This window comes from Alosa pseudoharengus, unplaced genomic scaffold, assembly GCF_046254945.1.
Source record: "Alosa pseudoharengus isolate Yale_2024_CS ecotype anadromous, Long Island Sound unplaced genomic scaffold, YU_APseudo_1.1 YU_APseudo_1.1_scf_18, whole genome shotgun sequence".
NCBI classification, from domain to species: Eukaryota; Metazoa; Chordata; class Actinopteri; order Clupeiformes; family Clupeidae; genus Alosa; species Alosa pseudoharengus.
Window position 1 is genome coordinate 21,932,818 of NW_027468650.1, and position 137,842 is coordinate 22,070,659.

A 137,842-nucleotide genomic window follows, 5' to 3' on the forward strand; every position below is an offset into this window, starting at 1 on the left:
CATGGCAGACAGCCAATGACTTTACTAAGAGCACCCTCTACTGGTCGCTCAAACACAGCCACGAAACAGTGCAATGGCTGCTATATGCAAGGGCAAGTGCTATCACATGTCTACAAAGAAATGACGGTTAAACTATCAATTATACAGTTCCAAACTATACAATATATCACTACAATTTCGACTTGCATCAGCTGGGATGGGTTGAGCTGGGAACGCTGTCATTGTCTCCCGATGGAAGGGCAGGTAGGATCACTAATCGAGAAACTGGTCGAGTGTAGACTTGACCCTTAATGTCCACGTCTGCAGATCTGACACGACCATCGTCACTGTGATGAATTGCCTTGACATGTCCAATAGGCCACAGGGCCCGCGGTAGATGAGGGTCCATTATCATCACAACAGCCTGGTCTTTTAGGTTTGGTGGGGATAGAGTCCACTTCTGCCTTGTCTGCAAACTCGGGAGGTAGTTTCAGATATAACGTGCTCAAAACTGGTCAGCTAGCACTTGGGCATGTCTCCATCGCCTCCGACTCAGTAGTTCAGTCTCAGGATAAACTACCTGTGGTAGAGATCCGTCTGGCCGCCCCATGAGTAGGCTGTTGGGTGTTACAGGGTCGGCATCAGCAACGTCAGCGGAGACATACCCTAATGGTTTTGAATTGAGAATAAGCTCTACTTCCAGCAGGACCGTTAGTAGGACTTCTTCTGGTACCGATTGATTCCCCAAAATGGCGTGAAGTGCAGACTTGACGGAGCGAACCTCCCTTTCCCACACACCACCAAAATGTGGGGCAGCTGGGGGATTGAACCTGAAAGCTATTTTCTGACGGGCAAGCTGTTTCTGTAACTCAGGGGCCATTCCTTCAAAGGTCTCTCGCAGCTCCCGTTACCCACCTTTGAAATTGGTGCCTTGGTCAGACCACAATTCAGCTGGCGTGCCACGGCGAGCTATGAAACGTCTCAGAGCCATGAGAAAGGAATCGGCATCTATGTGACTAAGTAGATCCAGGTGAACAGCTCGCATAGTCATACACTTAAAGATGATGCCCCAGCGTTTCTCAGTGCGTCTACCTATCTTAATTAAGAATGGGCCAAAACAATCTACTCCTGTTGAATAGAATGCTGGCTTATAGAGACGAAGGCGAGCAGATGGCAGGTCAGCCATTTTGGGATTAGTGGGCTTTGCTCTCCAACGCTGACACTCGGGGCAGTTGTACTGATGCTTGCGTATAGCTCCCCGTCCACGGAGAATCCAAAATGATCGGCGCATCTCAGCAAAGACGCGTTCTGGTCCTGGGTGGTGCAACCGACTGTCATAGTCACTAATGAGCAGTCGTGTGGTGGGGTGTAAGGCATCCAAGACCACAGGATGTACCGTTGCGTTGTCCAGGACTTCAGCTTGTCTCAGCCTATCACTCAGCAGTTTTATCCATCTCAGGAGACATTGTGAGCAGGCGACTCTTAGAGGACACTGGTTTTCCAGCCATCAGGTTCTGATAGTCCTCTGGAAATGAATCCTGCTGCGCAAGCTTTAGTATAAGGGTCTCTGCTTGGCTGTAGCTCTCGGCACTTGGTGGAATGCTAGAGTCTATGAGTGCCTGTATCTCCTGTGCCTTGGTATCAAGGAGATCTTGCCAGGTGTTATAGGTCTGACTATCCAGATTGGGAACTACTGAAGAAGTTGTGGCAGATCCACAAAAGACTGATTTACGCAGCTCTGTGGTGTATGAGGGGGGTTCCAGAAAGGGACTCACAGGCCAAGTGTCTGAATCTTGGAGAAGGAAAGAGGGACCCTGTGACCATCTACTTGGTTCAGTGAGGGATTTCAGAGTCCTGCCGCGTGTGAGGTCATCAGCAGGATTGTTGTCTGAATCCACAAAGCGCCATGAACAGTGCTCTGTTAGTTCCTGGATTTCGGACACTCTTGTCCCCACGAAAACCTTGTACCGACAGGACTCAGATCTCAACCATGTAAGGACTGTGGTTGAATCTGTCCATAGGATGGTTTGGCTGATGGTCACAGTTCAACATCTTGGAAAGCTGAGCAGCAACTAAAGCACCACACAGTTCCAATCGGGGGATGGAATGGAGCTGTTTAGGGGACACCCGAGACCGCGCTACTATGAAGGACAGGTAAGCTTGACTATGAGGATCAACGCACCGTAGGTAAGCCACTGCTTCATATGCTTGTTCAGACGCATCAGAGAATATGTGGATCTCCCGGCTGATCTCACTCTTGTCTGCAGTGGCTGGGACATAAGCTCTGGGGAAGTTGACACAAGATAGAAGCTGTAGCTCTTCCTCCCATGTGCGCCATGCCTGCAGAAGATCCTGAGGCAAATTTGAGTCATCCCAGCCTCGCTGACGGTCCCACAGGTGTTTGATAATGATCTTTGCTCGGGTGGTGTAAGGTAACAGGAAGCCCAACGGGTCATACTGGGTTGCCACAACCTTATAGATGTTTCTCAAGGTAGGTACCTCATAGATCACGGGTCGATGCTTATAACCCAGGGTGTCAGCTCGCCAGTCCCAACTGAGTCCTAGGGTGGATTCGAGAGGATCTGTTTTATCTTGTGCTAGCCAAAGCTCTAGACTGTCAGATCGAGCCTCCTGAGGTAGGTGATTTACGACAGCAGGGATGTTACAGGCCAGAAGCTTCCGCAGGTCATCCACAAGAGCTTTGGCTTCTTCTGGTGTTCGCACACTCTGCAGGCAGTTGTCGACATAGAAACACTGCTCAACTGAGAATCTCACCCGATCACCTTCTTGGGTATGGTCGACAACATGGCGCTGCAGAGCATAAGTCGCGCAACACGGACTACAGGTAGTCCCAAACGGTAACACCAGCCATTCATACACTCTGGGGAATTGATCCACCTTCAGGTCCCGCCACACGAAACGCAATAGGGGACGATCACTTGGCAGCAGGCGCACCTGGTGAAACATCCCTTTGATGTCTCCACTCACCGCTACTGGATGTTCCCAAAATCTTAACAGTACTCCTAGGAGTGAGGCTCCCAGTGTAGGACCTGGCAGGAGGTACTGGTTTAAACTCTGGCCTTGGGTCTGGTGGGAACAATTAAAGACGATGCGGTACTTGTTGTTATGGCTGACCAGATGATGGGGAATATACCAGCATTCACCATCTGGGTTTATCTCCCCTTGAACTTCTTGCACAACTCCTGCCTTTATTAGCTTCTCCATCTCCATCTTATAGGCTTCAGCTCGCAGGGGATCCTTCATTAGACGCCTCTCCGTACTGCGCAGGTTAGGCATTACTGATTCCTTAGAGACATTCAGATGCGGCATGTTGCTGTGACGCAGTAAAGGCATGGCATATCGAAGGACACCTTCAATCTCAGTTCGAACAGTCTGTGCGGCCAGCAGTTTAAGCGCCTCTTGATCTTGTTTGGACCTGGTCACCTCTTTCTCCTTTCTATGTGGCACAATGGTCTAACTGCCAAAGTCTCTGAACATGTTTGAACAACTCATCAGCTTGTTGGGTCATGGCTGAAGTGAACAGACATTGCTGTGCAGGAACTGGCCGCCCCATGAACTTGACAGGCCCCTGGAGAGCCCATCCCAGTCTGGTGTGAATGGCGGCAGGCCCACCTGGTGGACCAAGTCTGACTGGCTCAACAGGGGTGATCAGATGAGGCTGGTCAGATCTGATAAGGAGTAGTGGCTGAGCATCGTTCAGAGGTTGGATAGGGAGTCCAGTTAAATGCCTATATTTCTTCCATAGATGCTCTAAAGGGTAAGAATGTTGCGCTAAACTGAGGCGCTCAGCTGTGAAGGCATTAGCTATTGAATAGCTCAGCTGAGGTTTGGCTGGTGGAAAAACTCTGAAAGACACTGAGAAACCATGCAGTAATTGAATGTCCTGCCGGACTGTGCGCAGGGGGAGGGTTTCTGGGGTCCCTTGGATACCCAGTGACTTTGCTGCAGCTGGTAGAAGCATGGTCCTTTCTGACCCATCATCAAGTACTGCATAAGTATCCAAAGTCTGGCTTCCATAATGCACCAGAACAGGCACCACTTTCAACATGACTCGACTCCCAGTGGCCGGTCTGTCCAGGTAAAGCGTGCTGGAAGCAGGGCTAGTAGTGCAATGCTCTTCTTTACTTGTGGGGTTTGCGGCTGCTTTTACAGGTCTGGCATTTACCTCATGGAGGGCCTGAAGATGCCTTCCCTGACAGAGACCGCATGGTTTCTTAAGATTGCACTGAGCAGCTTGATGGGATCTGGCGCAACGCCAGCAGCGCTTGTTGTCTTGAATCCACTTCTTCAACTGGTCTGTGGATAGCTTTGCTATGGCGTTGCACTGGCTAAGGAAATGTTCAGAATTATTACAGTAGGGACAGTAGGCCTTTGCTTTGATTTTCCCAGTTCCTTGCTTCACAGACTGCTGTTCATCATGTGAGTCTTCTGCAGAGGCACCAGCTCCGAGCAGTATATTAGTAGCTTGCTTACTCGGTTTATCTTTCGTGCCCTTGATGGAGACATGGTGGTCAAAACTCTGGCACCATGATTCATAGCGCAGCCAATCTGATAACTCGTGCAAGGATGGTGTGGCTCCAGAATGTTGCAGTGTATAGCGGCAAAAGTCTGCCCGGTGTTCTGATGGGAGTTTGGTCAACAACCGTGCGACATGTGATCCGCACTGCAACTCGACATCTCCTTCTGGCCCCAAGGTCTTTAACAGGCCCACCAGTGACTGAACCTGCAGGGCATACCTCTGAAATGCAGCAGTGTCCCCACGTCTCACATCGGGTGTATCCAGGACACTTGCTATTTTCCTCAAGGCCAGCTGGTGGGGCTGACCATATTTCTCATGAAGAGCAGCCATAGTGTCTGTGTATGGCGTTGGGGAATTCAGGTAAGCATCCGCTATTAGCCGGGCCTCATCCAACTTCAAATGGTCCACTAATATTTGATATTTGAACAGTTCAGTCGCATCCGGTGGTAGCAGGTTTTCCAAGGCTATCTGGAGCCGGGCGAACTCACTGGGGTCTGGTCGTATGAATTTCGGGATAGTAGGTTTAGGACCTCTATAGGTGACTTCAGTAGCTGGTGTATGATTAGGATAAGGTGAGGGTAATGGCGGAGCATGCCTATCTGGTCTCACAGATGCTGGTTGAGGAACACAATATGGTAATTGCTGCCTGACACTGCTTGGAGATGAAAACTGGGGAGCAGCTGGAAGCTGGAACTGTGGTGCAGCAGCTCGTTAGGCCGGCTTTGGCCACACAGGTTGTGGTGCAGCATATCCTTGGGCTGGGGTAATGGAGGAATAAGGGGGAATATTGTTCCCTGACTGAGGCCCATAATGATGAGGAAAAGGTCTTAATGGAGGGTGGTCCCTTGCGGCAGCTCCGTGGTCCTCTAACTCCAAACTATGACAGTATACATGAAAGCCCCCATCGGGCTTTGGATAACGTGGAGTATCAGGTACATACTCTCTCTCATTTGTTGCTATTCTTGATTGCGTATAGCCCTGAGGGGAAAGGTGGAGGTACTCTGGATGCTTGTTGTGGCACATAGGGGCTATGACTCATTTCTGGGTAATAGCCGGTACTGATATCAACCTTCAATGCACGGGCCACGTCAATAATTTCTCTTATCTCTGTACGAACTTCTCTAAGTGCCATCAGGTCAGCCTGTAGAGCATGCTGGGCTTGTAGCAGTCTAGCATTCTCTTGTTGAACAGCCCTGATCCTGTCTTGTGTGTGATACTCTGGATACATCCCCAGTTGGGGTGATGAAGCATTCTCAGTGGCAGACTCACCAGGATCTCTCCCAACTCGTGGTGGGGCTAGCTGTGGTACCTCATGCTGAGCAGCATCCCCATGGGTCTTTCTTGGGTCAATCTGTTGTAAGTCAGGAGGGAAATACTGGGTATCACCCTCTTGTGAGAGTGGACAGTCACTCTCCGGTGATGCTGGCCTCCTAGACTGGTCCCTCACTCCATGACCGACATAGGCGACGTGGAAGTCTTGAAATCTGGGAGGTGGGTGTGTCTGACGCTTGGACCGGGCACCCGTCTCCATGTGCTGTTCCATCTTTTCAGGAATCAATACAACCACTCCGGCTCGATGGACCAATGTTTGGAAGGATTAGGACTGTATCTCTGATTAGTCCAAGGAGCCTTTTCTACAATCAATGAACAGAAAACCGACCGTGTTGGCTACCAATTTATTAAATACTCCTGTTATTGTCGTCAACGACGTCGCTGTAGGCTACTGCCTATTCAGCGCCTTCTGCTTATGATTCAGTCTTTTGAATTTGTTTGGCCTTGACATGTCTCTTGTCATTCCCTTCATGTGTTCTATCAAAATGTTGTATGCCCTCATGGACAGTAGCTCTGTGATGTCTGCATCTTTCCAGGTCAGAGATGATGCCACTTCATCATAACACTGGCATTTAAGTCAGATCTAACCACATGACGCACTGACGTCACCGACACGCCCTCTCACTAGGTGTGAATTTTAACCGCATGTTCTACGCTTCGTTCAGACAGCACATTTACATAATGTCCGGAGGAAATACTAGGGGAGGAGTAGAAGAACAACCGGCTAAATTCGGACTTCCATATGACCGGTTATGTCGTTTAGATATACGGCCACACCGTTTAACATCCGCAGAACCTCCGGTCTTACACATATGTCTGAAAGCGCTCTCCAGCTCAAAATGACTCTCAGTCTCCGAGTAGGGGCTGATCATTTCAAGAGTGAGTTTCTCCTCTGATAACCTCACTATTAATTCACATTGATTAATAAACTAAAGCCCTCTGTAATTATATGTAATCTTTTGTATACCAGTCTGTTTGATTTCAGTTAAAAGAAGTGATACAGCACGTCCCATTTCACCTTTTATGACAAAGGTATAATAATAAGAGGCAGTCTTTAATAAGTGCCCAGGAGAGTCAGTTGGTATTTACTGCTGATTCTTAACTTTGCTGTGCTCTGAGTACCTCCAATAGATAAGATCCAAAGTGTAATGAGCTTGGTGTGCAACAGACAACTTTTGTTGATCACATCAGTACATGTACTTACCAAATGGTAGGCATACAAATGACTGAATTGTTTCACCTGGTTGAACATTAAAATGTTTTCAACATTTGCCCAATATGGACCATACAGAAGTGTAGTCTATCTCGTCATTTCTTTCAGCAAGGACAAAATGTTCCTTGCTGAAGTTCCAGTTCCAGTTTTCTGTGAAGATTCAGTGCCTGAGTTCAGAGTTAGTTCTCTCTTTTAAGCACTGTCTAAAGTAAATGTGTTGCTGTGTGCACATTGAACACTTGTAGAGGGAGAGCAGAGAGGAGCAATGCCATATATAATGTCTTCGGATTGTACAAGATCCGTCATTGTAACTGCTTCTGTAGACTACTGTCTGCCGTCAGTGGACACGAAAAATCTTACCAGAAACATTTCCAGGTCACGTCTTTTCTCCACAGTGAAAAAGGACAAAAGGTCTCCAAGTGTCCATAAATACCTGTTATCTCCACAGCCCAGGCGAGTATCAGTCATTATATTTCACATTATAAATGATTCATTATACCAAATCACTGGTTGATGTTATCTAACAAGTGTATTTTTAACCACCTTGGAAGCTAATTACAAATTAATAGTTAATTAAATGATACATGTGGGGAAAATCTCCCGCCCCTCGAATGTACAAGATAAATGATTGTGCATGAAGAAGACTAACAAGATAAACACCAAAATAGTTCAAGGCTGACAGGGAAATAAGAGCCATCCATCAAGCCAAGGCTGCCTGAACGACCTGTTGCCATGCCGTCAGAGGACTGTTCGGTTCGGGGCTGTCCGCAGTTGAGTACCAGACTGCAGGACTGTCAAATGCTAATTCGCCACTGTGTTATCAATAAGTCCGTCAGCGCAAGCGCCCCACACGGCAAGGCATACTAAGGCATACAGGAGCATTAAGCGCCACATCTGTCATGGATGCCCTTGTCTTTTCTTTTTTTTAAAACTAGTGATAAAATTCCACAGTGGCGATGCATAAATAGCAATTGCATTTGCACTACTTATTGTAGCTGAGGGATGGAGTGGATCATAATGTGTAACAGTCAATGGCTCTCCGTTTTTATCCATCCCAAGGTGAGGTGTTGGATTCTTACAATGCTCATCTGTGTACTTAAGTAACTGTAAGCATGTGATATGTGACATGGTCTCAATGAATCTACACCTGCCCAGACTTTAAAAGATCATCTGGTGTAAAATGGTTGACTGTACCCTGCCTGCCTTTGGCATCGCTGCAGAGGATTACTGGGCTCAGGTGGATGGTGTTTTGGCTCAGGGCCACAATGTGCCCTTGGGGGTGATGGCTGGGTCACTGTTGTGTCACTGTTGACATTACACACAGAGCATTTACTCTCAGCCCCTGATAAAAGCACAAAAAGAGCGATCCGATAAATCTCACACACACACACACACACACACACACACACACACACACACACACACCCCACCCCACCCCCAAGCTTCAGCCTGAAAAATTCATTGGAAAAAAATAAACTGTAGGGAAAATAAAGGGTTTTTCTTTCGCTATAAAGGATATGGCAAAGAGAGAGAGGATAAAGAAAGAGCGAGAGAGGGAAGCAGATAAAATATGTTCTCTGCACTATTAATCATCTGGAAATACTTGCTTTTAGCAAAGCTATGAAAACAGATTACCTTCAGGCACACACACACACACACACAGAGAGAGAGAGAGAGAGAGAGAGAGAGAGAGAGAGAAAGATGCACTGACCTATACATCATATTTACACACAAACTTATCTGCCCGCCGATGTGTACCTATTGTCTCCAGGGATTCATGTGAGGGGACTGGGGTGGTGAGGGATGCCATCTCACTGCCCCCCACCCCCCACCCCCCACCCCCAATCTGAGGAGCCTTGCATGGCCTGCCCCTGTCGCCTGCATGTAATTTAAAAGCCCATGGTCAAGAATTCATCAATGCCACCTTAGAACACTCACCAATTCTTATGAGCAATGGCTCACTCTATTCACACAACTCAAAAACATACCGTAAGCAGAAGATTGTGTCTGAGGACAGACTGTATGACGGCTGTTCCTCTGTCTGATAACGGCTGTGTGTGGCATGAGAAAAAGGCAATGACCAAATGGAGCTGAAAGCATTTGAAGGGCTGAAAGGGAGCTGAAAGCATTTGAAGGGCTCAAACTCAAAGAGAGGCAGAAAATGCCACGGAGCTGTCGGTCTTGCACACCTTTTCAGCATCTCCCAGGAGACGGATCGAATTAAACGTTTCACTCTTACCTGCACTTTATAGAAAAAGTTCACTTCACCCCCCCCCTTGCGTTCAACGGAAGTTGTTCTACACTGCTGCAGGAGGACTCGGCTGTGACTGCATGGGTAGTGATGGCTCATCATAAAAATGTACTCTCCGACCCTTTTCCCCACATTCCCATATGCTAAGCCTTTCAAATGAGAAGGGGCCACTGGTGAATATTTACAAAGACTTTCATTAAGCCAATTATTAGAGGGTGAGAACTGCCCCATGACAGATATTGACTGTGCCTGATCAAACCATCTTTTTATAGGCACACACTGAAACTTCTGTAATCCTCTCTCTCCTGCCTCGCCCGCTCTAATTATCTGCGCAGAGCGAGGACAGTAGGGTATCTGTCGGTGTTTACTTAAGGAGCCTGCGTCTCCAGTCTCACTTTCAGCTCGTAGCATTGCCCTTAGAGTAAGGAGAACTGCAGAGGAGTTTGGCAGCTCGGCGCAAAACTTTTTCCGAGGTGCATGAGATTTGTATTTTTTTCTCAGCTCTTGCATGTCAGTCGCTTCTCAGCTAAACGATGCCGCTCTCAGCTAAACGATGCCGCTGTGCATTTCAAGGTGCAACCGACAAACAAGCAAGCAAAACCGACAACAACAACCAACCCCTGAAAACAGGGTTAAGCGCCTTGTTCGTGTTGGGGGAGGATTCTCTAAATCGGCCCATTTACGATGGCATTAAAAACCTGGCTCATGTTTTAGGAGGAAATTATTGATATTTCTGAAATCCCATTATTAACTGCATATGTAATGGAGTTTATGTTTCTTCCTTTAGCCCGGGTAATCCCAGACCAGAGGCAGAGCCCTGCCCCGCACTCAGCTGTGGGAGGAAGGAGAGGAAGGATCCGACTTCAACTGGGGCTGATTAGGAGACTGTGTGGGGAGAAGATAAGGCCAAATTGCTCCTCAGTTAGCACCTGAACTCAGTGAATCGCCTGTGGAGCTGCGGCTTTTAGCCCTTTCATTTGTTTTATCACACTCTCTTCACTCAGGGGAAAGGATAATTTTGAACTATTAATAGGCCTTCATTTTTCATGTAAATGCCTTTCTAATTCATAAAAAAAAAAAAATCAGTGACACCCGCAGACCCGTGGAAATGTATTAGCGTCAGCCTATTTCCCATTTGAAAGGATAATTTAAGCATTTCACTGTGTGTTTAAGTAAGCCAAATATTATAATGTTACTTGAGCAATTATTATACTCTCTCTCTCTTTCTCTCTCTCTCTCTCCTTTGCTCTCTTCCTCTGTTTCTCTCTCTGTTTCTCTCTTTCTCCTTTGCTCTCATCATTTTGAATGGCCCTTTTGATGTATGTTTGGGACATTTACATTGCTCAGTAGTTCAAAATGCTTATTCTTAGCTGATTTAGCGCATTCATTTCTCTGTGCATTACTTCTGAAAATCCATCTGAGCTTCCATCTATTGTTCAGAATCCTGACACAGCACTTTGCTGAACTTCACACCAGCAAGGATTCACCTTTTAAATGAAGTCATCAGCTGTCAGTGGCCTGAGCAAATTGAATCTATTGAGTCTCTGTATCTCAACACACAATTTTAAAATTGCATTATACAAGAAAGTAATATCACCACTCCTATAAAGTGACTGATAATGTGTTTTTAGCCCAACTCAAAATTACTTCTCTGCAGAAAAGCCCAGAGTAAAAAATGGAAATATTGAATTGAAATGAAAAAACAATATTGACCACCACTTGAGTATGCAGTGTTTTGCGCAGGCTGCCAGACCCACATAAACACAAATGAAAAGTCGATTTGCAAACCTCACCTCATTACCAAAGGCTAAAAGACCCGCTCTTTAATGTCTGTAACACAGCATGTTTACATTAAAGATTACACGGGGAATGCATATTCATACATGAATGCAGCACAAACCGTCCATTGCAGATTTTCTCAAAGAAATTATTAAAACTGATGTATCTATCAGAATACTGTAACATTTCTGTCCTGTGATAAGTGTTTATTTTCAATAGGATGTAATTAAAATTACATTGCCCATTGTAGGTGCCAGATTTTTTTTTCATCAAAGCTAAAATGTCCACAGGATGGTGCTATTGCATTACAATTTTGATGCATTATTGCATAGTCTGTTTCAAGTAATAAATTAACTTTCCAAAGTTACACACAGAGCACTCCACAATATCACAATGACGAAAGTCTTCTGCTTTCACACTGGTATGGCCATAACCTGCTGCCTAGACTGCATCCCATATCATGTTGGCTCTAGCTCTGCAAGTCTATTTCGACAATTAAGATGCCCTCATTCTTGCCCTGTGTAAGATGTCAAATGAGGATTGATGTGATGTCAATAGGGACACAGGTCACACATGTGACATGATCATGGTGATTTAGTACAACTTTAGTTTATGTTATATGTTATACAAACAGTCTCTAGTGTGTTTTGAACAGATTGATTTCAAGATAAAGAAAAAAACTTAAATAGCACAAGTTTAGATAAAAGGTTTTATTAGCATTAATGTGTTTTTTAGATAAATATGCTCATTTTCTCTTTTTCTCATTTTCTGTAGCAAAACCACAACCTATCAGCTGCAATCAATCAGATATAACAGAAGAGTTAACCAGAGCAGCAATGTGAAAGCAATGCATGGGACAATCTATCATCTCATATTTAGCCGCAATTGTCTGTAAGAAAACAACATCATTTCCACAAGATATAAGTGGTGTGTGTAGTGGCCTGTAGTGGCGTACAGAGCCAGGCTGGTGACGTAGGGCCGTTGGCTGAGGGCTGGTGGTGGTAATTACCCAGACTGCCAGAGGAGGGAGGTTGGACTGGGAGGCCATCGGGGAGTTTTTCTGCCGCACATCTCAGACACCCAGAATGAAGAAGGGCTGGTGCGGTCTTCACAGTGTGTCTGGGAACAGTACTGTGTACTGTATCTGGGAACAGTACTGTGTAAAGACAGAGAGAGGGAGGGAGAGAAAGAGAGATGGATAATAAAATGATAACAACCTTTTGTTTTATTGATTGCTTTGTTTTAATTTGCTCTGTTTTCCATAAATGTAATTGATCTCTTTCTTGTGTTTTTGTTTGTGTTTTTTATATTTATGTTTTTAATCTGAGGTAAACTGGGTAAACTGACTCTAACTCACATGTTCCATATAAATTACACCTTTTTGTTTCAGTTCCTGTGTTTGGGAAAGGTCTACAACAAATAATCGTGAGGAAAAATGTTCCTGTAACACACAGATGGGTGGTGTGGTTTGAAGAGAACTAATGGCCCAAGGGACTGCAGTGAAAAGGCAGTTCTATTGAAAAGTAAAGTTGAATAACCTGATGAGCAGCAGAGGCAGTCTTGTTATAGAAAGTAACACCTCATTCACACCAGGTGCATAGTGTATGATATTCAGTTACCTGTCCAGTGTCCGCTGCCTTCATTAAACTTTGTGGTGCCTGCCTGGACCTGCTGACCACATCAATGCTGTTCTTCTGACCCCTGACATTCAGTGAGTTGTTGTTACGTACAGTTTGTCTGACCCCAGAGACATCAGCAAGACTGGCACCCTATGATTCATATGAGATTAGGGATAGCATAATTCTAATTGTACAAAGTGGCATGGTATACATGTCACAATATAATATAATAAGAAATAATATGATTACTCACATAGGTTTTGCTCTTCCTATGCATATGTATAAATGGGGTATATATGCATTGAATAGTCATTGATATTTTAGCCCAGTGGAGTTGTTCTTTCAGCCCAGTCTGTCTAATGTGATTTGGGTGCACATTCTAGTTCTGAGCACCAGAGAAGTTTTCCGTTATTTTCCCTCTGTGGCTGTTGTTCGCATGGGGCTCATCTAATTTGTAAAGATCAAAGGCACACAAGGCCGATGCGTATCCTAATTAAATGTTGGTGCCCAGCGATGTTGCTGGACAAGAGCCTCTCCCTCCCTCAGCACCAGCTGGCTTGTGCCAGTGATATATTTAGGAGTGACAATCTGTTATGGCAGCTATTGACAAGCTTTCACAAGGGTAAAAGGACACAGCTCACCCTGAATCAAGGTCTGTGTCACAGATCTCATCCCCAGGAGTGGAGAGAGAGAGAGACTGAAGGTAAGAATTCTGCTTTTCTTTTTAGGTCTCAAATAATCATTTCGTTCAAAAATCACAGCAGGGTGTGTTTGCAGTGTCTGAGGACATGAGCCACCTGCGCCATCAAAGTAGTTAGTGAAGTGCTCTGAGTTGTTGGGGTATGGCTGGAGGATAAGGCAGTCTGCATCCAACCATAACACACTCATGTGGAGAACAAATGCAAAACGATGCAGAAGAGAGCTGTCCAGGCAGGAGTGTCCACATAACATTAACTGGGTTTGAGGAGAGGAAGGAAAAGCAAACTGCTTCTACACATCAGACAGAAAAAACACCAACACATAAATGAATACCATACCATACCATACCAACATTTCATGAACTTTTCATGACTGGAAAACACACTTATTTCATCTCTATTTCATTGCATGTTAAAACTGTAAATCAATTGTAAAATAAAATAAAAATCCATGGTCATTAAGGTGGCATAGTTCATCTTTCTTTTGACAAACAAATGAAAAATAATGACTGTAAGCTGATCTAAACTGAGAAAAACCTATAGAGAGCTCAAATGTGTCTCTGTCAAATATTTGGCGCTTGATCAAGAGTCAACACAAACATACCTCCTAGGGGCATACATTAAACCACTATATACAGTACCTCTAATGCAGCAATGAAACATTAATCAGCAGCTAAGATATTGCTTTCATCTCATTTTGAGACCTCATAAAGAACTGAACATTTGCAATAGTTTGACTTTTTTTAGATTATATAAGAGCTCCTCATTCTTTTGACAACAGTGGGAAGCAACTTGAGCGAGGTGGTAAACACACAGGAATACCCACAGAGGTACCTTGAGCTCAGAGGCAACTTCCACAACATTGTCAACAGGTAAATTAGTGATTATAATATAAAACAGAATAAATAAGATAAATAATAATAATGAGAATATGATATCACTGTACTGTTTTCACATTTCCACTAAATCTTCAGTGCCTCCACTTCTTCATAACCAGTGGATGCATATGTCATGATAAGCAAATACATGGTAATTTTCCAGATATGCCTCTGCTGCCTCTAGCATGTAAAACCATGAATATCTGAACAGCTCTAACCACTCAAAACCATGTTCCATAGATTTTCAGTGTTGGAACATCCAACATACTGTATGTTGCATCATCTCACCTTTACCAATTTTATCTTTAACTTCCTCTGTGAGTTGGAGCAATTCCTTCTACAAGTATATTGTTTTACTGGGTGAGTACTTTGCTCCTTGGTTGGTCTCGCTCATGTCCCATCCCTCTCTGTTTCTAGTGAATGGTTTGTGTCTTGAGGATGAAGTTAGCCCCTGGAATGCCACAGTGCCTCTCCGTGCTTTGTCTGTGGGTGGCAGCTCATCTATCCATCTCCCAGGAGGAGGATGGGACTGAGGTCGCTGTGCCTGATGCCAGGGATGCCTGTGCCAGGTGGATGGCAGGTGTGCCAGGCTTCCCTGGTCCAGATGGAGTTGCTGGCAGAGATGGCAAAGACGGGCAGCAGGGAGAGAAAGGGGACGCAGGAGATCCAGGTGTGAAAAGTTACAGTAGCTTGTGCGTCCCATTGGAGGGTATTCAGTCAGGATAGCTGTGTGTTTGTTGTATTTGTTTTAAAAGACCAGACAGAGAACTCTAACTGATCTGATTTTGGAAAGTTCACAGAGCTCTGGTCTGTTGTGCAGGTGTGCCAGGTGCGAGCGGAGAGCCAGGTGAGTCGGGGGCACAGGGGCCGGCAGGCCTCCGGGGTTTCCCGGGTCTACCTGGGCTGCCGGGTGACACCGGGGAGAGCTCTTTTGCCTACCGCTCAGCCTTCAGCGTGGCTCTGACGGAGCCGACCACCTCCACCAACACCCCGCTCCACTTTGACAAGACATTCTACAATGAGCAACGTCATTACGACGACCTCTCCGGAAAGTTCCGCTGCCGGATCCCAGGCATCTACTACTTCACTTACCACCTGACCGTCCAGGGCAGCGAGGCTCGCATAGCGCTCTATCGTAACAGCCGGCCACTGAGCCTCACGAAGGACCAGTTCCAGGGCGGTGACCTTGACCAGGCTTCTGGCACGACTGTCTTGAGCCTTCGGTCTGGAGACGAGGTCTGGTTGGAGCTGTACGGTTATGGGGAGGCCAAGAGGGATGCAGGGGTGTACAGTGACATCTACACGGACTCCACATTCTCCGGTTTCCTTCTGCACCCAGCAATCGACACCAACCTGCCCCTTAACTCAATGTAGGGCCCGAGAGCCAGCTGTTTGGGTAATAAGTTGGCTCGGCCTCTAGTGGCAAGCACGTTTTCAAAGCCCCGCTTGTTCAAACTGTTGCATTATTAATTGTTGGTTCAAGCAGCAGTGTTTGTTGGCTTGAGGATGTGGCTCTCTGTTCACTTCCTCCTCCCCAACTGAGATCTGTGGGGACCTACTGGAGCCAACTGGCCTTCTCTCTTCTGACTGCTGGGGGAGGCTTAGTATAGCTGAGTCTGTATAGTCTGTATCTGCATAGTGACATTGACATCTATATAGTTAATCAATGGTTATATTGTCCATGATTACCTTTATGTGTTGGTTACGGTTGCTATTAATTTATATCCATCCTTTGTTTATAATCAGTCAAACTTTATTCCGTTCCTGTTTATGTTCTGCTCACATAATTTATGATCATATTATTCATCTTTAGTAATACCATAATGCTTATGTAAATTGTATTTTTGATGTGGCAATGTACCATTGTAAGCTGTCTGATAATAAAAAAAGAATCTGAGTATTATTTGTTGATGGAGCATGAGAACATTATTGATTTATTTTTTTGTTTTCATTTGGTGCACAAGAAACTCACTGAAACAAGTGATGAAAAAGTTTCCCAAAGCTTTTTTATTTATTATAAAAAAGTCACACTGTAAAACAAACAAGCATTTCAGATCTAAATGGTTAAATTTAGGCAAAGCGGTGACAATTATTTCAATAATTGTCATTAAATACAAAAAAATGGACAAAAGCAAATGATTTACTGCTGAGGTCAAAGATGCACCATCTATCTTCACGTTCACTATCCGTACTCTAAAACGCCTATAGAGACCATATGTGAGTTCACTTAACTGAATGGATGAAGCCCTGGCTACATGATCTCCATCAGGAGGGCTCAACCACCAACTTCCCTTACACACCATAAGAGCACACATTCATGAACATAAACCAAATACACATTACATCATATCCCATACAAGTGCTGTGAAGACTCCTTTGGCCTGTTGTGGCTATGGACCACATTATTACTGACTATACCCTCATTTGGTATGTGATTGAATTAGTTTAATGTGTGCATTTCATACATTAATCTACAGTCCACATAATTGTTTTCAATAATAATCTTTATTTTCTAACTGCTCTTCCCTGTTGTTCACTTCTTGTAGTCTCCTGTGTAGGCACGGTGGTCATCCTGGCCGTAGTGGTCTCCGTAGCCTCGGAGCATGTCCTGGAAGTTGGGGGATCCGTGGTCCTGGGGTCCGTATCCGGCGTAGGGGTCCTCCTGGCCGCTGGGGTAGGGGTCGTAAGGGTCCTGGCCAGGGCCCTCGGGCTGCTGCTGCTCGGGGTAGGGCTCCTCCTGATGCTGGGAGGGCTCCTCCTGGTGGTGGCTGGCCTGCTCTGGGTGCTCCTCAGCTGGGTAGGCATGGTGGGCCTCCTCCTGGGCTGTACCATCCTCGCCGGCCTCTGGCTCGTAGCGGCGCAGCTTGCAGTTGGGGTCGAACTCAGGGTCGCAGTTGGGGTCGGGCTCGATGACACCGTTGCGCGTGCCGTCGGCGCGGACATGCGGCTCGTAGGCCTCAGCCGGGTACGGCATCTGGCGGTGGGGGCCGGAGCGTGGCGGTGCTGCAGGCTCGTTCTGGGTGGCTCTCAGTGGGTAGCACTCCTCGTCGTAGCCGATGAAGCAGTCGTAGCCCTCCTTGGTCTTGCCACGGGGGCCCAGGGGGTGGCGCTCCTCCTGGGGTTCGGGCTCGGGCTCGTGGTGGGTGGGTGGCTGGTAGGGGTGGGTGGGCATTTGGTATTGGCGGGTGGGTGGCTGGAATTGACGGGTGGGCATCTGGAAGCGCGGTGCCGCCGGGAGCCTGTAGGGGTGCTGGGGGGCCGGGCGCCTCTGCATGTCGGCAGCCGCGTCCCGGAACATGGCGTAGGGGTCGTGGCGCGGTGCTGAGGGGGCAGCTTGTGGGGCGGCGCGCATGGCGGCCGAGGCGGGCTCGTCCTTGGCGTCCTCTGACCCGGAGGCCAGCTTGTAGGCGGTCAGCGGGTTGCACTTTTCGTCAAACAGCGGGTTGCAGGGCATCTTCAGTGGGGAGGCCTGGGCTGCTGGGGCGTCACCACCCTGGGCTGATTGGAGGGCAGCGGCATAGGCACAGTAGGGGTCAGTGTGGGGGTTGCAGTAGGGGTAGGATGCGTACAAGCCGGGTGGGGCCTTCTGCGTGAGGCGCGCCAGGCAGGCGGGGTCACTCTTGGGGTCGCAGCCCAGGTGAGCGTAGGAGGGCAGAGGTCCTGCCGCTGGCCGGTAGCCATAGGCAGCGCGCAGGTGGTACTGCAGGCACTCCACATCCTTGGCGTCGCAGATGCGCAGCAGCTCGGTCCTCTGCTCAGGTGACAGGAAGGACTCCAGCACCGGTGTGTAGTAGTAGTAGCCAGTCCGTGGGTCCTGCACGGGGGCCGAGCGCATGTAGGCCGGGCCCTTGACCGGAGCCGGTGCCTTGACCGGAGCTGGAGCGGGGGCCGGGCCCTTTGCACCGAGGGGGGCCAGGTAGGGCGAGTAGAGACCATACAGGCAGTAAGGGTCGCGGTAGGGGTCACAGGCCTTCACCGGGGCAGGCTTGGGCGGCTCAGGCTTGGGCCTGCTGGTGTAAGACGCCACGCACTTGCCAGGGTCCTCCGAATCAGCACAAGACTTGTAGATCTCTCCCAGGTGCCCCAGGTAGGCCTTGTAGGAGCGGTGGCCCTCAGCACGGTTCTTATTCTGCAGGTAGGTCAGGTAGATACGGTCGAGTTCCTGAACCTATAATCCAGAAACAGATGAGAACAGAGAGTCATGAACCATCATCGTGTAATACCTGATACGGTCAGGTAACTTAAACAAAGTTTTTTATCAAATAAATACAGTCTTACAGCGTCCTGGTTGCCATTGTCAGTGTGGTACTTGTACCAGTTCCAGAAGTCCGAGTTCTGTTTGTACCAGCTGATGTTCCTCCTGTTGCGGACCAGTCTCCTGGCTGAGGCTGCAGCCTCTGCCTTCTCCTTCATAGACTCTGAAGCACACAAGCAACTGGCTGTTCAGTAATGGCCATGAGAGAGGTTGTCAAGTCCTCATCACTTGTGCTGGGTCAGTAAAATACAGTGCTGTGGGTTTGCTGCTGTTGTTTTGTTTTTTTGTCATGACTAATGTGGAGAGTGAGAGCCCCCGGGCCAGAGGATGATAATTTGAAGTGGTGTGAAAAGAGGGCGTCAGCATACTGTACTTACCATCTGCTTTCGACCGCTTCGCCACTGGGCCAGCCACCAAAAACTCTGAAACACAGATAGGGGGAAAGAGTGAGAAAGAGAGAATGATAGAGAGGGGGGGGGGGGGTAAAGTGAAGGGGGCTGTGTGAACCAGATGTTACATGTCAAAGGCAAGGCCAAAAATGCTTACCTTTGCTAATAGCCCCATGAGGGCTCAGAGAGTGGTTGGCTGTGTTTTATGTGTTCTGGCAGTGGATGGAGCTGTGTTTGCGTATGTCTGTTTGTGTGTATGTGGGGGTGTTTGTGTGTGTGGGTGTGTGTGTGTGTGTGTGTGTGTGTGTGTGTGTGTGTGTGTGTTTTGCAGGGGGGAAAGGAGGGGCCGCCTGTATGCAGGTAGCATTGTGTGAGATTAATCTTCAAACGCTGCAAATCAGCGCTTTGAAGCTGGCCAGTGGGGGGTCACTCGTGCTGGGGCCCGACTGGAGCAGAAAAAAGCTATAAAATGTACAAAGGCCAGGATCCACCGGGCCCACAGGCACATCCAATTACCAGAGCACTGTAAAGGAGCGAGAGGGGCCAGGCGGCTCCGCGTGTCGCCACGTCTCTCCACACTGAGGAATCTCACGAGAGTTTACACCACGTCCAAGGCACTGTAGTGTCGTGCTTCGGGCTGGGATTGTGTTTAAAATAATCGCTGGCAGTTGCAACTAAGCACTTTTTGGATTGACTCTGCCAGTGTGGAGAGGTGAGGGGCTGCGTTTGAGAAACGTTGCTGCCTGAGTGTATCTACAGCATTATGTTTTACAGGCCTGTAAAAGCGGCCCTGGCACATCTGGAAACGGTGGCGCTAAGGAAACAAGCACCGCTGCTGACACCAGTAACGTTTTACGGGCGGCAGAGCTTCTGCTCAAAGCAGGGCATGGGCCAAAGCACCTCTTCTTCATCTATGTGCACTACTGACAGGACTGACTGGACTATCAATAAACATTTTCAGTCTTCTACCTCATGCCCAAAATTATTCAACCAGAAACAGGGGTACTGAGGGAAATGGTTTGAGCCTCAGTTCAATCACTTAAACAATAATTAGAAGGTAACAGGTTGTTCGATTAGTGCAGTTCAGTGCCTATAGGGGATTTTACAATTGATTGAATTTCAGGGGGAATAACTTTTAGCTGTGAGTTTTAATTTATTATTTAGACACTGTTTTACTGATGTAAAAACAAAAATCTCTAACCAGAACCAAAATTATGTTTAAGGCATTGGCTAACTCTTTGTGGCAAGTATGAACAGGACAACTTTGTGATGCAGGTCATTACTCTTACCTGGAAGCAACACTGTTGCTAGCAGTGCTCCCACAAAAACCAAGCAGAACGATGATTGTGATTTACAAGCCATTCTCAGTCTTCTTGAGTCCTGCACATAGAACGAGAGGCATCCTTGAAATCCTTGTCGTGTAAGTGTTACCTTCAGTTCCATCTGATTCTGCTTTATAGTCAGAAACCACTCAAAGGGATTAAAGTAGAATAAAGACTTTCATTATTTTGTCCTCTGGATTTGATTCAGGCGTGGCCAACTGTTTGCACAAATACTAGACAAAACGAGAAAGACACTGAAAAACTGAACAATTTTGAGTGGTGGAATGTAGACTGTAAGACCTCTCTAAGTAACCCCTCTGTGATTCGATTAAGTAAGAACTCACTCAACTCCATCAACTCTGAATTCAAGAGTAACCTAAATTAATCTCAACACTGCCATTAAAATCACAAAAAGAGCACACAGTGGTAAGGCCTCTAAATGCAGGATGTGATTGGGCCCTTACCTGGCTGAGGAGGCAGCAGTTGGGGCCTCTGCGTGGAGGCAGGTCCTGAGGAGAGGTGAGAGGGGATCTGGTGCTTCAGCCCAGAGGACGGCTGGATGGGTATATGTGTGGGGGGATCTCCAAGCTCCTGGTCGCACTTCTCTGTCACTACTCGCCCCTCTGAACAAGACTGTGGCACAGCTGAGGTGCTGGGCTCGTTTTAAACGGCACCTTGATAATTAAGAACAAAAACGGTGCGTCCCATCGGGCCGCGGGCATGCTGCTGAAAGCCCTGTGATTGGCTTCCACAAACCTGGTCAGCTGACCAATAGGATTGTGTAATTACAGAGAGCAGGGATGAGAGTGGGAGGCAGAGAGAGAAGAGCAGAGCATCTGGGAACTCCCTCTTTTTTAGGGGGGGGGGGACTCTGGAAAAAGTTGGGGAAACTTTTGGGGGAATAATGTGCTGGTCTGCATCATTGTTCTGCTAGCTTGAGTGTGTGGTGTGGAAATGTGCTTCCATAGCATTTCTCATCAACAGGCTCATTAAGAGAGGCTGTTTACAGCACTCCATCTGCAAAATCTCTCATTTCACACAAGAGTAAAAATAGAACACTGCTCATCAAACACATATAATCTGCCATGAAGCCACCAAGATACAATAATGATAAATTATTCATTTCAGCATCTGTGTAATTGTTACAGTCAACAAGTATTTTATTTTTCAATGTGCCCCATTATAAATATAAAATCCTATCTGCTTAATTTGCTATATTTTAATTTCCTCTGAAGGCAGCATGTAACCGATCAAGCACTCAACAAAGCACTCTATTTCTATTAATCTGATTTACTAGGTGCAGTTTTTTTCTGGTGACAAGAATTTGTAAAGAGATATTTCCCATAGGAATTTCATAATCTATAGTTTTCTCACCTTCTGTTGCCCAGACATGTTCACACTAACAATGGGTTTGGTACGGCTGCATGCTTACCTTGACCATTGTTAGCATTTCCCAAGTGTCAGACACAAACACAAATGGAGAATATATAATAACTTTTGCCACAGGTGGAAAAGCAAAGTCCTGCCTCAACTGGATGTCAAGAGCACACAACTCTCAGTTCAACAGCAGTCCAAAATGTTTTTTGTTTGCCATTTGTTATGAATGTGGAGGCTTGTTCCTTTGGTGACCCAAAATACATATCAAAAGTGTATCATGGGGATTTTGAGGTGATCTATAAAGCATTATGATGTATTGTTTGTCATTCCTACTGCTATTTGGAAAGTAGGTTGTGCAGCTTATGAAGGTATTGTGCTGCACATATTGCATGTATCTTAACTTGTTTCCAATGTTAAAAAAGAGCCAACTAATCATTTTCACAACAATGCCAGAGTGCGGGTATTATAATTGTATTCTCCAAACACTGTTTAGCACTGTTGACATTCTTCACACATGACCTACAACTAACTTAAACTATATAGAGATGAAATGTCAAGTAAAGATGCTTTCCATATAGTGAAATGTTTCACATAGAACTCTTCCATACATAGCTTTTCTGATTAACATGTACATCTGAGTCAAAGTAGTCCAAGCCTAGTAGTCCAAGAGCCTTACTCGACCTGCTTTAAAAAGACGCCATCGGCAAAATATTTAAACACCTATGAAAAATATATATATCCTGACAACTGCCCAACGACAAGACGTCCGTAACATCTGTGTCTTCATGTTAACACTAGATCGCACATATAATTAAGCACACTCACAGGTGTTCAGGAATGTGCAAAAGCCTACAATCTGGGCTGAAAAACAGATTTCAACATGAAAAAACGATTATCGTAATGTTTTCTGTTGGAATGTTTTGAGATTTTTAAGAATTTACCCTAGCACCATCTGGACACACATGAAACTTTTTTTTTTACACAAACATTTATTGGAACAATGCAATACCAAACGGAAATAATAAATACATCATCCTATTTGCAGACGGGAAAATATAGGCTGCAGGCCATGAAATGTTGTTTCCATAATCATGAGCTGATGCCAACCAGGGCCACATTCACTGTATGTCATCATCATCAAAGAGATCTTCAAAATCTGTAATAAATTTGAAATAGAAGTTAGTGCAATTAAATATGGATAAAACAACCATGCAAGCACTCACCAAGAGACACCATTTCTGTTTACCTCAAAAGGCCTAAATAACTCTATACCCCTCGTCTGGCACCCATTAATTACTAACCTGTCGTATATTCTCAGGCACCCAAATGATTACCTTTCAATACATCATTTCAAATGACTAGAATCAACAAGGCCATGTTTCAATCTGACAGATGAACATGAAGTAAACACGTTGGCCATTTTGGCTGTCTGAACAGAAGAGAGATCAATTCTGATTTTGTTCCGCTAGGAAATTTGAAGGGCAGTGTTCAGTGGCAATCTGTCACAATCCTTTTGATTTACAAACAACAAGACACATTAAGCTTAAACATCCTAAACAGCTTTCAGTTGTGCAGCAGAACAGACTAACAACTCAGTCTCTATTCAACATTTGTTTCTGGAAGATGCTTTTATTATTGAGGTACAAAACAACATGCCAATTGCTGATCTAGGAGAAAATAAAATCAAAGCTAAGCACCATACATTTCCTGTCCAAGACAACTAAGAGGAGACTTTCAGAAGCACAGAGGAAAAGCCAAATAGTACTGAAAGAGCTTAGAAAATACCTCATATATGGCCCAGCACTACACCTCATAGCACTTTTCGAGGTACAACCCCTGCCTTATCAACGCGTCTTAAATATCTTCAAAGGGATTGTGAACTGCTGCACATAAAACAACTGGAATGGGTATTATGGTTTAGCAGTGAAAAAGAGGTAGGTTAAGGTAACCTGAAGACACCACTGATGTTGACGAGAAACGCATGGACGCACTGTCCACAATCCACTGCGCTACTTTACCTACTCAACACAAATACTAGAGCAGAGGGAGAGCTAAAGTCATTTCAGAGTGACACGTGTTCAGCCTCTTTAACCATTAAAAAGGATGAACTGTCTACAAAGCACGGAACCATGCTGCGTTGGAGCCAACAGAAGCCCATAAAAAAAGCTTTACTGAGGCCATATTTCACCTCCCCTTTACTGTTTCAAAGGCTCTGTTTTTTAAGGTTTTTCTATGCCGTGCCAAAACGGGTTCTCTTAAGACCATAGATGGGGGGGGGGGGGGCTTAAACTAAATTGCAGACTCTACCTGCTACCAGCACATTGTAATCTAACTGTTACCAACACAAATAGTAACCTCAAGTACCTATAGCAACAATGGAGTATTTAGGTATACATTCTGCTTCACTGCTTTTCCACTTAAATGCTGTGGTAAGCTATGCAATTCAGTGAATAAGGTTTCAGACACAAAACAGCCAACAACACTTCCTATTTCGGCAGTTTATTAAAAAGCTTTGAAATCATTCACACATCACTGTGAAGTTGTTAATCTATTCCTGCCAGGCAAGGGAGTCCCACTTGCAGGAAACGCAGTAATATCGCCTTGAACATCAGCAACACAGTCAATGAAACTATCGCTGCTGTATCCGTCAGGTAATCAACTATGTTTTTACTGTGGCATGCAAATTAATCACACAAGGTGTTAATGAAATCAATAAACAATCACACGCACGTCTGAATATTGCTTACCATTGAAAAAGTCAGAGTGAACAGCTTTCTCATTTGCTGCCAAGTCCATCAGTAGACCACTGCTTCCCCCTGCCTGAAAATCACCACATTACAATCACTGTAAGCACAGCATGTTATAATTGGATGATGATAGAAGCCTATTGACGACTAACGTTAAATATAAAGGCCGAATACACGAACGTTACCCACCATGCAGTTACATTAACAAAGTTCAAACATTAACTTAATTTAACGTACGTATCACAGCGTTGGCTATGGCCATGGAAGCTAACTGGCTTATGCTGACACATAATAACTGGCAACGCATTGGTATACTTTCTCTTACTGTAGTCTGTTATACCTGTTGAGTTTACGAAAAACACATGATATCCAAGTAGCTACTTCTTGTCTGTGCAAAGTGTGATATTTTAACATTAACATGAAGCTATGAAGAAGCTAACGTTAGCAATGGCCGTTAGCTTTGTTATGGTAATGTAAGCTAATGTTAGCTTTATATATTCGTCAAGAGATAACTAAAACAGTATGATTTAATAAAGCACCTCGTCCAAGTCCACATACGGTCCCGCTCCCTCAGGAAACATTTCATCGACAGCTGGCTTCATGTTGATGGGGTGTTGAGCTACAACAGCTCGCTTCGAATTTTTCACAACAAAACTCGCTGCAATAAGTTGCTACACTTAAAATCCTCCGACTTGAACATTGGACTCACTCTACGACCCAGTCATAGTGTTCCTACCCTTTAAACCTGCTGTTACAATTTCCACCTCATTGTTTGGTTATTCATTAAATAAATAAAAAATAATGCAGCGGCAAATAGAAATACAGTATGTTTAAGTTAATCCATTGTAGGTTTTCAAAATAAACAATTGGAGTTAAAATTAATTTCAGAAAGACTTTATTAGTAGGCTATACAGTAGGCCTACAATGATCTGACAACAAGTACAGATTTACATATGCCACCATAATTATGGTGGTAGAGAAGTTCCTTAAGTAGAATAATATATTTACTAACATATTTTGTATACACTTGATAAAATAGTTGATGACATATTCATATATGACAATAAAACCATTTAGACTTCATGCCTGCATATATCAGTTGCACCTCTTGAACCTTGTTGACCAAATTATGTCTGCCCATGCATAATGTCTCTACTCCGGCAGTTCTGGCACCCCATAGCCTAAGGTGTCTCCAAGGTGTTGATGGGCATAAAATGCCCGAGCCATTTCGTTGATGTGATTATAGGCACCAATGCTGCGGAAGTACTCCACGTATCTCCAAAAATCAGTTGTGGAGTAGGGCCAGTATGGAACTGCAGGGGGCTCATCATAAGGAACTGAGCAAGAAACACACGCATTTAAGGACACACATTTCAAAGGAGGATTGAAGTAACAGGCCATTTGTTTAAAAACAAGTTTGACTGTTTAAATTTGTTATTGTAGCAACAGTGAGAATTCAAAGCAACAGTTATTCATACATGAACAGAAAATGTATTTTTACCTCCTTCAGGAATGTATCTAGCACCTGAGGAGAGAGACAGAGGAAGAGCTTTAGCATTGCCAAGTGCAGCTCTCACAAAGAAGTGATTCAGTTGAAGGAAACTTGGGTTCTCTCTTGGGACTCTAGAAATGTGAGGGGACTCCATTTCCTCCTCAAATATTATGGTTTGCTGTTGCACGGAACTCTTGGATAAATGTACAATTTTATCTAGCACTAGTGACACTGAAAACATGTTATTAATAATGGATAAATGAATTGGAAATGCATCATGGTTGATGCATCATCCCCATAGTAGTTCATGGTTTATGTTTTATAAAGAAAAGGAAGCCTTTCTTGCAGGAAAATAATAAACCACAAGAGATATTCACCAGAGCAGATTAAATAAAACTGTGAGGTGTTTTTTCAGTTGGTTGAGGTGCTAGATCGTTTGTTGCATTTCGTCCCAAAAAGTCGATTTTCAAAGTTACAAATTGGACGTTTAACACTTACCACTGAAATGGTTCATCATGAAAAAGAGAAACAAAACACAAAAATGGAAAAAACACTTCATTTTCCCTGAAGAAAGAAAAACATAACTCTATCACCAATAATGAACATTTTCACAGGACTTATAAACAATAATACTTATTTGTCCTTGAGATAAGATTTCTTGACAAAATGAACATCACAAAAACGCTGCATGGCTTACCTGTTCACAAACTCTGTGTTTCCACTTCTGATGTGCAGCAACTATTGCTGTACTGTTTCTCAACCTGAGCAGGAGACTCAAATATAAAGAAAATTCTGTCTTCTCCTTTCCCCTCCCCCTCCAAATTTCAAATGCTCCTTTTCACATCCCATCATGTATTCAGATCACTCACTAGCCATACAAATAAAGACACTAAAATTAAGATAATCTTTTTAATTTTATTTCAGTTTCTTATATAATTTCATACAGTGCTCAAAGTTAACAATATGTAAAAGAGTGGTGAGAATTTTTGATCCTGATCAAGCTTTGCAGTGGCGGGGGAAATCATCAAAAACACATTCCCCTGTCCCAGTATCTACACTTTCCCCACATTTGATTGCTTAAGTACTTGATATACATGTTTTTTCCTAAAGTAAAGTATGTCCCATTGCCCCAGTAAAATACACCTAATGTGCACTTTTCCCATTCTTCAACTAAGATCACCCCTGCATGAGTCTGTCTGTCCCCTGTCATACTGTCCCCTGAGTTACCAACTTCACAACCACTGTACACTTTGTGTCTTGCATATATTTAACCACTAAAGTCACAACTACCCAAAATGTACATATTGTTTTCTCTGGGTATTTTAAATGCTAGTGGTGGCACTTTACTCTTTACTAAATGTCATTACCCCCAACACACAACAGGGGGCATTAAAAATACACAATTCTTGTGTTATGCTTAGATTCTTTAATTTCAATATGGTTAAACAAATCTATTAATCTATCTATTTCAGAAATAAAGTAGGTCCACCCTCTTTTTATCTTCTTGATATGACATTTGATCATTTAAGACAAAAAAATAAACATCTCCACTGAGTAAGCTACAAGAAAATGAGGGCTATACAAGAAAGAGATTGGCCTAAGCATATACAAGTCACCATCAACAGGGCAATTTCACGCAAAACTGTCACGTCCATAATGGCAACTAAATGCCATGGTATTTGTATGATGCGAATGATTATGTGAAAAGTTTTTCATGTAAGTTCTACAACCAAGAAGAGTGAATGCTCAAATTTCAAGTAATCATCATTAACATCATACCATACCATGGCATTGTGTTGGCGTTAGGGGCGTGACAGATTTGAGTGGATTTGCCCACTTACATTCTAGAATAGCAACCAAGATCACACATTTAACCCTTAAAGGAGTACCGTCACACCGGGAAATTAACGTTCTAAAGAATATCTGGGTTCATTGAATTCAACATAGAATTTTAGAACCTTCAATTGTTGCGGAACTTAGAATGTTCAAAAACCTACACCTTTAAAAACAGATTCAGTTCCAAGATCACAGTTTATCACAACTGCTCTGGTCTGTTGCCTTCATGTTGCTTATGTCAATGTTGTCGCGGAAGAAAAGTTCCTTGGCACGGAACACGGTCTCAGCTGGTAGGATGCGTGAGCGGCCAAGAATCCAGGCATAGTCTATGTGAAAGACCCTCATGACATCAGTGCAAGAGTAGACCACAGCAACACTAGTGTAGTCTGTGGACAGGATCCAGTATGGACTGTAGGGAGTAACTGTGACCACAGAGAGAGGGTAAATAAAAAAAAAAATTATGTGCATATGATCATTTCAAACAAGCATCTTTTTTCTCCCATAAGTAGAAAATTAAGCCCTTAGTACTGTGAGTCAGGAGATTTTACTCAAGTTAATTAAATAAGATTTCTGTAACAACCCAAGTCCAAATAGCGACATCAACAAAAACAGTGGGTGACCAGCAGGGACATCTGTTATACAAATGTTCGGTGGGAAATATTACTTACAGTAAGAAAAGCTGACTCCAAGCTTTGCAGGCTCCCTTGTGTCCTGTATAACAGCAGTTCCCTCTGCGCTCCTCACCTTTCCTTTACTGAAAATTAGCAGCACAACATATTGTAACCACAGATGAAAAAAGACTATCGCTGACAAGTGTATAAGACAGGGTTACTTACTAGTTCTGCAAATTCAGCACTTGGATTGTATGGTCAGCTCTTATAGCATAGTTAGCTTCAATACATGTTCCTCTCTCAAACTTTGCAGGGAGCTTTTCAATTTCATACCACTTCCCAATGTACTGGTACAAAGAAAAAAGAGTAGTATTAGGAGGTCCCTAATGGAATCATTAAGCAATAAGCCCCCAGAGGCTGTAGGTTACATTGATTTTAGATCAGCTCTAGGGGCGTTGTTAGGCACTACATTCAAGAGGAGTGCCTTAAACTGGTCATTCAGAACCAGGAATTCTGATCAAATCTGAGGAAGTCAAATTATCAACAGTAAGTACCTTGTTGAGGTCAAAGTTGGGTTGAACCATTGGTGTTGGACAAGGGCCCCAGTGAAGTGTTTGGGCATCAATAAATGGAAGGACCCAGGACAAAAGCAGGAGGATCTTAGCCATTTTTTCCACACCCAGATTATTTTCTACAAGGTGATTAGTACAAGTTTAATTGAAACTAAGGATAAGAGATAGCCTAGCTAATTGAATGTCTAGGTAATTAAGTTCCTTCAAGAATTTCTTGCCATAACAGTCAAGTAATTTTCCATTTAAAGAAGAACATTTTGAATCATGTAGAGTTAATTCAATAATCAGGTGTAAGGTAGCTAGGCCCATATTTACTGCAGTTCCATATGATTTGCTTGCTACACCTGCTTAACTAGTATTTCTGGGTCTGTTCACGTAAGCATGCACGTGCATCTTTTATAACACCAGTTCACAGGCTATCAAATCCACAACTCTTTATATTGGCAACTTTACTTCGTTAGTTCGCTATTACAAATCCAAACCAGTGAGTTACTGCAGTGTTTCATACGGTAGGCTAAACCTTAAATTTAGTCGAGGAACAGACCTTAAAAGTCTCAGACAATTATTACCACTCTGAAACTCTAGGATATCAAATGCTTCGTTGTTCTGGAAAAAAAAAATAGTCGGTCAGTCTTAAAAATATAAATTATTTTACGATCCTCTGGTGTTTATAACCTACCTGCGTGAAATCCTTTGTTGCGGTCCAGGCAAAGCGGAGAATGTGAAGCACTCGTCGCTCCCTTGCAGACTGCCTCTCCTAAACGAGTGTGATAAACGCTAACATTGTGGCGTCAGACGGCATCTAACTCGAAGCAGGTGATATGCTAAATAAGTGTCATGGGACAGCGCTGCTGGGACAAAAGAGGTGGCACTGTACCGAGACGTCTAATCGCTGGATAACTCGTGTGGGAATCACGTCTGCCTGAAAACTCGTTTTCTACTTGATAAGGGATCTTGTTAGAAGGGCTTCCTTTATTTAGGCTACTTAAAATAATTTGTATTATACTTACTTGTACACATGACTAGGCCTGTTTATCTTTTTAGATCATATGGGTCATGTAAATGGAAAACTTGGAAGACAGGCTTATTTTGTATAAAGTTCAAAAAACTATAAGATTATGTTGGCTATACTTGGTCAATAAAATTGAACTGAGTCTGAACTTTATCCTTATTCTCATGAATCCTCCACGTCCTCAGCCTGTTCTTTGTTGGCCTAGTTTGAATAATCGTCATGTTATTTGTCCTGGTATTTTTTTCTGACTGTATGTCATTATTGTTAGAAAACAGTGAAATACTTACCCATATATATAAGCGGCTACTGCTATGGAGACAAATGGAACTGATACTCCCAAAGTTTTTATTGGTTTTCTTTTCAGTGAGTCATTTCCATGGGACACACCATCACAAGTAAACAAATAGCAAAACCAAGATTTTTATGTTACATAAAAACTTTATTACTATGAGATCACGTATAAATGCATTGCTTTATCTCATTGCCCTTGCCCTTCAGGCATGGCATTACAGCCCACTTGGTCAGACGAGGTCATCCCACTCAGGCTGACACCATGCGACTCCAGATCACCGCGCAGCTGAGAGACAGTGTTGGCAGGCAGGGATCGGGAACGCGCAAGGATCCAGGCAAAGTCCACATAGAGGAGGCCGAAGACATCCTTGCAGGAGTACACCACCGAGTAAGAGGTATAGTCAGTGGAGATGACCCAGTAGGGAGCATCAGCTATACCTGAGAGGACAGGTGGAGATAGTAAGGTGCATTGAAAAGGATTATTACCAGGGGCTATGTGGCGCAACTGGCCACAGTGTCCGTACCACATATGGGTCTAAGTGCCCACGGGGACTCAGGTTCGACTCCGGCCTGAGTCATTTCCCGATTCCACCCCTCTCTCTCCCACTCACTTCCTGTCAATCTCTAACTGTCCTATCACAATAAAGACAAAAATGCCCCAAAAATATACTTAAAAAAAGGAAAAGGAAATGATTATTAGAACATGTCATGCTTACCTAACCTTTGTTCTCTCAGTAATTAAGGGATGCCATAGAAAACCTTTCAGTTATGTTGTATGTCATATCATGAAAACTATATCCAACATGAATCCACACATTTTTTCACTAGTGATAGAGGCTGCTTCAAACATGGGAAATGATGATGGCCGTTTGTTGGAGAAAACTATTAATCTGTCATTGACAACATAATGTATACCAGAAACAGTGAATTAGTCACATTCACAATTCAAATTTACCTTTAAAGAAGGTGACATCCAATTTGGCAGGCTGGGCCAAGTTTGTCACTGTGGCCTGTCCTTCGATGGAGTTAACTTTCCCATCATGCCTGCAAACAAGAGGTCAGAATCCCTTTGAAGTGGTCAGAATACCTTTGAAGTTCCTATAGGCCTACATGATATTGCATTAAACATAAACAACAAAGAACTCACAGCAGCTCAGCATTCACAACTTTGACAACTCCTTCTTTCAGCAAAGAATAAGTGGCTTGGTGGCACTTCCCTTTCTCAAACACAGCAGGGAGCTTTGCAATTTCATACCACCTACCAAGATACTGTTCAAAGACAAATATGGGATCATGGCATTATTTCACAACAGGAAACCATAGAATTGGATGATTGGAATTAATTACAACTAAAATGAAAATTTTCATAACTATTTTGAGACTTAACAGCTAAACACCCTTGTAGGCTATGGGTCATTTTTGGCTTATGGGTTTGTTAGTGAAGTATTTCCTCACTTTGCCAACATCAAAATTTTGCTGGACTGGTGGTGTAGGGCAGCTCCCCAAGTGGAAAGTCTGACCATTTACAGACACAATCAGGGCCACGAGCATAAAGAACACAGCCATCTTCCTGCTTCCTCTCCTTTTAAAAAAGAGAACATGAAAAACTTTAATTAGCCAATGTAACCTCGGGCCACAAGTTGTTTAAGAAATTCATAGTTCTCTTACCAGTCAGGCTGTCAACTAGTAGTGATGTGTGCTGATCAAGGGTGGCTTTTATACAACACAATTCCAAAGGACCTAGCGGTCAACCAATGACATGTAGAGCTGCTGATTACTCTCTCTAGGCTAAGGGCAAAAGAGAGTACACATGTGTGCACAAGGATGTTCTTTGATTGTACAGATTTTGTAACTGCAGGTCAATGTCAACACACAGTTAGGCTATTTAGCCAAACATTATGGTTCTACTTCAGAAGAAAAATATGAGACATGCAGACAGACATAAATATTAAATTAAAAGAGAGATAAATATTAGCCCAATTAAATCACCTTTTTAATAATTATTATTATTATTATTATTTTGAGCTATTTCATAAATCCATTGGTGTCGACAGATCCTTATTCATGGGTTTCATCAGGTCCTTTTCCACAGGTGTATAAAATCAAGCACCTAGATTATGAATGCAGACTGCATGGTGCTTGATTAATATACCTGTGGAAAGGGACCTGATGAAACCCATGAATAGATCTTAATAGCTAGGCTACAATCCAAAATAGAGACTGTCCTATTTTTCCCACAGTTTGAATGCCATTGCTGTTTAATGGCTGTTTTATTTTATTGAAGTGGAACTAGGTCTCTAAACATTAGGGTGTATTATTTATTTCTCTTAGGCTATTAACCTGAACTTTCAAAACATTATTATTCATTCATGAATGTATTAATGTATTTTGATATTGGATTTCTTATTAAATGTTATTTTTTATTAAAAGCTTTTGATTTTAAACTTTTGATAAAAACTTTTGAGTTTTTATTAAAAGCTATTGATGGATTAATGTGTGATTTACAATATATTTTCATAATTTCTCCTTTTATTAGGCTACATGTTTACAATTGCAAATTACTGAAATCTTTTATTACTTCTCCTGCTCTGGCCTCACAGTTGTCGCTTCAGTTGCTTGCTTTAACATATAATATATAATTCTGCTACGTAACTGTACTACAGACAACGTTATGGTTAATCCATTACATGTATCGGATCATTACTTTATTAGATACTCTGTGCGTCTCCTGGATAGCCCAGCAGCTCCTCCTCCTACAGTTTCGTTCCGGCATAACCTCAGAAGCCTCTCAAGCGTCCATTTTGCAAAATTAGTAACATCTGATTTACCTACTCCGAATTTATTCTTGTCAAGAATAAAGTCACTTGAAGTTAATGATGCTACAGAGACTCTTTGCATGGCATCTTGTCTGAATGCAGCATGTCCACTTTCCACAATGGCTGACAAACAGTATACACTCAGTACGAAAGGAACTCAGAGCTGCGGAGAGGAAATGGCATAAATCCAGAGATTGAAATTATTTTAGGCACTACCCGTCTTTGATATTATCTTTTTCCACTGTTACACTTACAAAAAAGGCATTCTATCAGAGCAAGATTGAGAGTGCCACTGACAGTAGAAAACTTGAAAGTTTTTCTACTTTCAAGTTTCTTCTAAATCCTCCACCACCGCCATCAGCTACTTCACTGTCAGCAGATGACTTTGCAACGTAGGAAGGCTTTTTGCACACCTCTTTTGTCGGGCAGGTGCGTTGGATATGACCGAAGGTCGCAGATCAAGAACTTAGAAAGAATCCCACACACTGACCATTCTGCAAGCAATTATTTATTAGAAATTACAATGTTTCGGTCTTAGACCTTCATCAGGTAAATTCAAGTTTACCTGATGAAGGTCTAAGACCAAAATGTTGTAAGACTCAGTTTTCCTCAGTGGTTCCTCATTGATGGAATGAGTTGCCCAGTGCTCTCCTTTCCTGATAGTTTTGGGTCTTTCAAGAAGGGTCTAAAGACATACAGTATCTGCTCACTTCAGCATACACCTTAATTAAAGGCGCTGTCCGACCGATAGCTACCCATTCCGTTGATTACACTGTCTCTGGCAGCCCAGGCTCCGAAAACTGGAAACAAACAAAGAGGGGGCCTGCCCCCAAACAAAAATGAAACCCTGCGTGGAATGTATGGGTGGGGTTGGGGTTGGCTCTCTCTGGTATGGGTGGGGTTGGGGTAGGGTCTCTCTGGTGTGTTTGGTTTGGTCCTTACAGCGACAAACGCGACTTCCTGCGAAATCCCTGACTGTGCCTTTAGCGGTTCTTATGAGTTATGGTTTGTTTATTTTCAACAGGATATTAATCATTGATAGCTTACTGCATTGACATTATTGTTTATTGCTAAACTCCTTAATGTAGTCTTAGCCATTTTTAAACCCATTTTTATTGTTTTTATTTGTAAGTTGCTTTGGACAAAAGTGTCAGCCAAATCCCATAACCATAACCATGTGGTCCTCCAAAACGACAGCACCGCCCATGACTGCAAAGCTCTGCAAAGGGTGGTCATGTCAGCGCATTACAAGGACTGAGTTACCAACTATCCAGGACCTTTACAGCCAGCGCTGCAGAAGAAAGACCAAGTGAATCCTTGCTGACCCCAGTCATCCCAGCCACAGTCTCTTCGCCCTCCTGCCTTCTGGTAGAAGGTATAAAAGTATGTAGACCTGTACCAGCAGATATAGAGACAGTTTTTTTATCCACAAGCCACAAGGATGATAATCATTATCTTTCTTATAACTAATCAACCCTCAAGCCACAGTTTTTTTTAATACTATTAATTTATTTTATATTTAGATATATTTTTTCTCTCTATGTGTCTTGTCACTTTCCCCCCACCCCCACATACAGGTACACCCCCCTCACTCACACACCATTACACCATAACCTTCCTAACGTACACACCTTTATACCCCCCCCCCCCACACACACACAGGTACACCCCTCCCCCACACACCCCATTAATCCCCCTCCCCCCAACACATATATACACTCCCCCCCCCCCCGCCCCCCCCATTCACAAACACAATATACCTTTTTAAATACTACTACTATCAGAGAGGGTTAAAGCGGAGCTAGTAATCAAGGATCTTTGCTACTAAGGTATATGCAGAGCCAGATAGATCTATCTATAAGACTCTGGGTATATGTATGTCATACATTGTATGACTCATTCCAACCAGGATTCGAACTCCAATGCCAAGTCCTAGCAACCCTGTTGGTCGTGCTGGCTGGCAGGCAGCACAGATATTGCTTGGTACTAGACATATGGAGAGTAGGCTAGTTGCCTAAAACTTCTACCTTTTTCCAGGGGTGTTCAGAAGGACTCCTGATTTTGTAAACTTTACAGATATCACATTCAATTAGGTAAGTCTGGACCAACATCACTACGATTTACATTGTTTACATTACATGGTTGTCGGACATTAAGTTAATTAACAAGGATAACATTAGCTAACAGCTAGAAGCTAACGTTAGCTAATATTAACTGGCTAAATCGGAAAAACCAACAGCAGCTTTTTTTGCTGTTTAACTGTCTGATACTGAATGATCTGTTAGATGGTGTTTGTTGTGTTAAAGTTACTGACAAAGTGAACTTGGACAAAAGTTGAAGATTTTAAAAATGCTAATGGTAACATTAGCTATTGAGTGATAACGTTAGCTAGCTAACCTAATGAATAAATCAGGTTGCAGACAGAAAGCTAGATATAGAAATGTATGTCGCTAAGTCTTCTTTTGATGATCTTGATCTCTTGATGACAGTGTTATTTCATTTGATTAATGTATATGACAAATTAGTCTTAATTGCATACTTTCAACACACCTTCAAGGAAGAATGTTGAGGAGAACAGTCTCTCAGCCGATTGGACTTGATCGGGTTGACCAGCTTGGCAGCTGCATGTCCTACACGTCCATGCAGAATCTGACAGCAGTTTTTGCCAGAAGCAGGTCAAGTCTTATGCTGGACAATGATTGCACACCCATCTTCTATGGGCAAGAAAGTCAACAGTGGGAAAATGAAGGTAAGTTAGAGTTATTTGTTTTGTTTTCTTGCTATTAAAGCACAGTTCCGATGATAGCCTATTGTTAATTGTTCAGTATGCACATGCATCTATTACATCGGCATCAGTCAGTGAGTTCATCTTGACCTTACTTTATAACACTCCTCTTTTTTATTTGAAGAACTTGGATGGCAAGCCATTACAAGGTGCAGGTAATGTGAAGCTATGAGCAAGACCAGCTGGCTTCAATTTTGATCATTTAAAATAATTTAGGCTACAAGTTATTAAGGGAATGGTCTCTGCAACATTTATTTTGTTCAGTAACATTTTTGTGCGTTTTTTACAGGGCTCTTGGATATGAAGGACCAGATCATGATGGTAGGAATCTTAGGCTTGGGCTACACGGTGTCCACTATGAAGTGCTTTGTTTGCAGAGCTTAAAAATAGCCTACTCTAATTTTTTTGAAAGTACACGCCACTATCATGTCTGGTGTAGCCAGTTCCGTTGATTACAGTGGAAGCTAATTGTTGCAGCAGACACTCACAGTCAGAACACTTCAATTACATGCCCGATGTCACCTTCCCTGTTAGAAATTCCTTTTGGGATATTATGTTAACTTTCTATCAATACAGAGAATGCATTTGTTCACCAGAGATAAAGGTTTCAGAGGAGTGTAATGAAGTGTACATTGCGGAGGAGGAGGAGGTGTGGAACTCCTCTGACTTGTGAGTATGCCCTCTGAAAGAAGGGTTCTGTGCTTCAAAGCAGTCACGCCTTGAGAACAAAAGCACAAAGTCACAGTTATGTAATCCACATTTACAAAGTCACTGTTGCGAAACGCCAGTGTTTTGGCATGTCCTTAGGAGTCTGGAGGAGAAAAGAGACATTGTGGAGCTACTACACTGTAAAAACCGCTTTATGAAAAGAAATGCCGATCTGCAGAAAGCCCTCGACGCATGTGAGGACTCAAACACTCACCTTGAAATGGAGAACTCTGCTTTGAAGAGCCAGGTCAAAAGGTGATCAGTCCAAAAACATAATAGGCCCCAGTAACATTACAAATAGCTGTTAGGATTATTTTTGTAAAGTGTACATCTGCAATTTTTCTGGATGACTAACTGAATTTGAGGTTACTGAAAATGGCAATATCATTTTTGTTTTGATAGAGAACTACTTCCATAATCTAAAATGATGTAGTTGTCAGCAGATTTTATAACAGTCAAATGTGTAATGTATTGAATATGTGAATATGTGAGTGGATGTCCGCACACTGGAGTAGCTCCCAAACTTTGATTTAAAAAGACAAAGTTTCGAATGCATTTGCCTAAAAAAGACCCTGTTGGAACCTGTTTGACCCTGTAGGGTTGCTGTCACCTGTAACCACTGTATCCACTCCAGTGTGCAGGCACTCTCTTTTTTCCCCACCATAATGTATTGAAAAGTCACAGTAGAATAGGATACATGTAAAGTGTGGTTTTGCAGTATGAAGCAGTCCATTCAGGATGCTGAGCAGTTGATGGAGGAGATGGATGTTATTAGGGGGGCGCTTGCTGACAGTGAGGCGGCCAGTAGTAACCTCAAGGCCTGCATAAGCAAACTGGTGAGATTCACTTAAACAGAGAAAGTTAATAAATTGACAGTGCATCTAAAATTGTTTTATGCCAAACATTGAGGTTAAATTCAAAATATTTAATAGCCATCACTGTATTTTTATGCTCACAGGAAAAAGAAAATAAGGCCCTAATCAATCAGATTGAAACAGTCGCCAATGAGGTACAATTAAAAGGGCTCTTGTGGATTTTTCTTTTATTGCCACAGTGTGCTTCTACTCACTGCCATAATTTCCCTTGCTTTCAAAAGATGTCTAAACTTTTGCCTGAGAGGGAATCAGACAAGGAGAAAATAACAAATCTGACTCAGCACGTCAAGGCATTGCAGGTACTTTTCCCATAATCCTCCATGAACTTTTCATAAACTTACGTAGGTGATGATGTTAACTATTGTCAACTATGATCACACACACACATGCACAAATGTACACACTCACACATATAGGGGACACAAATAGGGGAGAGCCGGGACAGTTGAAACACTCTTTAATTGAACATAATTTACAAAGCGATCGTAATCACTGAAAGCTAATATTTTGTCACTAGCAACCTACATCTGTCCTCTGTCAAATAAAGTTGCATTTTTAGCTTTGAACAAAACCGTTCAGGAATTATTACAGCAAAAGTGGGACGTGCTTAATGTTTCATTCGTCCGTCCTGGTCGGGACGATTGAAACAGCATGGGGGATGAATAAAACATACAGTTTAAGGCATATAAATTCCCACAACTTTAATATACACTATGGAAGATTCTGACATTTTTATCCAAATAAGTGCCCTTAGCGACCCACAGCCCATCAGTCTCCATAGGATAACATGAGAAAACTTGACCCCCTACCTGGTGTGCCTAAATATATTTACACATTTTTAAAACTGCATATAAATTCCCACAACTTTAATATACACTATGGAAGATTCTGACATTTTTATCCAAATAAGTGCCCTTAGCGACCCACAGCCCATCAGTCTCCATAGGATAACATGAGAAAACTTGACCCCCTACCTGGTGTGCCTAAATATATTTACACATTTTTAAAACTGCTTTTCCATGTCTCACCTTCATAAATGATTGTATAAACACAGATATTGCATTTACTTAAAATATATGCGGTTACGGCCTGGTCGGGACAATTTCCATTGTCCCGACCAGGCCGTAACTGCGTGTATTCTGCCATAGACATATGCCATTACAGCCTGTTTTGCATGCTACTGTACATGAAAGTCTGGGATTGTGAAGAGCACTAAATTGTCTACTGAATAAGCATGAAGTCAAACCTTTACATGAAAAACACTCTTTAATAATAAAAAAATTAAACCACTAATGAAATTAACTTTTACCAATTAAATTTGTTTTATTGCCTGTAACTCTGTGATAAAAGGACATAACAGGAAGGTATTTGGCTGATAGAAGGAGGTTAACATGCGCTATGTTTGACCAAAGGAAGTCTGTCTATCATCATTGCACTCGGAGAAAACTGTAATGTTTTATCAATCTTGCATTTCAATTGTCCCGATTTCACAATTATAACTTTGCCACTTTTCCTTATACTGTGTGCAGCAACAGCTGGAGGAAACAAGAATGCTGCTGGATCAGAAAACTGCCGTTATTAACAGTGTGGGTATTTAACCTGAACTCGACAACAAGCATATGACATTAGATTCCACAGATTATATTGCATGGTATATGATACTACTGCTACAAACTGGGCTTTTTCTTTCTTTATAGAAAGACATGTTGGTCAACCAACTAAAAGCTTCCTTAGAGGAGTTTGCTACCATGGAACAGGCATGTTTCATTCAATTAAAATTCCTGAAATGTCTTTAGCATTGTAATTGCATTTGAATATGAAATACATAACAATACAATTTTCCTCCATCGCCATGTAGACCCTGAAGAGGGCTGTGAAAGACCTGGAAGGCCAGTTGGAACTAGCACGAGTGTATGTTTCATGGTTCTCATGCTGTCTGTAATCTGCCAGATACACATGATAAGTGTAGGATTAGCAGAGACCCAACTTAAAGTCATGAAAAACCCAGATATCTGAGAATTGGCCTGTGATGATGTTTTTAAAATTCTGTATACTTAAGTGTGTTGTTCAATCATACTGATGGATGTACTGCCTTTCTTGTGCATAATCAGTTAAATGCTTTGTCTGTTGATTCTCTTCCTACCATAATAAAATAGAATAGATAATAAACCATACACCATTTTTCTGACAGTACTGCAGGAGGAAGTTTCCTGAATTCAAACGGTCTGGTCTTAGCTACAACTGACAACTGTTTCTCTCTAGCAGAGGAACTGGGGCTGATGCCAGGACATCCAGTGAGTTTTTAGAACCCAGTTCTTACCTGTTCCTGTTCCATGGTCCTCAAACATGTAATTTACTCTAAAAGGATCAAAAACATTTTTTTACTGACTGAATATCCATATTGAGATGGTGCCTAATTTTACGGACCAGCTTCCCAGAGTAATGTTATTGTGTGAACATCCTTTTCAGGAGTCTGATGATGAGGTGGAAGTAGATGAACCTGCCATGGTTGAGGAAGAAAAACCCATAACGGTTGAGAAGGAGAAAGTTTTAAAGGTTGAAAATATTCTGCAGGTACCAGATGAACCCATAAGGTTTGAGGAAGAGATTCGGCAGGTACCACAGGCAATTATAGAGGACCAGAAAGAAGTACACAGAGAGGTCAGCCTTGAGAATGACATAGAGGAAGTCAAGTATGAGCAGGTGGACAGGAAAGTTGGTCAAGAGATGCAAGAGGTCACCAAATCTTTGGATGAGGAAGGAGTTGAACAGGCTGAAACTGTGGAGGAAGAGCAGATAGGATTTTGTGTAACAGAGCAGGAAGATACACCACAGCATCCAAGGTACATTTAAAGTAAAGTCACAAGGGGGCGCTGTGGCGCAGCAGGCTACAGCGCCCGTACGGGTCCGAGTGCCCATGGGGAGAGGGACCCAGGTTTGAATCCGACCTGCGGTCATTTCCCGATTCCCACCCCATCTCTTTCTCCCACTTACTTCCTGTCACTCTTCACTGTCTTATCCAAATAAAGGCAAAAAAGCCGACAAAATATACTTTAAAAAAAAAAGTCACAATACACTTTGATTATGCTTTGTCTAGGACATTGACGTACATTTCCTCTTAACTGCCTTGTGCAGATGGCTTATATTTGAAATTGTACTCTTTCTTCCACGTCCATCAACCTTAAAGGCTTCTAAATGATTCATGTGACTCCAATATGACTCCAGCTTTCTTTGACTGTATGTCATATACAGTATACTTTATATAGAGAAGTACTTATAGTTATATGCTCAGCTGTAAATTTGAACAAAATGCACAAGTACTACTTATATTGTAACTAACTGTAATGTTGTCCCTCTCACCCATTCTCACCATAGTGTCCACTGGCTGGGCGAGGCGTACCACAGCTTCAGAAGAGGAGTCCTAACCGCCAGTGCATTCAGCTTGGGTGTTGTGCTGCCTCTGAGTGTCGTCAGTGCCGCTCTGCCACCCTACCACAGTGGATCTGGCTTGGGCTGCTCAGACTTTTTTTGGAGCACAGCTCGCCAAGTCCTGGGGCCTTACTGCACTGTCCAGAACATTGACATGCCACCGTCTTAAAACGAGCTTGTGGCACATTACTTAGAAAAAGGAAAACAGAAGCTGTACCAGGATATTGGCACCCATGTTTCCCCCTTAAACAAATGGTACAGGTTGCAATTGTGCATATCATAATTTCATTTATAGTCTGTTGGGTGTTTAATTTCAATTCAAGTTTTTTTTTTTTTTTTTTTTTTGGGGGGGGGGGGGGGGGTTAATTTGAATTTCAGTTTTTCCATATTTTGATATGCTTCATACAAGTGTTCCAGTGCCTACATTTGCTATGTTTTGCATTAGGATTAGGTAACCCTAGAGTACAAGTATTTCATTGGCAGAAGTGAATGTAATAAATGAAAACTGCAGCACTACTGCCAGTATGGCTGTTTTCTCAATCCATGCACAATTGGGTACAGCACCTATTCCATATCTGGGTTCAAGTACCCACAGTGACCTGGTCTTGAAGTCCAACCTGAGTGATTTGAAATGATACTTAAAAAAAAAAATCAAATGAAGGAGAGATGTACATCAGCTGCAACTATTTGGAATGCCAGAAGTGGTGAATGTAAAGTAGCTATACTGGAATTCTAAACAGGACATTCTTTGAATGCATGAGAAGAGTAAAGGAACATGTCACAATCTTTTTACCTTTTTAGCACCTTTGGGTGGGAGAAGACTAGAATAACCTTAAGATTGATCTACCGCACAATGTTGACGTTTACTCGATGTATGCGAAACGCGTTGTTCGCTCTGAATAAAATCGAGTAAACGACAGTGTGCGGTAGATCAATCTTATTTTTTGCTATTTAAAGTATGTTCCTGAAATCTACCTGCACCTAACCAGGCTGTGCATGGATCTTGGTTACATTTGAACTAGAATAACCGTCTCAATTTATTGTATTGAACCCAAATAGTCATCAATCAGGGTAATAAGAGTCTTTAAGATTCAGACACATGATGAGGTGATACAATATATGGTCAATGTAATCACATCTTTATAACTTTTAACTATTTATGAAATTGTTTGTAAATTGCACCTCGTGACATTATCATACATTGGTCAGAATGTTGGTATTTGTCTCTGCCGACCCATAAACCAGGGAGGAGAAGGCTGACACATTGAGGATGGAATCCTGATTTCCCATCACTTTCAAATCAGGTCACTGATCTGACACTTTTTAAGAAATGGCTCCAGGAGTCAAAATGTACTATTATTATTCATTAATGGTATGAATTTTAGGAATCTGTAAATTTATTGTCGCCACTCCAGTCCATTGGGTGGTGGTAATAATCATCGCAAGACTGTGAACATAACAAAGAAGCATCTGAAACGGATATGACATCAATCCAATTCCCCTGACGTCACGGGAAAATGGCTGAACAAGAATAAGGATTAAAAGGTAATGTCGTATTGCAAATGTATTTTTGTATCGCTATTCTCCTTTTTAATAGCTTGTATTTTCAGTATTTACTGGCTAATTGCACGTATAATTGTTATGTAGGCAGTTGTTTCTGGACTTCACAACTTCGCCTTCTGCGTTTTCGGACCAGCGCTTTCGAAATAAGAGCCCTTTTTGTTTTTATCGATATTTACGCTGTCACTTGTCGGTTCACATGTATTTTGTATTGGCTAACGCAGATATTGCTTATATTTTTTGTTTCACTATTGGTAATAATAATTTGGTATAGATGATTCCATGCATTTCTCTAAAAAATGAATAAAAATAGATATGTCTTATTTTGGTTGCAGAACGCAAATTATGCTACAATGTAACTGCTCACACCCAAGTCATATATCTGACGCGGGAACTTTTATTTCCCTTTCGTTTATTCTTGCATCTTCAAAGTGGATGCAAATAATCAGAATTCCTTCACCAATGTTTTTTTTTTTTTTTTTAATAGACTCACGAGCTGCAGCATTGGCCAAATAAGGCTACGTATTTAGATAATACATTGAAATATTTAAGTGTGTTTAATATAAATGCCCGAGGATAAATTACAAACCAAAGTATGTTTACTAGTCGTTTGTTTTGTTCATCTCTCCAGATTGATGATGACAACACTTGTTCATGCCGAGCTCCTGCTGGAGCAGCTTAAAAAGCAAAGAGAACGGGGATTTCTTTGCGACTGTACCATTGTTATTGGTCCGTCGCGGTATCAAGCTCACCGGAATGTACTTGCAGCCTTCAGTGAGTTCTTCGCATCTCGAAGTGCGCTTGAAGGAGAAGGCGTCACAACTATAACGTTAGACCCAGAATGGGTGACCGAGGCAACGTTTCAGAGACTTTTGACCTTTGTTTACACTGGAAATCTAAATATTGACAGGTAAAATGTCTATTTTTTTAATCAATGAGACATGACTTATTATTATTCAAATTGATGTACAGTGAACAACAACATTGTATCAGTTAGTTTTCTAAAAATCTAATTATATATATATATTTTTCAGAAATTTAAAAAATATATCTCATAACCCATGGTGTACTATCATATGACCTTTGATCGAGTTTACATTCTCGATAAGTAGGCCTAGATCCTGTAGTCAGTGTACCATTTACTAATTTCCTGTTAGCTTGAGCTTGGGTTCTTGTTCAGCTAGCCTCTAGCTGCTAACATTAATGCTAGCATTCTAGGTGTTACTGATAATAGAAGTAATTTGCCTAGTAATTCTCTCAAATGTCACTTGAAGGAAATTGCTCCTTTTCACCCATAACTTTTAAGGATTTTTGTTCACTGATCATGTAAGTCAGTCAGTCTAATTTCACATAGAAATTTCTCTAACAGTTAATGTTCAATATTAAGGTAATCCAGCATCCTGATATGTGTATAACCTGTGCTAGCTAATGTGAAACGTTTAACGTGAAAAATTCATTTAGTAACTGTTCATCAAAAGTGCACATAACGTGTTTCGTGCACATAGCAATACTGTTGAAATGATAGTTACTAACCCAGATTAGTAGCTGTGTAGGCTAAATAAGTTAATTACATTTTTATTGGTGTATTTTCTTGACTTAGCTAACGTTGTTGGTAGCTAATCTCAAGGCCATTTCTCCAAAGTAAGAATGTTATGATATACTTTTTTTTCTTTGTTGAAGATGTGTTACTGGCAACTACAATTTGAATTAAAATATAGGTTGTGTAAGTTTGCTAACCTGCCTAGTAAATAACAACATTACTAAATGTAATAGCTTTGGCAAAACAGTCTCTGGCAGATGGCACCTTGGACATTCACATTGGTGTTGATGACGTTTTGTTTTTCTCCTTGCCTTTAGCAATGATGATATTTCAGACATACGGAAAGCAGCTGCTTTCTTGGGAATGCAAGAAGTGCTGAACCAGTGTGATCGACTCTGCCAGAATGATGAGAAACCTAGTTTAGAGGCTATCATTCAGGCCTGCAATGCGGTGGCAGCGGCAGAGGCGGCAGCAGAAGCCGCAGCAGAAGCTATTGCAGAGTGTTCTGCTCCCAGCCCAGAGCCAGTTGACATGCTTCCACCTTTAGCTGAAGTGGAGGAGAGTGAAGAACAGGAGAGCACAGAGCAGAGTGAGTCCCAGGAAAAGCAGTCACCCACTCCAGCCACAAGCGAATCATCCCCACCCAAAGAGCAGGCAGCATCAACGGGCAAAAGGGGTAGGAAGCCAAAACCCAAACCCAGCGTTGAGACCCCTGCGGTAGAGGAGAGCAGTTCCCCCAAAGGTACGGGACGAGGCAGAGGGCGACCGAGTGGACGGGGAAGAGGTAGAGCGGTGGGTAGAGGAAGAGGAAGAGGGCGTCCTCCAAAGAAAGTGACTGTAGAACCAGCGAGTGAAGTACCTGAGAAGGTGACTGCAGAACCAGCGAATGAAATGCCTGAGAAGGTGACTGCAGAACCAGCGAGTGACATGCCTGCGGTTGAAGCTGAACCGAGCAACGAAATGCCTGTTGATGAACAACAAACTGAGCAACAAGGGGAACCCACCAGCAGCATGGACGACTGTGAATTCACACCTGATGGAGAGGATGATGACCCCCTGAACCCTGCCAAGATAAGGAAGAGCAACCGCAAGAGGGTCCCCAGCAAAAAGCTGAAGGAGAGCTCTGACTATGCCGCTGTGATGAAGGTGGAGGTCGGAGAGTGTGAAGAGGAAGAGACGCAGGGAGATGAGGAGATGGTGGAGATGATGGAGATGGTGGGTGAGGACACCCTCTTAGGAGCCGGCAGTCGGCAGCTGGGCAAGAGCCGGCCCATCTGCAGCTCGTGTGGCAAGGTCTTCTCGGAGTTGAGCAGCCTGCGCAGGCACATGCGCATCCACAAGGGCCTGAAGCCCTATGAGTGTCAGCTGTGTAACCGCACGTTCAGACAAGGGAACCAGCTGAAGACACACTTGCGCATTCACACAGGTGAGATACTTTTGATACGTCGCCTAGTCTATTCTAATCTAATTTGTGGATTATAGAATATTAGCCAAAATACTTCTAAACCTGGGGCTCAGTGATTCAGTGAGTGATTTGTAATGCTCATATATATAATATTTGTTGTCAAAAAACACAAGTGAAACTTTTCTTTTTCTTGCTTGTAGGAGAGAAGCCATTCAAGTGTGATAAATGTGACAAGTCTTTTGCTCAGAAGTGCCAGTTGGTCTTCCACTGCCGCATGCACCACGGGGAGGAAAAGCCTTACCAGTGCAACGACTGTGGTCTACAGTTTGCAACATCCAGCAACCTCAAAATTCACTGCAGGTGACCTTCTTATTTCAGATCAAAAATATTTTCCTTGAATAGCAATAACCCCAGTTTGTCTGTGTTCACATTTAGCACATTTTTTGATGCTGTTTTACATTATAATCTTTTATAATTTTATGGTCTCATTCAATATGCACAAGTATTTATTTATGTCAAACTATTCCTGGTCTTACAGTTTTCTCAACATCTTTTGTCTTCAGGAAGCACAGTGGTGAGAAACCATACAACTGTGAGTTGTGTGGAAAGTGCTTTGCCCAGGCCAGCACACTGACCTATCACATGCGGCGGCACACGGGTGAAAAGCCGTATGTCTGTGACACATGCGGTCGGGCTTTTGCTGTCTCCAGCTCACTCATAACCCATTCGCGGAAACATGCAAAGGAGAAGCTTAAAAAAGCAGAGGAGGAAGCTACATCCAGTAAGGAACATTGATTTTATTTCATCTGAAGCAACACAAAGATTAAGCAAAAAAGATAAACCATTCATCCACAGCATATGATTATCAGTATATAATGACAGACCATCAGTGATTGTGCGCTTCATTGCTCTGTAAGTGTTATGTTCAGTAATGTGTACATAATGTTGAGAGTGGGTGGCTTGTATAGGTCATCTAACATCATGCTGACTGCTATTCAGCTTGAGTGCAACAGTTGTTTCTCTTACTCAAATTGTGCAAATTGTGTTAGATGGTACCTCACTTCCTTACTATTATTTCATTTATCATGTGACCAACAGATGCTCCGTACTTGTGCTTGGTGTGTGGCAAGAGATTCTTTACTACTGGAGAACTGAGGAAACACATGGACAGTCATGGTAAAAACTGCATTTTTAGTACATTAGTTCATTACCAAAGATGGTTCTAGCAGCTTGGTTGATTTAATGCAACATTTTCAAATATTATATGAATAATTTCCTTCTTTCATGATATCCATGTTGCTTACTCCTTTAATTCAACTTATAACATGTTAGATGTGTTTGGCCCTACCAGTCCTTTGGGTAAAATGGTCCTGTTTTTAATCATTTTGGAGCTTCTGGTGGTTGTCTTAAATTTACATCAGTTTTATGTCTACCTCACAGTGTTCTTCTTTCTACCGTAGGTTATAAACGAGTGAGATGTGATCTCTGTGGACAAATGTTTGCTGACCCAAGTGGCTTGAAGAGACACAAAGAGAAGAAACACGGTGGTAAGATGGTCTTATTACATTGGCATCTGGCTCTTCCAGATTGTTTACAGTATGAGAATATCTAAAGGTCAATGACATTAAAATGTCAAACTAAAAAGGTCAACAATATGTCGTTGCATTTTTACTCTTGCTGTAGAGTAAATGAAAACAGTAATAGAAAGAAACCCTGATCTACCCAAGTATAGTATTTCAAAAAGCATGTTCAAAACTTTTATGTATTGTACCTACATATAAACTGACTTCGTGGCCAAACATACACATGTACACTGAGAACCATTTTAGTGCTCCTTGAAGTCAAAGCTAAATGTCTTCCCTACAGCTGCAGTTGAAATTGAAGAGACCCTGACCACTGCAGCCGTTCCTCTCAACATCCCCATTGACCACCAAGGGCTGATTGCTCGCATGTGTGCATCTCCGCTCAACCCCACTGGAGTTACATTTGAGCAGCTGGAAATCCCAGCGGACACTGCCGCATCCATGGAAACAACGCAGATCGTCATCGTCCACACAATTGAGGCAGAGTAAACGGGACTTAGAGCCACTACTTGTGAAGAGCATAATTTAATTACAGTGTTGGAAGTAGTTTGGTGCCAATGGCTTGGCATTAAATGCAGAATAATGGCATTTCTGTCCAGAATTTGAATTATTGAATTGCAACCTCATACATGTTTTTAATTGTTTAGCTTTGGCATTTATGTTAATGGATTGTGTGTGTATTTTATTTTGTAAGGAAGAACATTTGTGAATTTCTGTGGTCATACAAAAGACTACCCCATATCTTCCATTTAGTCAATTCTGAATGGATGGGATGCATGGAGTGTGTTTAACATATTTAACACATAATTAAATATGTTAATTTAACATATCATTAAAATTCACACTTTTTGACAATGCTTCAGGGTTAGAAGTTAAGGGTTGGTCATTGTTTTGGTTGAAACAAATTTGTACACAGTCAGTCATAGCTCCCTACCATCAGCTGTGGTTGGCCAGTCAGTCAACATTCCTCATTTGTGTAAAAGTAACAAATGCATCAGTAATAAAGGCAACCATAAATGCTCAGCATTGCCGATCACATTATATAAGGAAAAACATACCACAATGACAAAACTTATCCTTTATTCCACACCCCTCCTCAAGCTGCCTGGTATTTATAAAGAAAACGAAGTGCCCTTTGTAAAAACATCTCAAGGCAAGATATAAATAGTGGCACAAGATGACTTGTGATGTGGTTTCTGAAAATGTGTTGTAAGATAATTCTCCCGCTTTAAGAACATTAAATCAGACCAATTTTATCTAACATATGATAGGTAATAGAAATGATAAAAGACGTGTGATGAAAATTCAAAGGCAGGCCCATGCGTGATGTCAGATACTTTATAGAGGAGTGCGCATGTGTCGTTGCTATAGGAACGTGGTCAAAGCTTTTTGCCACACTGAATATTGTAAGAGCCCACTGAGTTTGTCGTTTTACCATGCGAGATGTTGGAAGACCTTTATTACAAGATTTGTGCAGAGGTGGAAGTGCCCATCAATGTATATGTCATGCAAGTACTTGAAGACGCAGGCAAGGACACAGGGTAGGTAAAATGACCTAGCTTCTAACCACAGATACTTAGTTTAACGGCCATCTCTGGTATCACTCAAGTTGTCTGAGCCTAACGTTACCATAAAGCATGCTAACGTTAGGCTAACGTTCAATTAATTTAATACCAATATATAAAAGTTGAAGTCGCTCATTACAGACTATTCCTCCTAAATGTTCACGTTATGGCACATTGTAGTGACGCCGTGATCAAATTAACCGGAAACGATCGGCTGAAAGAGGTGAAGAGACTAAATGACAACGACTTGCTTGCAGTTTCAAAACTTCTGAATGATAATGAATCAGTAAAAGGTAGGTCAACGTTAACTCAATAAGCTATATGGGTCTTTATCCTGGCAAAGCTTGCACAAGGTCTATTTTGTCATATTTCCACTATTATCTCTTACTGAATGAGCCTGTCTTTATAGTTTTAGCCCATATTCAGGTTAAGATAGACAGCTGTTTAGTCCAACCCTAGGCCTCCTATTCAACATTAATATTAGACCACCCACTGTTTTGGTTTTCAGATTACCCAACATCAAGCCTTTAGAATGCATGCATTTCATCACTGTAAGTTGTGTATCTGAACAAATTATAGAATTATTTGAGATCAGCTCTAAACTGCTCCATCCCTGAGCAACTGCAACCATCCCTGAGCAAAGGCCCTCAAAATGTTTCCGTTTACTACCACTTGGTGGGGTGCAACGCTCACTAGCTTATATTTTTCTTCAAGGTAGCCTACACAGAGAAGCTTTACAGCATATTTCTTCATGCTGGCAACTTGGATCTGGTAGCTTTGGGATTGAAAATGAACTGAAATTAATTTTAAAAAAATAGTTTTCAGTTACAGCCTACCAGTTCCACCAGAATATGTGCATGTTGAATTATTTTCTTCAAACCTTGTACATTTAATCACAATGAGGGCCAGACGAACTGATTGGGTGTTCAAGGTCGTTGGTCATAGTCAAAGGTTATGGGTTAATGCATGACCCTTCACTTTTTTTTAATTTCAAATAGGAAATGTACTTAACCCTTTGGGCACTGAGGCCAGACTCAGTCACTGATATGTTCTGATAATTTTTTTTAAATGTAACCACTTTAAACAGTGGTTTCAAAATCTCAAAGCCACTAGATCCAAGTGGCTATCATACAGAAATATACACCAGAGATACATAGCTTTCAGAAAAATATAGTGAGCATTTGCCTGGACCGTCCAATTGGTGGTCGCAAACCGCTGTAGTTAATGTTACAGTTACACTGGTTGGCTTTAATCAACTGAATATCACCATAGTCACATGAGAAACAGTGAGTCAAAACTCTAATTTGTGAGACAATGTTGGGTATGTAATTCATCCACTGGATCGGTTGGCCTTCTTTGTTGTCTTAGGTTGTAAAGAAATGTATTTTTAATTTACTAAACAAAACATCTTTTTTTTAGGGTTAGATTTAAGATACAATGACATCACAGACCAAGGAGCAAGACACTTAGCAGGACTTCTTCAGGTGAGGTATTGAACTCCATTAAATACAGAGGAATTAATCAGATCCTCATAATGTACTGTATGATAATGATAATATGTTGGCCATATCAAGCTGGTAAAGTTCACATCATTCTTTGTGGGTGCACATTGTGGTATGCTAGTAAAACACTGATTGAATAATATTTTCTAAATAGTTGTAGATTAGTTGTAGGATACTTTATTTCACAGGAGTCTGTTATGATGGACATATCCATGTATAGAGAAGATTATATTTTTAGAATACTTTCTAATCAGGAATAAAATGGTAATTTGCAAGGTCATGCAACTGCAAGTTATTCATATTGATGTTGTGTTGCCTTTTTAAACTGTAATTGGAGAGTAAATGTTTTTTGTTTGTTTGTTTGTTTAACAGGACAATGTGGCCATTCAGTCCTTGAATCTCATGTGTAACAATATTGAGGCTGAGGGTGCAGAACACATTGCAAAAAGTCTTCATGTAGGTAAAGTTTGGCCGTATACTGGGTTATTGAATTGAACTGTATACTGCTCTTTTCTGTCTTGTGTCATTAATTGAACTTTCTATTTTTTCACCAGTTAAACAAAACATTGAAGTCCCTAAGATTGACGGGTAATAAAATTGGAAACAAAGGAGCCATGCACTTCGCCAGCATGCTGCAAATAAATAACAACCTGGAAGAGCTGGACTGCTCTGACTGTGATTTGGTATTGATACAACACCATGTCAGCGCTTACTGTTCCTAGTCAAAACTCTGTATTAACAAACCTTTGTACCATGTAATTCTCTCTCCTCAGGATACTCAAAGCCTGATAGCTTTTTCCATCGTCCTGAACAGTAATAAACACATTCGTGTCATCAACCTGGGTCGGCCATTGCTCTATAGCCATCAGGTAACACTGAATGGTGGAAAAAAATGTGGTTAAACACCATCTACATTTTGTCTAAGCATGGCTTGTCTTTCTTTTTTCAGGAGGAGACTACTATTCACATGGCTCGTATGCTAGTAGTGAATCAGACTTTGCGTGAGCTGCACCTTGGGAAGCATGAAATGACAGACACTGGTGTAGAGAGGCTGTGTGAGGCCCTGCACAGCAACAAGAGCCTTCGCTACCTGGATCTCCGCTGGTATACCACATACACATACTCTTACTTTACCCCTGCCTTTCCTCTGTCATCACACAGTAATGTCCTCTGTATAAGACACATCATGTAAAAACCACATGAGAGTGTATTATGCCATTCAAAAAAATAGATTGACCGCACCTGTGTATTAACTGCAGTTAACATTACAGTACTTTATCATATCACAAAATACTACATTTCAAGTAGTAACCGGTGTAAAGCTATCCTTAGGGCCCCAATAGCCAGTCAGTTTATGCTTTAATCCAAGAGAAGAATGTAGAAAATAAATGCATGGCTGAAGAAATTTAGCAAAGTCATTGTATAAAATAGACAGGAAATGAGTATTACATATCTGTTAATGTAGCAACAAGATCACAAGGGATGGTGCCAAGTTCCTTGCTGAGGTCTTAAAACAGGGCTCTCCCCTGGAGATACTCGACCTGTCTGCCAATCGCATTGAGGATGATGGAGCCATCCACCTGAGTGAGGCCATTGTGCTGCCCCGGTGCAAACTCAAAGCGTAAGTGACACATTTCTGAGCAGAGATTGATTACAATTGCCGTCCTGTTGTATAAAATAGTTTCTTAGTTGTTCTTATATTGTTATAGAAATCAGATCTCCCATAAGCACATCTTATGCAATGTACTGTATGAGTATGGCCCCTGTTTCATTGACTGTTTCTACAGATTGTCCATCCCTTACAACAACATTGGTACTCTGGGTTTAGTTACTATTACAGAGGTCATGAAGATCAGCAGCTCTCTATCTCATATTTACATCTGGGGCAACAAGCTGGAGGAGTCTGTGTGTGTGGTGAGATGCACCTTTCTAATCGCTTTAGATTATAAGCAATATATGTCTATCCTCTAGGATGAAATAGCCATCCGGAGGAACAGTCTAGTAATATGTTGTTGCATAGTTCTGTGGAACTGAGACAAAAGTTGTAAGTTCAAGAAGAGATGTTGTACATGGGGTGTCCAATAGATGGTGTAACATCACCCCCTACTGTCTGTCTCTTCCTCTGCATGTACACAGGCATTCACCAAACTCATGAGGAGTGGCAGGTTGCTGGAGATGCACACTGACGTCTCACCCTATATGGTGGATGGCCACGTGTGTTTAGCAGAGTTATTTCATGGTCTGCACAGGCATTTCTACTGGACTCCCAGCTACGGTGAGGATGAAGACATTGCCAGCAATTCAGCACTGGCCCTGTCTGCTAATTCAGATGATTTGCCGGCCCCACTGGACTGACACTTTTGGCCACTCTTGCTTACTCTGGCCCCTCTTCTGCTTATGATCACTGGTAGTAACTGGACAAAATGAGATCAGCAATAGGCTAATTATAATAACAAATTTTGACCCCCAATAAAATATTTATATGAACACAAAGAAGTGGTTGTCATGAACATTTTCTTTACTGGCTGTGGATGTACCTTAGTAAATCTGTAATGTTATGTAATGTACAAATGTAAGCTGATGATCTGGCCTTTCTTTCTCCTAGTTGTGTTGGCTTTCAGCAGCTACTGAATATATGTTGGGGTGAAATATGATGTGCAATACAATGCTAAAATTAGTATTGTCTTGATGGACAAAAGGGGATAACAATATTTGTTTTCCAGACTTTTGTTGGATGTCTGCAAAATCATATATCACTACATCATATATCAGATCTCTGATTATGATACAAATAAGAAATAATCAGTGTTTCATATTATAATGAACGAGTCAGCACCTTTCAGGTGTTTTTGAGAAGTTTGATGTACACATTTATTTGTTGACTGAATGACTCGCAGAACAACATTGTTATTCTGCTGTCAAATTCTAGGTTTAATGGCGATACGATACCAGTCACTCTGTGGAAACACTGGTGTAAATGTCTTGTAAAAGAAGTGCAAATGTTTTTATATTACATGTCATCATGCCTCTGTTGTCTGTTTTTTCTGAATGGAACCTGAGTCCAGCAATAAAGGTCATGACTATAATGATGTAGTTGCATCCTAGGCCATAGCAATATGTCCCTGTTTTTTGAATAGCTTATTTATAGAAGCAATAATGCATTTAACAGCCTTAGCTGTTTTCTGATGGTTGTTTGCAATTGTAGTAAAACATTATTCAATGTGCTTGAACATGTATGGCAAGTGGAATATTATTATGAAATTGCAAATTGCTGTTTTCCAGAACTGGAAAGTTAATTATTAAAATCTCAACACAAATACACATTTGTTCAACAAAACAACAGTCTAAAATAAATCAGAATAGTTTGGAAAGGTCTTGAATTTTACAATTAGAACTTACTGTCTGTATCGTGATGATGGAGATGCCTTATGACGTTACAAAGTTGCGTGTTGAGTCATTGTTAGCTGCACTGCTTTGTGCATCTGTGCAACTAATTAATATGGATTCGAATGAATTCCAACATCATTCAATGATGGAAGGGATGTGGTTGGGATGAGATGAACTAACCCAACAATTCATTTTTTTAAGTGCTTTATGCTTGGCCTAGTTTCTGGTTTCCGTGAGCAACTTTAGGCCTACTGAGAGGCCTAAGGAGAACGATGGTGGCGGTGCGATTCTGCGATGACGTGACTTACAGACAGAAGGACAAGACACTGGATTTGAAAGTTATGGGACTCTCGCTGCCGAAGCGCTGTAAAGGAAAAGTGATGTTTGTGGACTGCTCATTCTGTTCTCTCACTGCCTTCCCAGTTCACCTTTTACATCTGGAATATCTGGAGGAGTTACATATGGAGGGGAACTTCGTCTGTTCACTACCTTCCGAGATCAGCCAACTGAAAAATCTGCGTGTTCTTTACTTGCACGAAAATCTTCTGAGTTGCGTTTGCGGGGATCTTGGTAGGTTGTCGCAAAATCTGCGTTCCTTGGATCTGAGTTACAATCCATTCAAATGCCCTGAACAAATGCAGGATGTGCTCCATCGCTTGCATGGTTTGCGTGAGCTCAGATTGTACAGACTGGATCTTAAAGAGCTCCATGATTTCATCTGCAAAAATCTCTTTAGACTGGAAATTCTGGGTTTGTCAGATAATTCTCTTACTGCTCTCCCTTCAGAGATCACCAACCTTCTATTCCTAAGAGAAATATATTTGAATAACAATTTGTTCCAGTTTTTTCCAGCAGGGCTGGGTAAACTGCCCCATTTGGAAATCATTGATGTTGGACGGAATCAAATTGTTACAGTCTCGGATTATGATTGTGGATCTTCTTGGAAGAAACTCTTTGTAGCATTTAACCGACTGTCTTCATTCCCTCGATCTCTTTGCAAGTTTGGCCGCCTCACTGTCTTGGATGTTTCGAGTAACTCCCTCACCAGGCTGCCACACTGTTTCAGGGCCCTTAGAGGTCTGGTAGACCTGGCACTTTCAAACAACATGCTTAGGACATTTCCTGCTCAGATTTGCATGCTCAATTCTTTGCATGTCCTTTATTTGAAGAACACAGGCCTGAAGGAACTGCATCCTAATGTTGTCAATCTTCAGAATTTATGTGTGCTAGACCTGAGTCAGAACAGTTTAACGGACATCCCCATGGAGATCCTTTCGCTTGTCCACCTGGAAGATTTGAGCTTAGATGACAACCGACTGAGAGCGGTACTGTCTGTAGACCTACCCTTATGTTCATCAATACCTTAAAGAATAGCCAGATTGAAATGATAGAATTATGGATGGTTCTAGGTTGCATTTGGCACATATCAACATGGGCGGATTATGAACTTTCGGGTCCCTGGGCCCAGATGTATTAAGGGCCCCCCACTAATTGTCGTATATGTGGGAGGGGGGGGTTTGGGGGTCCTCCCCCAGAACTTTTTGAATTTGTTTGATGTGATTTTCCTCTATTCTGGTGCATTTTGGGGATGGCCAATACTAAATTCAATCAGATTCATAGCCTACATCCTGATTTGTTGATATTGAGGCAACGATTCCATGCAAAGGCTTGGGCTTCAGGGCCCCCTGACACCTTGGGCCCCTGGGCCTGGGCCCGGTAGGCCCGTGCAGTAATCCATCCCTGCATATCAAAATCTAACCAACCAACTTTATTTGTGCATGGCAGACATTATATAGCACATATAGTATCAGATTTTCATACTTTTTTTCATACTAATTCAAATCAATCTCAATTTACTTCCAAACCCATGTATGGAATTCACTTTCCACGATTATTTTGTAATTGGTTTTCTATTGAAATTGTTGCATTATTTTCATTCTGGGTCTACAGATTCCTGCAGGCATACAGTTATTATCTAAGATCAAAAATCTTGGTCTGTCTGGAAACCAATTCTCGACTTTCCCTACTGCTGTATGTGAGCTGCTGTTGCTGGAGAAGCTTTATCTTGGCCAGGATCAAGGCATGAAGCTCCACTCTCTTCCACAGACCATTACTCAGCTCACAGTAAGAATGCAGTTTTACAGTGTGGGCCTATTTCATAAAATATATACATTTCTACATTCACCTTATAGGCCTATAATCTATATGTAAATAGATACATCAATATTAATATATAGATACCGTATTAAACTATGTTATGGACATTTTCCCAGAAACTCAAAGAACTCTACCTAGACAACAATAACTTGGTGGGCCTGCCTAACAGTATTGGCAAGATGCAAAGATTACAGGTTTTGGACCTTCATAACAACAAACTCAAAGCACTGCCAAAAACAATTGGTTGCTTAACTGGTAATATGTGCGTGTGTCTGTCTGTCTGTGTGTGTGTGTCTGTTTGTCTGTCTGTTAAATCTAACTTATCATAAAATTATAACATTATCCTGGCTGCTTTTACACCACGCAAATGATCCCTCCCTTCTTAAATTGATAATTAGTTAGAAATGAGAGTGTTTAAAATAAAAAATAATTTTATTTTGTGTATTTAATAACTGTAATCATATTAGTATTATATAATCCATATGAAATCCATGAATGAAATCATATTTTATTTCATTTTCAGGATTGAAGAAGCTTTACCTTCAGACTAATAACCTGAGCAGCCTCCCAGTAGATTTTTCCAATCTTCGAAACCTTGGCATTCTCACGCTAACTGAAAACCCCATGACTGCCCCACCACTGGAAGTCTGTGAACAGGGTGCTAAAGCCGTAGTTCGGTATCTCAAAGAGAAAATCTGTAGAGGCGCTAACTGTTTAAAGGTATGACGCCCACCATACACCCTACATGTTCTCTAATGTTGCCATGGAAATCAACTAAATATCTGCATTATGTCTGCTCGTGAGAAAGCTATGGCTAAATATAGATACAGGCTATTAAAGTCAAAGCAACATTGCATCGTAAATCTAATGTAAATCTTTACCTTATTTCAGATTCAAGCTTGGTGGCGGGGGACAATGGTACGTAAGAAGTTGGGGCCTTTTAAGGAACCAGGAACAACAAAAAGTGGTAAAGACTCGAAAGACAAAGACAAGGACAAGACACACAAAGGAAAAGATAAGAGGGCACCAAACAAGAAAAATGCATGAACTCATTTTTACCAAATAAATGCCTTCATGTAAATCTATCTAATTTTGATTAGAACATGCTATGGTGGAAATAGCAATAGGCTACAGCAATGTTAATTGATCATCTATTTCATTGAACTTGGAGCTATTACGGTTTTCAGTTACAATTTGGTGTACCATTCAGTAATTCAATTTTTAAACAATTCTTGATTTGTTTTGTCATGGCGCTTTATAGAATCACATCTTCTTTCTACACCCACAGTTGATCTGACTAGGTTGGTGGTAAGCTCTGTTTGTCACATTCCACTGTGAGTTTCCTCTTGTTCATGACATTCTCCAGTTTGTCCCTCTCCTCTTGCTGTAGGACCCAGTGTTGCAGGGCCACGTGCATGAGAGAGGGCAGCTTGGGCAGGGCCTCAAGCAGGCCAGCCAGCCACGGGGACGCTGCTGCGTACGACGCCGGCCTCCGGCTGACGTCCAGCTCTTCCAAGGCCTTCAGGCCTCCAGCCTCGTCAAACAACGCCGCCCAGCCGGCATCGCCCACCGTCCCATTGTATGACAGGTCGAGCTGCTTCACCTGGGAGAGCACCCCCTGCTTGGAGGCAGACGCTGTGCAACAGAGACACCCAAAGTTCAAAGACCCAGACGAGGCAGTGGCAGTGCAGCTGCGTGGGGCTGTTTTTTTGCGGATGAAAGCCTTACCTAAGTGAAGCACATCCTCTGTGGTTAGATCACAGCTGCTCAGTCGCAGCTCCCGCAGCTTGCATGTGCACGGCAGGCCTCCCAGCAGCAGCCCCAGATTTCCTCCCACGCTCTTATTCCACGACACGTTCAGCCGCTCCAGCTGCGAAAGCGACGGCACGGCCGAGCCTTTGAGGGAAGAAGGAAGAGGAGACTGGTGGGTGGCAACGTATGTTTCACTTGGTCAGAGATTTTTTTAAGCAGTGGGTGGGCTATATGTGGGCACATTTCCTCACGATGATATTGTAATCATTGTGTCAGGTTGTGGATTCATTACCTAGTGCTTGATATGAGTCTGTGCTCAGGCCACAGTTGTTCAAAAGAAGTTTGCGCATCTTGGGAAGCGGAAGTGCAGAAAGGAGAGACTGCAGAGCATCTCCAATCTTTTTATTTGATGACACATCCAGCTCTGTAAGAGCACTGAGGGAGGGTAATACCTGGACTAGAGAAATGTATACACACAAATGCACACAGAAGCTGGAATAATGACACACACACACACACACACATTGAGGGATGGTATGACCTGGACTAGAAAAATGTATGTAAATGCACACATAAGCTGGGATAATGACACACACACACACACACACACACGCACATATATGCATACATTCATTGTTACACATACTTACCCAAGGCCATTACATCCTCTTCTGACAAGCTACACAAATGGATACCCAAGCAGGACAAGTAAGTCATCTGTGCCAGGTTCTTGGTCATTTTGGCAAGTCCTCCACTGGCCCCTTTGTTGGCAGAAAGGTCTAGGCGCTCCAGGGTTGGAAAGAACTGGAGTGCTTCACCTATAAATATTAAAGAAGAGTTAAAAATGAATCATCAGTTATGTTATTCAAAGTGTGCTCATGCTTTAATAAACATTATAATTGCTGTTTTGTTATTCTATTTTTACTTCACTAAGTACAAAACTGCATGCAAACTACATAATTACTGTACGAATTCACTGCCTCCCACAACAATAATTTAATGGGTGCATAATAAAAGCCATCTTGCTCAAAAGATTAGAGGCGTTCGGACAAGAATAAATGGTCAAGAATAAAAGCTTTTCTCTAATTTTATAGTTTTTTAGGTAGGCACATTTCAAGGGGCTTCAGAAAGCATGGCAGCTATGGAATTAAAATGTAATCAGTCTTGATTGTGCGACAGCTGATTGTCGACAAAAATAGTACTTAAACAATACACATTATATACAAACAATGCTACATTATAGCATTAGCCATTTGAGTTTTTTTACCATTTGAAAGGTTTATTTTATTGGCTCTATTTTCTAGTAATATCCTCAAATTAATGTTAATGGTACATGGTCAAGCGTGTGTGTGTGTGTGTCCGTGTGCACGTGTGTCTCTCTCTGTGTGTGTGTGTGTGTGTGTCTGTGTGTGTGTGTTACCGAGGATGCAGAGGCCATCCTGCTCAAGGCCACACATATGTAGCATTAGTGTCTTCAGTCCATGAGTTGCATTCAAACAAGAGAACAGTTCTTTCATTCCTCCAGTTGTGATCCTATTGCATGAAATATCTAAGTCCTCTAGACTTGACATCAAGGGAAGGGCCTGGCCTGAAAAATGATAACAATAGTAACACCAGCGGTATAGTTAGTATTGACATTAAAATTATTCATACAGTCTATATAAAAGTGTAATTGCTGTTGAGTAAAATGTTTACACATAAGTGCCATTCCATCTATTTCTATTAATTCTTTATGCAAAATCTCTATATATTTTTAGCATGGGGAATGACTTGTATAAGTAGAAATTACATCACTCTAGCATGGTGAATGTCCGTCATGGAGTACTGTCATTTCCCAACTATTAGCCGAGGTTTATATGTAGATTTTGCAAAATTTCTTCAGCTATGAGGTTAATACACAGGGGCAGTTATTATGGTATTGATATAGTTTTTTTTTTTTATATAATTATTTTTTATTGTTTGAAGTTATTAGGGTCAGCACATTACAACTGAAGATACCATTCAAACTAAATACTTGCAGAGGGAAAATAACAGCAGTTTTTAAATTACATTTCTCTCTAAACACGTTCAATAAAAGAAAAGAAAAAAAAGAGAACTCCAAAAGTTGATTTCCCTCCAATATTTCATGCTTCCCTCATAACACCAACCCCAAAACCTCCCACTCCTCCCTCATTCTAACAACCTCCCAGTCCCACCCCCTCGCTGCACCCATTCCCCAGCTTTCATACACATTCTCACACCTTTTACACACAGTCACACACGCACACACACACAAAAAAAAAGGGTTCAGGTATAACTAATGTAGGAAGTTATACATATTATTTACATAAATTATTTAAAATAAATTACGTATTATAAGGCGTCATAAATGGATTCCCATAAGTTATCAAATTGTTTATTTTTATTTCGATCTTCTGACAGTGTTTTTTCATTATTTAAATAATATTTCATTAATGCCCTCCACTCTTGGAGTGAAGGTACATCTTTATTTTTCCAATATTTAAGAATTAACTTTTTGAAAATTAAAGAAGAGAACAGAATTTGCCAACCAGTTGGGTACCTTATTCCCTCTGTATCTTAAAAAAATTCATAGCCTTGGTGTGAAAATAATTTCCATTGTTATTTTTGATGATAACCACTGCTCAATATCCTTCCATATCTTTTTAACCCTCATGCAATGCCAGAAGGAATGCATAAGTGAATCCTCATGTTGGTTACATTTTATACACCTATCAGATAGTCTAACATAACATCAAATTTATGAATTTTATTTCTACTGTAGTAAATTCTCATCATTAACTTAAACTGAATTAGACGTAAACTCTCATTACAGGTAAGCCTAACTGTGAGGTCCAAGCATCTTCCATCTTTCTTTTGCCTCATCTGTTGTCCACTGGTTATATATATTTTTCAGTAATTCATCGCTGTCTTTAGCTTTAATGAAAATTTTATACATGTATCCGGTCAGACTTTTTTTTTTATTTCTGTTTAATATTTTCATAATATCTGAGGAACTTGTGTTCTCTAGATCAAGTTTATTAATCCAATTTTTTATTTGTATATACCTAAACGCTTCAGTGTCTTTTAACTTATATTTATTATAAGCTATTAATAACAAAGTTTGTAGACTTAACTTTATCCCTTGAAAAGAGAGCAACTAATAAACTGTGACTTTGTAACTGTTCATTTTCAATTTCTATCCACGATTCTTCCCTAGTATTATTAACAATACGATCTATATAGAACGTTTGCGCAGCTAAGTGATAGAGTTCCAAGTTAGGGAAGTTTAACCCCCCTTCCCTTCGAGGACAAAATAAAAGTTTTCTTTTCAATCTACTAACTTTATTGCACCAAATAAATGAAGACAGAAGGCTGTTCATTTCTTTAAAAAAGTACTTAGGTGGTGTTATGGGTATAGTTTGAAATATGAACACCAACTTAGGAAGCCATACCATCTTAAAAAGATTTATTCTGCCTATTAGACTAATCCTCAAGTTAAGCCATCTTTTAATATCATTTTTAAATTTTCTTAATAAGGTAGCATATTATCTTTATATAGCTGGCTTTTATCAGAACTAATGCAACATCCTAAATACTTAAAATGCTTTCTCTGTATCTTGAATTGTCTAAAGTTATTCAGATTGATTTGATCACCATCAATTCTGTTTTCCCTATGTTCATTTTATATCCTGAAATCCTTGAGAAATCAGTAATAATTTCCAATACCCTAGGGATATCTGCATTGCTTAAATAAAGTAGAAGGTCATCGTCAAATAAACTTAACTTATACTTTTTCCTTCCAATTTCGATACCACTTATTTCTTCCGTTTCCCTACATTTTTGGGCCAATGGTTCAATCGCTAAAGTGAACAGCGATGGAGATAACGATATCTCTAAAGCTCTTTTTGGGAGTTGAAATATGTTTTTTATCAGCTGTGTTCTTCTCCTCACCCAGTGCCTTCATATCCGCATCAATGAGCTGGCAGTCAACCAAGCGAAGCTCCCTGATCATGCAGCCAGAGCGGAGCTGGCCGGTGAGGCTGTGCAGGCTATCTCCCCCGAGTCCTGCATTCCAGGACAGGTCGACAATCTCCAGCAGAGGGACAGAGTCCAGGCTCTCACCTGTGACATCAGCCATGGTCCTTATTAGTATGACCTCAGTGGGTGTAAACAATGACTTACTTATTTGTTGGCTTTTTGTTGTGGGGGTATTTTGGATTTAAGAATAGGATTGGGGGTTATTTGAGAATGTTTGGAAAGCATTGATTTCTGCATTTCATTCTGCATACAAATTTAACCACAAACTGTAAACAATAACATGACTGAGTTCAACAGGATATGTGAGATTGGCTGGCTCACCAAGTGATGTAAGGTCTTGGGCTGTTATCCTGCAGCCACACAGTCTCAGAATACTCAACTTCCCAACATGCTGCAGGTGAAAGGTCAAAGCCTTCAGTGAGCCTCCGACCAGGTCATTCCAAGACAGGTCTACTACCTCTAACTGGGTCAGGAAGGGCAACAGAGTTGCTGAGTGAATACAGAAGAAGAAAAGCAGGTAAGTGATAAGATAAGCAGTCAATTAACCTAACATTGTTATAAGGGATAGTTAAAGGTATGGGGAGGGCGTTGAGGAAAAGTATCAGGGATTGATCAGTATCCCAGGAAACCGTAGCAGTGTGCTCACCCAACTCCACCATGTCCGTGGCTGTAAGGTCACAGTGACTGAGGTTGAGAGCCTGGCTGTCTGGTTTCTTCCCCAACTTCTCCACAAACTGCTTCACGCGTCCCCAGCCCACCACAGAGCCGACCTCCATATCCACGGGGTCTGTATCTGTGGTGCGTTAACTGGTGCCCATGAGTGTGCGAATTTTACTCACATATATTCATTTCATCAGTTAAGTCTATTCTGTCACACTTCACAGAGACCCCATTAAAAGTGGTTCGACTAGCCACCTCAGCTCCTAAGGTGAATAAGTGCATACCATTTATACACACATTGTGACACATTACACTCGATTTTATAAACTCATAATTTGCTCATTGGCTTAGATTGGCAAATTGACAAATAGTCATATAGATAGATAGATAGATAGATAGATAGATAGATAGATAGATAGATAGATAGATACTTTATTGATCCCCAAGGGGAAATTCAAGTTCAAATCAACTGTCAAGAGTTGTCAATGAATTACATCTATGAATGGCCAGAAATGGTCAACTTCAGCCAGCCCCCGCAGGTGGGAAAACCATGTCTCTGGAAGTTCAGCTCACCTGTTCCTGACGCTGTGCTCTTCCCCTCAGAGCTATCGGACTCCTTCATCTCTGGGATGCCTTTGCTCTTCCTGTCATTGTTTTCCCCAGGCCTGAAGAGGAAGCCAACAGGTCTCTGTCGCCTTTCAAAAGAGGCTTTCCTTCGGATCTGGTTCATGATCAGATCTATGGCAGACCTTTTCTGAGAGCCATCCCGGACCCGCTGGGCATCTACAACAATATGAATAAAAGTATTTCAATAGGTAATGTTATAGACTTGTTTGGAAACATCTCAGTATCAATGTATTAGATTGACTTTAACATACCTGATGATTCCATGCTTTTACTTTAAGGCTGGGAGTTGAGGGCTGCTTTTTATGGGAGGTAGTGAACAACAGTTAGGTAAATGATTGACAAACGTAGCCTACCTATCTTACATTTCACATTCGTACACCATAGTTTTCGAAATATTTATATTTGTAAACCCAGTTTATATGACCACTTTGATAGGCATAGGACCTAATAATTGAATGACCTGCTCAAAACGGATATGCACTCGTATCCTGCTTCTCAGAATAGAAACAGGATGTTCCTATTCCCCAAAAATCTACTCTCCGACTTAAAAAAAGAAAGTGCAAAGTGCCCTTCTTACACTGTGTCTTTTCGTACCTGGCGTCAATACTGTTTCTGAGTTGACAACTTATAGCATCATTCTTTTGGTGTCGCAAATGTGGAATAGCTCTCCCGGAAATAAACAGTTAGGAATTTGAAACCAACGAGAATAACAGAAACAGTAGCTGTAGCCTCGTTAGGAATGACGCATTGCCTGATATAATCGTTGTCACAAGAACTCTTCCTTGCAGTCGATATCGTGCGATAAATTATTTGAAATCCATTTAGAGATAGAGACAGGTCGACCCGCAATGACTTGCTGTGCCAAACTTGATGAATAAGCAGGCAGAACATGACACGAGACAGCCAGGTGATGTGCGCCTCATAGGAGGCGTGTTCAAAACGTAATGATTTAACCTGCTGCTCCAATATGCAATACGAACTTATACGCACGTTGATGTAGAAGAACAATAACCACATAACAGAAGAGTGGTGATAATGTGTCTTTGTTAATTACAAGAGGAGGTAGGAAATAAGTGTCACTTTATACAATCAAAAACCCAACAACAAAAAGAAGCTTGACAGTGATTTGGAAAATAATTTAACCAGGCTATAGAAAGTACATAAATGCAAAGATTAACCATTTTTAATTGTCTTTAGCCATGCATCATAAAGCTCAAAGCAAATATCCTCTACAACCTATGAAGCAAGTTAGCTTGCTTAGACCAAGTTACAGGATAGAGGCTATGGATAAACATAAATGACATTAGATATTGATCCAAAAGGATGGTAACACTTAAAAAACAGTAACTTTTACCTGACGTACATCTGAGGTAGCTACACTTTTAGCAGCTGAAGTGTCATCATGAGTAAATGATGCTGATTGTCAAAGAGATAGATAACTGAAGTGATGGCAGTTTGCAAGAGTAATGAAACTCTCTTTCCTACTCTTCTTAATAAAACACACATTTAGACCAACAGGTTTGAAATTATAAATCACCTTGGGACTTTATAAAATTGTAAACAGGGAAAAGAAGTAAAAAAAATCCCAATTCTTGAGGAACATTTCAAATCCAATATTGTTTCAAATACAAGGATCTTAAGAATAGGTTCAAATTCATACAAACTTTTAAATCTGCTTAAGTTTTGTATTTCAGTAAACATGATTCATACATACATTTAAAATGTACATTCAAACATACATACATACATACATAAAATATAAATGTATATTAGGAACACATTAAGTACACGTTCAATAACACAATGTTGTCTTTTTATGATCTGTTAATAATAAATAGCTCAATATAATATTTACAGTGTCATATACTTTCTCTGTGATTTTGGCTGTTTTGTTTGACCAAAGTTGTTAAAATATCAGATCTCATTTTTGCAGTAGATGATGCACAAATGAGCCTGGTGATTATGACTGTACAATTTACCATAAACATGATATCCATAAATCTTTACCTCTATACTTCATTCAAACTCTACCCTTTCTTTTCAGAGATAGTGATTTTTAAAACTTTTCAAAGCATAGCATAAGGTGTATACAATACATAAGGTGTATACAATTGTATGTATACAATACATAAGGTGTATACAATTTTATAACATATTTATTTTATTATTATCAGTCCAAGAATAGTAGAAGCAAACCAATACACAACTGCAATAATTGCCATGTCATATTTTCCAGTTATGACATCACCAGATGAAGGACTAGTGTTTCAGAGTGATGTCATTTTTGGCATCAGACCCATATGGTGAAGAGAATGACTTTTTCTGGTGACTGTAGCACCAAGCCACATCTCCGACTGTGTTTGGAGGTTTGCATGTTTCTCAGTGTAATTTTGCGAGGCTGTGTGTGCGCGTGGGCGAGGTTGCTAGGGGGTGCGGGGCGTCTGTGGGTCGTTGCTGGGGGGCGTCAGGAGGGGCATGTCTGGGGTGGCGGGGCCACTGGAGCCCTTCACCTGCTGCTTGAGCTCGGCGATGGTGCGCTCCAGCTTCTCCCGGGCCTCGCGCTCCCGACGCAACTCCTCCTGCAACTCCTCACGGTCCTCCTCGGCTTGATCCAGCCTCCTGCGGAGCTCCAGCAGCTACACACAGAGAGAGAGAGAGAGAGAGAGAGAGAGAGACAGTATGGCTTAGTCAAAAGGAAACACCATGTCAGGCAGACAGGACGTGGCAGCACACTGACTCTGACAGGTGGAAACACAAACAGCAGGGGGCACTAAGCAACAGCCCTGGAAAAAAAGAAAGGGAAAAAAAAAACAAGAGAGCGAGACGGCTTGGCAAGGAGAGGTCTCCAAGGCCACAGCTGCTGGGAGACCAAACAAAACAATCTATCCGGAGAGCCAGCAGACTCGTGGAGCCAAAAGCAGAGGCATTTAGGAGAGAGACTCTAAAAACCAACTTTGGAAGACTCCGGAGTCTGAGAGAGAGAGAAAAAGAGGCCTCTCGTGTTCTTTCCACTGTTACCAAACGTCTGTATTTTGTTTGATTTTGTGAGGCTGACTACAGAACAGAAAAACAACAGACATTTATCCAGTGACTCTGGTTAATCTACGCCAGGCCTTGTAGCATATTTCTAACTGTAATTCACAAATGATTCTTTCAAGAACCTTTCCAGACTATACCTCAGACAGTTGTTATGTGAAATAATGCCCGTTTTCAGCTAGGCACCAACAGAATGGACCCAAGAAAAATATTCTTGTCCATTATCCCATCAATCCCATATCATTTGTCTGTTCTCCATTCTTTAATAATTTCTTTGTCATATTTTACCTATTTTACCTATTTTAAAACCCCTATTTATACACTGTTGTCCGTGTTTCTTTCTTTGCCCCGTCTCCCCAGTTCTGTTCTGTGTGCGCTGCAATGCTGTCTGTGTGACTCCTACCTCTGCGGCGTAGTGGCTGTCTGGCGGGAGCTCGCCGCCGTCTGCTCTGTGGGAGGAGGTGTGCTGGCAGAGCGTCTCCAGGCGGCTCTGCTCCTGTGGCGCCTCCCGCTGTCTCAGAGCGTGCTCAGTCAGCGCTGCCTCGGCCACCTCACCCTGACGCAACACCTCCAATTCCTAGTCAGAGGGCAGGGGAGGAGGACAGGGAAGAGAGAGAGAGAGACAGAGAGAGAGAGAGAGAGAGAGAGAGAGGGGGTAGGGGTAGATGGGAAAGGAGGATAAGAGAAACAAAGAAGGGGGATGGTGAGTTGTGAATAAGATGAAGAAGTGCCTTGTAAAATGCAACACTCAGACACACACCACACCAATCCACACATGCATAAGCACATACACACACAGGGAAAGGGAAAGGGGAGCACAATGCACACATTCAAGAATGTGTGTGTGTCTGTGTGTGGGGGGGGGGCACAGGTATTCACTATTCACTGAGCAGCCGCTCCTTGCGAGACAAACACCTCTCCACACACCTTCTCGAGCTGCTTCTGTTTGTGCAGGGTGGTCTGGAGCTTCTGCTGCTGGGCGGTGTACAGTTGGAGCACCTCCATCACCATGCCATCCCTGCTGTCCTCCTCACCCACGCCCCCGCCAACACTTTTCCCACGCAGCTGCGTTTCTATGGAGACGCTCTCCGCCGGCTCCTTGTCTGGGCATCCCCGCTGTGATTGGACGACGGGCCCACTGCTTGGCAGAAGCTCTGTGACAGAGGAATGGGGTGGGGGGTGGGGGTGTCAGTGTGGTGCAGAGATAGAGTGTCTGTGGGGGAAGAATTCACTAGTGTGCCCACAGACTGATAATGAGGAAACTACATCACAACGCGCTCTTAGCAGGTACATTTCTCTTCTGTCAGGGAAAACCAAGAAAAGGGAGTGAAGAAACATGTTCACATGCCACACACATGGGGGTTTAAGACTAACCAGCTGGCATCCTGCGAGCTGAGCCTTTCTCGTCCAGAGAGTGTTGTTTATTCTCAGGGTTAAGGAGTGCTCGGAGCATGTCAACATTCAGAAGACCTCCTTCTTTCACAAGCCCAAACTCAGGAATCAGGGCTGGGTTGAGACCATGGAGCTTATTCTGCATATACAAGAGAAAACTGGAGACAGAACAAGAAGCATTAAGAGATTATAGTCAGCTTTATACCACAGCATGTAGAGACTGTTCATAACAGACCAGTAATACTGGTATTACTATGATAATTTAGTAATTGTAATACAAGAAAAAATAAGAAAGTAATGATAAATTGTTTATTGTATAATAGAAATATAACATATAAAAAACATTTTTACTTTAATTAAATCATTACCAAGACTCTGATGGGGAAAGAAGAATATTTACTATCAATAGTATGTTTATTCAAAAGGTGAGACTCAGAGATCACAGGTTTGGCAGATGAATATCAGGTTTGGGCAGTACCTGTGTTGCATGATGTCAAGGTGGCTTTGGTTGCCTTTCATGTGGGGATAGAGATGGCTGTCAAGGGCAAAGACAAGTGGAGGCGCTGCCTGAACAAGAGGAAACAAAGCACAAGCGAGGCAAGGCGTTAGAGGCGTGGGAACGGCACTAACGGAGAAGTGCGGTCAATGGCGGGGAGACTACTGTCATACCTTTCCATCTGCGTCTGTCTCGCCAGGCTCCTCCCTCATGGAACCCAGATCTAACTCAGCCTTGGGTTTGGCACCCTCCTAAAACACACACATACACACACACACTTAATGTCTGGTATGTAAAGGTGACTAAGGCAAGTAAACTTTCTGTTGGCATTTTATTTCCCTGAACACGTGAGCATAGAGACAGGCAGAGAGGGCGTGACGGACAGACAGACAGACAAACAGACCGACCAGCCAACAGACAGTCCGGCCGGCAGACAGACAGACAGACAGCTGCTGTTTCTGGTGGCCTGTCTGGCCCCACCCTTGCTCTCCTTCCTCTAAGCAGACAGGAATCTATGTCTGGCCTCCAGCAAGGCAGGATGGGAAGCCATTACATAATCTCTGGGTAACATAATCTGCTTTTAATGAAAACCTTCCATCGGGCCAGCCGGAGTGCCTCATATATCCACGGCTGCAGACAGCAAGGCCCCGAGGGGGAAAACCGCCTGTACAGTGTACACACACCCCTAGAGACAACATCCTCTTCACAGACGCTGCCTCACAGGGGGGGGGGGGGGGGTGTGAGGGCGGGGTCAGCTCTAGAGAGGAACTGTCTCTGACTGGGCTCCGCGTGCCACTCGCAAAAAGTGTCTGTTTCGGCAGGTTAGCACCAAACCGCGGCGTCTGAGTCAGGAAATGCACAAGGGTCAACCACAAGTTTGAGCCTCCACCCAGTTCTTGTTTTCTTTCCTTTCAGCTTTCAGGCGCGAGCCTCTCAGCAAAATAGAAAGGAACATTCAAGAGATGGCTGACCAAATTACATGGGGAAGACAGAGATTTTCAGCATATCTGCATAACTGACAGACGAAAGAGGAGTGTTTCTCCCTCCCTCTCCTCTCTCTCTCTCTGTGTGTGAGTGAACATGCACGCGTCTGTCAGTGTCTGTGCTGAGGCCCAGAAGGGGAGGAGGGGGAGGGGTGGACTGACTTATCTGTCACGTGTCGGCCATAACATGAGGACACTAATCCACCTAGTTATTTACAACATGTGACGCCAGCTGACATGCTTCCTCCTTCGCTCTAGCATGCCATAACCTACAATCTGACCGACAGACAGGCGTGTACAGACAATAGACAAAGCAGACAAAACCAGACAGCTTAGACGGCTGGGTCAAGCTGACGGTAGAGGAGACACATCCGCATACATGGCTCTCTGGGCCATCAAGTCAGCCTGACATTTAAGTTTACTATTTAAGGAACAGGGCCAAAAAGTGTGCCTTTTAAGAGAGGCAACGATTAAATAAATACATTTTCACTTTAAAAACATGGAAAGTTATTATGTCATTAAAATTTCTAAAATGATTCTAAGATTAATATATATATATATATATATATGTTTTAAAATAGTTAGACATAGAGTAGCTACTAAAATCCTTCACAAATGAAATAAAGTTAATACAGTAACTCTTCCGTTATGGGAAATTTACATCTGAATTGCTTTGGGTTGCCACCGGAGACTACGAGGTTAACACGTTTCCCATGCGTGTATTGTTTTAGTGCGGTGTCTGTCCACAGTCTGTCGTTGTGGTGACTGAGCTGCCTCATAACCTTTTACACTGTGATGTGGCTCGGAGTCTGTGTTTGCATCCGGACACCAGGCTTGTGTTCTCAGAAGTGCAGTTGCTAACTCTGTTGTTTAGTCTTCAGCCCTTATATAATGAGATGGAAATCGACAGAGTGTGCTGCGCGCCGATTGGCTGATAGGTAGGCCGGGGCCGGGGGTCTGCGCTGTGATTGGCTGAGAGAAGGGGTCCTGTGAGGTGAACATGGGCCCCGTGAGGGAGGTGCAGCAGGCTGCAGGCACATGTGAGAGACTGCCCTCAGCTGCTCTTTCTCCCGCTCTTTCCCCCTACTTCTCTCTCTCCCTTCTTTTTATGCTCACTATCTGTCTATCCCCTGCCTCCCTCCCCTCCCCCCCCTCTCCCCTCTCAGTAGCTGTGGTTCTGGTTGTTTATGTAGAAACTGTCAGCAAGAGCTTGAGAGCCAGGCGACCCTGGCTGATCCCTGGCTGTCCCTTTCCTTTTGGGGGGAAACATCTGCTCTGGCTTCAGCCTGACTGTAACCTAGTGGCCTCAGAACTTACCAACATTACCAAGAACTGAACTCTTAAAAAAAACTCTATTTTGTATTTCCATTGAGCAAAATTCATATTTTCGAGAAATGTTGCTGGTTTTCCTGTGAATGACAGCCACTGTGGCCTAGATATATGTACTTGTATCTGCCAGACACAATAATAAAAGCCTTCCTCCACATGGAACAGACAAATACAAAGGCTGTTTGTACAATCCATATCAGCTTGCACTCACTGTATCTGTTTATGCCTGTCTGTGGTTACACATTGCTTATCTCCTAAAAATAGGGCGAGCGGCTGTCCCTGAACCAGTCTCGCCACAGATCCTGCCAGCACAGAGCGAGTGGACACATGGATCTAAGTTTGGTGTCTGCATTTGACACGTGTTCTAATCACGATCTTTAACACAACCAAATACATTAATATTAAGAACAATAAAAAAGACAACTCACAATGCTGAGTGTTTTCTTCTCCAGTTGCTGGATGTTGGGAAACTTCTCTTTCATTTTCTCCAACAGTTGCTTGTACTTCACTTCGTCGGGCGTCCCGAGGTGTTTGCGCCCCAGCTGCAGGTAGCAGGCCCATCTGTCCGAGTCGAAGCCCCAGTGGCATGTGCGCTTGTCCGGCCGTCGGTGCGAGTGCATGACGAACCTCTTGGGCGAGAAGAGCACGCGGCACTGGGCGCATCGGATGCAAGGCACGTCGACGGCCGTGTAGAGCCGGGGCACAAACAGGCCCTGGCATTTGCCCAGGCACTGGTGCTCCACCCAGAACCCGCCACCATCCTTGCCCTCCTTCTCGCTCTCGTCCTGGTCCCTTGGCGCCGCGTCTCCTGGGTGCAGCAGGGCGTTGCAGAGGCGCTGCGCGTCAGTGAGCGTGATGAGCCCGCAGGAAGGCGCTCCGGCCGGCAGCACGCCCATGACCTTGAGCACGTGGAGCTGCGCCGCGTCACAACGCGAGCAGTATACGTACAGTTGGTCGCAGACGGCGTTGATCTGCTGCAGAGAGAAGTCCCTGAGCACCGTGTTGAGCACCTGGGGCAGGCACAGGCGCCACTCTCCCCCCACTGAGAAGCAGGAGATGGGCTCCCCTTCCAGTGAGCAGAGGGTGAGCTCTGTGGAGCTGTCAGGGGGCACCAAGAGGGGTGCAGTGGCAGCACTGCCCAGAGACTGGTGAGGGGTGGCCTTAGTGTGGCCATAGTGGCCTGAGAATGTGGCAGGGCCGCCCAGGGAGCACTGGCTACTCAAAGTAAACTGGGCCAAGGTGTTCCTCAAGCCGGGGCTGAGATCCAGCGCTCCCCCATTCTTCATCAAGGGAAAGTGTGTATAGCCCAGGACGTGACCTGAGCTCATTACGGGATGGTGCTCCATTACCTCCTCCTCTTCCACTCTCTCCTTCTTGATGTTGGTAGTTTTAAGGAAACAGTCAGATGTCTTCCTTGACTTTGGGCTCATTGAAGCCATGATGCGTTTCTTAATGGGTGTGGCCTCTGGGGGTCTTTCCCTGCTGTGTCTCTTCATGGAGCCCTTGAAAGGAACTTGGCCCTTATGGAGGTGGAGCAATTCAGCCTGGAGACTAGCCATAATGCAGTGTCTTGGGGTGGGTTTTTATTTCCTTCTGTTTTTCTTACAAATTGGCAATGCACAGAGGCGCAGTTTTTCAGATGTGACACATCTTCAAAATGGTGTGAAAAAAAAGAGACAGAATTAAAATGAGCCAGTGAATATAAGAAGGGCTGGTTAAGCCCACAATGACATAAAAATAGCAAGACAAGTGATGACCCCACCTCAGATCATATGTCAAACACTGGGAAAAGGTTAAGGTAGGTTTACCACTCACTCACTCCCTTATGTAGGTCAAGTCAGTAATGCACTGGCCTATACTATCCAACTAGTGGTGGGAATATTTAATTTCAAATAGTGCAAAATAAAATTACACCAAAAGCAATAAAATAGAAGTCAACTAATAATTTCTCTGAAATTTTCAAAAATAAACATTTTAACCTCAAAATAAATATATTATTAACCTGCTAACTGATTTCAACTACAACAGACAATAATTCCTGTCTTCCTTTTGAAAACAGCCTCGCCCTGCCCTTGTAAAAGAAAATGTAAAACCATCCAAAAACAGAACTTCTCACCCAAGACACTCAAACATGTACGCTAACTCTGAATATGACTCAATTGTAATGCATAATAAATGACCAATGTATTAGGAGAACTCACTTTCGTTTTTGAACCCTACTAATTCTTTGAAACTGCCTCACAAAAATCCCCGTCGTTGTTGTGGCTGGAACGATCGCCTTATATTGGAACGGAGTCCCGACATTCCATCCACTCCCTCCCACAACTCTATCACTCACTGGCTCACTCGGTTATTCCCCTCCCCCTTTGCCGTGGTAATGACATTCACCACTGCAAGACCCTCCACGGGACTACCCCCCTCCCCCGACCCTCAATCGTTCTAGTCCTTCTACAGCTTTTTCGACCTATGACCTATTTGTATAGCCTTTTATTGAAAATACATTTTTGACAAAAGAGTTAGCCTAGTATGCTGAACACAAATGCTAAAATAGTCACTATGTGCCAACATCGACAAAAAGCAAAGAGATTCCTTTGCGTATGGTGTCACGCTTGCCATGGAACATAGCCTACACCGCATACGTTTCTACAACACTATTTTCAGTAGAATGCTAGATCCCACCCGTTTACAGAGAATACAGTAGCGCATATGTTATACCGTCTTAGCGAATAACAAATAGAACGAAAGAGCAGTTACATTTTAAACATCAAATCCGTTGTATCCCGTAGCCTACTACGCTGTAGAGACCCAGTTAATATTATGCATTTCTCCCTACATGGACTACTACCACCTCCGACGACGTTCGATGAATCAACTGTAAATAAGAACTAAACAGAAAATATATGTAGCCTGTGGTTTAATTAAAGGGAATCAGAGTAATTTCCACTTCATCGTCACTAGCCATTTAATCTTACCTTCTTCGCGAGCGCAATATGGCTGGTCAGATCCTGAGATGCGATATTTCGTTTTACAGTCCCAACTGGTGCGAATAGACTGATTCTGAATGATTATATCTTATGAAATAGTTTGGTTTCAGTTCACGACTCCAGCGCCGAAGTTCAGTCTTGATTGTTCCTCGTCCGAAGACTGATTGCCGAACTGGAAGCTTGGGGCGATAGACCCTGCAACGTCAATCCACAACCCTACAACCTACGTCACCCGCCAATGCTCAAGCATTAGGTATGTAAGCGTCAGACAGTGGGACGCAGTTGATAGGAAGTCTGTCTCGCAGTCTGGATGTCAAGTTTAAGTTGCTGCAGAGGAGAACCAAGCCGACAGGAAGGCATTAACAAGAGATATTTAGAAATGCTTACACGACACGATGACAGGCATAGCGCACTTTAAGAAACAAGAGGACTTAGCCTATTTAGCGCGCCCGCATACACACACACGACGCAAAGATGCATTCTTGGAAGATAAACTATAAATAGTCCATCAAATCATATTTTGTAAACAGAGGATAATGGACGTGTTGAAATTATATCAAATGAATGTAACTCGGAGTAGCCTATAGCATTTTTAGTTAGGTTTCAAATTGGTATACACTCTTGGCCTCTTGGTCTGTACTGGAAGGCATCGTGTGAATATTAAATGGCATCTTGAAATTGAAATAAAATAAATACGTTTCCATTGTTTTGCACCATGCACTCACACGAATTGCATACAAAAACGAGCATGCGTAGGCCTAATGAGCGATTCTTCCGTTTTGGACAAAAACGGGTCTTAGGTTTAGGTGCGTACGACTTGGTCTTCAAGTTTCGGCATGTTGGAATGTGTATTTGTCTTTGCCCATCCCATCCAGACTGCTGTCCTGTCTGCATACATTCTGAAGCGCTGGGCTATTCCGGCCAGACATGGATTTGCATTTTCTTTTGTCTATCTGTTTCATCCCATCAGACTATTAGCATACTGCAAATAGTGACAATTCCACCCTCATTTGCATGAAGCTTTGCATTTGTATGCTGCCTGTCCGCTACAGACTCCTGCCTCTTCCCAATGATTAGATCATATGAATGCCAAGTGAGTAAAGCCCAGTTCTGCCCCCCCCCCCCCCCCCCCCGCCCCCAACTCGAGTGTTTTTGTGTCCTTTTTTGTTTTGGTTGCAATATTCTTAGAACTTACTTGAGGAGAATTAGCCTTGTGCTGCTCCCTTAGTGACTGTCTGGCCTCATCCCCCTAGCACATCTTCTCAGAATATTTCTCCAGCTGATCAGTATTTCTAATGACATTCAGATGGCTGCTGTCATAGGATCTGTTGTGTCGGATTCACTTCCTCAGGTTGCAAGTGGTGAGTGATTCAGTGTGTCTTAGGTAGGAGACAGGTGTGGGGCAACTGCAGCAGACAAACTGGCACAATGCCTAGACAGGCCACATTAAAGCCACGCAGCCAAGCCATTAGAGGAAACAGTACACTCTCACACTGACTCATTGTGAACTTACAAACACACCCCAGTCATATCACGAATATCAGGCTAAAAGGCATGAACAGACACAGATGTAGACTCATACGTTCAGTACGCACACATACAACACAACACAACACACACAGACAAACACACATACAGTATACAACAAAATGTTCCACTTTAATTGAACATGAACATTTGTAAATGTAAGTTTCCATTTACACAGCATTTCATACAATCAAACTGGGATTTTTTTTAGTAGGCTATATTTTGTCCCATTTTTATTTGCAAACTGAACCTTGAGAAAAACAATCTTCAATTGCCTAGACTGTCTCAGCTTGAAAAACAGGTTTGTGTAGGAGTATGTCTCCTCATTTGCCTTCAAGGCGAAGTTCACGTGAAAGGGGCATTAAAAAGACGCCAATTATCAAAGGGAAAGAGAGAAAGCCTGAAGCATATCAAAACTTGTCAAGGTTCAAGTACAATCTTTGTATGTGAACAGCTTTTAATTGACCAACCAGACTAAAATAATCATATATTACAGCAAAAACAAAACACAGTGTCAGTCACTTATATAGACATGAACATCACTAGATAAAACCTAAACTGATACCACAGAGAAACAGTTATAATCAAGGTTTGAAGATTACTTTTCAGGTGTAATAGCCTAGGTTGAAGATTACTAGTTACCCTAGTAAAGTTACCATTTTAATTTGGCTACTAATCAAAGTAATGTAAGTTATTACTTCTCAATACTTTTTGATGGAAAACGCAACACGAATTCAAACGAGAACCAATGAAAAACAATGCTCAACATTTGCCAAAGCACACTGCCAAATGAATGGAGCATGTCTAGACAGCAATAAAATGAAAAATAAATGTTACTGAAGGAATGTTATATCCTGCAATTAATCTTTACACAGAAAATGTACATTTGAATGTAAACCTTTTGTAATTACCAAGCTATATATACTAAGCTATTTAATTACATGTATTTTTCTCAGTTACCTGTACCTGATTATAGTTACATTTATTTTGTAATTTTGTAACTCCATTAAATGTAACTAGTTACTCCCAAACCCTGGGTATAATGTAGGCCACCTGACCATCTTCATGACCACCAGAATGTTGCCGATAGGGGACATTGCAGAGGCACAAATGTCCAACTGGCCCAAGCAAGCCCCTGTAATGTCTACTTCATTACACTCCACACCCACTCTGAAACTTGTAAGCTCTGCTTTATATTTTTGCAGGCTTGAAAGTAGAAAGTTATCAAAATACACATGGGTAAGAAGATAAATCAAAGGGAAAAAATGGGTTGCTAGGTAACAGGGAAAATGCTTGTCTTGTGAGCTCCAAACAACAAAACTATCCACTGTGCTGATTTTCTATTATATTTTCATGCTTTATTTAACTCAATGATGAACATCCTTCATTGACAGACAATTTGATGTACATTTTATATCTTTATATTCATATACTGTATGTACACTGGGCACAGCAACAACTGGTTTGACATGTTGAATGTTATCCACATTTTGTTGCATATCTGCATTACTGAGAAGTCCCTCTTTTACTGTAAACATTGTAACATTGTGTAAACATTATTGCTGCTCAGTATCTTTTAAATTGTATGTAAAGCTGAACAAAATGCTTTGGATTCCCTCCTTGATGATCGCTTTACTGGATGACACTTGGGGATGTTTGTAAATCATATTGTTGCACCTACAAGTAAAGGGACAAAGGATTTTTTGTTGAAGATTAATAATCTGCTTGGTATAGGCTACCCATATTGTAGTATTACATCATGCTGATCAGTATTCACTCACCTGTCTTTGCTTTCTTCTTATTTGCAGTTCTTGTTGTTGTCGGTTTCTAACTTCCTCCAGAGTTAAACGGCCACCTAACGTTAGTGGGAGAATCTCATTAATAATGGATCAATTCATAACATTAATGTTGTATAAAGACACAATAACCATCATATGGCTCAGAATTATCCAGTTTCAAGGGCCTGGTGGGGCTTCATTTCAACACCAGGAACCAGGAAGACATTTTACACAACACTAAGGCGCCCTCTTGTGTCCACTGTAAATACTACAACCCGGTATTTACATTGTAAATGTACAGTGCTGTGACAGCATCTCAGGCCACCTTATCTACAATGCTATAAAGACAGTATATATGTATACTTACAATAAAACCAGAACCTATAGGGTATTTGTACATCGTATTAAAAAACACAACAATGTGGTTTTCATCACAACATTATAACCTACTAAAACAACAAATCTAATTGTGTAGTACTATATATGTTGTATGCAATTTATTAAATTGATATAATAGTGCAGCAAAATGGTTCATTATTCCTTAAAGGCACCCTTAACAGTCTTTTGACCTAAACATAACGTTTTCAAAATCATTTTGATAACATGACAAACGAGCAGCCCTCTGTAGGCGATTACCGACCTAGCAACTTTCTAGTTTCGGGTAGGAAACGGAAAAGAGCTGCTATGCTACAGGAATTTTGATATATTTTTCTACTTACTGCTGTCGGTGCATTACCTCTATATTATATCAGAGTTATGTTCATACTTTGTTGTAAAAGACGCATATTTAGTTTGTTTAATATTGCACTTTTCAACTGTAGGGGGACCCAGAGAGCAAATCTTGTTAAGGGTGCCTTTAAGTTTAGAGAATTGCCTAAATTACACTGCCTGGCCCAAAAAAAAGGTCACACACTCTAATATTTTGTTGGATCGCCTTTAGCTTTGATTACAGCACACATTCGCTGTGGCATCATTTCCACAAGCTTCGGCAATGTCACAACATTTATTTCCGTCCAGCATTGCTTTCATTTTTCGCCAAGATCTTGTATTGATGACGGGAGATTCGGACCACTGCGCAAAGTCTTCTCCAGCACATACCAAAGACTCTCAATGGGGTTAAGGTCTGGACTCTGTGTCTGGTGATGATGTCTAATGCTCCCTGAACCACTCCTTCACAATTTGAGCCTGATAAATCCTGGCATTGTCATCTTGGAATATGCCCTTGCCATCAGGGAAGAAAAAATCCAATGACGGTATGACCTGGTCATTCAGTATATTCAGGTAGTCAGCTGACCTCATTCTTTGGGCACATAACATTGCTGAACCTAGGCCTGATCAACTGCAGCGACCCTAGATTATAGCATTGCCCCCAGGGAGGCTCTTACTATTTGCTTAATTAAATCCAGGTGGTGACCTTTTTTTTGGCCAGGCAGTGTATATGACTTGGCACACATACAGGGCTTAAAGCAAGGAAAAGTTTTGTGCCTAAAGTTATCGGATTATGCATAATTATCTTTTTTCAGATCTTAAATGACCCGATCCACACCTGAATTCTTCAACAGTGCCCAGGAACTTTAAGCCCTGCATACATCTACACTGAGAGACTGACAATCTCAATGATCTGTTCACGTCTCCTGAGTAACACAAACACAGCAATCCTGCAAGCAGCTAAGTGACTCACCCACGGAGCTGGGGGCTAAAGAAATGTAGCCCATGGCCCGACTCAAGCGCAGATCCTCAAGAGCAGCCAGCTCTGCTTCAGCCTCTGACAGACAAAATATGTAAAGGCTTCACTGTCAAACAGTACATCAGTGGGGAAGGCTCAATACTTTATGCTGACCAAGGAAGGGATATCTTACAAAGATTTTCATACAAATGTATTTCATGCCAAATGTACAAGGTGTACACCCATGATGTATTGTGGGAAGAGAATGTTCCTCAATATGCATGCATTAAAGTTTAAGCTTATTTGTTGATTTTAGTCATTTTTGTATGTAGCTGCTTATTTATTTGTTGCACAAATTGTTAATACATGTCTAAATTCGTAAACTGAAACAGCATGCATGAGAACATTTTCAACAGCCAATGTTTTCCATTGTTCTTTCAGAATTACACCCTATTGCAGAGATAAGGCTATTTGTATTCTGTATAACAGCAAAAGCTGTTGATGTTGATCATAAGCAACATTATGCATCAAACAAAACAAAAAAGACTTACGCTTCTGGATTTCAATTCTCTTCTTTGGGTTTGGTGGAATGACTGTGAAAGCTTTATGACTGATAACAGAGAAAATGCAAAAAGGTGTCGTGCAAACGATTTCAGAATGCCATCACCACAGTTTGTTGGTTCTTCAAGGATTAGGCATAGGCTAAATTAAAGTGGACCTAGCCGGCCATATGGTTTCAGACAGCTTTAAGATGTTTCAGATTTTTTAAATTCTCATATAGGTCTACGTACCTTGGAATTTCATGTATCACTCTGTGCTCAGGTTTTATTGTTGTCCGTTCATCTTTCTGTGCAATAGGCGCATTCTGGTGTTTAGAGGAGGTCGCACATGTTTTACCTTTCTTGTCGCATTGAAAAACTTGGGTATTCGTCGGAGGAGGTCTGGTAGACTCGGTCTTGGGGTGACTGGAGGAAACGTTACATCTTGTGCAACTGGATGCCCTCTTCTTGTGCGTAACGTTAACTTTAGTGCGCCTAGCTTGTGGACTTTCCACAGTTTTCGACTTGACGTTACTGCCAACGATTTTCGGCTTAATCTCAACTGTTCTTGGTTTAATGATTTTAGTGTTGGGCATTTTCATAAATTAGGACTTCCAATCAGACTAAACGATTAAACTAGCCTAGTCTACAAGAGAATGCCTATCCGCAAAGCATTAAATCCCCCGTTGTCTCACCTGCACTTTCCTTTGACCTCCTGAACACTTCTCATGAACAGTAGTAGCCTAGGCTACGAGGATTAAGTGGCCATATGGGCAGCGCATTTCACATGGCCAACTAAACCGCTGTTCACTTCTGCTCCCCAGATTAACAAAGGTTGTCACCATGGTAATCCAATTAATGGCACATTAAACACTGCAAAGAACGCTGGGAAATGTAGGCCTAGTAAGATGTGCATTTCATCAAATATCATCAGGACAAAGTCATGTTCAAGTTCAACCTACAGGTAATGAGTTATGTTATTTATTCTATTTAACCTGTTATTTCTGTGTGGTAGGCCTAATGTAAAGGATAACGATTCTTAAAATATTTGACACAAATAGGCATAGGCCCTATAGGCTAAACATAGGCTAATCAATCTAGCCCAACAACTAGAATTAGAACTTTGATAGACTATGAACAGAGGTGTTTTCCAATGTTTATAACAACAACAATGGTATTAAATGATTAGAGTGTTGATGAGTGTACATATTGTGAATGTGGATAATAGCCTAGGCCTTCTGTCTGATTTTTTTAATGTTAAAAGTTGCAACTGGTGAATAAACTCTTTTGAGAGGTGGATAAACTCCAATAAGAGGTAAACTCTATTTCTGAAATTTCAGAGGTGGATAAACTGCGTTTACTTGCGTTTAGCCTATAGGCTATATCCCTGACTGTGAAGGCACCACGATTTTAAACTGCCGGAAAATAGACAATAACTAAGAAATACCAATATGTGTAAGTTCGGCTCTGTGCAGACAGAATGAAATTGGTAGAGAACCAACTGCATGCATTTCCTCGATTTACCTAGAATAAATCAGGTGCATGTCGCAAAATGCCTGGTATTGCCAAAATACGTTTGGTTCCATTTAGCTATGGTCTGTTAATTGCGTTTTAATTAGACTTTTTGTAAATTAATATAATAATGTAAACATTCAAATCCATGCTATGAGAGTCTGCTGTCACTGTATGTTTGTTACTGTATGAGGTCCTCCTACACTCCAAGTGGTGCTGTATCGCTTTTATGATTCTGCCTGTGCACGGCGTACCACCACTCTCTCTACTGTTACCTTTGACGCATTAGGACATGACGGGATTGTAACGCTCGCCAGAAACGGTCACTCTGTGATGAATGATCTCTCTTATTGACTTCGGGCAGGTAGGAGCAATAAGCTGCCAGTTAAGACTTGTGGGCTTTGTAAGGATTTTCTTGACACGCCGTTTTTCCCCGTTTGATCGAAATATAGAGCATGCGTGCATATTTGCTCCAGATAAAGCTTTTCTCCTCTCATGACTTTCATTTTGTAGCATTTACCCAATGTCCGGCAAAGTTGTGGTGATTTATCATCCCTCCGATTTTGCGAGTTGGATGGCTATTGGACATGATTAGCCTAGAAAACAACCACGGTGTCGATTTCGACAGTCCTAGAATTCAAGGAAGTATGACATGCAAATTGTACACATCATTTTCTGTCATTGCGCATACACGCCCATTTTTCAGCTTGTAAATCTCGAATTTGGGGATAATATAAATGCAGTGACGATGGTAAAATAATAGGCCTCCACGGCGCTATTTTAATTTTCGGACAAATGCTGCATTTAATGTGGATGATGCAGGTGACAGGTTACAGTCATGGTTACAGTATGCTACAGTGTAGCCATATTTCTCTTAGCGCTTCTTTATGGTAGCCTAACTTGTGTGACAAATCCTATTTCTCAGAAATTCCTGGTGAGATCATTTCAGATGTTACAAATCTGTAGGCCTACATGTTTTGAATCATATTCTCTCTATAATATATGTTGGGCTATGGCATAAATTTGCACGGCTCACGTCTGTCCTTGCATTCAGGAAACCACCTCTGCCCGTATTTAAGACTCAACATTATTTCAATGTATTGAAAAGATCAAGCGAATACTGATATACAAATCAGATAAATGTGGCCGTTTTACTTCATATCAGTCGAATTTGCATATAGACTGGCCGTTTACAACTTCCTGTTTGACCGCGGTTGTCTGAGGCACATAGCCTAAACTGGAATGTAAATATGTTAAGTCTACTGATGGCATTGCTGCGTAGACTAACCTGTCCATGCAACAGGATACACATGAATATGTAGGAGGCCAGGCAGGTAGGCTGTGTGCTACTCGAAATAGAAGTGGCCATTGGGAAGCATATTTATAACGGATAATATGTTGTTCATCTGCAACCTATTTCTTTGATTATTCTTTTCCATTACGCATCGTTGAAATGAGAGGTCATGCGTGGACATTGTTGACAGATTCATAACCACCATTTAGATGGGTTGACTAATCCTATAACTAAGTCACTTTGCCATTTTTATATTTTTTTTTCTGTTAACCAAACACTCTACAGAACGCCTACATTTAGAAGTTGATAATGCCGTCAAAGTGTGGTTTAAAAGTTGAGTTTTTGTGAATTTTGCTGTGTGTAGGGTAGGCAAACAAAATAAAATTAATGGAGTATGAAGTGCACTATGCTGTGCTGGTGAGGAGCTGACAGTTTTGATGCAGTCTAGTTAGTTTTGGGCCGTGGACATTTATTATGATCGGCGAGTTAAGTTGTTTTACAAGCGGGAGCTTGAGCAGCCCACAGCCAAACCACTGCAGGATTTGTTAGTGAAAATCTGTTTATACAGACTCCATGCTTCAATCCTGTTTCAAGACTGGTTTGGCACCTTGCTTGTTGTGTCATGTTTTGAACCAAGTTGGAAGATACACTTTGTCATTGAACCCCACAAAAAGATAACACATCATGCCCTCTATTTCAGTTACAAGTCTTGTTACAACTGTTTTACAATTGTTTTATATTTTACTGTCTTGAAAGGGAGCATACAACACCAGTTATCCAATTGATTTCAGTAAGAACTGCTTAAGGGACAAAAACAGCAATTATACTGCAGTATGTCTGAAGTACAATGCAGTACAATAATATTTGCATGTCGTAAATATACAATTTCTGCAGTAAAGTGCCGTTAACTGCAGTACTATGTAGTGCGATGTAGTTTTTTCATGTCCAAAATATTGCATATCCTGCATATGAAATGCAAAGAATTCCTCCAAAATAGCCATTTTGATTCTCTTGAAGTAGTGCAGCTATTTTTGTAAGGGATGCTAGTTAATAGATATTTGATGGCTTTGGAAGGCTCTACAGTTTTACTGTAAGTAGGCCAAAGTGTCTACATTTTATTATTGCCATTTTACATGCTATACACACATATAAAGGGCAACAAGGTGGGACCAGCTTGCAGGTCTAATAAAACACACATTATCTGAGTTCTGTTTCTGTTTGCTTATGTATGGCTTCATAGGGGTTTAGTGAGAGTGAATGATACTTAATTTTTGTCGTAGGGCCTGATTTTATGGAAGCCTGTTTCCGCCACTTAAAAAGAAGAGAAAACTATCACAAACTAAGTCAAAATTCTGAGATACTGAATCAAAATTTTGAGATACTATGTCACAATTTTGAGATATTAAGATGACATGATACTAAGTGAAAATTGTGTGATATTTTTTTATTTTAATCTTTTTTTTTTTGCTTAGTATCTCAACATTTCTATTTAGCTCTCAGTGAAATTTTAAGTCAACAACAGAACAGCATAAGATCCAGAGCAATAAAATAATCATGCTCCACTGGTTTGGTTTAAAGTTCAGTGGCAAAGTGGCATTCTTTTACATGACACGATACATGACATGATACATGCCTGAGGGCAACAATCCATCAAAATTCACTTGAATTAAAAGACAACAACAAGACACAGCATAATAACAGTTATATGGGCTTTCATAAGTGAAAGCAAAGCCTCATATATAGAGCAAGGGCACTATGGTTAGCAAAACCCTTTGTTTTCTTTACACATTTCTTTTCACAGCCTCCTGTGACCAGACCCACAAAAGAGATGGACAGGGAGCCCAATAGACAATCTGAAACGGAGAAAAGAGAAAGTCCAGCTCAAAGTCCAACTGTAAACCCCTCTAACCAGCCCAAAGCGAGCAACCCCCCCAACCAAGCCAATGGCAACAGCTTCTCCATTCAGACAAAGATCAACAAACCTCCCAGCCAGACGAATGGGAACAACCTCCTCAAACAGCCCACTGGTAAAATTCTTCCCAGCCAGGCCAATGGCAACCAGAGCAGCGCTTCAGTTCACACCACAATCACCACGTTCCACACGACCCCCACTCTGACTGACCAGAAAGTTGTTCAGGTAACCGAGATCTCCTCTCGCACATGCACTTTTCTTTACAGTTCAAAGCATCTCTCACACCTCCACTCGGTAGTTCTCCTAGTGGACCACCACTTTCACTTTATCAGTCAGTCACAATTACAACCTCCATCCTCTCACACATATTCAGTCTTACCTTCACTCTAACCCTTAGTCGCTGCTGGGGGTCCCCCCCACCCCCCCCCTTCCCCGTTCTCTATACTGTGAAATCTGCTGTGATACTTGGCCCCTGTTAGGTGATCCACCAGCCCAGTCGCCAACCAAGAGGGTCGGCTGCACAGCTGCTGCATCAGATGTATACAGTCCAGCAGCAGCAGAAACAGCAGCAGCATGGCTCGCTTCATGCAGCAGCTCAGCAACAACAGCATCAACAGCAACAGCTACAGCAGCAGAAACGGCAAAGCCACCTGCCAGCTGCACAGCAGGTGCAGAATGCCAGGAAATCGTTGAATCTGCCCCATCCAAACAATGCTTTAAAATAGCTTTAAAATAGCATATTCTGCCAGGCTGCTACATGTATCTATCTCATATGCCTATGTTCTGCATCTCCACCTTCCCATATGTGATATTGGTGCCTGCATGTTGTAATCTAAATTTTGATAACTTTTATTAACCTTTTTAGAACTGTGTTAATACTTGGCTGCGAGCAGGGAGTTGAAGGAAGTGCTTCGCTGAGCAATGCCCTGCATGCATTTGGGCTGCATATTCTCGTTTTTTTTTTTTTTTTGTCATTCCTTTGATCTGGCATGTGCACCATACCTACCTGAGTCTTGCCACAGTGAATGCCTGTGATCACGTTTTTTTTTTTTTCATGTCTATGTCTGCACTGAAAACTTACATGAAATTTACCCCATTAATGCCTTTCCATTTCAGGTCAGATTGTTTGGGGACAAGATGCCATCTTTGTCATCACCAACCAGCGAAGGAACGCCTGTGTCATCACCACAGCAGTCTCCCAAACCAGTATGTTTTTTACTCTGAAAAGTGTAACAAAAATTCTTTACAGGGCTATCTTGCATAAGTTTTCTTAAACAAATCTGCTATTCTATAGTTTTGAAACTGTAACTCCCCATGATTTATGGCAGAAATAAGTTACGTTTCCTGTAATAAAACTTTAATTAGCCTTGTGAACTAGCCTCTACCACGTGAGCATATGTTTGCATTGTGGTAAGGCTATGCTCTAACCGACATGTTCTGTATAGGAACATCACAAGAATGTCTGGGGCTCAGGTAGTTCTTAACCGTTCCTGTTTCTGCTCTCATTCTGAATTGCTCCGTTTCTCTGATTTCTAGGTCACGTCACCCAGTTCTCCTGGGTCTACACACATGGTTCGAGCTTCCCAGAGTCCTCTCCCGGTGACTGCTAACCAAAGGATAGCCCCGCATGCTCTGCTCTTGGGGAAGAGCGCTTGTACCAGTCCTGCTCAAATGTTGTTGAGAGCACAAATGGTACGGGAACTCTACCAGCCTCTCTGCAGTGACATCAAATTCTCATGTTCTTGAGCCATTGTGAGGGACCTTTCATAGAGTCCTAGACATTAGAATGAGATATTTATAGAACATAAAATATAGTTTACTTTCTTTCTTCGTTCTCTCCCCTTTAAGAGATAATGCTTTTGTGTTTTAGTCACTTGTCACATTTTTTTGGTTTGTAATTTTGGAGTCAAAATGTTGCAGCAATGTTTCAGGGGATTCTGCTAAGTAGGTTTGCTATTAGTTATGTATCTCATATCAGTGACCCAGACTAAATGTATTTTCTTCTCCTGATGATATTTTCTCATTTTGTACAGATTAACCACCTCTTCATGCCTTGCTTGCCGCTATCTTCTCTTTGCATACATCACTGTATAATTTCACTCTGTCTTCTTCACCTGTTTGTTTCTGTGCTGCCAATCCTTGGGCTAGCAGCTGATCTTGACCTCCACAGTGCGGCCTGAGCTGCCTGTCCTGTCCTCTCCTTCTTCTCGATTTTCCTCCTCACAGGTGAGCTTTTGATAGAGTGTATGCGTTACGGTCTATGCATGATGTGACTGAGAGAAAATGGCTCTTCTGCTGTGGATAGGATGTGGCGTCCGAGGGTTTGTTTGAGAGGATCTCCGTTTAAGGGTATGCACTGTACTCTAGGAGTGCATTGGCTGAAGAGTGACTGAGGTAGTGAAACTTCTCTCCCTTCTACTTCTCATTGCCTTTAGCTCCAGAGCCTGACCCTTCGTCCACCGCCACCAGGAACCTTGACAATCCCGCCAAATCTCCCGCTCAAAGCCTTGGCCACCATCCCACCGTCGGCAGCGCCTCGTCCGAGGGCCCCCATCGCGCCCCTGAGGCTCAGCCAGACACCCACCGGCCTTGGAAGAGAGGCGTCAAAAGTTGGTGATGGCTGTCCAACGTCTCCCCAAGCTGGGGCGAAAACACCACCTGTGCGTCACCTCACCGTGCCACCTCCATGTACGTTACTGGCATTATCGTCCACTCTCTGGACACTCCATCAGTTAACTAGTACCGCATCGTAGACTGATGTACTTCTTGTAAACTGCAACTCACACTTCCCAAGTCCTCTCCATCCCCTACTCCTTTAACTCTGTAGGCATCAAGTCTTACTCAATCAGTGCTTCAAGACAAGAGTATACACAATCTGAACTGCCTGAAGTGCTTGAACATCAAGTTCAAGTGTATGTGTGCTTGTATGTGTGTGTGTGTGTCTGTGTGTGTGTGTGTGTGTATGTGTGTGAGAGAGAGAGAGAGAGAGAGAGACTGTGCATGTGTGCCTGTGTGTATCTACTGTATGTGTGTGTGTATGACTGAATTTTTGTGTGTATGTAAGCATGTGTGCACTGGTTCCATAAAACAAGCCTGCAACAAAAGAGAAAAGATATGTGTGTGTGTGTGTGTGTGTATACATCTGTGTGTGTGTGTGTCTGTATATGTGTGAGTACAGTATGTCTATACAGACGTGTGTGTGTGTGTGTGTGTGTGTGTGTGTGTGATTCACATGTGCACATCCAAATGCAGTGGTCATTGTGACTATATGACTGTGCTGCACTAGTGCTACTGGCTGTCGTAATTATTAGGTACAAATGTGGTTGGTTCTTCATGTTTTAAACAATATAAGACAGATTTTTTCTCATTTTAATGTTAATGTATATGTGAATTAGAATTCAAAATGTTGATGAATGGTAGGATGTCATTGTATTGTAATAATATGTATATATGTTTGTTGTAATTGTATATAATGTTTATACAAAATTGCATTCTTTTCTCATTTCAGCCCTCTACAGCCCAGTACAATCTCATGCATTGGCCAAACACAAAGCCAGTAGCCCAGGCAGCCTTAAACGATCTCATAGCCAGACTTCCCAGCAGCCAGCCAGCCTCCAGAACCACACCCCTCCAAGCAGTCCCCAGGGTCCCACACCAAAGAAGCCCTTACCAGTGTTATATCGCTGCCCCTCAGCCCCGGGCATGTCCACTCAAGCAACATCCTCCTTTCTGCCCTCCAGTCCCTCTGTCACCACAGAGAGAAGCCAGACCACTACCACCACGAATGCCACCTCTCCCACTTTAGCCTTACCCTTGGGGAGCACGACCCCCACCTCGGAGCGGTCGCTCTTGGCCTCAAAGCAGCTGTTGAAGATCGCTCTGTCCTCAGCCTCTGTTCAGATGGCCAGCAACCCGTCCAAGATGGCCGCCATCACAACATCTCGGGATTATATCCAGTCCAAGCCACTGTCTCCCATGTTTTCCCGACCTATCAAACTAGACTGCCAAGGCCACTCCCCGCAAAGAAGCTTGGGCCAGCCGCTGAACCAGCTTTCCCCCGTGTCCACTCAGATCTCCCCAGTCCCAACAACCACACCAAAAATCCCCTCTCCTCTCCCCTCACCTCAGAGACCCTGCCCTCCCTCCCCAATTCTCCCTCCTGGACTCCCTCCAAGTGGCGCCCAGAAACATCCAAAGTCACCCGTGGCGTTACACCACCCAACAGCCCCCACTGAAAGGCTGCCAAAAGAACAGAAGAAAGTGACAGAGGTGGAGGGGAGGAGGACAGACCCAGTAGTGGAGAGACTGATGCCTCTGGCCCAGCCTCTGAAGACAACCATACTGGTCAAACCTGCCACTCTTACAACAAACTCACAAACTCTGAACGCTACCCCAGCTGGAAAAGCTTTAGACTTCACCCTAGTAAGTTTAATCTTCATGTTTGCTTTTCAGTGATCATGGCTTGCTTTTAGCCAGCAAATCAACTCTGTAATCAACTTTGCTGCACTGGAGGTTGTTTTTTGTTTTGCTTTGCTGTTGTGTTTTTTCTGTTATGTCTACTCACTGGTGTTTTGTCTGGTCCTGAAGTCTGAGCCCCTGTGCTCAGGAGAATCCCAGGGCAAAGCACCAATAAAGAATATACAGAAGAGCCCTCAACCACCAACAGCAACGCCTCCAGCACTTCCTGTGCATCCTGGGGATCATTGTGAGGACGTCTCCACTCAATCAGACAATCACTCAGGTACAGACACATTTGAGACTTCAGCATTTGCGTGTTTGCCTTCAGGCACTAAAATAAGTGCTCTTCAGACCCTCAATACAGTTTTCTCCTCTGGCTTTGCAGCTGTGTCCAGTCTTTCGTCAGACCTGTCACCTACCCAGCCGTCTGTGGTCCCACCATTGAATGACCCCCTGGTACCCAGTGCCTCTCCCTCACCCCTCACACCCCTGCTGGGACGGAACCCCAGTCCTTCTCCCTCATCCGGCTCCACAACAACACCTGAAAACCAGGAGAAACCAGAAGCCACAAAGCCAGTTATTCTAACCCACCTGGTTGATGGCTTCATCATTCAAGAGGGACTTCAGCCTTTCCCGGTGTGGTTCCATTTTAATAATGTTCTCTGATGGAATATTTTGTCATATTATTCTAACCTTTTGGTCACCAAAGAGTCACTCCTAATCATTGGTTAGTCATATGGGACTGACTTCGGTTTTACCTCTCCTCAGGTCATTCGGTCATCCCTGATGGTGGACCAGTCAGGCCGAAAGCTTGAAAGTGCAATGAATGGACTGAAAGATCCAGAACCATTCCACTGTATGGAACCAGCAGATAATTCCTCTGACACAGATGCAGATGTAGGCCCACATGACAGTGAGTAACATACAGGCAAATGATTATGCCAAGTTGGGGACCATCTGCATTACAAAGACCAGAAAATGTGCATGCAATAGAGGATTACAGTACATTTTTACTCAACCCGATTTTACAATCATATTGGAAAATCATTGTTACAATCACATTGGAAAGTCTTTTAAAAGTATATTTTACAGTGTATCACTGTGAGTAAAGCTAATTTGTCCCATAGTTTGCTGACAAATTGAAAAAATTAAATGTAGAGCTCTTGAGAAGAAAGGTGTATTCTTGTGGGTTGTCCGTTTCCATGTTTGAACTGGAATTAAATGTCTAAGTTCTGTATTCCCTTTAACCACCGCCCCCCCCCCCCCCCCCCCCCCCTCACACAACCACCACCACCACCACTCCAATAGATGGGTATGAAGATGGCCAGAGAGTGATGCTGCAGTGTGAGTTCTGCAGAAGAGAAGCCCCCTCTCCATCATTTGTCCGCTCCAAACGCTTCTGCTCCAGTTCCTGTGCTAGGCGGTAAGGCTCGTGCTAACATACTGATCCTCTTTTAAAACCACTATGGTAAAATGGACACTAGGTCATTATGTTTTAGTTCCTGTCACAGCGTCATTACACAAGGCACCATGGCTATGCAGTGCGACAGCATTATACCTGGGGGACTAGACCACAAAGACGACAACAGGAAAGCGCTTAGGTGTATATCATGGCCATGTGTCATTAGTAACGACCAAGAACCGGTCATCAGTAAAACCACAGAGGAAGCTGCACTCACACGGCACACAGACTCATGCGCTCAACTAGTGCATGGAAGAGCATTAAGTGACATTCAAGTATATTTTGTGCACACAATGAAACATCGGAAATAAGAATATGGGTCAGTGAGGAGATATACACAGGTATAGACAATGGCACTGCAGTGGTGTGTGTGTGTGTGTGTGTGTGTGTGTGTGTATGTCCTTTCTTTTTTGCATGCATGCATCAATGCAGACATTCACACAATAACTGTAACAGGATGTGGTCAGACACTGCTCACCCAAGAGTCTCAATGTCAGGGGCTTGTTAGGCAGTGATACTGGTGCCTCTACATGCCTGAGTGGGCCTGTGCAAGTATAGCACAACTGTACAATCAAGTCTTCAAAACCTGTTTGTTTGTAACAATCATACCCCAACCTGCCCTTTTCCTGTTTTTTCCGATTTTCATGTTACAGATTCAGTCATAACAAAAGATTCCGTCCTGCCAGGCGTAGTGGGAGTCAAGATGGCCAGCACAGCCCTGGACTCAAACCAACAGAATCCACCTATGAGGTAAATCTTGGCTGATACTGGCTTGCTAAGAATATGATCATGAACACGGACCTATATACTGTAGGTCATCTACCAAGTGGGAATCATGACATATTCTTAATTGGTCGTTGACTAATACCCTATGTTCTCAGCTTTTCAATAAAATATGGTTCAGCAAACTGCTGTCCCCTGGCCTTTTTATAGATACGTAGTTATCTAAGATCACTTTCATCACAACACTCAGTTCTATTGTGTCAATTAGTTATGGCCCTCGTTGCGCGCTATATGTGTGCTTCAATATGTTTGTGTGTTATTGTGTCTTCAGTGTGTTTTAGATCAGTCAGTGGGCTGCTCTTTCTCTTCTCCACTCCTTTCTAAGGCAGCGTTCACACTAAAACACTTTTTTCACCTCCACAACAGCAGTATTCAAAAGTAGTGAGTGTTGCAATTCAATGTAGAAATTAAAACAGGTAGGGCCTACATGTTGTTGCTATGTTACATTATATTTAGCTAAATCGCTAGCTCCCTGACATAGCTAAGACAGGCAGCTAAGCAACAACCCAACACAACCTAAAAAGTTGAACTATTTTTAACTTTGAGCAACTTGTGTTTTTAGAAGCCTTTTCCGCTTGCGCCCCGCTTTTGAGTCGCATTGCATCAGTCAGTCGCACCATTCTATAGGGAAACAATTGAATTTGAATGCCTTGAGGTGAAAAAAGCATGTCAGTCTGAACGCCACCTAACTCCTGTGTGTCTCATTGCTCAGGCTCAGCCAGGCGCAACTGAACAGTGGCGAGTCCAGCCACCCAGAGGCGACGAGGAGGAGGCCGCTGCCCCCATGAAGACCCGCCTGCGCCGGCACACGGAGCTGGAGCGTGAGCGTGAAACCAGGGATGCATCCGAGGAGGCCAGGAGTGAGCCGTGCTCTCCCCAGGACCCAGCCGCCTCCCCCGACCAGTCCTCACGGCCCAGACCCGCTGAGTGGACTGTGGACCAAGTGTGGGAATTCATATCTGCCTTACCAGGTTGGTTTGTGATCCATGCGGCACAGGGCCCAGTTGTCTTCCAGTGCCCAGCTAACAAGCCAAGCTAAACCAGTTTAAGTAAACACAAGAGTCATAAGGGTCTTGTTTAGGCTAAAGCATATTAAAAAGGTTTCACTTAACATGTAAAGCCTGAACATTCACACTTCCTCCTTTGGTCTTAGGCTGTCAGGAGATCGCGGAGTCATTCCGAGCTCAGGAGATCGACGGGCAGGCCCTGCTCCTCCTGACAGAGGATCACCTGATGACCGCCATGAACGTCAAACTGGGGCCCGCACTCAAGATCTGCGCCCGCATCAACTCCCTGAAGGAGCACTAAGAGAGATAGAGAGAGAGAGAGATAGAGAGAGAGAGGTAGGAGGACAGAGGGATAAAGAGAGGGGCAGAAATGAGATAAGAGTGGGGGGGGGGGGGGGGTGAGTGAAATGACATACAGCGAGAAAATCCCATATAGCCCAGAGCACTTGCCAATAGAACAGAGCCATTTTGTGCACTTTAAAATTGAGAGATTGCGTTTAATTCGTCAGAGACAATTTCCTGTGTGTTTGCAAAAAAAAAAAATCAAATGTTAGACACAAATTACCTGTGTATTTAGCATCTGTCTGGAAGCATGATAGCAATATATGGTCAGTATCCGTACACACAAGATCCACACAGTCATAGTAGGAGGGATTTTTGTGTCCACCTTTTGTATGGGGTCTTATAATAAGGGTTGTTTTTTATATTTTGGACTGAGAAGAATGGACCATTCCCTGTGTTACATAGCAAAGTTGAGGTGAAAGGCAGTGGTAATATTAGTTGCTAGCATGTCCCCTTTCTAGATCTTTTCTTATTGTACTGTATATGTGTACATGTCATAACATTGAAGTGTTTTGTGTGTACAAAGTTCCAGTTGTTTTAAGAAGGATTTGTAATATTTAATATATTTGTTTTTGAGGTTGTGGAAGGTACAACACATGCATATATGGGCGTTTTACAGGGGAAATCATTAACAATACTGTGTTAAGATTAGACAAAAAGGATTTTATTAATCATTTATACTGTGCAAACCAAGCCTAAGAAGTATTGGCTTTAAAACATGTTTAAAGGTATATAAGCTTGAAATGTTTTGTTTTATGAAAACAGGGCAAATGAATTGGTGTCGTTGGAGACCTTAAAGCAGTCGTTTTACAAATGCCGAACCATTGAGGCATTTTATAGTGTAGTATCATGTCAAAAGATGTTTGTCATTGTCACATTACCTTTTCCGTGCCACTTTAAGTATTTAATTAAACAGACATTTTGTTACTGAACCTATGGTCATACTTTTGCCATTTATGAGTATTTTTTTTATTTACCGTGTTTATTGTTTGCAGTGTAGATGTTATAGATATTTTCCTCTGCTAATACAAACATGCCAGGGCATTCAACATAAATTAATCAAGTGTGCAGGATGCATTATCCCAAAATGCTACACCCTAATACTATAGAACATAGATGCGAGGAGAGAAGAAAGTAATACCTTAAGTCAAAAGGAAATTCACAAAAGAACCCTACAAAGCTCAATTTTGCATTTGTATCTTGGTGTAAGGGTCTATGGTATTTTGACAAAATTAAGTATGTATTAAATTGAACAAAGTATATTAAATTGAATGAAAACAGGAAAATCTTCATTAACCCCATTTAGTCGCTCTCCTTTAGACTTAGGCTACTTGAGCGTGTTTTGTGTGATACTAAAACTAAAAAGGGGACCCTCAGTGCGCCTATAGCCGTTAGATGGCAGTCATGTCCGGAACGTTTGATTACTTCGAGAAATTGTTTACTTAAGAAAAAATGGTAGTATTACATACAATTAACATACACTACTGTAAAGTTAGACAGTCTGTTTGTTGTCAGTGAAATGCAAAAACAGAATATAAGCCTAGAGTCATTAGTTATTTATAAGTTAATTTTGAACGTCGGTGGGGTTATAGAAAGGGGGCATTGACAAAATGTTTTATCTGTGTTCCTCTGATAGGCTGAAAGTTTCCTGGTTGGAGACGTAGGTCTTATACACCCCTCGCGCCCCCGTTAGATGGGCTTTCATAATTCAATCCAGAAGTTGACCAAAACGCATTGCCCTGGGCAAAAGGAGGTTCGAGGTCTATTTTAAAATATGAATATAAATTAGCCAGTGGTTGATTAGTGTAAGTATTTTTTGGGTCACTTTCAGGCCTCATTCCCGAGATAAGGAATATTTTTGTGACACCTGAATAATTTCTTAACACTTGTTTTCAAAGGATTGAGAAGCATTTGAAAGAATACAAGGATTTAACTCTTTGTGAAGCATTCCAACACTATGTCTCAAAGCTGTCGATTATTCTGTGGATTTATACTGAGTTTCATTGGTTGGATTGGACTCATAATTGCCACCGCCACAAACGACTGGGTCATAACCTGCAAATATGGCATGCACACTTGCAAGAAGATGGATGAGCTAGGTTCTAAAGGATTATGGGCTGAATGTGTGGTTTCTACCTCCCTTTACCATTGCACAGCTTTGAACCAAATACTCGCCTTACCAGGTAAGTTATAGAATGTGCTAAAAACGTTTCTTTCTGTAAAACAAAATGTGACCGAAAAAGTTTTTTTATAGCCTATAAAATATAACTAGAGACTCATAATCAGAAAATGTACTTAAATACATTCGTATCATATCTGGATGAATAACTGACTGCATTTAAGTGTCGTCTATTACGTTTTAAAATCACGTCACTTTTTTCTCTCAGCTTATATTCAGACGTCCCGAGCGCTAATGGTAGCCGCATGCATTGCTGGCTTCCCATCCTTGGCGCTGGTCATGATGGCTCTGCCGTGCGTCAAACTGGCAAATGAGACAGACGGCGCCAAGCATAAACGCGCAATCCTCGGAGGCATCCTAATTCTGTTAATGTGTGAGTCGCTCTCTGCCATTGCTGCATTTATCCATTTTGAAATCATGATGATACATTGCAGAACAGGGTTAGATTTTTACCAAGCAACCATTATTAGGCTACGTTTAATAAACCATTCGACAAATTTACATGGACCTGGACCTGAACTTGGTTAGGATGCAGACGGTCCCTCTTCCTATCAGAGAGCCTTTCAACGCAATATGTGATCACAATGGCCTTAACCGGGGTTGTAGAAGGGGTGACACCCATCTGGTTGCTAGCCAGGACTTCCTACATCCTGTCACAGTGACCCTAATGATGACACCCACAGCTGCAGTTCAAGGATATTATCTTTAGGATATTAATGGGATGACAGACACCTTAAACCCCTAATCTGATTCAATCTTCAGTCATCAAAATTGAAACATAAGCCTATGAATTCACCAGGGTTGTGTTTGTATGTATTATTCACTGATCAATGCCCATAACCCATTTATTACCTTGTAATTCATTCTTGATGTAATGTTTTCACCCTGAAATAAACTAATTGTGCTCTTCTGTGTCTCTCAGCTCTATGTGGACTGGTGTCCACTGTGTGGTTCCCAATCGGGGCGCACAATGACGAACGCCTCATGTCTTTTGGCCTCTCCCTGTACTCCGGCTGGGTGGGCTCGGCCCTGTGCCTCCTTGGCGGGGCAATGATAACCTGCTGCTCTGGCGGCGGGGCCCAGCCCCAGAACCACCACAACCGCTTCTACTACTCAAAGCAGAGCGGTACGGCCAACGCCATGCCTCCCGCAGCCAATCATGCCAAGAATGCCCACGTGTGAGAGAGAGAGAGAGAGAGAGAGAGTCCTCTTGGCACTGAAACAGACCAGCAACTAACTCCAGAAGAAAATCACACAGGATGCCAATTCTGACCTTCAACCAGAACAGATGGGAGAGACGAGAGATGTTCATGAGTTCCTTCGCCTCTACAGACATTACTTAAATACATAATACGTAAATATGGACTACTACATTGAGTTTGTTTATGGAGTACATGAAGTTTGTCTATGTACTGTCAGTTTTGTATTTTTACTTATAGGAAAATATATTATTACCATACTCTCTAGTTTAGATGGTACCTGTATGCAGGGTGCGATTTGTGTAAAAATCAGAGGGGGGGATGATTTTGAATACGTTTGTAACCCCCCCCCCCCCAACAAAAAAAATGAACGAACGATTCACAGCCTAGTAATGTCATGGCTAATAATACCCTATATTGTTTTTGCCACCTTTGTAACATTTTAGTTTTAGTTTACCGTGGTGTATGACTTTAAACAGCGAGTGTGCTTGGTATGATGATCAGCTCCTCTAATGCAGGGTAGGACTACGTTTTGACAAGCATACAAATTCACCTTGTTCTTGCCCCATCTGAAATGACTTCTCTACTTTTGCTGCCTCCATCCTTTCTGTATTTGTTGTGTAAAAAAACGTTGTATATGATGGCACTGAAGTCTTAAACTGGCTAACAGTGAATTGTGAATTGGCTAACAGTGTTGGTAAACAAATAGCCTACACATTGCGCTACACGCTGCGTAGGCTACGTGCATTCTGTCTCCTGCTGATTTGCGTTCAGTAGCCAAGTGCGTAATATTGCAAAAGTTGAACAAATAAATGTGTTTATTGTAGCCTACAGAAAATAAATAGCCTATCATACTGTCAGTTAATTGCCTACAGTGCAGTGAAGAGTTTGGAGAGTAAAGTTATAGGGCAACTTGAAGTTTTATGAAAATAATTTACGAACCAAAGACCATGAAGCTTCTATTTCTTGCAGCTGTTAAACACCCGCTAGATAGTTTAAATACCCACCAACATTCGTTTTTGCAGTAGGCTACAGATTATTTCTAAAAGTTATTTGTCTACTACTGGCTGATTTATCAAACGAGTGCTTTCTCGTTCGTCCTCCGCAAACTACAGGTGTTTCGGTAGAGAGCCATTGAATAAGCGATGCCAAGCAATTTCTGTAACACTTTTTGTGACATTCAGCAAATATCTCCTCATTTAATGTAAGTTCCTTCGGACAATAGGCCTACGTTCTACTCTACGTGCAGTTGTCCTCCATCTCAGTTGCATCAGTTTTCTAATTTTGAAGGTTCTAAAACATTATTATGCTTTACTGAATCCTTCTCGTTTTCTTTCATTTGTCCAGCTAACTTTTCCATTGAACCTATAGCCATTTATGATGGATTACACACTCGACATTCTGAAATGTCCTGCACGATCAAGGCCAAATTAAGTTATCACGCAGCATTGTGTCAGCAGCATCAGTGCTGACGGTGACGGTGCGTTTAGACTGTTCTCACGTTGCAGGGCTTTACTTATATGAAGTAGCATTAATCAATATGAGGGGCAGAGGGGGATAAATGTTGTCCCCCCCGACGATAAAAAATTATTTAACAGAGGGGGGGAAATCCTAACCATCCCCCCCTACAAATCGCACCCTGCCTGTATGATATTGTTCTTTTTTTTCCTGTTATAAAATCCTACATTTATGCATGAGCACTACATCCTATCATGCTTCTTCGTACTGCCTTACTGTCATCCAGGAAATGACTGGGACAAGGCAGGGATGCATCCCTGTCCCCCAACTGATTTGAAAGCTCTTCCCCTCGTGCTGTTGGGGGCACACGTGTCTGATTTAAACGAGGCATATGTTAGAGAGGCAGGAAACCACATTATTGAAAAACAGCTGTCCAGGTGGCTCCTCGAGGTTTTTTTTCCTGGGCAGCTCTGCTCTCTTTCCTGCTCACACTCCCTCAGGAAATCGATATCTCGCTTTGAATCACACACACACACTCACGCGCGCACACACACGAAAGCACAAACCACATGATTGCATGAGTCACAGATACGTATTACACAGACTCTAGTGCTTTCCTCTGCTGATTTACCTTAACTGTTTGGAGAACAGAGACGCGATGAAGAACATGCATGTTTTTCTTCAGTCCTTACAGATGTATTTCTCCCTGTGTTTCACATGTAATGTGATTTTAAAAGGGATTGATGACATGTAATCCGTTAAAATTGTGCCTAATAACCATGACTAATCTCCTGATGTGTAATCTCTCATTTTGAAAACATCCCATAACCCATAAATTACCAGTTTATAACAGATAATGGCTCCCAGACTAAGGTTTGTGTTTAATAAAATATACTCATTCTGTTCCGTTTTTGCCCCCTTAAAATTATAAGATTCTATCTACTTCTGAGTAGTTCTGAGATATTGAGCTTTAAAGTCTTAGAATTCCATACAGTTATACTGATAAACGGAACAAACCTCTTTTAGATATAATGTCCAAAAATGCATACTACTACATATATAACTACAAGAAACACCTCACCTCACCTTTTTAAGGTGTCACAGAATAAGAATATGTCAATAACTCAATTTTGACAAAAATGTCAGATAGAACCTTATAATTCTAAGGGGCCGTTTTATTTATAGGCTAATGCCACATACAGTACGAAAACAGTTCATACACCTTTGAATAGAATACATTAAATGATGCCTTAGTTGTATCTGTGATGAAATGTAAACCACCTTTTCCACTGAAGAACAGAAAAGTCAACAATCATCAAATCCCTCTTCTCTCTTCATCATGGTTTTGTACAGGAAATATGAAATGAATTCCATACTTGCCACAAAATCTAATCATAATGATTAGACTACTCTGTGAAATGACATACGAATGCTGATCCAAAGATTGCTGTAGGTTTGCATTACTGTAAGGTTTCTTGTGACAGAAGAGAAACAATCAAAGAAGAGATTGTATTTGAAGCTATATTTCTGTATACATTCCCATACATTAGTTTACAGAAAACAAATAAAAACATTAATCTTCTCTGATCTCCAGAGTGATTTTGTTGCATTTGATATATATATATATATATATATATACACACACATATCATTATGTTTCATATGATGCCTGAAATAGTGTTTCTCTTCAAAAAGATGACAAACAATTGCAGGGCAGATGTGCTGCACATAGTCTGTTGAACCTACAGCAAATAATGTTGTATTTGCAAATACCATACCAAGTATAGCAGCACAAAGGTACTTCACACATCTGACAAACATTTGGTCCTTAGACAATTTTACAATATTATATTTTATTTGTGAGTGAAAAATAAGTCTTTATATCACACAGAGAGAAGAAAGGCACTATTTTAAAGTTCAGAGTTTTGTCCTTTCTGATGCTGTTTAATGGAATCTCTAACTTTTCAATTTGTCTAATTTTTCTTATTCCTGGTGACAGATAACAGAAGAGAAGGAGAGTCAGATACAGCAACAACACCCTCTCACTCTTTTTCAGGCATACACAAATCAAGCCACATCAACAAGGGAAAATAAACAAATACATAAAAAAAGCACATTGCAAACTGTAACTGCAACCAACACAGACAACATCACTGCCCTTCATCACTCACTCAGGTGAATACTCCTCATCATCATCCACCAGCTCCTCAAAGCCTTTCCTGGTCCGGCCTCTGCTTTTTGACTTGCCAGCGGTCCTGTGGCTGTCAACTCCCGGCTGCTGCTCGTACTGGTACCCATGCTGGTACTGATGCTCTTCCTGGCACTGGTTCTGGTTCTGATAGCCGCTCTCCTCCCCTCCCCAGCCCTGATACGGGCTCTCAACTGTATCACCGTGAGGAAGGGAGTCCTCCTCCACAGTGAAGCTGTCGTCCACACCTGCGTCAAAACACTGGTAAGTGCTGGCGTGGGCCTCTTCCTCCTGGGCAAACAGCTCCAGAGAGCTCTTCCACATTCCATAGCCAAAGTAAATCAGCAGACCTGTCAGGAAGCATAGGAGCTAAACCTTTAGAAATATATTCAGTTTTATTCAGTCTTGAAGAAAAAAAACATTTAACATATTTTGGCCATTCAAAGCAAAACATCTTTACAAAAATAATACATAAAGCATACGTATGAGAGCCACATACCTATAGAGCACCACACCGCAAAGCGCACCCAGGTAATGCTGGAGAGCTTGAGCATCAGGTAGATGTTGACCAACATGGCCGCCACAGGCACAAAGGGCACACACGGCGCCATGTACGGCAGCTTCTTGCGACTCTCAGGCTGCCGTAGGATGATCACCAGCAGAGCGGCCATCTTGAAAGCGATGATCCCGACCAGCGGCACTAAGGCCCAGCGGGCCCCACCGGACTCTCGATCCAGGCCGTAGATGACGATAGACCACAGGAGGAAGGTGAGGACGAAGAGCAGGAGGACGCAGCTGGTGACTGTGCGACCTGTGGCTGGCGTGGGTCGGTCACTGGAGTCGGGCAGGCCCAGCCGCACCCGCAGGGTGTAGTAGTGGGGCCCCAGCACTCTCTTGAGCAGGGAGGAGGGCGCGCTGTCCACCTCCTCCCCCTCCAGGTTCTTTCCACTGATGCCGTAGCCCGAGCTGTCGGACTGGTACCCCAAGGGGTCTGAGCCGTCAATCAGCATCTCGTCATCGCCCTTGCCCGGCAGGTTCTTGGTGCCGCAGGTGTTGTTTGTGTCGTCGTCGTCGTCGTCGTGGTGATCCTTACCACCCTGGTATGCCTCCTGCTCACACTCGGCCAGCACCCCCTCCTTCCTCGTCTTGCCCACACTGCCGTCGTCGTCCTCCCCCGTCAGGTAGCCGCCGTGGCCCTGGAAGTCAGCCTGGTCAGGCTGGTAGCGCAGCAGGAGCACGCACACGGACACCAGCGTGTAGGCCAGCAGCGTGCCGATGGACATCATCTCGATCAGGTCCCGCAGGCTGACCAGCAGGGAGAGGAGCGCCGCCAGGGAGCCGGACACCACACACGCCACCACCGGCGTCTCCGTGTAGGGACTCACATGGGCTAAGAACCTGAGGTATGACTGGACTGTGTGAATGACCAGGCAGACTGTTCTCAAGTGCGTCATGTGCATATACTGTATGTGCATACAGGCAAATGTTGTATTCATGTTGTATTCATATTGTCATGCAATGCGTTATCCGTAACACCAAATATCAAATCAAATATCAAATACTAATCTCATGTGCAAAATAGATGGAACATACACACACATATGCATATACTGATACACACATATCCCACATATGGAAAAGAATCCCTATTCACCTGAAGAGAAGGCCATCCCCAGCCATGGCATAGATGACCCGTGGCATTGGGAACAGAGAACCCAGCAGACTGACGGTGAGACCAGCAATGGCACCTATGGCCACTATATACTTCCCCGCCATGAAGCCATGAATAGCAAACATCTCCATTAGTGGGGCATCGCCATCAATCAGATTATAAGGCACCATCAGCGTCAGGATAACACTAACCTAAATAAACATTACAGAACAAGAAACATTAAACTGTATATTTGTCATAGTCTTTTGGACTGTGATGACATAACAATATGACAAACCCAAAGTACTTTTAAATTCATCACATATGCTTTTACTAGAGTTATGGATTTGTATGTGCTTCACGATCATTATACGTTTTAAAAGTGTTGTTTAAAGGGAACTTTCTTGTCCAGAAAAAGTCAGATGAAAAAAGAAAACCTCTTACAGTGGAAAATATGCAGGTAGAACTGGCTACCACATCAATATTTAAAGAGTCTACAGTTAACAGAGCCTCAAGTCTCAATACTGAAACCTTAGAAACCTTAGGCAATCAACACACACAAAAAAGACCAAAACGATTACTTCTGATTGGATGCCAAATAATATTGCAGCATTTACTTGCTATAACAAGCTATGGTTTTATAACATATAAACTTCCATAATCAATATCCCTATTTGCTTGTGTGTGTGTGTGTGTGTGTGTGTGTGTGTGTGTGTGTGTGTGTGTGTGTGTGTGTGTGTGTGTTTGTGTGTGTGTGGGCAGGTGTGTGTGTGTGTGTGTGTGTGTGTGTGTGTGTGTGTGTGTGTGTGAGAGAGAGCACACTGACATTTTTTATGAAGATTCTATGCATATAGCATGCACATAAAAATGCCAGTGTGCTCTTTTACCATGTTGTTCAAATCTACACACGCATGTAAACATATTTTATATTATGCACACACACATACATACCCAGACACACACATACCCACCCACCCACACAGACACACACACATTTCAGGCTGCTGCATGTTCCCCAGTGTTCCTCAGTGGGTGTCGGGGGCAGGGGGAGTAGTGAATACTCACAGAGACGTAGGCAGTGAGGCAGGTGATAAGGGAGGCCGTGATGGCGTACGGGATGGACGTGTTGGGACTCTTGGCCTCCTCCCCTGTGGTGGCGATGATGTCAAACCCAATAAAGGCGTAAAAACAAGTAGCAGCACCCTGCATGACCTATAGTGACCCAGCAGGGGTTTACAAGCAAGGAAGAGGAGCCGAAAGCGTGGAATTAAAGAAGTGACAACACAAACATCTAAAGGTCTCAAGACTTTATATAAATGTTCCTTAGACAGGACAGTGATACATGAAATGTGACAAGGACACTGTGGAGACTGGATTGCATTTATATAACACTCTTCTACTCCTCTGAGCACTCAAAGCGCTTTAAGGAGTAATGCCTCACATTCACTCACACATTCATACACTGATGGTGGACGCTACCATGCAATGTGCCAGCAAGCACGTCACAGTTTGGAGTTCAGTGTCTTGCTTTAGATAGATAGACATGTATTGATCCTTTCAGAAATTCTTCTTGCACCATACAGCTCATCAGATAGACAGACAGACAACAGACCACAGACAACAGACAACAACAGGATCACTAAAGCCTCCCTCACCCCCACACAACAACAATACACAATACCAAGTATCTCTAAGTTATAAAATAGTAAAGTGCAGTATCATTAGCACCAGGGTGCTATCAGTAGTAAAGTGCAATATCATCAGTGACATTTTAATTATAATTGACTAATTATTCCAAAGTTCAGTATTATCACACAGAAAGTGGATCAAGTTATTTTCCCTAACTTATTCAGTAGTGTAATGTAGAGATGATTAGGACACTTCGACAGGATCTGGCACGAGCATTATAGACGTGAGGGTGTCGGACATTCTCTTACCCCTGACCAGCCGTAGGGTAGAAATCTACCTCCGTCCCAATTAGCCCCACTGATAAAGAAGAGGCCTGCGATCACCATGAAGACCCACACCACCAGGTTGACTATGTTGAGCACATTGTTGAGGGTCACAGAGTTCTTCACTCCCAGAGCCACAATGACAGTCACTATAATGGCGATGAGCAAAGCCAGCATGTCAGGATATGACTCCTCACCTTTGCCTGTTTAAACAAGAAAGTCGTCAAGTCATGAATGCCTTTGTTCACTTTTGTTTGTTACATGTGGATGTTAGCTGCTCTGTATTATTATGACCGCCGCGCAGCGAAGCGGCGGTCATATAGGTTTAGTCAGATTTTTTTTTTCTTTTTTTTTCGCATGCCCAAATTTCCGTCAAGGATTCCCGGGACACTGTAAGACCGGGGTACACGAAACTTGGTGGGCATGTAACCTCACATGGATAGCATGGAACCGTCATTTTTCGTTTTGATCTGTAGCCCCCCCGCTGGACTGGACCCCCCAAAAGGAGGGTAGGGCAGACACAGTTCTCTGTGAATATCGTGAGAACTGTAGGGCCTAGGATGACCATTTTTTTCCGTATGTTTGCCTCCAGGGGTCATGTTAACCCATTTCATGTGCACACATGTGCACAAACAGATACACACGCACACACATACATTCACAGTAATCATACGTATGACACATACTCACACAGTAGACATATGTACCATGCATGCACAGGCACATACGCAGGCACACACACAAGCACGCACACACACACACACACACACACACACACACACACACACACACACACATAACATAAACATGTACATGCACACAATTCAAGAATTTCTCAGAATTATGAACAGGCAAGATGGAGATGGGGTTGTATAAAATGAATTTTACATGTGAAATTTATGAACTAATCATGTTTTGGTACTTGTTGTCTAGCAGATACCAGTGAGAATTGAGTGTGGATAATGCAATTTAGTGAGACAGTTAGAATCATATAGGCCTTTCAGTGTGATTTATTTTTGTGGAAAAAATGTGCTGGACTGGGCGGTGAAGGTGAAGTGTGGCGTCTGCGCCTTTCGTCTAGTATTGAGGGCGGTGGACTGGGCGGTGGTCATATTTTGTACCTTGTACATCTAGTTAAATCATCATATTGGTCTATAAATGTTGCATTAAACAATTATTCAATTAATGTAACTGGCATACAATCATGTAAATAAAAAATATATAACATAATAACAAAAAATAATGTACCATGTAAATACCCCATATAATATAAAAATGAATGGCATTAAAGCCCATGTGAATGCTCACCCAGGCCGTTGAGAGTGCCCAAGTTGTTGATCATGAAGCGGCTAATGGTGTGATTGGCTAAGGAGTCAAACATACTGCTTAGAGCGCTGGCCCCCGCTGCCGTGCCAATCAAGTACTCCAGTATGAGGTTCCAGCCGATGAAGAAGGCCACAAACTCCCCCACTGTCACATAGCTATAGGTGTAGGCGGAGCCTGTTGTTTTCGGCACGCGGACGCCAAACTCTGCATAGCACACCCCTGGGTGGAAAAGCAACAAGAGAGAATAATAAATAATGTGCTTTGTTTTTCAAAAAAATATATTCCCTTTTTAAAACATGTTCAGTGTAAAGTAAGTGGTGTGGTCCTTTGTGCACATTTGTGAGCGTCAAAGACATGTGTCATTGACGCGCGGTCCCAATTGTTGGGCAGCACACAAAACCCCACATGCGCATTGATGACGCAATTCTCATCACGCACCGTGTGCACGGCACAAAGAGCCAGGAGCATGTCACAGCCTTAAGTCAAGACCACTGCTGATGCTGTTTATGTTTAAGACAATTTTTTTAAAAGAACACCCAGTCTGAATTCTCCTAGGTCAGATCAATGAAAAAGATCAATGAAATGAGGACAGTTAGCAGGAGACCCCCCTGAGTGACAATACAAATGAATCTGTGTATCTGTGGCTGTTTTTTAAGGGCATTCATATTTCAGAAGACTTCAGAGATGGCTTTGTGTGACACTGTGACAAATAGGCATTGCTGACAAACTTTCTATCTTATCCCAAATGTAATATGTTGCAACTCCTTTCATCCTAACAACTATACAATGAATCATACAATGTTTGTGGTGGTGTTTGAGAGCTGAACCAGTGGGAGGGTCTTACCTGACAGAATGGAAGCCACTGCAGCGATGACAAAAGACAAGATGACGCCAGGGCCGGCCATCTCCTTAGCAACAAGCCCTGCGACCACATACATGCCGGTGCCGACGCAGCTGCCCACGCCGAGCGACACCAGGTCCACGGTGGTCAGCACGCGGGCAAGCTTGGTGCCGTGCAGGTCCGCTGCGCCCTCCTGCATGGACTCCACGGGCTTGGTGCGCAGCATGCGTGAGTGCAGGCTGTACCAGGAGACCTCCCACTCCACCTGCCGTGGGTCCAGCTTGGCGAAAAGAGCACTCATCTTTCCGCTCAAGGTGGTATTTGATCAGACTTTAGTCCCTCAGGATGGAAGTGGTGGATCAGGGAGCGATTGAGAACACTTTGCGTCCGTGTTTGTTCTCCCTATTTACATATGCTGGGTTTGCTCTATATCCAACCCCAAACCAGGCTCCTGTGCTCTCTCTCTCTCTCTCTCTCAGAGAGGGTCCATCACTATTTCCTTCCGCATGGCTCTACAGGTAAAGTGGGCTCTGTCTTGCTTCTGATAAAAAAAACAGACATTTGAGGATGACAAAGAGTTAAGACAAAGGACAGGCTAAATCACCCACTGGAGAAGATGCATTCAGAACACCGTGATGATTTCTGCAAATGGCTTTCAGAGCTATCTTTGCACCTTAAGATTTGCTTTGATTTGTGCACAGTGGTGCAGTGAAAAACATAATCCAACACACAATTCACACAAGACCAAGCATGGTGACATAACAATAAACAAAGGCAATTAAAAGGCTATTAAAGCGGCATTTATGAATGCAGTGTGCTGCTATGGCGCTATGCCTCATTAGATTTGCAGACAAGCAGATGGGCTTTGCTAGCAGTGTGGTCCATTGTGAATGAAGGGCCACACAGGAAAACAATCCACAATAATGGACCCACAACAAATGCAATTTGTGCTTTTAAAAATGGCTCACAGGAAAACTATTCTTTATCACACACATGCCCATGCATATACACTGAAAGCAAATAAGTTAGAAGTAATAAGGCACCTAACACCTAATTAAATGTTTCACTACAATGGATGAAACCTTGGTATCACAACCTCCTTCTCTTGCTTATCTGGTGAAAGCAGTTTTTCCTTTTATGCCTTTATTTGTCACCCATCTCAGTCCAATTTTCCTCAACCTCCTCTTCTTCAATTTCCATTCATCAGCACAACTCTGTAGATCTTGTTCACTCTCACCTGGCTGACAGCATCAACTCATCTTTATTTTTTCCACTCCAGCACTCTAATGTGTATCTCTCTCTCTCTCTCTCTCTCTCTCTCTCTCTCTCTCTCTCTCTCTCACACACACACACACACACATACACACACACACACACACACACACACACACACACACGCACACACACACACACACACGCACAGACTCTCTACTGATACAGCTGCTGACTGATTTCTGTCTGAGGAGGGTGCTCAGGAGCAAAGCTGCCAGCGTGGTCTGTGGTAATTACCTCTGTATCTGACCTGTCTGTGTTAACAGGCTTGGACACTGGGCAGCCCCCGTGTCTAGCTGTAGCCTGGGCTGGCATGCTGGCTTCAGCTCCCTGCTGAGAGTCTGTGGTGTTTTACTCAGCCACGTCTGTGAGCAGCAGAGGGAGGCTGCCCCCCAACACACACACACACACACACACACACACACACACGACTAACAAGGGAGGCAGAGGGAGGGAAACACTTCGCTGAAGTAGTCCACACTAGTCAAGTGCCATTGCCACAGCAAGTCATTTTCTCCTTAGCGAAGTTATAATTACAGTAATCAGCTCTCTCTCAGTCTCTCACTCTGATTGGGTGACCTGCTCATTTCTCAGCTTTGAAGTTTGTCCAAAGGCTTTAGACTGCAGACTTGTAGTCACATACATTCTAAAAGGATTCTGTGAACAAGTTACAATTCATATGGAACATATAATGGAGCCGACTAATAACCCAGCGGTATCAGATATGGCAAATAGTGTGCCAAGGACCCGCTGATTTACATAACAATGGTAAGGATATTTAGGCAGCCTCTGTTCTGGGCATCGATACGCCTGAGGATTTATTTGCTCACACAGGTTGTTTGTGGAGATGATTCATAAGGCCTTGGCTGATGAGGGGCCATTTGATTAGGTTTGTCTTTTATGCGCAGACAAAGCATTGACGTCACAGCTGGGGTCTACAGGGAGTGCGTGGGCGGTGGAAGGCAGGAGAGAGGTGGTATGAAGAGGGGTGGGGGGTTAGATCTTGCAGACAACGAGGAGGAGGTGAGTCAACCCTCCCTCACGTCCAACAGAGCACCCCTGCTCGCTATAAAGCCCTCATGTCATCAGAGCTCACGCACAACAAAAGGCAACTGCTGAGTTTACAGAGACCAAGATCAGTATCACTGAAAAGGGAGAGTGACACTGCTGTAAGCTCTTACCTCCTTTGGTTAGAGCCAGAACTGAATTGCAGGACAAAAACCACGGAGACTGTGACTTTAATTTAAAAAAATTCTGCATCTACAGTATGGTAGGGGGGTACGGGCAGTGAAGGTGAGCCTAGTGTTACTAGATATCTCTCGGCTCAGGTAGCACAAACAACGGTCATTTATACATCCAATATAGAACACACTTACTGGCAGTAATGACACCCAACCTTTCAAATCCAGTCCACAAACACATTTTAATGCTTTGGTTCCTCTGAGCACATAGTGGAAACAGAGGCATATATTTTAGTCACAGCGGATGACAGCCTAGAACTCTCCTGTCCCTGCATGAAGCATTAGCTTTCAGAACTGATGGACGAACTGGAGCACATCCAGAAGCAGAGAATACAGGTCTCTTCAGTAGTACACATCCACTCCCGCCTCTCTCCCTTGCGGTGAAAAATGGCTAGTACACAACGCCTCTCAGAATATCACAAGGTCATATGATTCCCAAAGTTAGAGGGATGCGTCAGCATGAGTTTCAATAATCTAAGTAAAATATCAGGGCTGAAAGAACAGCAAGAGTAGAAAGTAACAGGTGAAAAGCAAATTATCCATGCACTTCAGCAATATAAGATTATATTTCCATCAGTTTCATCTACTGTCGTGGCCATAAAGGTGTGCATACACTAGCACACCGTCTAGGCTATTTTAACGTAATAAATGCATAATGTCAAGCTGCACAGACCATATCCTTGGCAAAATACATTACAGATGTTTAAAATGTAATGGATTGCACATATGATGGATTGCAGAGCAGGGAAGTGAACAGAAACATCTGATTGATATTTATTTCTATTTTTAGATCATCCATATTTGGATTCTCACTGTTCAATTAAATGAAATAACAGTAACGCGCCAATCTTCACAAAGTACAAATAGTCTATGAACTACATTACGGTAGCCTCGGCTGTCTGCCAGCGTGCCACTTGCCGTTTAATTTCAGTACCGCGGTCAGCGACCGGAAAACAATTTTGTTTGATTATTTTTTATTCAAGACAAATATCAACAAGAGTAAGACATGATCTAAAAGCTCAGTTTTCTGGTGGGTTCGAGTGACCATAGCAAACGCTATAGTAGGCAAGCCTAGTTGTGGTGAGATTTTTAAAATAGCATTACAAACACCCTACTTATAAAATGGACAAGGATCAAACCAACAGAATTGGTATTCTACTGCCTGTAGTCTACACTTCCTTCAACTCAAAACATCGACTATGTTTTGCCTTTTCAGCGACTGTGACATAATCAACATGTAATATTTATGAGAAAGATCAGTTTTCATTTCCTGGGCGTTGAGAGAAATAATTTCTATGTTGATGAAATAAAATACATATGCTACACATTGCCCATACAATTCCTTCAGAAGAACAACAATAAACAGACGGCTCTAGAAATGTGCGTCTCCAGAAGTTTATGAACACTTAGGTGAACACTAACTATGAACTATGACGCTGAGCTAAGAGCCACCCTAAACTTATAGCCTCCTATTTGGAACATTGTTCATTTTTGAATAGTTGAGTATAGTTCAGTATTTTTCCAATTAATATGTAGGTTCCTATTATTACCCTAACTTTTCATTTATTCCCTCGACCTTTATTAGAAATGCTAAAAACTTACCAAGGTGTCGCCATACAATGATCATGGTGCAATTGTTCAACTAAACTCCATTTCCAACGGTGTCCAGGAAGGATCCGAGCACAGTCAGTCTGATGGGCTGAGGTGGAAAGATGCCGAGCCTTCATGAATAATTCATGAGACCGTCTTTGTGATCAGAGCTAAATAAATTATTTAGCCACACCATGTCCCCATTCAGTAACTGCTTACGTCAATGACGCTTCAACGGCGCACAGCGTAGCTCTGTAGGCAGCCACACGATTGGTGTAACTCGTTTAGCGGTGCGTGCGCTAAATTATGTTTGTGGGAAAAGTCAAGGCTGATTTTCCGTCGAGAAAATGTTGACTATAGGCTAAGGCTGCACTGAGAGTTAGAGTAAACTGTGGTCTATTTATCTTTACTTGGGAACAACCCAGCTGTGATCTTATGGAAACCTACACTTTCTCTCCCTCTTACCAGTCATGACATGAGGAGCTGTCATTGGCCAGTCAGCCAGCTTAGTTTGGGTGGATTTTAAAGGCTGCGCCTATTCAATACAATCTAGTCTATCCGTGAGTGTTGTTGTGCTGCGCAAACTCAGTGAAGTCTGTCTGTCATTGTTGTTTTTCGTCCTAAAGAGATATTCCCTGAGGTAGATTTGATGAAACAATTAAAATATTTTGTCTTAATCTCTTAATGATGCTGGCGCTCTGTGTCCTCTCTAAATGCACAGGCCTATATGTCTACTTGATCATGCAAAGGCTACTCCACCTTGAGTGTTAAAAACAGTTTATAGGCCTACCCAGTTTCAGAGTTGACAGGTCTTTACAGTCTTTGACATGTGCATACAATTTTAAAAAGTCAGACCGAACAACAGTTGTGTCATTGCAAACAACCCTCCGCTATATGTTTTTTGCAGTTGATAAAAAAGGAATATTACAAATTCATTTTTTTATTAACCCCCACCCTGCTCCCACATGATATACCTCATCCCCACCCTCTTGAAATTCAAGTGGATCTCAGGTTCCCCTTGCAACAAGAAAGGTTGCCATGGTGACATAGCATAGAGTGTGCATCCAGCAAATGCGTTGCTCTGGCCAAGCTCTCTAACATGCATCAAGGAGAATGGATGTGGCCTGGATTTAACAGATCCATCATTCACAGGTGGCATTGATATCCAAGAGAAAGGAAATATTAGTTTTGAGAAGACTATAAATGATTCACCAATTGTTGTTATGTTAAAGTATTTTAAAAAATATTTCCTGTCTGGTTAAAAGACTTCTACTTCATCTTTATTTTCTCCACTCCACTTCTCCATTCTCTCTGTGTCTCTCTCTCTCTCTTGACTGATACAGCTGTTGACTGATTTCTGTCTGAGGAGGGTGCTCAGGAGCAAAGCTGCCAGCGTGGTCTGTGGTAATAACCTCTGTATCTGACCTGTCTGTGTTAACAGGCTTGGACACTGGGCAGCCCCCGTGTCTAGCTGTAGCCTGGGCTGGCATGCTGGCTTCAGCTCCCTGCTGAGAGTCTGTGGTGTTTTACTCAGCCACGTCTGTGAGCAGCAGAGGGAGGCTCCTGTCAGTCAAACAAACAAGGAGAGTTTTTTGCAAAACCATTTTTTTGCCTGATGATGCTCAGTGCTGCATCAGATACCCAGACACTCAGATACATCATACCCAGTGGTTGACACCCCCCTGCTATCTATCTGAGTGGTTCCTTCAGAGGATGTGAGTTCCCACAGCCATCCCGCTTATTCTCTAGCCTACTCCCAGTGTTGTCAGGTGATAGCAGACTTGCAATATGATACCAAAATTGGATACAGGCTGTCCATTTGAGGTGAATTTCTGCTCAATTTTTCTTCATAATCATGACTCACTAGTCTGGTTGACACCAGACTTCATATCTCAATTGAAAGTGGGTCTGGAAAGGCTGCATTGACGCACAACTTACAGGGGCGTAACCAGCAGTGAAATTAAACTTAAATTGGTGTATTAAACTTACCAAATTGTTTCAGAAGTGCAGTAATCTAATCTTTCTTGTAAATGAAGATTTAAAATGTAGTTGCTCACTCAATTCTAAAGAAAATACGTGTCCACATCTGTCGCTATCAGCGCAGCCATTGGTTGTGTTGGATGCACAGCTCTATCTGTCATCATAAAGCCTGCCCCATGGCGGATAAGTGATTATGATTGGTGCTTGGGTTTCTGGAACATTGGAAATGGGTGTCAGTGGCCTCCTTGCCAGGCTGACCTAAAGAACAAATTCAAATTTGCTAACAAGTTTGTCTGGATTCTCCCAGGCTAATGACTCACTGTATGTGAACGTGATTTTCTTGCAATTTATCTGTTGTACAATTCAACAAAGTACTCACTGAAGCAATTTGACAAATTATAATTGAGTTTGATAACATTTGATAGTAAATAGCTAGATACTTTCCTTCCAGTTCTACTCACAGCTCACATACTCACATTTATTTCAGGACTGAAGCACATAGCTTAGACAGAAATAAATACAGCCCTGGAAAAAAGACCACTGCACATTTTTCTAAGATCATCCTACGGTTGCTGAGTGACATTCGATTGAGTTGACGGACATATTCAAATTTGCAGTGGTCTCCTAATTTTGAATATGACCGTCAACTCATTTAAATCTCACTCAGCAATCGTAGGATGACATCAGAAAAATGTGCCGTGGTCTCTTCATTTTTTCCAGAGCTATAAATCAGAAATTGACAACAGCAAGGTCTGAATTTCCCATCATCTTGTTTTCATATAGTTGTACAAAGTAGAGGCAATATCAGTGTACTCTGGGAAGCAATAATGGAACGATTTCAGATAATCAGCATTTCACATTTACACTTTAATGAACTTGCAATGTGGTCCTGCCTGTTCATTTCTGGTTGTTGAATGTTGAATGTTTTTTTTTTCTTCTGACGTCTGCCGAGCAGTCCCCTCCCCCCTACACAGCACCATCTCTCTGATTAACTCTCTTTTCATAACCTCAGAAAAGGTGCCGACATATTACATAATGCCTGACATGCAGACAAGGATCTGAAGCCATAGCTGTCTGCACAGTAATCAACCTGCATGCATGTGGGAATCCAAACACAGTGACTGACTGAGGACAGACAAGAGGACGTTATATCATAAAGGAGCCTAGCAGCTCTTTACCTTCATAAACTAAGTAGGCTATTATAATGTATATCCAATTATAATTATATATAAATATAACTATAATATGCACTGGTTAAAGATGCAAACCAAATACATGCTATTAGCCATGAAACTGCCAAATGTTACACACTTAGTGCAACCAAGTGGCATAATAACGGCAATGATCAGTTATTTTATTTTGGGCATTTTTCAGACTGGATGCAGATTTTTCACATAACAGAGACAGACACAGGATGTGAAAGAGAGAGGTTGGTGAGGGAGAGGGATGGGTGAGGGATGAGGATGGTGCTTTTAAAGCTAAGGCTGGCAGCAGCAATTCTCCCAGAAAAGAATACAGACATGACTAAGTTGTTTGACATAATATATTCTTCTTGTGGGTTTTCATTACAGTCTCAGTAAGCCTAGTTGCTAGAACACAAGTTGTTTGAGTTGTATTTCACATCCAGTCAACTAATCTGACTTATGCAGGCCTATATATGGCTGGAGTGATCAGCCATCACAGAGAAATCCAGATGATATTCTGACTCAATTTCACACTAAACTTAACATAATACAAAACAAATATACCTCTACTGGTAAGGTGCGCCCTCGGCAGGTTATAATGAGCCTGGTTAAACTCCGAGTTACTCAAACTCCTTAAAGGGATATTCCACCATTTGGGGAATTACACTCATTTTCCAACCTCCCCTAGAGTTAAACAATTGATTTTTACCTTTCTGCAGTTGATCCAGCCGTTCTCTGAGTCTGGCAAAAGTCTTAGCTCCAGCCTAGCATAGATCATTGAATCGGATTAGACCATTAGCATCTCGCCTGCTAGCATCACGTTTAAAAGTGACTAAGATTTCCGGTAATTTTCCTATTTAAAACTTGTCTCCTCTCAAGTTATAAAGTGTAATAAGACCAATGGAAAATGAAACGTGGCGATTTTCTAGGCTGATCTAAGATGGAACTATACTCTCATTCAGGCGTAATAATCCAGTCACTAACCAATTCGTCTGCTGCAGCTCAACCTTGTTGCTGGAAGTTAGCCTACGGGGACTATTTTCAGTGCATTTCATTGTGCTGCTGCGCCCATGGTGTTCTTCGATTATTACGGATGGATGAACTGGAGAAATGTAAAAATCAATTGTTTAACTCAAGGGGAGGTGGGAAATTAGTTTAATTGCCCAAATGGTGGAATATCCCTTCAAACAAAAAGCCTAATGTCTCAAAAAAATTCAGATTACATTGAATCCCTGAGAGTAATAAATGCATTACTGAACTACACAAGGCTAAAACATCATACTTCCAACAGCAAATCGCCCAATCTGCTTCCATCCAAAGTCTCTCTGGCAGACTCTTAAAGTCATCTGAAAAGACTCTGAAAAGATTGCAAATGCCTTTAACGAATATTTCATATCATCAGTTCAAGAACTAGCATCTGTCTTTCCCATTCCTTTTCCCCCCTATCCTCAACAACTGATACATTTTCTTTTTTTGAGATCACACAAGATGATCTCATAAAGAATGTGAACACCCTAAAAAACTCCAACAGCCGTGATAGCTCTGGCTTAAACACTGTGGTTTTGAAGACCCATGCTAACAGCCTTATACCTCTTCTACATCACTTAATCAATCTCTGTATCAGGCTGTCCATTTTCCCCTCCAGCTGAAAAACAGCCCAAATCACACCGATTTTTAAAGATGACAACCCTTGTCTGGTCTCTAATAGACCTAGCTAATACTCCCAACAATGTCCAAGCTGCTTGAAAAAACTTTGTACAATCAATTAAGCCGCTATCTAGAAAACAGCAACAGGCTAAGTGACTGCCAACATGGTTTCAGTGCAAAACGGTCCACCATGTCTGCTTTATTCGTAACTTCTCAATAGAAGACACATTACTTGAGGAATTTTTATCGATTTTCATAAAACATTCAATACAGTAGACCACCTGATTTTATCATCCAAACTCCACTCTTTTAACCTATCACCCTCAGTATTAGACTCCTTTTATTTAACTGATAGATCACAAGTTGTCAAAATTGACCATGCAATATCTCAGCCCTTGGGATGTGGTATGGGTGTCCCTCTGGGAAGCATTCTGGGGCCTTTACTTTTTCTTTTATATATTAATGAACTCCAGCAGCTGTGTGTAAATAGGCTACTCTATAAATAAAATAAATAAATAAATGCCTAATGTATGCTGATGACACTGTGCTCTTTCTATCTGACCCTAAAACTCCAAACTGTCATCTGATCTTCAATTTTTACATAAGTGGTTGAATGACAATCACTTAACCATTAATGTTAAAAGAAACTGAATGCATGTATTTCCACTCAGCCAGAAAACATCTGTCCATCACCAGTCCTGTAATTTTTTCAAATCAAACTCTTGTCATCACCAAATCATATTGTATTATATTGCATATAGTATTTGGTAGTACTACTCACACCTCACATACCGTGAACACACTTCCAAGCTAACTAAAAAGTTAAATCAGAAACTATATGTATACAACAATATCAGATCATACCTATCCTCTACTGTCTCCAAAATCTGGAAGCTATTATATTCTCAACCATCTCATACTGTCTACCAATCTCTCACCACAAAGGAAGTTACTGAACCCATCACACGGTTATATTACCGAGCTTTGAAGATCCACAGTAACCAGTAACGTTTTGACATGTCCTAGGTAGGCTATCACTTGACGGTCCGTTGATGCAAAGATACTGTAATTGTCTCGTCGTCTAGGCCTATTTGTAGCCTACTTAATAAATGAAACGAAACTTGAAGAAAAAAATACCGAGGACATGACCTCGGTGTCCTCTATGGTAGCTACGGCCATGTGCCCTGTCCCTGTTACTTGTTATATGTGCTGCAGAACAGGAACATGCTGGAAATCAGTTTTTTAGTGAGTCAGGCCCCTCTTAAACGGTAACTTTGTTACTTTTAATACTTTCCTGTATAATACAATATGAAATAAAATGAATATGGCATTATGGCAGTTTTCATAAAAACAATAGCCCTTACCACCTAAGATAGCACTGGAAAATATCCTACAGAGTGTACATTATCTTTATTGTGCCATTGTTCTTATTTTATTATTATTATTATTAGTAGTAGTAGTAGTAGTATTATACTTAGCCTGGAAACCAGACTCTCTGACTTCACAGGTAGTAGCCTACTGTAGGCAAAAGAAATCGAGCGGAAGTATGTAGGCAGGCAGAGGCCAGGCAAATAATTACTATACCAATCCCACAAATTTCCTTCTCCCTGCATAGGCCTACCAGATTGTCCTATAAGATTAACACAGACATACATATTAACAAATCCCCCAGTGTTTACCTTCTTTCAAGAACATCTGAATTGTGTAGTGCCAAAGTGCTGGCCTTTAAAGAGTTAGAGCCCAAGTGAAGTCTATGGAAAAAATGTGGAGGGATGAGTTATTGTGTGCCTCCCAGACTTCTCTGAAGAGGCAGAAAAGGTTCTGACAGCTGGCATGGAACAGGTGGGGCTCTTTGAAGTAAACATTTTACAAGGTCTGAATCTGGTGGCACTATAGTGGGCAGCCGATGAGACAGTTTTAGACTGTGCTGGATGTTATATGGAAGAATTTGATGAAACTAAATATAGGCCTACGTGTATTAGTATTAGAAAAACTGGCACAACTGACAAAAGATTCTGAATCAACTCTACAGATGTCAATAATTTAAAACGGAATGAAATATATTTTTCATTGTTTTCAGGTTTGTTACCAAACAATACAGAATATGCAAATATGCAGAAGAATAATACATGTAAACATTTTAGATGTTTAAGCAGTAAAATGAAATGATAAAATAGATTGGCTATTTCTTCTAAGAGCCCACCTAGTCAAAACATTTACATCTGTGCCCCATATGAACTCACCTCCTTAGTTCAGGTTTGAGGAGTTAAGGGTCTGTGTCAACCTGTCTATACTTAAATGTGCAGAGATGCTCACTCACTCTCTCTCTCTCTCTCTCTCTCTCTCTCTCTCTCTCTCTCTCTCTCTCTCTCTCTCTCTCTCTCACACACACACACACACACACACACACACACACAAATGTACACACAACACACCAGGCCCCTGACAAGAATGCACATAATTACACTCATGCCATACAATTATTGAAGAGAGTAGAGAATGCTGTGTTCAGAAGAACAAAAAATCGTATCACAGTTTCAATTAAATAATGACTAAAGGTGTATTTAAATAATAATTTATGTAATAATAATAATAATAATAATAAAATAATAATAATTTGTTTGTTCCTTGAAAAATATAAAGGGGCTTAATTCTTCCCACTCACAGTTGTGAAATTCCTCCCAGTCACTAGAGAAAACTGAAATTGTAGGCATTCTTGTATCACTGCTTATTTTGGAGAGTAGTATGCATCCCCATGGTGGCAGAGTTTCGGCTCCAAATAGATGAAAAGGCACCCATGTGAGAACATCTCGCTCTCCTCCCTTAAGGCAAAATAAATAAACTTCTCTTCTCGCTATAAAAACTTGCTATTGAACAAAAATGATAAAATATTCCTATCAGTTTCTTCATGTGTGTTGCATTAAATAAACTAGCCCTATGTGATAGGCTACAGCCTCGGAGGTTTTCGCTCAACATGAAAAAACAGTTTGTTGAATTGTGACGCTGTCTTATCGGATATCACATCTATTCCATGAAAATGTTGAATGCTCTTTAATGCCTTGGTAGAAGATGCTAAACATCTACAAACTGATTATTTCCAGCAAATTAAATGATCTCTGATGACACCTGGTGGATGAAGAAGAATCTGCAGCAACGTAGATGGCAAGCCGAGGCTGGAATGCAAAATGTACACTAACAACCTATAAATTCCTAAACCTTGATGCAGTAAATGTCAGGGATAACAGTTATCACATTTTGTGATCATTTAAGTGATGAGCGCCTTTGCAATCATGTCAGTGATTAAATCGTTCATGCAACAAAGGTTTATAAATCGTGTGATAATTGTCAGTGGATGATTACGGTTCCGACAGCGATTGTAGGCCTAAGCCTAAGTTAATTTCTTGTCTATTGTGTCATTTCGTGAATCTGCCCACCATTTGCTTGAACTCGGAGATGTTCACACATGGAGCCTTGGCCCTCGGGGAAACCTGAAAACATGGAAGTAATCACCACAGAGCAGAACATCGGGTTGAGTTCAAGACGGACGAAACGTGGCCAAGGTGATTCAACACTCGCTGTTTGCGCAAGCGCTCTGAGGTTTGTTGTTTGTTTCTTTTCCAGATTTATTCTGAGCCTGATGAAATCGATGTAAATTAAGGTTTCATGTCCTTTTCAGCTTCTCATTCTTATTTTTCATCTGTAAATTACTTTAGCTGCTGTGCTCACTGCCTTTTTTTTTTATATGGCAGGTTTTGTAGGCCTCCATGATGGTGATAGCACATACAACAGAAAGAGAAAACTATTCTCTCCCTCCGACACTACACACTAGAGTCAGTGACCAGAAATATTTCTTTTATTTATTTGTCGAAATAATCAGTTAGTTTCCGTATCAGTCACACATAAGAAAGTCATTAGCCTAATCCACAGATCAGATAAATTACAATTAGGCCTACATTTCAAAATTGTCATTATTGTATGTGACCAAATCAAACACGGATGAAAGACTGATCAGTTCTTTATCAAAGCACCAGTGCATGAGTGCTGGCCATTTCATGTTACGCTCAAGCTGGCCAGTTCCACTGGTAGATCAGACACAACAGAGGACCCTTTCCTAATGCATCCAGGGGAGAAAATGCCTATTCCAGGCGATGACTGCTCCTTCTGATTGGCCACATCATGTGCTTCCCTCGGTTTCTTGCTGTCTGAGACGCCAACACATTCCTCATCTGGAGCATTAGACAGCAGTGCTGTGTCAGTATCTCCTCTGCCCATAGCCACACCTGCACTCTGGTTGGTACGCATGGCTCTCTTCATATTATGGAGGGTCCTAGGGGAAGACACTGAAGGACAGTTTCACATGGTGTCCATTCTCTCACCTTTCTTCTGGGCTTTTTGCTTACTGTCCAAAATCCTTCCCATCCTGCCCATGGAACACGTGCGATGAAGACTGGATGCTGGATTGCCTCTCTGTGGTCTTGGCAAGGGTGGCTGATTTTTAAGATGCTGGTTGCATTTTGCCAGCCGTGCGATAAGCATCTCCAGCCTGTGCTTCTCACAGGGAACTCGGGGAAGGATTTGACAAGCCTGCCCTTGGGGCACCACAGACATGCTGGTGGGTAAACATGAGGACTCTGTGTTGATCCCTAAGTCAAAGTGTGAGCAAAGATAGACAGAGGCTGGCCGCGACCCAGGCTTCATAGTGCTATGCCTCAAACTCCTGTTTAGGTTGATTGGACCCCGAGGAGCGTAGAGTGGACTCAGCAGGGCCACAGCGTGCAGCGGGCTGGGGTAGCGATAAACCTCTTCCCCCTGGTGGGAGCGCAAGTCCGAGCGGTACCTAGACTCCAGGACCACCTGGGGTTGCAGTACCTCTGACACATCCGGCCAGCGCGAGTCAGGGTACAGGCTGGCCACCAAGAAGAAGCTGTCCTGTGGGATGACCTCCTGATTCCTGTTGGCAGGGTCCTTATCTCTGACCTCCCTTTGCTGTTCAGCCCTCTTCATCATAATGGGCCTCAGAGTTCCACTAACCTCAGGGGCATTCTGAGTGGACAGAGGGGCGAACGAGTTTGAGAGGAAACTGACATCCGCGTCTTCACTGCACACCTCACTCATGTCGTCCTCACAGAACCCAGAGCTGGCCCTGGAGCTGCTGTCGTCCCAAGCAGCAGCAGGCTGCACCCTTGGCCCTGGGCCTTCATCACTATGGCCTACACTATCTAGAAGAAGGTCCTCCGAGGAGTGCCTTGACCAGCTCTGAGCCATTTCGCATCTCTCCAAGTCATCGAAGGCCTCCTCCGAAAGACTGCGGGTCAATCTCAGCCTAGATGAGTTCCCTTTCAGCCAATACTGGTAGGTTCCCAGTTGAGTGTCCTGTGAGTGTTTGGGCCTGCTGTTGCTGCTTCCCAGTGCCATCTCCACTATTTGCTTGTGCTTGGCTCTGAGGACTTCCAGTTCAAGGAGTCCAGCCAGGGTGGCCTGAAACCGTTCACTCTTAGTCCTGGACTTGGTCAACACCATCGCTTCCGCTTCTCTTCCAGCAGCTGTCAACATCTCTGGAGCCCCACGTTAGACTGTCTAGTAAACAGACAAGACTGAGTATGTGGTGCCTGCCAAAGGTACAACTGTATTTATACTGTTTTCGCCAACTATTACACCACAACTATTTGCATAGCCATAGGGGTAATCTTTCACTTAAACGGTTTATCTTTGGCTGCTGGGCTGGAGTTTCTACTGCTGATAAGATTTAATCCAACCTCTCTATCCTGAATCAGGTGATCATGACATGATCAAAGGAGATATAAACAAAAGACAAGACAGTCAAAAAGAGCAGGGTTCAACACCTCATGATGTGAGTTTCACAGCAGTTGAAACAAAGATCAGGTTCATAAAGGCAAAAAGATATTTCTCCCAGCCTACAGCCAACTGATGCACATTATATTTCTAAATTTGTTTGCAATATGCTTGAGAGAGGGAGTTTAGTTAACTACCATGTGAATATAGAAAACAAAGTTGAGGATTAACTCAGGATGTCATGCTGACACCTTATCAATATACTGAACTAAAATGATAATTGTAACAATAAAAATGATGGCTGTCAATTAGAGTAATTATAACATTAGGCTAACACATATTCATCAACAGCTGAAGGCCTTATAGGTTCTCACTGGGAAAATGGAATAAAAATCTCCCACTTGTCATATTTCCCTTGTGCAATATGTATCCTATTTCAGACCTGTTGTTACAGATGGTAGAATTTGATGAAATTATTTAGGCTCTCCAGAGTCATTATTACTTCCAAGATGTGTAATGTGGATAATTAACAAATAAAATAGGCCAAAATCAAGGACACCCAGGAGGACTAGAAGGTTCACTCTACTGGGACAATACTCTATGCATTGATACCATTCTAATGAACATTGTGTGATAAGACACCCTAATATGTTTCGAGGAAATTATTAATACTCCCTGGGAAGTGTGAAACATCATGGCGGAGTAACATTATTAGGTGTTGGTGTCGGAGGCCCATTACTGCAGTTAGGGAACCATTCCAGGGAAACTGGTATGGCACAGCATCATTGTTGATCAGCTGATTGTAACCTGTAAACTTAAGGATATCACCAGAAACACAAGATGAATCTTCAGGCATATAATCAAAAAGCTCAGTCCAAAATGATGAAAAAAAAAGTGTTTTAAATATTTGCCTGTTAACCCTCACTTTGATTTAAAAGAACGTTTGTCTCTCACTCCCCATGATGGCCATACATGTTAACATTCTGTGAAAGACACTAATAAGTATTCTATACGACTGTATCACACCACATCACCACTGATGCGGTGATTCTTGTTACAGACACACAATAGGATTAAAAAGTTGCATTTTCATATTAGATGTTTTTGGAATGTGTATACTGGCTTCTATTGTTTTGTATTATAAATGTATGTAAAATTTGTTAAATTACATTAACAACAACTAAAGCATGTCTAAATGAGCTATTGTATCAGGCCTGTATCTAGGTCTGAAATTAACTATCAATTGGTTACTAAAATAAAGTACCAGTTCATAAAGCACAACAGGGATTTACCTTTACTTATGCACAAAGAAAGGTGTCATCTGGTCCACAATTGACCATATAAAGGAAATAACTTTACAGACAACCAGATCAAAATAAAGACCATAAGAGAGATCCAGATGATGTATCAGATAACCATCTTTATTTACAAATCTCAGGCTACAGTGTGAACACCTCAGGTCTCATGTGCCATCACAGTCTACGATCGCCTGGCAGTAAAAAGCTTTAGCTTCATTCTTCTGTCTCAGACTCATCATCCTCCTGACTGATCTGGAAGTAGCGCAGTTCATAGGTCTCCTTATCTGAAGCCACCACTCGCAGCCAATCACGCAGGTTGTTCTTCTTCAAGTACTTCTTGGTGAGATACTTCAGGTACCTAAAAAATATGCAGATGTTTATGTAGCTGGTCCATCAGTGTGGATATTATGAAAATAATACATACAGAGCATACTAGATGAAATCTCACCTTTTAGAGAACTGCTTTTCCGATGTGACATTGATCTTATTCTTCAGGCGTGCAATCTGGACTACATTTCCCAGATTACCAGTTTTGCCATTGACCTTCACTCTCTCTTTAAGGAAGATCTCCTGTTAGGTACAAGGACAAATGACCACACTAGGGAAGATGGCCCTAGGCTTTCAACTAGGGAAGGGGACCCTAGTCAGCAGACCAGGTTAGTCATGTACCAATACACCTTCAATTCAATCTTAATTTATTTAAAGCCCTATGAATGTTTAAACAATCAAAACAGACACAGTGTAACCACTTAATTCATGACAGCCATTCATAATATTAAACATCCAAAACAACTCACAAAATTAGCGGAGTCAAGGATCCCATCCTCAACTGGATGCGTGAGGTCAAGGGTGTATTTCCAAGAAGCTCCCTTCTTGCTCTTCTTGGTAGTCTTGACAATCTGTCTTTTCTGTGTAATTATGCACCAGTTAGTATAAACAATTCACGGAACTAGACAACTACAACTCTGAAAGGCCATTTCTAATCCATATTTATTCATTCATGTCAGTTTCATACTACTCTTAACGGAAGACATAGTTTCTATATCGTCTTTTCTATGATATCGATGATGGGCTACGTTATTCATTGTGATTTGACGTGGAATTGTGAATGTGACAGTAGCCTACAGCAACACAGTAACAGATAACCTAGACAGACTACCACGTAACACGTGTTAGATCTGTGCCGTCTTTCCTTGTGGTGATTTATTCGCGTAAATTAGTGGTTCTTCGGGCCACAACGTATGGCCACACATACACTATTACCATACGTATTACTCCTCTGTACTTAGCAATAATCTCACGTCTGAATGTATTTATTACAACAAAGTTGCCACAAGAGAATCTTACCGGCGCCATTTCAGCGAGAGGAGGGAGGAAAAGGAAGTTACGTTGTCAGAGGAGGCGCTTAATGCACCAAAGAATAGGCTCATTCGACTTCGTGCAGAGCTGCGCAAATCTAGCTGCACGTGATACATGTTGGACTTTTGCACAATGGATGCATTGTTAAATTCAACAAGCATCACGTTCAGCCAGATCCGTGCAGCGCTGTAGTCGAATGAGCCTATTTGGTGCATTAAGCGCCTCCAATGACAACGTAGCTTCCTTTTTGGTAGCTAGATTTGTCGCCTTTGCTTCTCAGCATACCGATGCATGTTTCTGTGTTAAGTAATGTTAAGACTGTTTGATATTCTCCTTAATGTAGGCTAGTCTTACCATGTTATTGTTTTTATATTATTGATTGAATGGACATTATTGTTTATTATTGCTTTTTTCCCTAATTTTCATTGCTTATTTTATTAGGCTATTAATTGAATTGACATTGTTGTTTATTATTGCTATTCTCCTAGTTTGACCAACATTAATCTGTTCCCTGTTAAATTTTAAATATATTGTTTTTGTGTGTGTCACTTTCCATAACCATAACCATAGACTAAGCAGACATGGGCAGTAGGCCTATTTTAATTAGATGTATTTAAAATACGTATTTAATTTAGTGTACTTTGTAATTTGTATTTTGCAGGATTGGAAAAAATCTAATGCAGTTTGTAACAAAATATGAGGGATTGTATGTAAAGTATTTCAAATAATAAAATCTGTTTTCTCAAATAAGCCAAATTGCATCACTCAGTTCAATATACTAACCATGACAATAGGCTATGCTTCTCATAGTTGCTTGATTGTCTTTTGGGCCCCTAAGGCACCTAATCCTAACCCTAACCATAACCTTTGACTAACCCTAGCACCAGGCAGAGCTGCCTTGAAGTCAATGGTGGGGGCCAAAAAAAACATAAATCATCATAGATTTGACATGAGGATCGATTTATGTGAGAGTGCAGTTTTCTCCACCAAGTTAATTAATTCCGTATATCAGGACACCTTACATGATGTTATTCTGTTTGTCCCCCATGTTGCCAGTCATGTATAGGCAACATGCATTTATAGCACACAAAGGGAAATGCAGTTCAGTTTAAAAAGAGGCCGACCTGTTCAATTTGTTGTACTAGCCTACTTTACTGGTTACGGAACATTATGGTGGATTTCCCTTGTTACAGTTGATTACACTGTTGCAAAGCCTGCTTGTTGTCAGTTCAATCATCGTTTACATTGATATGGGAGGGTGATTAGGCCTACATTTTTTTTACCAGATTTACTTCATAGGAGCCCCAATGTACAATAGCCCCCTACCAGCCAATCAGAAAATAGTATTTCTTGTCTTGTATTTCTTGGGGATATACTACTCACAACAAGTTATGGATATCTGGCTTTCGGGTGAAATTTAATGTTTCAGTAAGTACCGAAGGCAACAACATGAGACGTAATGCCAAAACTTTAACAAGGGGATATAATTTTGAGGTGAAACGGACACTGTATTTTTTGTTGTGGTAATAATCTTTCAACATATCTTTTAAAATATTTTTGTAATATCTTTTTTATATTTTTAAATATCTTTCTCCTAGAATAGCATGTCCCCATTTCCATGCAACTTTCTCAACTTTTTCACCATTTAAATGTTTGCGTTACAAAAGTAAAGAGGGACTTGTTTTGTGTGTAGATTTCCAACTGACAAAGTCAGGCGCAAGGCATGGGCAGCAAAACTGAGAAGAGAGAATTTTACTCCAACACACTTCACCCTGCTCTGCAGCTGTCATTTTAAACCTGAGGATTTTGACATAACTGGACAGACGGAGTGATCCCATCCATTTTTAAGTTTCCTGATCATCTTTACAAAGTTAGTGTCACAGCAATTTCTTATTTCATCTAATTTACTTTTCATTTTCTCTAGTCATGTGCAATGGCCACTGTTAACTCAAATATTTTCTGTAGAGGCCTAGTACACCCAGGACAACCAAGACATCACAAAAGGCAACTGTAGAATTTCCACATCCACCGTCACAGTCACGTTCACCTGTCAGAGGACTTGAAGGACTCAACCTCAGTGAGGTGTCAATCTCAGTGAGTTAAATTTTGTTTTTGTTTTTAAACACCTTTGGTGGATGCTGGGCTGATGTTCAGGGTTGGGTAGTAATGGATTACATGTAATCTGTATTACGTAATCAGATTACAAAAATATAGTAACTATAATCAACTCAGATTACAATAAAAAAAAATGTGTAATCAGAATATAGTTACATTGTTGGGGATTACTTGATTACATTTTATCATGCAAACAATGCAATTTCTTTATTTAAAGGCACTGTAACGGTGCGGCTGCCCGTTACGGCTACAGTTCATTTCATACGGGAGCTAAACACAAAGAACGGACAACGTGATTTACGAACACACTTTATTTGCACACACGAACACGAACGGCATCCAGCATGGTTGCAATGGCAACTGCAAAACACAAACGCATATGGGACAATATTAGTTAAGAGCCTCCTACTTTCAGGGTGGCCAACTGAAGGTTGAGGGAACACGGACATTCAGCAAACCTTTCATTGTGTCGGGCAATAGCGCTTCCAGGTCTGGGGACTGAGAAAAGACCCGACGGAAAGTTGCAAGGAACATTCGTTCGTGGAGTGTGACGTACGTACTACACAAGCAGAGGTCAAGTGTGCAGGACAAGAGGGGTGTTTGGGACGTTCTGGTTATTTATGCTATGTATTAGGTTATGAAATTATGTAATAGGATTGCCTTGTTATGAAACTGTGGGTTTTATGGTATGGAATGTATTTTTGGATATTTATATAGAGAAGGTGCATTTTGTTAGATTATTGATTGATTGATTGTGCATTGGTTTAGTCTGCAGAGTTAAATTCTCTGGTGGGAATATGGTTGAGAGCAGTAGGAGGTAGAATGGTCTGAGGTGAGCAAGTGATTGCCCCTGTTTATAGACTTAAGACTCCTAATGCTTGAAACCTGGTCCTATGATTGAAAAGGATGGTCAAAGTTCATTTTGATATATTTTGAAAGTTTAGTGATTGATTTGTATTGTTTGGAGTTTGGTTTTTCTTTTGTTTTTCCGATTTCTCCAGACTGGTATGTGCTCAGCTTCCAAGGTGGAAATAAAAACCTTGCCTTTTTGAGAAACCTCAACACTGTATCCTATTTCCATCACCGCAACGCCATCCCGATCACAGGCACACTATGCACAATTTTCACCTTTATGAAGCCAATTTGGTGGTAAACAAATTTGTAATAGGCGAATCGTTCACCTAGCATAGCTATACAGCATAGACGTAGCAAGTCCCTACCAAGAAAACCAGCCATGGAACTTCCAATAGCAGCGCCCCGCCAAATCTCATGAGAATCCTGAAACATTACCTTGTCAGTAGATATAGCTCTTTGGATTTAGTTTTTCCCTGTTGTTAATACTTCACCTCCACAACAAAAGCATTTGCATTGTGTACAGGGGGGATAAGTCGCGAGAAGTTTGCTATTTACAATAGCAGAGTAACATAGAAATACATCGTGACTCTAGAGGGAGCTCTACACTCGCCAAAAATACCTAAACCTGCATAGTACACAATTTTGACGATTTCTTCGCTGTTTTCTCACTGTTTTCTGCAGAGCTCCCCCTACCCTTTCCTCTTTCCCTGTTCCTCCGCCAACGGTTTACTCGCTTTCTGCTTCTTTTCGCTGACTCTGACTCTGTCTGAGAAACTCCATTGCTACCTTGTTCTAGCCAGTGCCTGGCGTGTGTGTAGTGCCGTGAAGCAATTTGTTACATTGCGAGAGTTTCCTGATCATCTTTACAAAGTTAGTGTCACAGCAATTTCTTATTTCATCTAATTTATTTTTCATTTTCTCTAGTCATGTGCAATGCCCACTGTTCATATTAACTCAAATATTTTCTGTAGCGGCCTAGTACACCCAAGACAACCAAGACATCACAAAAGGCAACTGCAGAATTTCCACATCCACCGTCACGGTCACGTTCACCTGTCAGAGGACTTGAAGGACTCAACCTCAGTGAGGTGTCAATCTCAGTGAGTTAAATTTTGTTTTTGTTTTTAAAAACCTTTGGTGGATGCTGGGCTGATGTTCAGGGTTGGGTAGTAATGGATTACATGTAATCTGTATTACGTAATCAGATTACAAAAATATAGTAACTATAATCAACCCAGATTACAATAAAAAAAAAATTGTAATCAGATTATAGTTACATTGTTGGGGATTACTTGATTACATTTTATCATGCAAACAATGCAATTTCTTTATTTAAAGGCACACCTTTCACCTTTACGAAGCCAATTTGATGGTAAACAAATTTTCAATAGGTGAATCGTTCATCTAGCATAGCTTTACAGCATAGACGTAGCAAGTCCCTACCAAGAAAACCAGCCATGGAACTTCCAATAGCAGCGGCCCAACAAATCTCATGAGAATCCTGAAACATTACCTTGTCAGTAGATATAGCTCTTTGGATTTAGTTTTTCCCTGTTGTTAATCCTTCACCTCCACAACAAAAGCATTTGCATTGTGTACAGGGGGGATAAGTCGCGAGAAGTTTGCTATTTACAATAGCAGAGTAACATAGAAATACATCGTGACTCTAGAGGGAGCTCTACACTCGCCAAAAATACCTTAACCTGCATAGTATACCTTTAAAGGGACCCTATGCTGTTTTCTCACTGTTTTCTGCAGAGCTCCCCCTACCCTTTCCTCTTTCCCTGTTCTTCCGACAACGGTTTACTCGCTTTCTGCTTCTTTTCGCTGACTCTGACTCTGTCCGAGAAACTCCATTGCTGTTCTAGCTAGCCAGTGCCTGGCATGTATGTGTGTAGTGCGTCGAAGCAATTTGTTACATTGCGAGACCGCAAGACTTTGACTCTGAGGCTGGCGGCTGGCCGGACCAAAGTTGCAAGGCTGATTTTTTCAGGGGGAAGCGAGATGGCCACCATTCAACCCAGAAAAAGTCTTGTAACCATTCCAATCTAGCCATCAAGAAACCAAACTAAACACATACAGGGCTCACAATAAAACGGTCGAGCAAACACATTGTTCAAGAGACTATCAAACCACATTACAAAAACGAAGTTCACCCAAGGGTAGGCTACAATTCAACAGCAACTCTTCTTCGAAACTACAATCTGACTACATTTTCGAGGCGTGATTGGATACTTCCACTGAGTCACATCCGGATTTTCTCAGACCAGGAACAGAAAGTTGCTTTTTTTGTTGACTTTACTCAAGTACATTTGAGAGGCAAATATTGTACTCTTTACTCCACTACATTTCTATCCATAACCGTGAGTATCCGTTACTTCTAAAAAAAAAAAAAGGAAAAAAGAAAAATCTAGGAAACCCTCAATTTGTTGTTTCCCTCTCAAACGTGATTGGATTGTGCAGGCACCACTGATTGGGACAGCCTATCAGCAATCACCTTCAGCTTTCCGCCAAAGTCCATGGTCAGATTTAGATAAGACACGAAACCATGGACGAAACAATGGATGAAAATGCAGCAGGTCCATCCCGGGAATGTGCCAACCCGTGGCCCCACCTCGCCAGACTATTTCAATTTTCTGAACAAGTTAATGATAGTGTTCGCTTCAAGTGTTTCAATTACAAAATAGTATTTTGTATTTGAAATATGTATTTTAAATACATGTATTAGAAATACTGCCCATCCCTGGCAACATGGTAAAAAGATGAAAATGGTTTGATTTTACTTTCAATTCCTTTTACATTCTCCAAGGTATTAACATTTTTCATAACTCCATGTAGGACGTTTCTGTACATAAATGTAAGCACTGTGGCAGTAGTAATGCCATATTTAGAAAATGTACTCTTGTACTCTTGATACTCAAGTACTTCTAAAAACAAGTACTTCAGTACTTTTACTTAAGTAGACATCTGACTGTTAATGAGTAAAATTTAGCAAAGGGAATCTGTACTTTTACTCAAGTAATGAAGATGTGTACTCTGTCCGCCTCTGCCTAAAACACGATAACGTCGTGCTGACATAACGGCGTTAAATTATAAAAACTCTTGCTGCCGTAATGTTTTTTTTTTTTTTGACCATAACTTTTGTTCAGTCCACAGGTCCTCTGGACAAACCTGAAGTTGCGATATGTTCTTATTGCTAAGACACTACATACTTTATAATGGCATTGCTAATCAAATGTAACTTTGTGGAAGACATGCAACTTCTTGATTTCATCTTCACTTTTTCAATCTGTCAATCGATAACAGGTTAATTTGGCATGCTTTCCGTTTATGACAGAGGTCAGCACTGCAGTTCACCCACAAAGGCTAAAGGAATGCATTGTAATTGTTATGGACAAACTGTTGCTGTGAGGAATGGGGCAGACAGCCAGATGCATGACTCATCTTTACGTTCCTGTGTCGGCAAGCCTGAGTCAGGCAATGCCGGGTGGGGCACAAACTGGCACCCAAGCTTCTGCAGAGCTCCAAGCTGACTCCACTGGACTGTACAACAGCTGCTAAGCTAGTTTTCCTCCTCTCTAAACTGTACATTCAATTGGAATGGGAACTGAACTTATGTGGCACTAGGCGTTGCGACTCTTGACAGCTGTGGTCACTGGGGAGATCAACTGGAGTGTGTCCTTTTCATACCATCTGAGTAAAAATAGTGTATACATGTTCCAGGGCATTCCACATTCATTCTTTGTCTTAGGTGTGCTCAAGGTACCCCACACCTATTTTAAGTGTAAATCATGTTTAAAAAACAAACTGGGAATTATAGCTAAATAAATTACTCTTGTAAAACATACAACTGTTCTAGATGCCTGTGAAACAGTAGGCTGAAGCACATATGGAACTTTACTGTTGGTCACATTTAGTCATTGGATCAAATTGAACATCTCCCACCTCCCACCAACAGCCACATCACTCAGCATTTGGCTGAATGGCCAGCAGGAAGATCCAGACTTGAGAAAGAAAAAGTGAATTTCCAGGGCTCAATAAGAATCATACCAAATGCTTTACAATACAAATCTACTGGAAAAAGTAGTAAAAGCCCAATCTCAATGCATGGAAGGGCCTTGGGCACACCTCAAATGTACTTTCAGTAGAGAAAAACAAAAGTGGAACTCAGTCCAAGTAACCCAAAGTTCTAAAGGTCTAATAAATGCATATCCATTTATGATTTACTAAACACATCTAACTACTAATTCTATAATATTACACAAATACAAGAGAATTGAGTTATTTCTAGTTTCTTTATTTTTTGCCATCTCCAGTCAGGTAACAAAGGCCTCGAGTGAACAAAATAAATTTCCAACTTAAACCACACCACCCCTTAGAGCAGAGTCCCCTGAAAGAACCTTACTGAAAAAGAGTTGTTTACACAACGTTGAGAAGCCTACCTATTATAGGAGACAGATACAGGCTTCAACACTTTATTGTAGGTTGCCAATGACAGCCAAACAAGTTGGCGGCTATTGTGGTACAGAGGTATTCGCGCATGGCCATCACATCCCTTCAACTTCTATACAACACAGACTGGCATTTAGAAGATAAATCACTGAAGTTTCCTTTTTTCTTTGTGTTTATTCTTTAGTAATATGAAATGTTTCTAGGTGGTACTCAAAGCCTGTTCTTAAGTGCTAACTTCCACCATCCCAGCATGTCACTTTAGGAAAGGCATTGATCTAGGGCAAATGACCTCAGCGCCTACACGCCAAAGACCATGCTAGGAAACGGTATGGCACCCAGAGATGGGAATATGAGATTTGGGCGGTCACCATAACTCCTCCTCTCCAACTCAAATTCATATCCCCCCCAAAAGGCATAGATTCTGCTCTTCATTCTAAGTAATATAAAAAAAATAATCATACAAAAACTGGATCCCATTATTTTCTGAACATTCAGGAATGTAAGTGGCAAGAATAACATCTCAAAGGCAAAACAAAGGAATGACCAAAGAAAATGTGAAATAAAAACTAGAATAAAATAATAAAAATGAAACCTCAGTGATTCGGCAGAATGCCAACCAATCCACGTGAAAAGTTGTTAAAAAGTCCAGCACAGTATTGGAAGGAGAAGAAAAAAAATGAATTAATCACGACAAAATGGTTTGAGGTTGTTGGTGAAGGCCATAGCTTTGGTGACAATTAGAATAAAACCAATGTTATAGTGGATCATGTTGCAGCCCGAGCAGCCCAGTCCCTCTTCCTATTTGCTGTTCATGGCCTTGATGGCCACTGCAGCCTCCTCGCCCATGGCTGCCAGCACACTGACCTGTAGAGGAGAGAAAGGAAAGGCAGCTTGTGAGGTGAGGGGGGGTTCTTTACAGACAAATTTCATCCCTTAAGCTTAAGGTTTGTGCACATATATGTAGATACAATTCCCAGCTCAATTACAACCCCACTCTAAATGCAGCATCGCAACAGTATTGCTGACAAACCCAAAAAGCTAAACCTACGAAGCACAAACTAAGCATAAATCAAGAATTTGTATTGAAAGCCTACCACCTTGACATGACTCATGTACAGTCAAGCACTACTGGCACAAGTATGCATTTATTAACAAAGGCATTGCACTGGCCAGAACTAATGATGTTTTAAGAACTAATCTTAGTTACTATTACCATGAAATGAGAGCTAATGGATACATTAACTGATTACTTGGGACTAAGAGGTGGATTTTTTGCTTACTGTTTGAAAACATCCCATATAGATCAATAAGTTTGCACAAAGTAAACACAAAGTGGGATAATCCACAGGCTTGGCTTCACTGAAATCATTGAAAGACGACTAGGACCAGGACATTCCATCCTTTCACCAGATATACTACAAAGGCCCATTACTATTAAGAGCGAGAGAATGGGGCAAAAATCTCAATTCATACACTAGATTTGAGCTGTAATGGGTGTTTCCAAATTTAGTTTCCAGTTGTGGACATTTTAAAGAATTATCAGCAAAACATCAGGAATGTTGACAGCACTCCAGTCTTGTCAGCTAATGTCCCATCCCACAGATGCACAACAGGATAGGCTTATAGGGCAGGCTTATGGGTCAGACTAAGATTACATCCACACTACTCTGTTTGAATCCAAAACACTTGCCCTTCAACTACACAACTCTGGCGTTAAACGCAACGATTTGAAAATGCTGTCGGCAAACATTGTGTTTTAATGTAGACAGCGAATCTGCAATCTGAAAGTTCATGTAGAAACCCATGTCCCCTTTCGAATTGAACCTAGTCTGATGTTTCTTGACTCCAAGACTCACTTCGACTTCCACTACTAACCTGCCAACGGTGGGTGCTACAGGGAGACTAAAATAAAAGCTTTTCTAGCCTTGCTATTCTTGGTAACACCTAAAGTGCAGATGAACTCTACATTTTACAATGCTGACAATTGCATTAATGGTCATACGATTTGTGTAAATGGTTGCACAAAACATGAGTCAGGTGTCAACCGCCCCCTCGGACAACGGACAACATTCGTAAGTCGCAAGCGTGCCGTCTTGACGGTTAAACATTTAAAATGAAAGTGTTTAAAAACAGAAGTGTGGATGTAGCCTAAGGGAAGTCTTTGCACTCTGTCCACATTGTACAAAATAAAGGCCATGAACGTGTGGATTGTCCTCAGGACACCACACATTTTAACTGTTGCACACTGTGGGAATTCCTAGTTCGCTACCTTCCAACAACTTTAAGGCTTCAAGTTCAATTCCAAATTATTACCATGACGTCCCCATATATATATATATATGTAGACACATATACATAGTCTATATGCATTAGGACTAGGACATGCCAAGAGCAAAACATGCAGAGAATGATGTTTTCACTCATTAACTCAAAAGGACTTAAAATGTCATCATCAACATAAAGACCAAAATAAAAGGGACCCAAAAACCTACCATAATCTCTTCACCATTCTCGCATTTGGTTTCAATTTCCTTTCCCAGATCACCATCAGGCAAACGGAGGTCCTCACGCACCTCACCGTTGTCCATCAGCAGGGACAGGAAGCCGTCTGTGATAGAGAGCAGCTGCAGGGGAGGAAGAGAGTGAATACACCTTCAAGTGAAGCTGCAGACCTCAGAGGTCCTGGAACATCAAAATGCAAAAGGTTCATAAACTGAAACTAAACCCATGGACTGCAGAGGGTAGAGGTCTAACTGCTTTTGAAATGGGCTGAAAATGTATGCTTTTTGTTAATTGACAAAATCAATAGTTCAGTCTTGCACAACAAACCCAGGGTATATAAAACTGTACAAAGATTTTTTTGAGAACCAACCTGGAAGTCATTTCTCTTGATGTTGGGCACGTCCATGTTGTGGGTAGATGGGCAAATATCTTCATATTTCTTACCGTTGAAAATATCAATACCAACCATGTGAACCTATTTAAAAGGAAGAAATACATTAGCACATTTAAAGTCAATTTCATTACGCAAAAAAAAAAAACCTCATAAAAATGCAACTTGTAGTAAAAACCAATATCCAACCCCTGATTTGACATGCATTTTACCTTTGCGTGACCATGCTTGCCAGTTTTGGAGGTGGACATCTCAACAATCTTGCAAGGGCGTCCCTTTAGCACCACAAAGCCGTTCTTACGCAGAGCACTGCACTGCTGGGGATAGGTGACAGAAGCCCCAGCATCGCCAGTTGTGAAATCAAGATCTGGGTCGGACATTATGGGGTTGTTTTGATGAACTGGAAAAAAAGAAAAAAATAAGGAAATGTGTGAGGAAGAGCGTAATGGGTTTGTCATCAATTGTAAAAACACAATGAACATAATGTTGTGTACAGTGGCTTTAGTCGTTTTAGGCATCTTGGTTAAAGGGAAAATGTCAAGTTCATGACAAGCACAAAACGAGTTTGAGTGTAGGGCTCGATCAGAAACGGTTAAATAAACACTTGGTCAAAGTGTGAAGAAATGAAAACATGTTTGCAATTTGTCCACGTGTCCCCGTTTTGCCCGAGATTTTGGGTAGGGAAGCGGAAACTTAACCTTCTCCCTAACCTGCCGCATCATGACTCAATTTTAACCAGGAACCGCACACTTGACATGTGTCAACACAAACTACCATCGTGAACTATATTGAAGCCGCAGCAACGGGCCATTTAAATCCAAATGAAAACATGATCATACTGTTCCTAGTAAACTTATTATATATTTTTTTGCTATGGCATAACCCAACAGCGCATGTTAGGCAGGACACGATAGGCCAAGAGTGGCCGTAAAACTCACGGATGAAGAAAAACGCGTTGATAAATTAAAATAAAAAGTGATCAGTTATAGCTCTATTACAAGTTACGTTGAAGCACTACATTTGTGACCAGTAAATCAACTAATTGAGTATCCACTGACTGCACTCATCACCAGCTAAATAGCTTGCGTTACTCAGTGAAGGAGCTAACGTTAGGTGGCAATTCAAACCTGCTAACTTAAGAGTTCGGCTATTTGCAAACACCGAAAGCCACGCTAGAATTGGCCTTTTAATTTCTTTTTTTTCGGACAGATTAACGCATGGCACTATGTAGAGTGAATAAAATTGAAAGAATGTTTCGAGAATAACAGTTTGTCATTTCACAGAAATTACGATTACTGTAGCAGCTAGCGGGCTAGTCCCCAAAACCATCGCGACATGGTCGGCTAAGTGAAATTAGCTAGCAGCTACTGCTAGCCAGCTTGGCTAATGTTAGTTTACGGTCTTTGAACATGCGCTACGTAAGACACCAAATAGACTACTCCATTCAATGTAGAACTAAAGTAAAGTATAGTTTTGTGTTATACTACAAACATATGAGCCAGAAAACACACAAAGCGCGACAAAACAATATACACTGGTAAGTGTAAAAGTTTACATTACATCAATTAACAGCATCCACAACTTATCTGCGTTAGCTACTTACTCCAATGTGTTAACCAGCTAGCATGACAAGTCAGTAGTGCTACAGCTAGCGCGCGGAAGGCCTCATGCTTGCTTTCCATTTATCATCGCAGAGGTAGCTTGCTACAGATATTAAAAACGGACCCGCACCCAAGCAGATGAGGGCGAAATCACCATTTCGGAGCAAACTTTTACATGTCCCATCTCTGGGCAAATGAAATGGTACCGTATATCATCAATTACTCACAGTAAAGGCACAAAGATTAGAAAGTATTTTTCAGATGAGAGAAGCATGCGCCATGCAACACTTACCGCACAAGAGAAAAGGAGCGTAAATGCGCAAGCGCGTCCGATTTTACTGCAAAACTCGTGCGGTGGGAGGGACAACTCCCTTTCAGTTTCCGCACTTCAACAGAAGAGTAGTTCCGCTGTGCTTCAAAGTACAAAGTAAAGCCTAGGCGTCATAGGCGTTCATAACAAAGTCTGAAACTGGTTGCATTTCATGATTACAAATATCATCAAATATATGCGACAATGTATTTATAAACAGTACATATTTTGGAACATAAAATAGACCGGACTGCCCTGGAATCCATTCAATGGCCTTTGTCTTTGGTCCTTCTCAGCATAGGCCACTATGTAGGGTAAATCTTTATACTGTCAGTGGGTAAATGAAGGCTTTGGCCAAATCATCACCAGATAAACAGAATTAATAGATTCTGCAGCCAATGTTGACGCTAGACCTATTAAAAATAACAAAGTTAACTTTTTATGACAGATTTGTGCAGTTTTGAATGTTTATCTAAGTTATTTTCAATCACGTAGGCCTATATGCACTTCAGGAAAATGCAGATGGACTTTTTAACCAACCTTTCAATTTGGTTTGACTAATAAATCAATATGAACTGCACAGAAGCAAAGCACAAACACGTGGCAAAATGTATTTATTCAAATGTATTAATTTATTTAAAAACATTGCTATGTCTTATCAATTTCTTTTAAAAATAAAGTGTGAGAGGGAAAATATGGACAGTTGTTGAGATAATGATGGACCCATTATTGAGAAGCTACTGCTTTGACAATGATCCCTTATATCCAGATAAAGGGAAATAATTGAAAGTGAAAAACACTTGCGTAAAACAGTTGTGCACTTTATTGCTAAATGATAATGTTTGATGCAGAGTTCACGCCAACCTTTGCAGGACCCAGATTATATCATTATCTGTTGTCCATTTATTATCAATGTCTTCCTCCCTCAAACATAAATATTAATATTGTGCAAAATAAACCAAAGACCAAGGTAACATCACCACAAAAAGAAAAAAGATGGGCAAATAAGTTCATTTTCCTATAACTCGGAGAGGCAGACATAAAAAGAGATTATAAAGAAAGCATTTTACAGTACTGGTGAAACCTTTGAAACCGGATAAATTGTCCTCACATAAAGCACTGATATTTAATAATCTCTGACATTCTAATAGAGATTTCATAGCACTTTCAGACACACTAACTATTCTCATAAAATTATACAAAATAACCTGTCTAGAAAAAAAGTAACACTGTAGTTTGTTGGGAAAAATATTCCGGATAGATGATGTATACTGAACAATAACTAAGATGGGAAAGCAAAACTTGACCAATATTCTACACAGTGGGTCATAATCATGAACATTTCTTACTACCAGTTTGAATGAATACAGACCAAAAAGGGGGAAATCTCAGTGTGTGAGTTTTCCAATCACAAGTATATATATATATATATATATATATATATATTACAGTGAGAGAGTGTGCTCAGTAAACATGAAAAGTGTAGGCTACACCCTGTTCACTGCACTGACATGAAAAGGAATAACATAATGAAATGGAGAGTGCATGAATAAGAAAATTCCATTTCCAGCCTCCAACAGTAACTGCGACTTGTGAAAGAGCTCTGTTTTATGCAGCTTTGGAGAATGTCACAGGATAAATGGAACAGTTCCTGCAGGACTATAGATACTGACATACTGTACGTTCCCAGTCTATGTCAAGTCTCTGGTAAAACACAATGTATGTTTCTCAATGCTGACATAAGGCAGTACTCCAGTGAATTTTCTCCATTCAGATCATCCATCTTGTATGAACAGGTAGGCCTACAACTTCCTAAAAGTATATTTCAGTGTGGCTGTATATAAATAAGCCATACTGAAATTGTTTTAATAAGACCTAGAAGTCCTCACTTATAACAGTAATGTGCATTTTACAGTTAAAATCAGCCACTGAGAAAAGATAGTCTAATTAATCCAATCATGAATATTCGAACTCTTGACAATCTAGTAATTAGCTAAACTTATTATTACAACAATTTACATTTGACATTTTTATTGATATTATTCCAGATTTCATCAAAGTAAGCGCAAACAAACTTATTATAAAACTCCATAAAAATGAGTGTAGAAATACATAATCCAAATCGCAGGCAGTGCATGAAATAAAATGACAAATATCCTCATACCATAGATTTTGTTGCTGTGACATTTGTTAAATCCCTGTGTTGTTAGGGAAAATAGTGAACTCCCACCCATGCTTAAATGCGTCTGTGGACAAGCGTGCACACAGGCACGCATACACACACACACACACACACACACACACTTTCTCACTCAAACACACATTTTCACAGTTTTTTTTTACTACAAAAAAATAAACAAAATTTACATAGGAATAAAATTTGAAATTATTATTTTTGAAATGATTAAAACATTTAGTCCATATAATATTGTGAGATGAAAAGCTGATAATTACTTTCATTCATATTTTGTCTGAACTTCATTCTTAATGACTACAGGAAACATGAATAAAAATTATTTTCAGAAAGTATTTTTGACTTGGATGGAGCATCATTTTTGGCACAGAGGTTTTCCTGGTCCACATGATGTTCTCATATATTTTTTGAATGTTCATTCTTCGATTAGATTTCAATTAAACAATTCCTCTGGCCAAACAGATTAACTTAAATGGCAATTGGGAATTTAAAATATGATGCACATATTGTTACATTTTGACTGCTGCTTTGTAAATATTGTTAACGATACAAATCCAACTTTAGTCAAGGTTATTTTTTCCAGATTACTGTTGCATGATCTTTTGAATAGAGACAATGCATTTCCTGACTCTGGAGAAGCAGTCTTATGAAGCATTAAACATAGGAGAACAGAAATGAACAAACGAGGTAGGTTAGGAGGAAGCTCTACAAAGGATCACTCCATTCTCTGACTCAATAGTTTCTTTTTCAAACCCACAACACTCACTGCTATTCTCAATTCAAGCTCTCTCGGTGCACTTATTTGAGTATAAGCATTTCTCCTATTTAGTCACAGTTGCGCACTGAAGGTTCATTTGGTAACAGGGTCCCCTGTGTTCAACACACAAATGAACATTAATTATGACAAGGTGTATGGGAAGGAACTCAAAAAGGTGTAGATGAGCACATCTACTGGAGAACTGAGAATATACTCACAGATCACCTGATTCCACCAGTCCTTTTTTGGCTATTACTACATGGCTGTTACATGATATACCCATTTCATGGCAGATCATTGTAGGATTATTGTACACCAATAGGGAGAAAACGGTTAAACAAAGGAAAGGCCAGAATCAGTGGATGACAGTTACCATTGAACTATAATGATAAATACATCTCAAACCGTCTCATGACGGAGTGTTTTTCTCTCCAAAAATCTTTGTTTTCCAGTGATGTGGCATTGCTTTTCTAATAAAAAAGCACCCATTCAAACACTCAAACATGCACATTCACAGACACACTCCAGCACAGCTACTGTGAAGGACTTCAGGAAAGCCTTACAACAAAATGGTGGTGGTGATGTTTCACAACAGACAAAGTTCTGACATTTTGAAGTTTAATACACATACCACCCTGTACACATATCCTTTCTATCATTCAGGTGTAACTGTACAACCTTACTGCAAAATGTCACTGCAGTAAAAGTGTCATATCTTATTTGCACTAAACCATTTCTTTAACAAAGACACCTAATTTGAAGCATAGGACATCATTCTCTTGCAAGTCCAAAGAAACGGAAATAAATATTTGTTTGGAAAACACAAAGGACAACCTCAGAGAGGCAGAATTTCCTTTTTGGAGTTCCAGAGAAGGGTTTTTCTTCCATGACAGGTGGCATCTTGATTCTCCTTCCAACTGATTTTCTGACTCATAATATGCTCTCCTGAAGGGTTTTCTGGAAAGACTATGGTGCTCATGGTGGACTGCAGTGTCCTCCTCATGTTAGTCTTAATTGTTATTTATAAACCGTGATTTCTTTTCTTTCCGCTTTTCCTTCACATTTTCTCAAACTGCCTTACTTCAACTGTTAATGATGATGGAGTGATGGCTGATGACAATTTACCAGTTCATCATGGAGTTTCTGTTCAGGGTCATAAAGAAAACTTGGCTGCTGCCTCCTGAACGGACGGAGGCAAAGAAGACCTGAAGGAGAGAAAAGGAAGGAAAAGAGTGTTACTGAGACTGAACAACAGATGGCTTATTATACTATATAAATCTACATGTTTTGGTGAGGCAATGGTGCTTTATGTTGTGGTTGGAACACCAAACTATGTACATTTGCTATAACAAGAATAAGGCTATATAGCTGTCCAGTAAGTTCTTATAGCTGTTCAGATCTGAACAGCAGTTCAGGGAGTCATAA

General features: G+C 41.9%; 17 protein-coding genes across 35 annotated transcripts in view; 6 read left to right on the forward strand and 11 right to left on the reverse strand.

Moving 5' to 3' along the window:
* The first annotated feature begins 11,487 nt into the window (after nucleotides 1-11,487).
* On the forward strand, nucleotides 11,488-15,663 carry adipoqa (adiponectin, C1Q and collagen domain containing, a). Its single transcript, XM_076291141.1, has 3 exons — nucleotides 11,488-11,515; nucleotides 14,786-14,959; nucleotides 15,110-15,663. Exons 1-3 carry the CDS (start codon nucleotides 11,488-11,490, stop codon nucleotides 15,661-15,663), a joined length of 756 nt encoding a protein of 251 aa, XP_076147256.1.
* A 1,159-nt stretch (nucleotides 15,664-16,822) lies between these two features.
* Nucleotides 16,823-21,647, reverse strand: and1 (actinodin1). The gene is made up of 7 exons (XM_076291142.1): nucleotides 21,630-21,647; nucleotides 20,720-20,764; nucleotides 20,223-20,313; nucleotides 18,922-18,966; nucleotides 18,568-18,707; nucleotides 17,522-18,457; nucleotides 16,823-17,440 (listed from the first exon to the last, which is right to left on the reverse strand). Exons 1-7 carry the CDS (start codon nucleotides 21,645-21,647, stop codon nucleotides 16,823-16,825), a joined length of 1,893 nt encoding a protein of 630 aa, XP_076147257.1.
* A 944-nt stretch (nucleotides 21,648-22,591) lies between these two features.
* Nucleotides 22,592-25,070, reverse strand: cops9 (COP9 signalosome subunit 9). The gene is made up of 3 exons (XM_076291303.1): nucleotides 24,919-25,070; nucleotides 24,380-24,452; nucleotides 22,592-22,788 (listed from the first exon to the last, which is right to left on the reverse strand). Exons 1-3 carry the CDS (start codon nucleotides 24,979-24,981, stop codon nucleotides 22,751-22,753), a joined length of 174 nt encoding a protein of 57 aa, XP_076147418.1. The 5' UTR covers nucleotides 24,982-25,070; the 3' UTR covers nucleotides 22,592-22,750.
* Nucleotides 25,071-25,307: 237 nt separating this feature from the next.
* On the reverse strand, nucleotides 25,308-26,674 carry otos (otospiralin). Of its 2 annotated transcripts, XM_076290532.1 has the most exons (4): nucleotides 26,569-26,674; nucleotides 26,370-26,435; nucleotides 25,881-25,904; nucleotides 25,308-25,716 (listed from the first exon to the last, which is right to left on the reverse strand). In XM_076290532.1, the coding sequence occupies exons 2-4, from the start codon at nucleotides 26,428-26,430 to the stop codon at nucleotides 25,532-25,534; spliced, it is 270 nt and encodes an 89-aa protein (XP_076146647.1). In that variant the 5' UTR covers nucleotides 26,431-26,435; nucleotides 26,569-26,674; the 3' UTR covers nucleotides 25,308-25,531. The 2 variants fall into 2 exon arrangements, with proteins under 2 accessions (XP_076146647.1, XP_076146646.1); XM_076290531.1 differs by having other exon boundaries at nucleotides 25,881-26,674.
* Nucleotides 26,675-26,766: 92 nt separating this feature from the next.
* On the reverse strand, nucleotides 26,767-29,696 carry LOC143131123 (apolipoprotein D-like). Its single transcript, XM_076290530.1, has 5 exons — nucleotides 29,570-29,696; nucleotides 28,873-29,009; nucleotides 28,544-28,665; nucleotides 28,376-28,461; nucleotides 26,767-28,129 (listed from the first exon to the last, which is right to left on the reverse strand). The coding sequence occupies exons 2-5, from the start codon at nucleotides 28,984-28,986 to the stop codon at nucleotides 27,897-27,899; spliced, it is 555 nt and encodes a 184-aa protein (XP_076146645.1). The 5' UTR covers nucleotides 28,987-29,009; nucleotides 29,570-29,696; the 3' UTR covers nucleotides 26,767-27,896.
* Nucleotides 29,697-30,380: 684 nt separating this feature from the next.
* LOC143131491 (apolipoprotein D-like) lies at nucleotides 30,381-31,958 on the reverse strand. The gene is made up of 5 exons (XM_076291143.1): nucleotides 31,862-31,958; nucleotides 31,649-31,775; nucleotides 31,341-31,462; nucleotides 31,149-31,237; nucleotides 30,381-30,631 (listed from the first exon to the last, which is right to left on the reverse strand). Exons 2-5 carry the CDS (start codon nucleotides 31,757-31,759, stop codon nucleotides 30,381-30,383), a joined length of 573 nt encoding a protein of 190 aa, XP_076147258.1. The 5' UTR covers nucleotides 31,760-31,775; nucleotides 31,862-31,958.
* A 10,320-nt stretch (nucleotides 31,959-42,278) lies between these two features.
* On the forward strand, nucleotides 42,279-48,070 carry mynn (myoneurin). The gene is made up of 8 exons (XM_076290533.1): nucleotides 42,279-42,351; nucleotides 42,998-43,276; nucleotides 44,224-45,332; nucleotides 45,512-45,671; nucleotides 45,875-46,092; nucleotides 46,410-46,487; nucleotides 46,772-46,858; nucleotides 47,178-48,070. The coding sequence occupies exons 2-8, from the start codon at nucleotides 43,002-43,004 to the stop codon at nucleotides 47,381-47,383; spliced, it is 2,133 nt and encodes a 710-aa protein (XP_076146648.1). The 5' UTR covers nucleotides 42,279-42,351; nucleotides 42,998-43,001; the 3' UTR covers nucleotides 47,384-48,070.
* Nucleotides 48,071-48,352: 282 nt separating this feature from the next.
* lrrc34 (leucine rich repeat containing 34) lies at nucleotides 48,353-52,360 on the forward strand. The gene is made up of 10 exons (XM_076291304.1): nucleotides 48,353-48,435; nucleotides 48,640-48,752; nucleotides 49,879-49,943; nucleotides 50,334-50,417; nucleotides 50,516-50,644; nucleotides 50,735-50,830; nucleotides 50,911-51,065; nucleotides 51,427-51,582; nucleotides 51,749-51,875; nucleotides 52,098-52,360. Exons 1-10 carry the CDS (start codon nucleotides 48,401-48,403, stop codon nucleotides 52,314-52,316), a joined length of 1,179 nt encoding a protein of 392 aa, XP_076147419.1. The 5' UTR covers nucleotides 48,353-48,400; the 3' UTR covers nucleotides 52,317-52,360.
* Nucleotides 52,361-53,620: 1,260 nt separating this feature from the next.
* On the forward strand, nucleotides 53,621-56,238 carry LOC143131492 (uncharacterized). The gene is made up of 7 exons (XM_076291144.1): nucleotides 53,621-54,102; nucleotides 54,415-54,430; nucleotides 54,563-54,673; nucleotides 55,281-55,472; nucleotides 55,622-55,775; nucleotides 55,904-55,915; nucleotides 56,029-56,238. The coding sequence occupies exons 1-7, from the start codon at nucleotides 53,621-53,623 to the stop codon at nucleotides 56,229-56,231; spliced, it is 1,170 nt and encodes a 389-aa protein (XP_076147259.1). The 3' UTR covers nucleotides 56,232-56,238.
* Nucleotides 56,239-56,802: 564 nt separating this feature from the next.
* On the reverse strand, nucleotides 56,803-63,454 carry lrrc31 (leucine rich repeat containing 31). Of its 4 annotated transcripts, none has more exons than XM_076291307.1 (11): nucleotides 63,177-63,454; nucleotides 62,834-62,875; nucleotides 62,529-62,738; nucleotides 61,942-62,088; nucleotides 61,617-61,784; nucleotides 61,209-61,379; nucleotides 58,678-58,845; nucleotides 57,908-58,075; nucleotides 57,550-57,714; nucleotides 57,234-57,401; nucleotides 56,803-57,140 (listed from the first exon to the last, which is right to left on the reverse strand). In XM_076291307.1, exons 2-11 carry the CDS (start codon nucleotides 62,844-62,846, stop codon nucleotides 56,803-56,805), a joined length of 1,716 nt encoding a protein of 571 aa, XP_076147422.1. In that variant the 5' UTR covers nucleotides 62,847-62,875; nucleotides 63,177-63,454. The 4 variants fall into 4 exon arrangements, with proteins under 4 accessions (XP_076147422.1, XP_076147420.1, XP_076147423.1 ...); XM_076291305.1 differs by having other exon boundaries at nucleotides 62,834-62,878; XM_076291308.1 differs by having other exon boundaries at nucleotides 63,160-63,454.
* Nucleotides 63,455-63,609: 155 nt separating this feature from the next.
* On the reverse strand, nucleotides 63,610-73,247 carry skilb (SKI-like proto-oncogene b). 3 transcript variants are annotated; one of them, XM_076290534.1, is made up of 8 exons: nucleotides 72,791-73,242; nucleotides 70,247-71,468; nucleotides 67,680-67,757; nucleotides 67,489-67,577; nucleotides 66,993-67,168; nucleotides 66,546-66,772; nucleotides 66,022-66,195; nucleotides 63,610-65,218 (listed from the first exon to the last, which is right to left on the reverse strand). In XM_076290534.1, exons 2-8 carry the CDS (start codon nucleotides 71,375-71,377, stop codon nucleotides 65,006-65,008), a joined length of 2,088 nt encoding a protein of 695 aa, XP_076146649.1. In that variant the 5' UTR covers nucleotides 71,378-71,468; nucleotides 72,791-73,242; the 3' UTR covers nucleotides 63,610-65,005. The 3 variants fall into 3 exon arrangements, with proteins under 3 accessions (XP_076146649.1, XP_076146650.1, XP_076146651.1); XM_076290535.1 differs by lacking the exon at nucleotides 72,791-73,242 and adding an exon at nucleotides 72,020-72,235; XM_076290536.1 differs by lacking the exon at nucleotides 67,680-67,757 and having other exon boundaries at nucleotides 72,791-73,247.
* Nucleotides 73,248-80,099: 6,852 nt separating this feature from the next.
* Nucleotides 80,100-92,014, forward strand: LOC143131128 (uncharacterized). 4 transcript variants are annotated; one of them, XM_076290537.1, is made up of 14 exons: nucleotides 80,100-80,188; nucleotides 82,920-83,255; nucleotides 83,510-83,698; nucleotides 84,147-84,236; nucleotides 84,567-84,722; nucleotides 85,466-85,718; nucleotides 86,539-87,452; nucleotides 87,618-87,771; nucleotides 87,853-88,124; nucleotides 88,257-88,401; nucleotides 88,797-88,911; nucleotides 89,604-89,700; nucleotides 90,446-90,704; nucleotides 90,887-92,014. In XM_076290537.1, exons 1-14 carry the CDS (start codon nucleotides 80,162-80,164, stop codon nucleotides 91,039-91,041), a joined length of 3,162 nt encoding a protein of 1,053 aa, XP_076146652.1. In that variant the 5' UTR covers nucleotides 80,100-80,161; the 3' UTR covers nucleotides 91,042-92,014. The 4 variants fall into 4 exon arrangements, with proteins under 4 accessions (XP_076146652.1, XP_076146653.1, XP_076146655.1 ...); XM_076290538.1 differs by having other exon boundaries at nucleotides 87,874-88,124; XM_076290539.1 differs by lacking the exon at nucleotides 80,100-80,188 and adding an exon at nucleotides 80,199-80,469.
* Nucleotides 92,015-92,797: 783 nt separating this feature from the next.
* Nucleotides 92,798-95,013, forward strand: cldn11b (claudin 11b). Of its 2 annotated transcripts, XM_076291311.1 has the most exons (4): nucleotides 92,810-92,887; nucleotides 92,981-93,265; nucleotides 93,470-93,634; nucleotides 94,184-95,013. In XM_076291311.1, the coding sequence occupies exons 2-4, from the start codon at nucleotides 93,040-93,042 to the stop codon at nucleotides 94,441-94,443; spliced, it is 651 nt and encodes a 216-aa protein (XP_076147426.1). In that variant the 5' UTR covers nucleotides 92,810-92,887; nucleotides 92,981-93,039; the 3' UTR covers nucleotides 94,444-95,013. The 2 variants fall into 2 exon arrangements, with proteins under 2 accessions (XP_076147425.1, XP_076147426.1); XM_076291310.1 differs by having other exon boundaries at nucleotides 92,798-93,265.
* A 2,795-nt stretch (nucleotides 95,014-97,808) lies between these two features.
* Nucleotides 97,809-108,053, reverse strand: slc7a14b (solute carrier family 7 member 14b). Its single transcript, XM_076291312.1, has 8 exons — nucleotides 107,992-108,053; nucleotides 103,880-104,417; nucleotides 103,018-103,254; nucleotides 101,695-101,912; nucleotides 100,823-100,969; nucleotides 99,761-99,969; nucleotides 98,606-99,504; nucleotides 97,809-98,456 (listed from the first exon to the last, which is right to left on the reverse strand). The coding sequence occupies exons 2-8, from the start codon at nucleotides 104,175-104,177 to the stop codon at nucleotides 98,086-98,088; spliced, it is 2,379 nt and encodes a 792-aa protein (XP_076147427.1). The 5' UTR covers nucleotides 104,178-104,417; nucleotides 107,992-108,053; the 3' UTR covers nucleotides 97,809-98,085.
* Nucleotides 108,054-119,983: 11,930 nt separating this feature from the next.
* On the reverse strand, nucleotides 119,984-121,285 carry rpl22l1 (ribosomal protein L22-like 1). Its single transcript, XM_076291313.1, has 4 exons — nucleotides 121,229-121,285; nucleotides 120,679-120,789; nucleotides 120,330-120,451; nucleotides 119,984-120,239 (listed from the first exon to the last, which is right to left on the reverse strand). The coding sequence occupies exons 1-4, from the start codon at nucleotides 121,235-121,237 to the stop codon at nucleotides 120,095-120,097; spliced, it is 387 nt and encodes a 128-aa protein (XP_076147428.1). The 5' UTR covers nucleotides 121,238-121,285; the 3' UTR covers nucleotides 119,984-120,094.
* Nucleotides 121,286-128,486: 7,201 nt separating this feature from the next.
* Nucleotides 128,487-133,252, reverse strand: eif5a (eukaryotic translation initiation factor 5A). Its single transcript, XM_076290542.1, has 5 exons — nucleotides 133,159-133,252; nucleotides 131,768-131,955; nucleotides 131,535-131,639; nucleotides 131,155-131,286; nucleotides 128,487-129,526 (listed from the first exon to the last, which is right to left on the reverse strand). The coding sequence occupies exons 1-5, from the start codon at nucleotides 133,235-133,237 to the stop codon at nucleotides 129,461-129,463; spliced, it is 570 nt and encodes a 189-aa protein (XP_076146657.1). The 5' UTR covers nucleotides 133,238-133,252; the 3' UTR covers nucleotides 128,487-129,460.
* An 811-nt stretch (nucleotides 133,253-134,063) lies between these two features.
* tnikb (TRAF2 and NCK interacting kinase b) overlaps nucleotides 134,064-137,842 on the reverse strand; it is a 52,473-nt gene continuing 48,694 nt past the window's right edge. For all 9 annotated transcript variants that reach the window (XM_076290551.1, XM_076290545.1, XM_076290547.1 and 6 more), the window contains one exon: nucleotides 134,064-137,622. In XM_076290551.1, the coding sequence (XP_076146666.1) occupies nucleotides 137,539-137,622 (84 nt within the window). In that variant the 3' untranslated portion in view covers nucleotides 134,064-137,538. The remainder of the gene's footprint in view (nucleotides 137,623-137,842) is intronic.

Excerpts from the sequence above, each read along its gene's own strand:
- and1 (XM_076291142.1), bottom strand. Across the intron at positions 18,708-18,921 it reads GAAGCGGTCGAAAGCAGATG|AGTCTATGAAGGAGAAGGCA; the intron begins GTAAGTACAGTA and ends TGTGTGCTTCAG. Across the intron at positions 17,441-17,521 it reads AGCACCCCTACAGGCTCCCG|CCACCCACCCACCACGAGCC; the intron begins GCGGCACCGCGC and ends CACCCCTACCAG.
- adipoqa (XM_076291141.1), top strand. The coding sequence starts at position 11,488 with ATGACGAAAGTCTTCTGCTTTCACACTG. Across the intron at positions 11,516-14,785 it reads AGTCTTCTGCTTTCACACTG|CTCATCTATCCATCTCCCAG; the intron begins GTATGGCCATAA and ends TGTGGGTGGCAG. Across the intron at positions 14,960-15,109 it reads AGGGGACGCAGGAGATCCAG|GTGTGCCAGGTGCGAGCGGA; the intron begins GTGTGAAAAGTT and ends TCTGTTGTGCAG.
- LOC143131491 (XM_076291143.1), bottom strand. The coding sequence starts at position 31,759 with ATGGCTGTGTTCTTTATGCTCGTGGCCCTGATTGTGTCTGTAAATGGT. Across the intron at positions 31,463-31,648 it reads AAAATTTTGATGTTGGCAAA|TATCTTGGTAGGTGGTATGA; the intron begins GTGAGGAAATAC and ends GTCTTTGAACAG. Across the intron at positions 31,238-31,340 it reads GTTGTGAATGCTGAGCTGCT|GCATGATGGGAAAGTTAACT; the intron begins GTGAGTTCTTTG and ends TCTTGTTTGCAG.
- slc7a14b (XM_076291312.1), bottom strand. The coding sequence starts at position 104,177 with ATGAGTGCTCTTTTCGCCAAGCTGGACCCACGGCAGGTGGAGTGGGAG. Across the intron at positions 100,970-101,694 it reads TACCCTACGGCTGGTCAGGG|GTCATGCAGGGTGCTGCTAC; the intron begins GTAAGAGAATGT and ends GGGTCACTATAG. Across the intron at positions 99,505-99,760 it reads GGGGATGGCCTTCTCTTCAG|GTTCTTAGCCCATGTGAGTC; the intron begins GTGAATAGGGAT and ends GTCATACCTCAG.
- mynn (XM_076290533.1), top strand. The coding sequence starts at position 43,002 with ATGATGACAACACTTGTTCATGCCGAGCTCCTGCTGGAGCAGCTTAAA. Across the intron at positions 46,093-46,409 it reads AGAGGAGGAAGCTACATCCA|ATGCTCCGTACTTGTGCTTG; the intron begins GTAAGGAACATT and ends TGTGACCAACAG. Across the intron at positions 46,488-46,771 it reads GAAACACATGGACAGTCATG|GTTATAAACGAGTGAGATGT; the intron begins GTAAAAACTGCA and ends TTTCTACCGTAG.
- LOC143131123 (XM_076290530.1), bottom strand. The coding sequence starts at position 28,986 with ATGGCTAAGATCCTCCTGCTTTTGTCCTGGGTCCTTCCATTTATTGAT. Across the intron at positions 28,666-28,872 it reads CCAACTTTGACCTCAACAAG|TACATTGGGAAGTGGTATGA; the intron begins GTACTTACTGTT and ends TCTTTGTACCAG. Across the intron at positions 28,130-28,375 it reads TGGAGTCAGCTTTTCTTACT|TTACTCCCTACAGTCCATAC; the intron begins GTAAGTAATATT and ends CTGTGGTCACAG.
- lrrc34 (XM_076291304.1), top strand. The coding sequence starts at position 48,401 with ATGCAAGTACTTGAAGACGCAGGCAAGGACACAGG. Across the intron at positions 48,753-49,878 it reads TGATAATGAATCAGTAAAAG|GGTTAGATTTAAGATACAAT; the intron begins GTAGGTCAACGT and ends TCTTTTTTTTAG. Across the intron at positions 50,418-50,515 it reads ACATTGCAAAAAGTCTTCAT|TTAAACAAAACATTGAAGTC; the intron begins GTAGGTAAAGTT and ends TTTTTTCACCAG.
- cops9 (XM_076291303.1), bottom strand. The coding sequence starts at position 24,981 with ATGAAGCCAGCTGTCGATGAAATGTTTCCTGAGGGAGCGGGACCGTAT. Across the intron at positions 24,453-24,918 it reads CGTATGTGGACTTGGACGAG|GCAGGGGGAAGCAGTGGTCT; the intron begins GTGCTTTATTAA and ends GGTGATTTTCAG. Across the intron at positions 22,789-24,379 it reads TCACTCTGACTTTTTCAATG|ATTTTGAAGATCTCTTTGAT; the intron begins GTAAGCAATATT and ends AATTTATTACAG.
- otos (XM_076290531.1), bottom strand. The coding sequence starts at position 26,112 with ATGTTTTCAGTGTCACTAGTGCTAGATAAAATTGTACATTTATCCAAG. Across the intron at positions 25,717-25,880 it reads TAGATACATTCCTGAAGGAG|TTCCTTATGATGAGCCCCCT; the intron begins GTAAAAATACAT and ends TTTCTTGCTCAG.
- lrrc31 (XM_076291307.1), bottom strand. Across the intron at positions 58,846-61,208 it reads TGCGGATATGAAGGCACTGG|GCCAGGCCCTTCCCTTGATG; the intron begins GTGAGGAGAAGA and ends ATCATTTTTCAG. Across the intron at positions 57,141-57,233 it reads AGAGGATGTGCTTCACTTAG|CGTCTGCCTCCAAGCAGGGG; the intron begins GTAAGGCTTTCA and ends TCTGTTGCACAG.
- skilb (XM_076290534.1), bottom strand. The coding sequence starts at position 71,377 with ATGGCTAGTCTCCAGGCTGAATTGCTCCACCTCCATAAGGGCCAAGTT. Across the intron at positions 67,758-70,246 it reads AGAAGAAAACACTCAGCATT|GAGGGTGCCAAACCCAAGGC; the intron begins GTGAGTTGTCTT and ends TGTGTGTTTTAG. Across the intron at positions 65,219-66,021 it reads ACAGCCACTACGCCGCAGAG|CTGCTGGAGCTCCGCAGGAG; the intron begins GTAGGAGTCACA and ends CTCTGTGTGTAG.
- LOC143131492 (XM_076291144.1), top strand. The coding sequence starts at position 53,621 with ATGGTGGCGGTGCGATTCTGCGATGACGTGACTTACAGACAGAAGGAC. Across the intron at positions 54,674-55,280 it reads ATGACAACCGACTGAGAGCG|TTCATTCTGGGTCTACAGAT; the intron begins GTACTGTCTGTA and ends TGTTGCATTATT. Across the intron at positions 55,473-55,621 it reads AGACCATTACTCAGCTCACA|AAACTCAAAGAACTCTACCT; the intron begins GTAAGAATGCAG and ends ACATTTTCCCAG.
- eif5a (XM_076290542.1), bottom strand. The coding sequence starts at position 133,237 with ATGGAAAGCAAGCATGAGGCCTTCCGCGCGCTAGCTGTAGCACTACTG. Across the intron at positions 131,956-133,158 it reads TAGCTGGTTAACACATTGGA|TTCATCAAAACAACCCCATA; the intron begins GTAAGTAGCTAA and ends CTTTTTTTCCAG. Across the intron at positions 131,287-131,534 it reads TCAAGAGAAATGACTTCCAG|CTGCTCTCTATCACAGACGG; the intron begins GTTGGTTCTCAA and ends CCTCCCCTGCAG.
- LOC143131128 (XM_076290537.1), top strand. The coding sequence starts at position 80,162 with ATGATCTCTCTTATTGACTTCGGGCAG. Across the intron at positions 80,189-82,919 it reads CTCTTATTGACTTCGGGCAG|CCTCCTGTGACCAGACCCAC; the intron begins GTAGGAGCAATA and ends TTCTTTTCACAG. Across the intron at positions 88,125-88,256 it reads AGGGACTTCAGCCTTTCCCG|GTCATTCGGTCATCCCTGAT; the intron begins GTGTGGTTCCAT and ends ACCTCTCCTCAG.
- cldn11b (XM_076291310.1), top strand. The coding sequence starts at position 93,040 with ATGTCTCAAAGCTGTCGATTATTCTGTGGATTTATACTGAGTTTCATT. Across the intron at positions 93,266-93,469 it reads CCAAATACTCGCCTTACCAG|CTTATATTCAGACGTCCCGA; the intron begins GTAAGTTATAGA and ends TTTTTCTCTCAG. Across the intron at positions 93,635-94,183 it reads CATCCTAATTCTGTTAATGT|CTCTATGTGGACTGGTGTCC; the intron begins GTGAGTCGCTCT and ends TGTGTCTCTCAG.
- rpl22l1 (XM_076291313.1), bottom strand. Across the intron at positions 120,452-120,678 it reads TCCTTGACTCCGCTAATTTT|GAGATCTTCCTTAAAGAGAG; the intron begins GTGAGTTGTTTT and ends TGTACCTAACAG. Across the intron at positions 120,240-120,329 it reads GAAAAGCAGTTCTCTAAAAG|GTACCTGAAGTATCTCACCA; the intron begins GTGAGATTTCAT and ends CATATTTTTTAG.